At 35.2% G+C, this 116,426-nt stretch overlaps 1 protein-coding gene across 2 annotated transcripts; it reads left to right on the forward strand.

The window, feature by feature from the left end:
- Positions 1-30,176: 30,176 nt before the first annotated feature.
- TRAPPC8 (trafficking protein particle complex subunit 8) lies at positions 30,177-115,721 on the forward strand. Of its 2 annotated transcripts, XM_045781884.2 has the most exons (29): positions 30,177-30,676; positions 37,790-37,984; positions 46,858-46,947; positions 47,755-47,929; positions 50,383-50,536; positions 52,633-52,726; positions 53,365-53,624; positions 54,195-54,310; positions 55,237-55,387; positions 59,571-59,671; positions 63,936-64,041; positions 73,022-73,153; positions 76,819-77,043; positions 77,996-78,104; positions 79,888-80,082; positions 80,691-80,821; positions 83,009-83,083; positions 83,571-83,697; positions 84,107-84,261; positions 90,175-90,617; positions 93,934-94,081; positions 95,971-96,067; positions 97,504-97,572; positions 97,663-97,721; positions 100,013-100,186; positions 103,480-103,581; positions 107,107-107,252; positions 113,828-113,917; positions 114,884-115,721. In XM_045781884.2, the coding sequence occupies exons 1-29, from the start codon at positions 30,520-30,522 to the stop codon at positions 115,116-115,118; spliced, it is 4,311 nt and encodes a 1,436-aa protein (XP_045637840.1). In that variant the 5' UTR covers positions 30,177-30,519; the 3' UTR covers positions 115,119-115,721. The 2 variants fall into 2 exon arrangements, with proteins under 2 accessions (XP_045637840.1, XP_087726021.1); XM_087869895.1 differs by lacking the exons at positions 30,177-30,676; positions 37,790-37,984; positions 46,858-46,947 and having other exon boundaries at positions 47,790-47,929; positions 50,383-50,501.
- The last annotated feature ends 705 nt before the right edge of the window (positions 115,722-116,426 follow it).

Consider the following 116,426-nt stretch of genomic DNA (forward strand, 5'->3'; position numbering starts at 1 on the left):
AAGACATCTTTGCCTCTCATTATAATTGCTCCTTGAGTTAAAAGCACTCTCCCTAGAAGGCCATATTAAAATCGCACATTGACTTGAAGGGGAAGACTGTCAACTAGGCCACAGAGGATGACGCCATTGCTTTTGGGTGATCGGAATACTGATACTTCAAAAGGCAGTGTTTTTAAGGTGGGGGGGTGGTCCCTAGACATGTTTGCCAAAGGGCTTATCAGTATAGTTTCATCTCCTTGAAGGTATTTCTGGTAAATAGGAGGATAAGATCAAAAGAGTCCAGTTAAAAGATATTCCTTGAAGTAAGTTCAGTCCCCTTTTCCTGGTCTGTATCGCTCTTTGGTGATCTCTCCGCTTCTGGAAATTCAGATAAACTCAATTCAATAAGCATTTATTGATGCCAACTTTGTGCATGGTATTATAATAGGCACTGGTGATACCAAGAAGAATGAGACATAGTCCTGGCCTTAAAAAAACTCAAAACCTGGTGGACCATTTGAGAGAACTATGTAGCCCATAAAAATTATTATCTGCCCTCATTCAGTCAAAACTTCAGCCCCCACTTTTTTAAAAAAGACTTATTTGAGAGAGAGAGAGAGCACAAGAGTGAGGGGCAAAGAAAACCTCAAGCAGAATCCACACTGAGCACAGAGCCTGACATGGGGCTCAATCTTACGACCATGATATCAGACCTGAGCAGAAACCAAGAGCCGAACGCTTAACCAACTGCACCATCCAGGTGCCACACCATGTTTTTATTTCCTTTCCACTAAAAATGATCCACCACCCAAGGGTACCTGCTGAAAAAGAACAGATTATGCATGTCTGTTTTAAGAAAAAATTCCCATTAGGTTGCAAACGCATTCTAATTTTCTATGTCTTTCAGAGATTTTTTTTGGTTGTTGAGTCTCTGTATAAAGTAGATTAAGTACAACTAGATTCACATTTATAGTAAATCCTAATGCGTAATTCCTTCTTACCTGAAGGAGCCAGAGAAAAGACAACGACAGAGGAAAGGAATATCACAGCTATCTCCATAAAGCTGAAAAGCTGCAACCTGCATGGGTCATGTGCTCATGGTTTTCTTCAAAAGACATGTGGGTCTGGGTAAGCACCTATGGGCACATTTAGAAGGAACGTTAGCAAAAGTCTTCTAATTACGAAGTTTCCTAAAAATAGGAAGAGGTTCCATGAAGTAATGAGTTCCTTTTCACTGGCTTTAAACAAAGTTGAAGCTAGACACCCTGTTGAGAGGGGTGCTATAAAGATGAAGATGCCTGTATATTTTTAATGAGGCATCTGTGGGCTGCACTCAAAGGAGGGAGAAACCCCCAGAGGATGCTGGGCCAGTTTGAACCATACTGAACATTTTGAAAGCCAACTTTTTTGCTGTCCTCTAAAATATGAGGATGGCATATTTACTGAAAGAACCTCTTCTCCTGGGAGTGGAGGGAACTTGATAAAACATAATATTATCTACAGGATTACGCAGGTTTGGAAACTCTCAAGGAAACTAGCATCACTGATTGGGTCCCCAGGTTTTGTCAACTTAGAAACTCACATCTGTTGGAATGACTCACTTTAGGCTGAAAAGCTGTTGCTTTAAAAAAAGAGACAGAATCTGGGACATTACTCAAGCACTTAGAACAAAGTTTAAACCCAAACTGGGATCAGTGCCTGGGTATTCATCAACTTTGCAAATGAAAACAAAATAAGGGGTGTCTGGGTGGCTCAGTCGGTTAAGCGTCTGCGTTTGGCTCAGGTTGTGCTCCCGGAGTCTCATGTCTGGCTCCCTGCTCAGCGGGGAGTCTGCTTCTCCCTCAGCCCCTCACCCCACTCACCCCACTCGTGCTCTCTCTCAAATAAATAAATGAGATCTTAAAAAAACAAGAAAACAAAATAAAATTGAAAACAATAACAGGTACATTTGCCTATTTGTGAAGATGTACTTTTAATAATGGTGCTTGTAATGTGTCATTGATGACAATTTAGATACAAGTTTTAAACCAATTGCACATTTTCTTCACAACTGTTTTAAACAGGACTGTATCATTAATTTTAAAAAACTGGCCACTGTGATATTGTGAATTATAACAAGAAATATTTATTTGTTCTTTATCCCCCTTTCTTGCACAGAGTTCCTAAAATGCTTGGGATTTTCTAAGTGATGAGAGCAATTAAAGTGTCTTTTGTTATGTTAATAAAGTGACTTTGAAAAGCACCTAAGGAAGCTAGCTGGTTGCCACTCCCAACCTTGGGGAAGCGGAGAGAAGCTGGAAGTTGAATCCATCACCCCTGGCCATTGAGTTCAACAGTAATGTCTATGTAGGACTAAACCTTTGACCTGTGGGATCTGATGCTTTCTCCTTGCAGATACGTCAGAATTGAGTTGACATCCAGTTGGTGTCCCAGGAAATGCTTGTTGGTGTGGGGAACCACCCCCTCCACCAACACTGGAATTAGTATCAGAAGCTATTTAGATACTGTATAGCCTCTCAAGTATTTGCTTGATTCATTGTCTGGAAAACTAGCATTCTTAGATTCAGAACTCTAAGTTATAAAAATATGAGATCTTGCAGTCCATCCCTGCATCATTTATAGAGTTGATTCATCTACATAACAACTGTTCTTTTATGTTTCCTAAAAAAAATTCATAATAATAGCTTATACTTATCCATATTCTACGCCAGGCATTGTTCTTTACATGTATTAACTCACTTATGAAAATCTACTTTCCAGGTTAACAATCTTAAGGAGAAAAATAGACCTTTTTCTTTTATAAGCAGTCCATATGTCAGTGATATTTATAGCAGAAACGATCTTTGGTTTTTTGTTTTTGTTTTGTCTTGGTTTTGCGTGTGTGTTTGTTTCTCAAGGGGATTGTCATGCTTCCCTTTTCTTGAGCCTTACTTCAGAAGCTTCAGAAAAGGGAATTGATTCCAAGACTCCTAAAACTCACTGTATCAGAAATTCTGCCCGAAGGGTTTTTTGGCAATTTAAACATTTTAAAGAGTGCCCCTGATGATGCTCATGTATATAAAAGTTTGAAAACCCTCTGCTGCTATTCTTCTTGAATTTTCCCAAACACCGGTAGCCCCCTCTCCTCTTGGGGCCCCTCCCTCTCAGAGTAGTCCTCCTCTTCAGTTTCTCGGTTTTTCTCTGTCACTGGTGCTTCTACTCTGCTGCAGGCAAAACGGAAAACCTGCATCATCCTGAGAAAATATATTTGGAGCCCTCTTCCTGTATTTTTTTGTTATGCCATATGTTGGGGGAAGAAGTAGAATAGAGAACACATACTCTAGGCAGAGATAGTTCTTGTTAATAAGGTCCATCACTATAGCACATACATAGGCCTTCAAGATTTGAACCTAGAGCTATCCTTTTATTTCCCATAGATACCATCACTATCGGTGGCTTACAAAAGCAACACTGGACGTTTCTTGGTTTTTCAGATTTTCTCATCTCTCATTATTTATCCAGCTAGTAGCGTATTATTGTTTTAAAAAAGTGATAGCTGTTTATGGTAAAAACAATTAAAACAGTACCAAAGGAGACACGGTGAAAAATAAGGGTCTCCCCACAGTAACACCCACCAATGACATACCACTGTGGCCAGTTTATGGGGTGTTTTCCAAGCATACTCTGTGCACATCAAACATACAGATGTATATATAAACCCCCTTTTTGTATACAAATGGGAGCATGCTATAGACAATATTCTATATCTTCTTTTATTCATTGAATAGATCCTCTTTTTTCACTTCATGGGTCAAAAGATGATACTGAGGTCTCTTTGATCCAATGCTCATTCTGTTTCCAGGCTTTCTGAATTATGCTTCCTTCAAACGATGCTTCAATATAACCATAATGAAATAGCTGAGGATTATCTAACCCCGCTCTATTATTTGGATCCATCCTCAGGAGATCTTTGATTCAGTCAACAATATTGCACAGTTTACAGGAATGAGGAAGCTAAAAAGGATACGGAGGAGGAGAAATGACTAAATCACACACCAGTACTCATTAGGGCAGGAGTCTACAACTGTAGATTGTGACCCACAGGTAGGTTGTGAAATCCATTTACTGGGTTTGGGAATCCAGGATTTACTAGAATGCAAGAAAAGCAGGATAGAAAATAGGCACAGCACCTACAGAGGAGCTAAGTATTGTCTTAGAAAACATTCCCGTCAGTGTTACATTCACAAGGATGTGTGTACTGGTTTCAAAGATGAAATCTATCCCCCTTCCGGAAGTCACAGAAAAAAAAAATTGAAAACCATTGTCCCGAGTATACTCCTTGGGAAAATAAGGGGCCAAATATGTTTGAAAAAGTCTGAGAACCAATTTGCTTTTTGGAGATTCAAAACTCATATTGGTATAGGAAGTCCTGCAGTTAAGCTCGTTTAACCAAACATTTCCCAAAGACTGGCTTCAGAACTTTTCTCTGTGTTCCAGAGATAGCATGAACGTCCTCCGGCACTGGCGCCGGGAGAAGCGCAATTACATCTGTGTTGTCATGGCCTCCAGTTTCTACCGGCAAGTTGTCTTCTTGAGAGTGCGAAGTCCTGTCCCCGATTTTGATCTACTTCTGTTTAGCCCTGAATACTGCAAAGAGGGCTAAGACCTCTTCTCGAGATTCCTCCAATCTGGATACGCTAAGGTAAGCGCCGAGTCCTAACATCGCGGAGTGATGCAGTAACTAACTAGACTAAGATACCGTCTGTCACCTTGGACAAGTTACTTCACTCCTGCATGTCTCCAGTCATGATATCTAAAATAAGGAGGCTGGACACTGATTTCGGAGGTCCCATTTTGCACCAGTATTTGGGTCTTTATCTGTTTGGGTTTTTTAAAAAGATTTTATTTCTTTGTCAGACAGAGAAAGTGCACCCACGCACAAGCAGGGGGAGAGGCAGGCAGAGGGAGAAGCAGGCTCCCCACTGAGCAAGGAGCCCAATGCGGGACTCGATCCCATGACCCTGGGATCATGACCTGAGCTGAAGGCAGACACTTAACCGACTGAGGCAACCAGGTGCCCCTTGGTGTTCTTAATCTTCACAGTAATCCTGAAACTTCTCTCCAGCCTTTCTTCCCTTCCTTCTTTCTTGACTTACTTTCCAAAGTTTTTTTGAGAGTCTGCTCTTTGCCAAGCATTGTATCGACTGCTGGAGATGTGATGGTGAGTAAATAATTTTTACACCTCATTCCCACCAATCACCTGCTTGGACAAAATGGTGTTTCAACTCTGTCCAATCTTGGCCCAAGTGAATTTTGAGAAGGATGTTCTCGCACCTGATTTTTATCATTACTACAGAAAACATTTCTTCATTTTACTGAAACATCTACTCTGCTCAAAAATAAATAAGTAAACCTATGACTCATATTTACATTAGAAAATGGATCATGCCAGTTTTCTATTTGGGATGCTTCCCCAATAATATGCTTCCCCCTGTTCCCTTGGAGGAGGCCCATGCTATCTGTAAGTGCTGCCACCATACAGTAACTGGTCTCAGTTCTTATTCTATGCATGCTCCAAATAAGTCCTATCCAGTGCAATTCTGTGCAGGCAAGAATCACTTCTGAGCAGCTAGCTGATAGACTGACTGAAAATTAAGTGAAAGTGCTTATCAATGCTAATGTAACCATTCCTTAGAAAGGGTGTAAGATCCATGTTAAACCTGAATATCAAATATACTGAGAAGGTGGACACAAAATTAGATATCCCATAAACTTTAACTGTATATTCTACAAGTTTTCTTTAAAACACACACATACACACACACACACACACACACACATACACACACACACACACACACACACACACAAACAAAATAAGCAAAATATGCTGGCTATTCTTTTAACAACATTCAGAAACGCTTTTGGAGTGCCTGCAACCTACGTGACAGTTACTGTAAAACTTTATTTTTAGAAAAATTCCTTACTTGTTAAATGACATTGAAAAGATATACTCTCCAGGGGTGGTGGCTGACTGAGTCAGAGCAGCATGCAACTCTTTTTTTTTTTTTTAAAGATTTTATTTATTTATTTGACAGAGAGAGACAGCCAGTGAGAGAGGGAACGCAGGCAGGGGGAGCAGGAGAGGAAGAAGCAGGCTCCCAGTGGATGAGCCTGATGTGGGGCTCAATCCCAGGACTCTGGGATCACACCCTGAGCCAAAGACAGACGCTTAACGACTGAGCCACCCAGGCGCCCCCAGCATGGGACTCTTGATCTCAGGGTTGTGAGTCTGGGGGTAGAGATTATTAAAAAAAAAAAACAAAAAAAACCCCCAAACCTTAAAAATACAGAAAAAGTAAAGTCTAAAGTAAAGTCTACTCTCCAGATGATGGAGGATAATCATTATGTTGTTCTCTGTACTGATCAGATCACATGTGGAAGGCCGTTCAATTCTAACACTGCATTTGTAGAGCAATACAGACAAATGAAAGTACTCTCAGAGAAGTAAGGAGAAAATGGAAAAGAAACTTAAAACCATGCCTAAATGGAACTGTTAAAGAGGTGTATATTTTTAGTCTAGAGAAGAGCAGATTATAAGGGCACATAGTAGCTAGCTGGCTTTTTTTGCATATGTAAAAGGAGATCGTATTTTTGCTATATATTGCTCTGGAAAGCAAACTCCAGACAAAGGGTAGACATCATGAGGAGGTATGTTTCAGCTCAAGCTAAGACGTGGATTAGACCTTTGCTTTGGTACTCCATCATCAGAGCAAACAAACAGAGGCTCAACTATCACTTGGCTGGAATATTGTAGCTTTTAATCCTATTTTGAAGATTAGATTTTTATGTCCTTTCTTGCCCTTTGATCAGTCAGTGTGAAACCCAGAATCTGATGAAGGAATGAGCCACACGGCACAATTCTACAATACATTTGAAAAGCTTTAGCTGGTACAAGTTGATACAGAACCTTGGGCTTTTTTTGGAACCATGTTACTCACAGCTTTAAACAGACTACAATGTTGTGTGTGATCTCATTCATACTTCTATGTGTATTTCCAAGCATAAGTAGTATAAAATATCTCATCTTATGACCTCAAGGACATAATTTCAAGATATGTATAACTTGCAGAGCCAGAAATGTAGTCTTTTGGCTTTTTAAGAATCGAAACTTTAAAAGAATTTTCTTAAAATAGATGGAGTTCAACTTGCCCTGCAATTTTCTGGAAGAAAACCTGTTATCAATTTTCAGAGAATCATTCTGGAAAGTGCTCTCCGACTTTCAGAAGGAGGATGAAAATCGCATCCTATGTGTATCACATCCTGTGTGTGGGCACAGTGGCTCTATAAAGTGTCACTCATGGATGCGTGCCCTGAGTGAGGGCTGGGGAGTAGGTGACAGGACAAAGCCAGTGAGGGCATATGGCATAAGGAGGGGGAGGCCATGATAGGAGGGTGGAGCTCTGCAGAAGGAGACAGGAAGGACTGGCAGGGCCACTGCAAGCAAGGGTTTCAGCATTCAGCATAGCAGTGAGATTAAGCACAGATCCATGCAAGGAGACTGGAGAGAGTAAGAGTCCTTTCCTTTCCAGAAGGCATTTAGATGCATGAAAGGAGAACTGTATACTCTCAGATTTCAATCCATTGCTATTGAAGAGTAGAGAAGCCTACAGATTTCTGATGGTAAAAATACTACTTTATATTTGAATACTACCTTTGAAATACTATTTTGAATTGTATAGTAATTTGAATAGTATTTGAAACATTATTTTTCAAAGTTCTTTGTCATTTAATGGGACTAGATATAACACTGCAGAAACTTAAATAGTCTTGAAATTTTTGGGATCCTAAACCTGATTCAAAACTGCAAAACTCAGGATATCAAATGTCTTCATAAGGCCAGTGAATTTAGTGGGTATCAGTAACAACCTCTGCATTTTATTTTTGTAGTAACTTGTACAAAGATCATGTCCCCAACTTCACCATTCTGGCCCACTGCATATTTCGGAAGGTTAGAGTTAGTTTTGTGGTGCAAAATACTGTCCAGAGGGAAACTGGGCCAGGACATTGACTCAGTTGCTTAAAAGCATGAACGGCAGGTCCAAGATGTATTTTGTAAGTTTATTCTGGTATATTCTAATAAACCTTTGTTCTTATGGTTTTAAAGCTTGTACCAGTGATTCCTCAAACCAGAGCAGAAATGCTGAGTATTATTTTCAAATCACTATTCTTCATACCTTGTAATCTTACTTAGAAAATGCCAACTTTATTATTTTTCAAACACATTATTAAGAATTCTAGGGGTGCCTGGGTGGCTCAGTCGGTTAAGTGTCTGATTCTTGATTTCAGCTCAGGTCATGATCTCAGGATGGTGAGATCAAGACCTGCGTGGGGCTCCATGCTGAGTGTGGAGACTGCTTAAGATTTTCTCTCTCCCTCTGCCTTCCCCCTCCCCTGCTTGCACTTTCTCAATTTCACTAAAAAAAAAAAAATAATAATAATAATTCTATTCAGATTCATTTATCAAGTGTTTATTGAGGAGAAACTTGAAATACAAGTTATGATATTATAAAGATTCAGGGCCACAGAAGGGGTACAGCACAAAATAGATAAGAGTGTGGAGTCAGAGTCTGTCAGAGTTTAGATTCTAACCCTACCACTTACTACATGGGACTTCTTAGGTGAGTCAGTTTCTCTGTGACTTGGTTTCCTCGGTTGTGAAATGAGGATAATAATAGGACCCACTTCTTAGAACCGTTGCAAATTTTCAATGAACTAATGCATGTAGAACACTCTGAACAGTGTCTAGCCTTTGGTAAATGCTCTATAAGTTGTAGCTATCATTATTTAGAGATTTCTACTTGGAGTTCTAGGAGTTCAAGCAAAATTTCCTTAATCTTACCATATATTTTCTTTTTTTTTTTATTTTAATGATTTTTTTATTATATTATGTTAGTCACCATACAGTACATCCCCGGTTTCCAATGTAAGGCTCGATGATTCATTAGTTGTGCATAACACCCAGTGCACCATGCAATACGTGCCCCCCTTACCACCCATCACCAGCCCATCCCATTCCCCCACCCCCCTCCCCTCTGAAGTCCTCAGTCCGTTTCTCATAGTCCATAGTCTCTCATGTTTCATTCCCCCTTCTGATTTCATTCCCCCTTTCTTCCCCTACTGATCATCCTAGTTCTTATGTTCCATAGATGAGAGAAATCATATGATAGTTGTCTTGACTTATTTCACTTAGCTTGACTTATTTCACTTAGCATTATCTCCTCCAGTGCTGTCCATGTTGTAGCAAATGTTGAGAACTCGTTCTTTCTGATAGCTGAGTAATATTCCATTGTATATATGGACCACAACTTCTTAATCCAGTCATCTGTTGAAGGGCATCTCGGCTCCTTCCACGATTTAGCTATTGTGGACATTGCTGCTATGAACATTGGGGTGCATATGGCCCTTCTCTTCACTACGTCTGTATCTTTGGGGTAAATACCCAGTAGTGCAATGGCTGGATCATAGGGTAGCTCAATTTTTAACTTTTTAAGGGACCTCCACACTGTTTTCCAGAGTGGCTGTACCAACTTGCATTCCCACCAACAATGTAGGAGGGATCCCCTTTCTCCACATCCTCTCCAACAATTGTTGTTTCTTGCCTTGTCTATTTTTGCCATTCTAACTGGCGTAAGGTGGTATCTCAGTGTGGTTTTGATTTGAATTTCCTTGATGGCTAATGATTTTGAACATTTTTTCATGTGTCTGTTAGCCATTTGTATGTCTTCATTGGAAAAGTGTCTGTTCATCTCTTCTGCCCATTTTTTTATTTGTTTATTTGTTTCTCGTGTATTGAGTTTGAGAAGTTCTTTGTAGATCTTGGATACCAGTCCTTTATCTGTAGTGTCATTTGCAAATATATTCTCCCATTTCGTGGGCTGCCTCTTAGTTTTTCGAGCTGTTTCCTTGGCTGTGCAGAAACTTTTAATCTTGATGAAGTCCCATAAATTCATTTTATCTTTTGTTTCTCTTGCCTTTGGGGATGTGTCATGAAAAAGGTTGCTTTGGCCGATGTCGTAGAGGTTGTTGCCTATGTTCTCCTCCAGAATTTTGATGGATTCCTGTCTCACATCGAGGTCTTTCATCCATTTGGAGTTTATTTTTGTGTATGGTGTGAGACAGTGGTCAAGTTTCATTCTCTTGCATGTAGCTGTCCAATTTTCCCAGCACCATTTATTGAAGAGACTGTCTTTTTCCCACCGGATGTTTTTTCCTGCTTTATCAAATATTAGTTGCCCAAAGAGCCGAGGGTCCATTTCTGGGCTCTCTATTCTGTTCCATTGGTCTATGTGTCTGTTTTTGTGCCAGTACCATGCTGTCTTTCTTACCATATATTTTCAAGTATTGGGAAGGGATGTTAGATTTTGGGACCTTTGGGACTGCCCTACTGAAAGACTTTCATTTTAAAAAATGAAAGAATTTAGGTATATTTAGATTAAGGGACTTGCCCAAGATTCGAAAGACAAAGACAATATCAGGGATTCGGTCTTCTTATAATCTTTAGAGCACTGCATAAACATGTAAGCAATAATATGCAAGCTAAAGTAAATAAAGACCCAGAGCCAACTCTGGATCACAGATATATTAACACTTGTACCTTTTGGGGTTTTTATGTACACAACTTTATTTATTATTTTTAAAAATTATTATTATGCTCTTTTGTTGTTGTTTGTTTGTTTGTTTGTTTTGAGAGAGAGACAGCATGAGCGGTGGTGTGGAGGGGCAAAGGGAGAGAGAGAATCTTAAGCAGGCTCCACACTCAGCATGGAGCCTAATGCTGGGGCTCGATCTCAGGACCCTGAGATCATGACCTGAGTCAAAATCAAGAGTTGGATGCTTAACCAACTGAGCCACCCAGGTGCCCCTGTACACAGCTTTAAATGCAAGATGAGTTATTCCAAGGTGAGTTTAAATGAGTGACTTGAGTCATCTTACCTTCTGGAAAATGTACTCATTTGTTTTTCCATGCTAGCAACCTTAAGACAATTATCTATACATAGGCAAGGTAGAAGGATTAATTGGGGAAAGCAAACCATATAATTCAAACCAAATGACCCCTTTGGTCTAAACTGTCCAAATAACTATGACTAACTTGGTTGTGTTTTATTTTGTTTGCTTCATTTTGGAAACTGGGGGATCAGCAAGAAAAGTGGATGAAGAAAAAACTGAATTTTCCAAACAGTTGTCTCAATTTTACAATGTTAGAAACAATCAGTGTTTGACCCTTGAAACAGATAATAGGAAGTGCTATGAAAGTGTTTTACCCCAAAATAAGGACCCTAGATCCTGTCATTTCACTATTATGCAAAATTTCCATTTAAATTTTATATCTAAAAAGTACTGCTATTCTTAAGATATTCACTCTAAACTGCTATCAGCCAAAACTCGATAGTGCAGTGTCACTACTGCCCATCAGCAGAAAGCAAGGCTAGCACATTGATTTCTAAATATTTGTCTCAGGGGAGAAAAGGTTTTACACACGAGGACCCAATTTTCCAATACACATGCCTTGGATTTAGTCCAAAATGTAAACCCTAAAATCACCTAGTGTGAAAATAATTGAGTTATTACACATAGAAATGAAAAAGCTAGAGCAAAATCAATTATTAGTTGCCACTATTTAAAAATAGTAGAAACCCCTTAAAAAGTATTTGTCACCATAGTTGATGTGAACTAAACTATCAACTACCTTAACTGATATTGACAGAACTCTATACCTAACAATGATAGAGTTGTTCTCTTTGATTGCACCTTTCATATTTTCAAATTTCTTTTCAAATTCATGTTTACTTATGAATATCGACCCGGTATTAGATATTAGATTAATATTTTAAATTAGATATTAAAAAATATCTAATGAGTCAAACATAATCCTGTAGAAAATGCTATTTAACCATGGTAGTATTAAATTAGACATCACAAACAGGAGATCGTGGTGTATTAGGTTGCTCGGGCTGCTACAACAAGATACCACAGAGTACGTGGCTTAAAGATTAAGGTGCCAACAAATTTGGTTTCTGGTGAGTCCTCTCTTCTTGGTTTGTACGTAGTCAATTTCTTGCTATGTCCTCACATGGGTGCATGAGAAGAAAGAAGGCTCTCTGATGTCTCTTCTTAGGACACGCTAATCCTATTGGATGAGCACCCCTCCCTTATGACCTTATTTAACTTTATTTTAACCTTATTTAACCTTAATTACTTTCTTCTAGTCCCATCTTCAAATATAGCTACACTGGGGTTTAGGACTTCAATGTACGAATTTCGGGACGACACAAACGTTCAATCCATAATACTTGGAAAACCTCAAATATTTAGAAGTTAAAAAACAAACTTCTAAGTAATCCATAGATCAAATAAGAAATAACAGGGGAAATTGGAAAATATTTCAAAGTGAGTAACAATGAAAATACAGAAGAAATAACAGGGGAAATTGGAAAATATTTCAAAGTGAGTTACAATGAAAATACAGGATATACATTCTAGGGAAGATGCAACCAAGGCAGTGCTCAGAGAAACATTTATAGCTTTAAATTCTTTCTTTCTTCCTTTCTTTCTTTTTCTTTCTTTCTTTCTTTCTTTCTTTCTTTCTTTCTTTCTTTCTTTCTTTCAGTTTTACTTATTTTTTGAGAGAGAGAGAGAGAGAGAGCACAGCAGGGGGAGGGACAGAGGGAGAAGAGAGAAAGAAAGACTCTACAACAGACTCACCATTGAGCAGGGAGCCCCAATGCCAGGCTTGATGTGGGGCTCAATCTCAGAACCCTGAGATCACGACTCCACCCAAAATCAAGAGTTGGACACTCAAACGACTGAGCTACCCAGGCACCCCTATAGCTTTAAATTCTTATATTAAATAGAAGAAAGGTCTGGGGCACCTGGTTGGCTTAGTTGGTAGAGTGTGAGACTCTTGATCTCCAGGTGGTAAGTTCGAGCCCCACGTTGGGCATAGAGTTTACTTAAAAAAATAAATAAATAGGGGCACCTGGGTGGCACAGCAGTTAAGCACCTGCCTTTGGCTCGGGGCGTGATCCCGGCGTTATGGGATCGAGCCCCACATCGGGCTCTTCAGCTGTGAGCCTGCTTCTTCCTCTCCCACTCCCCCTGCTTGTGTTCCCTCTCTCACTGGCTGTCTCTATCTCTGTCAAATAAATAAATAAAATCTTTAATAAATAAATAAATAAATAAATAAATAAATAAATAAAAGAAAGGTCTAAGATCAATGATCTAAGATTCCACCTTAACAAGCTTAAAAACAGAAGAGCAAAGCAAACCCTGAAAGTGTAGAAGGAAGGAAATAAAGCAAAGAGCAGAAATCAATGTAATAGGAAACCTCAAACAACAGAGAAAGTTACTAAAGGTGAGAGCTGATTTTACATTATTCACTAGTAATGCTAAAAAGATTAGCATAATTAGTCAAGCCTTAGAAAAGTAATCAAGGGGAAAAAAAGGAAATAACACATTACCACCAATAATAAGAATGATACAGGGATTATTGCCATAGATCCTATAGATACTAAAGTAACAATAAAAAGATATTATTAAAACATTTTACCACTACATTTGATGCAGTATATAAAATGGAAAAGTTCCTAGAAAAATATAACTCACCAAAATTGAAAAGGATGAAATAATACTTGAATACTGCCATACAGTAGCTCCCCCCGCATCTGCAGGGCATATGTTCCAAAACACACAGGGGATGCCTGAAACTGAGGATAGGATATACCAAACTCTATATATCTTATGTTTTTTCTATACATACACACCTATGATAAAGTTTAATTCATTAGGCATAGTAAGATATTAACTACAAGAGTTAATAAAATAGAACAATTACTAATACTGTAATAAAAGTTATGCGAATGTGGTTTCTCTCTTTCTCAAAATGTCTTACTATATTGTATTCACCCTTCTTATGATGATGTGAGATGATAAAATGCCTATGTGATGAGATGAAGTGAGATGAGTGATGTAAGCATTGTGACATAACATTGGGCGACTACTGACCTTCTGCCCATATGTCAGAATTAGGATCATCTGATTCCAGACTGCAATGGACTGCAGGTAACTGAAACTGTGGAAAGCAAAACCAAAGATAAGGGAGACCTACTGTATCTATTAAAGAAATTGACTTTTTCATCAAAAAACCTTTCCATGAAGAAAGCCCCAGTTTCAATAGTATTTAAGAAAGAAATAACACCAATCTTACATAAACTCTTTTAGAAATAGAGGAGGAAAGAACAGTTACCAATTTGTTTTATGTAGCCAGCATAACCACAAACCAGACAAATATAAAAAATAAATAAAATTAAAGACTAACATCCTTCATGAACACATACTCAAAAATTCTTAATAATTAGTCAATAAAAACCAACGATATATAAAAAGGATAATATATCATGATCAAGTAGAGTTCTACCTTGGAATGCAGAATTGGTGTAACACTTGATAATCACTATAACTCACCATATTAACTGAATAGAGAATAAAAATAACATCATTTCGGTAGACGCAGAAAAAGTGTGAGACCAGTCTCAATACCCATTCATGATTCAGTTAATGAATCATGAACACAATCAATGGTTAAATATTGAATGTTTTCCTTCTAAAAGTTAGGACCAAGTAAAGGACACTCTTCTTCATTACTTCTATTCAACTTTGTGATGGAAGTCTTAGTCCTTGCAATAAGGGGAAGAATATATATAAAGCATGAAAATCAGGGAACGAATAATTCTTTGTTGATGATATGATTATTTACTTCTAAAACGCTAAAGAACACCTGCTAGAAATAAAGGAGTTTATCAAGGTCATAAGGTAAAAGGTCAATGTACAAAAGTCAATTATATTTTTATATGCTAGTAGCAAACAATTGGATATTGAAAAGATTCCATTCACAATATTACTACAAAACATTAAACAACTAGGAATAAATTTAACAAAGATGTGCAAGACTTCCTCACTGGAAAGTGTAGAACATTACTGAGAGAAATTAAAGACCTAAATAAATGGCAAAATACACTATATTCACGGATTAGAACACTCAATATTGTTAAGCTCTTAGTTCTCCCCAGATTGACTGAGAGATGCAACGTGATCCCAATCATCATGCTCGTGGCGTTATTTTTTGCAGAAATTAATGAGCTGATTCTAAAATATGACTTTATAACAGCCAAAGTAAAATTTTTTAAATGTTCATTCAAGGAACATTTATTGATAGGTACTATGGAACAAAGTAATTTTAAAACAAAAAGGACAAAACTGGAGGACTTAAGCAACCTGATTTCAAGACTTACTATAAAGTTAGAGTAATTGAGATGGTAAGGTACTGGTATAAGGATGGACATAGATCAATGCAGCAGAATAAAGAATCCAGAATTAGAATGTCAGATATATGGCAAATTGATTTTCTACATAGTTGCCAAGGCAATTCAGTAGGAAAGGGAAGTACTCTTACAATTGATGCTGTAATAACTTGCTATCCTTATGAAAAAAAATTAATGTTGACTCTGTCTTGAACCATTTACAAAATTAACTTGAAATGGATCATATATGTAAGCAGAAAAGCTAAAAACTATAAAACTTGTAGGGAACACCTTGGAAAAAACTTACGTCACCTTGATGTATGTTTTGGGGGGTAAGTTTAAAAAAATAAAATTATAAAATATCAAGGAAAACATATAAGTTTAAATTTATAGATCACTGAACTCTTATAAATGAATACATCTATGCAACCACTCCCTACATCAAGATCAAGAACATTACCAACATCCAGAAGCCTATCTCATGCTCCTTTCTAGTCAATATCTCTTCACCAAAGTTTACCACTTTTCTGACATCTGTCATTGTAGTTAATTTTGCCTATTTTCTTATTTCATAAACATGGAATCATATAGCATGTCTTTGTACATATAGTATTAGTTCATTCCTTTTGTATAGTATCCTATCATACAGTATTCTATCGTATCATATCATTCTATCAATTTATCCATTCTACTGTCAATAGTCATTTTCAGTCTTTCCAGTCTAGAGCTACTATCAATAAACTCCTATGAACTTTCTTGTACAAATCTTTTGGAGCATATATGCCTATCTGTTAAATATGTATTTGAATGGAATTGCTGGGTCTGTAAGACTGTGTTAGGCTTTATTAGATAAATGAGACATAGTGTTTTTGAGAGGGTTCTGGTCCAGATAAGCAGGCCAGTAGTGGATTTATTTAGTTTGCAGAATTCTAAGTGTAAAAGAGCTACAGCCAATGGGGCTGAATCAACTTAAACTCCCACAGCAGGAAATGAGAGTTCCAGTTACTCCACATTATTGTGAACACCCAAGAATTGGCAATAGCATAATGTTAGCCATCATGTTGTGTGACAAGTGATGTGGAGCACCCTTTCATTTGTTTTATTAGGCATTTGAATGTCCTCTTTTGTGAAGTACCAGTTCAAATCATTTGCCTATTTAAAAATTGCATTGTTGGTCTTTCTTACTGATTTGTAGAAGTTCCAACTACACTCTGGATACAAAGGTTTTTTGGTCATATATCTATATTGTGAATATCATCTCCTATTCTATGATTTGCATTTTCACTCTTTTCATAGTATATTTGTTGAATAGAAATTTTAACTTTAGTCAAGTACAATTTAGCAATCTCTTTCATTATATGTCTTGTGTTATGTTTAGGAAATCTGCATATCCTAAAGTCTTGGGCATATTCTCCCATGCTATATTTAAAAAAGTTTTTTTTTCTCTTAGACATTTAAGTATGACATAGACTTTTGACGTCTGTTTTTCAAATCTGTGCTCTAATCCACTGATCCATTTGTCTACATTTGAATCAATATCATACTTTTTTTATACCTGTATTTATTTATTTATTTATTTTAATAAGCTAGTTTGTTTTTTTTTTTAAAGACTTTATCTATTTATGTGACAGAGAGACAGCCAGCGAGAGAGGGAACACAGCACGCGAGTGAGAGAGGAAGAAGCAGGCTCCCAGCGGAGGAGCCCGATGCGGGACTCGATCCCGGAACGCCGGGACCACGCCCCGAGCCGAAGGCAGACGCTTTAACGACTGCGCCACCCAGGCGCCCCTATACCTGTATTTAAAAATAAGTTCTCTCCTTTGCTATTGTGGTAGATTACAATGATTGGTTTTACAAATGTTAAATGAACTTTATGTTCCTTAGAATAAGCCCACCTTGGTCATTGTGTCAACACCTATAACTATATGAATTTAATCTGTTAATATTTTATTTATAATTTTTGCAGCTATGTTTATGAATAAACCAGAAATTTCCTTGTTTTTGCAATTGACTGTCAGGTTTTGATACCAACGTTATGGTGGTTAGGTAAAATGAGTTGGGAAGTGTTCTCTCTCACTTATCTCGAAGAGTTTAGGATACATTTTTTTCTAACATGTTTGATAGAATTTACTAATAATGCCACTTGGGACTGGAATTTGCTCTGTGAGATTTTTTTTTTAAATTAGAGATACAATTTCTTGAATAGTATAATATTATACACATATTCTGTTTCTTTTGGTTTCCATTTTGTAAGGGATTTGTTAGTTTCATCTAAATATTCGAATGTATTGGGTGCCTGGGTGGCTCAGTCGGTTAAGCGTCTGCCTTCGGCTCAAGTCGTAATCCTGGGGTCCTGAGATGGAGTCCCGCGTCGGGCTCTCTGCTCCAAGGGGAGCCTGCTTCGCCTCTGCCTCTGCCTCTCACTCTTTCTCTCTCATGAATAAATAAATAAAATCTTAAAAAATAAATAAGAAGTATGCATTTGTGGATTCACCAGTTAACTGTTATTTATTTCTAGCTTAATTTCTTTGTAGTCAGAAAACATACTCTCTATGATTGTAATCTTTGATATCTGATTTCTTTTTTTTTAAGATTTTATTTATTTATTTATTTGACAGAGAGAGAGAGAGACAGAGAGGAGGAAGAGGAGAGGAGAAGTAGGTTCCCGCTGAGTAGGGTGCCTGATGCAGGGCTCCATCCCAGTATCCTGGGATCATGACCTGAGCTGAAGGCAGACGCTTAACCAAATGAGCGCCCAGGCACCCAATATTTGATTTCTTGATTTCTGACCTAGCATATGATTTATTTGAATAATTTTTCCATGTGTATTTTAAAAGAATGTGTATCCTACAGTTGTTGGACTATATTTTATGTCATGATTAGGTCAATTTTGTTAATTGCCTTCTTCAAATATTAAATAACCTTATTGACCCTTTTCTACTTGTTTTTATCAATTATTAAAAAGATTTGTCTGTTTTTTCCTAGTCCTTCAAATACTAGCTTTGTATATTTTGAGGTTGTATTATTAGGCAAACAACGTCATTTTTATTTTATTTTTAGATTAAATTAAATTTTATTTAAGAATATTTAACATAAGATCTGTCCTCTTAACAATGTTTAAGTGTGCAATATATTATTGATGACCAGATGTGCAGCAGATCTCTAGGGCATATTCATCTTGCTTGGCTGAAACTTTATGCACATTTATTAGTAACTCCCCATTTTTTCCTCCCTTCAGCCCCTGTCAACCACCACTTCACTCTTTGCTTCCACGAATTTTTAGATACCTCACGTAAGAGAAATCATGCAGTATTTGTCTTTCTGTGGTTGGCTTATTTCATTTAGCAAAATGTCCTCAAGATTCATCCATGTTGCTGCATGTTGCAGAATTTTCTTCTTTTTAAGGCTGAATTATATTCCACGCTATGTATATACCATATTTCCTTTATTCATTCATCAGTCAATGGACATTTAGTTTATTTCCACATCTTGGCTACTGTGAATAGAGCTATGTGGGACATTAGTGTACTAACATTTCTTCAAGATCCTATTTTTAATATTTTTGTATAATTTCCCAGAAGTGGGATTGTTGGATCATATTGTAATTCTGTTTTTAATTTTTTGAGGACCTTCCATACTGTCTTCCATTGTAGCTGCACCATTCTGCATTCCCACCAGCAATGTACACAGAGTTCTAACTTCTTCATATCCTTGCTGACACTTATCTTTTGTTTTTCTGATAACAGCCATCCTGACAGGTATGAGGTGTTATCTCATTTTGGTTTTGATTTGCATTTCCCTGGTGATTTGTAACATTCAGCATTTTTTCATATGACTGTTGATCATTCATATATATTTTCAGAAATGTCTATTCAAGTCCTTAGACCATTTTATTAGTTATGAGTTTCTTTGCTGTTGAGTTGTAGGATATATTAGATATATGGTTTGCAAATATGTTCTCCCATCTCATATGTTGTCTTTTCACTCTATTGGTTCCTTTGCAATGATTCCTTTCGAGTGGAATTTTGCAGCTGAAACTATTTGAAAATAATCTCAAAATAAATCTTTTTCTACCTGAATCTCTAAGTGATTACCCCTTTGTAATAAGCTCTCTTCACCTGTCTTTTACATTTCTTTCTTATTACCTCCTCTTTCCTACTCTGCTTCATATCTCAGGGGAAAGATTACACAGGAGATATTAGTGAGGTAGACTTGTGTCTTGATGGTCAAGTACCATTCAGAACCATGGAGAGCAGCCCATATGGTTCAAACTTTCAGTAATCACGATATGATTATAGAAGGATTGTTGGCCTTATTCTAAACCTATTTGTGCAGAACTATGAACACTTCCATAGCTCTTGATACATGCCACTAAATTACTTTTCAAAAGTGGGACAATAATTTACAGAGCTGCCAAGTAAAACTTCCATGATTTCTCTTTTTATACCTTCTCTCATTTATCTTACGTGGGTGATGAAATGAGTGCCTACTGTGTAAGTGCTCTCAAAAAACTAAAGATTTGAGGGGGAAACAAATAAGAAAACAAATGATTAAATTACAATGAGATAGATTTTATATTAAAGTATGCTATGAGACACGTAGAAGTACATGTTATGGCTAAACTTGAAAGTCAGAATTCTATCTCACTAAAAGGTGAAATTTGAGCAGAATGCATTTGAGGAGGGAGAGACTGGTGGGAGGACAAAGGTGAGGTCCAAATATATCCTAATATGTCATTACAGGGATTTGGGCTATGAGGAGTCACTGAAAATTTTTATGGAAGTGAATAATATGTTTAGATATTCCTTTTAGAAAGTTCACTCTAGAGAATGTAATTGAAGCTGGGCAAGACTGGAGACTGAAAGAGCAATTAATGGGCTATTGAAAAATTGAGGTGAGGTATAATGAACCAGGAAAGTGAGGCAATAACTGAGAATGGAAAGAAGTCAGACTGATTTGAGAGATGCATAAGAACAAAAAGATAGGAGAAAAGATTTGTCGTAAATATAACAGAAAGCAAATATGTTTCTCATAGAAAGACTTTATAGAAATTGTATATGAGAAACATTTGCTTTTTTAAAAAGATTTATTTATTTGTTTGGGGGGGAGGGGCAAAGGGAGAAGGAGAAAGAAACCCAAACAGACTACGCACTCAGAGTGGAGCCTGATGTGGGGCTTGATCCCATGACTCATACAATCATGACCTAAGCCAAATGTGCGACACTCAACTGACTGCACCACCCAGATGTCCCAAAACATATTTGCTTTTTGTTATATTTATGATAAATCTTTCTTCCTGTCATGTTATTTTCTGAATATTACATTTTTTGCTAAATAATAGTTTTAAATTTTGAAGTAGTAAAATTTACTGATTTCTTTTGTGATTCCTCATATTCTTATATTTAGAATTGAGTTTACAGCTTAATTTGGGAAGAACTGTATCTTCACAGTGTTGAGTCCATAAACAAAGTATATCTATTGACTTAAGTATTCTTTTAAATTATTTAGCTTTTCAAAAAAAATTAGTTTTTCAATAAAGTTTTGTAGTTTTCCTCACAAAATACTTCCATGTTTTAAAAATTGTATGTATGTGATACATATAAATATATACATATAAATACATACATATGTATAAATATATATATATTCCAATAGGGTCAAATATTTAATTGCTATTGAAAAATGTATCTTTTTAAATGTCTATTTTCTGTTGCTGATATATAAAAGTGCAATTGATTTTTTGATCTTTTATCTAGCAAACCTGTAGAACTCTTTTCTGTTGTAAATAATTTTTCTATGGTAACAAAATATTCTTTCTAAATAATATCATCTGCCAAATAATGACTTATTTTACTTTTCTTTCTGATCCATAAACCATATATTTCTTTCTTGCCTTACTATGCTAACTAGGAACTTCAGTATTATGTTGAATAGGAGCAATGATAGTGTGCATTCTTAACTAAAAAGCCTATTTATTAATAGGACTTACAATACCAAATGTTAATGCACAAATAAAACAAATAGAGAGCTTCAAATCACATAAAGCAGAAACTGGGAGAACTGAAATGAGGAATAGACTAATCCACAATTATAGTCAGAGATTTCCATATTTCTTTCTCAATAATTAATAGATGTACACGAAAAAATCCACTTTAAGTCTAAAGATACAGAAGGACATATCCTTGGGGTGCCTGGGTGGCTCAGTCGTTAAGCGTCTGCCTTAGGCTCAGGGCGTGATCCCAGAGTCCTGGGATCGAGCCCCACATCAGTCTCCTCCGTTGGAAGCCTGCTTCTTCCTCTCTCACTCCCCCTGCTTGTGTTCCCTCTCTCACTGGCTATCTCTCTCTCTGTCAAATAAATAAATAAAATCTTTAAAAAAAAAAAAAGAAGAAGGAGGACATATCCTTCTATGAGGATAGATGTAAGGATATAAGAGTAGATAGAAGGATAGCATTGTGGGTTCAAATGCATCCATGAAAGAGGTATGTTGAATTCCTAACCTTTATTCTTATAAACGTGACCTTATTTGAAAATGGGATCTTTGCAGATGTAATCAAGTTAGATGAGGTCATACCGGATTACAGTGGGCGCTAAATTCAATGAGTGGTGCCTTTATAAGGAGAAAGAGATTTGAAGACACAGAGACATAGGGAAGCAATCCAAGTGACAATAGAGTCAGAGACTAGAGTTGCCACAAGCCCAGGAATGCCAAGGATCGTCAGTATCCAACGTAAGTTAGAAAAGGGAAGAGGAAGAGTATTCTTCCTTAAGCCTTCCAAGGGACTATGGCCCTGCTGACACCTTGATTTTGGACTTCTAGACTCCAAAGCTGTGAGGAAATAAATTTCTGTTGTTTGAAGTCACTCAGTTTGTGACAATTTTTGTTACAGCAGCCCTTAGAATAAACAGATAATAATAAGGTAACAGATAAATGTAACAGATAGATAAAAGAATACAAGGCAAAGATATAGAAGACTGGAAGAACTAGACCAATCAATGTTACCTAATTAACATTTAGAGAGCATCCTCCCAACAAGAGCAGGACACATAATTTTTTTCAAGTATGCACAGAACATTTACCAAGACAGACCATATTCTGAGCCTTAAACCAACTCTCAATAATTTAAAGTTATTCATTCATACAAAGTATGTTCTGACCACAATGGTATTAAATTATGAATCAAAAATAGAAACAGATCCCAAAAATCCCAAATATTTGAAAAATAACTGAAATTTTCATTGATTGAGATAACCTTCTAATTCAGGAGTATGGATTTGAATGTGATATATTTTTTAAGAAAAACATATTTTCTAATTAGGTTATTCTTGTTCATTGCTATTGATTTTATGAATTTAGGACCCTTTCTTGAATACTTTTATTAATTCTCATAGTTTTTTTCAGTAAATTTGTCTGGGTTTTCTGGGTATATAACAACCTGTTTTTTCTTTCCCAATATTTACACTATTTATTTTTATTTAATTTGCCCAAATTTTCAGAACAATATTAAATATTAATAGTAATTAACAGTGCTTTGTTCCTGATTTACACCAGAATGCCCCTGATGTTTATCAGCTTCTCAAAGAGATTTGTGATCCTAAAAGTTAAGAACCATTGTTTAGAATCATGAGTTACTAGCATTCATACAATCCTTAATCTATAGGAGATGATTCTTGAGATCATAAAGGTTAAGTCACTAGTATTCCAAGATCTTACAACTAGACAGTAGAACCATGACTAGAATTTCTTTCCATTTATGGTTTTTTTTTACCAAACTTTACAACACAAATTGTAATGCTTTTCCTCATCTCTAATCTTTTTTTAATTGCAAATTATTGCAATTGTACTTTTTTAAGTAACAAGTGTATTGAAATATAATTCACATAACATACAATGGCTTTTTAGCACAGAGTTATGCATCATATCACAATTATTTTAGAATATTTTTATCACCCCAAAAGAAGACTGGCAGTCCTTAGCCATAATTTTCCAACTCTTCCACTCCTCCTACCCTCTCTGCCCCCCAGCCCTACCCTATTTTCTATCTTTATAGATGTACCTATTCTGGATATTTCATATAAATGGAATCATATGTGGTCCTTTATGACTGGCTTCTTCCACTTAGCATATTTTCAATGTTCATCCATGTTGTAATATGTATCAGTAATATTAATAAAAATATTCTGTAGCATGGTATATACTTATTCATTCATCAGTTGATGAACATTAGGATTGTTTCCACTTTTTGGCTATTGCAAATAATACCATTATGAATTTGATATACAAGTTTTAATGTGGACATATATTTTCATTTCTCCTAAGAGTAAAAGTGCTGCATCATATGGTAATTCTATGTTTAGTAGCTGAGAAACTATGTTTAAGGAGCTGTTTTCCAGACCACAGCACCGCTTTAACCTTCCCACTAGCAGTACAGGAAGGCTCGAATATCTCCACGTGCTTTTCTCACTTGCTATTCTTTGTTCTTTGATTGTAGCCATCCTAGTGGGTGTGAGGTGGTGTTTTAGTATGGCTTTGATTTTCATTTCCCAGGTGATTAATGATGTTGAACATCTTTTCGTGTGCTTACTGCCTATTTATTATCTTTCTTTGGAGAACCATCTATTTGTATCCTTTGCCCATTTTTTTTTTAACTTCGAGAATATTTAAATGTTTATTGACAGTTCAAGTTTCCTCTTTTGTGAAATGACTGTCACTTGTCTATTTTTCCATTGTATTGTTTCCTTTTTTTCTTATTAATCATAGTTCTTCAGTATAGATATGTATCTTTCATATTTGTAGCTTGTATTTTTGCTATCTTTGTGGTCTTTTGATGAAAAGAAGATCTTAAACTCAATTATCAATATTTCTTTTTAGGATATGCACTTTTGGAATCTTGTTTAAGAAATCTGTCCCTCCTAGGGGCATTTGGATGACTCAGTCAGTTAAGCATTCAACTCTTGATTTCGGCTCAGGTCATGATCTCGGGGTCCTGAGATAAAGCCCCGATGGGGCTCCATGCTTGGTGTGGAGTTTGCTTGAGATTCTCTCTCTCCCTTTCCTTCTGCCCTTCCCCCTGCTCTCTTCTAATTAAACAAATAAAATCTTTAAAAAAAAGATGTGTGAAAGGAAGGCAGTATAGCATATCAGTGTATAGCATATTAAAACAGATTCAAAAGGCAGATTACCTAAGTTCAAATCACAGTTCTTCCACTTAGGGCTCTGAGACAATTTAACTAACCTCTCTTGCTTCAGTTTCCTCATTTATAAAATGAGATGATATTAACTGTACCTATTACATAGAGTTGTTAGGAGGAATAAAAGAGTTGATGTATGTAAAATGCCTAAAACTATAGCAGGCATATAATAAGCATTAAGTGAGCATTTGCTATTATTATTTGCATCTTTACCTGATTGGATTTTTTGAATGAATTGGTTTTTTTTTTTTTAAAGATGTTATTTATTTATTTAACAGAGAGATAGAGACAGCCAGTGAAAGAGGGAACACAAGCAGGGGGAGTGGGAGAGGAAGAAGCAGGCTCCCAGCAGAGGAGCCTGATGTGGGGCTCAACCCAGAACGCCGGGATCACGCCCTGAGCTGAAGGCAGACGCTTAACGACTGAGCCACCCAGATGCCCCATGAATTGGGTTTTTTTCCAAAGAGATAACCAATTATTAAAGCACCATTTATTGAATAATTCAACCTTTCTGCATTGCTTTGCTCATGTTTCAAGTTGGTCTATCCTGAAGCTCTCTATTCTACTACATTGGCCTACTCATCTATGCCTGTCTTTTAATAATTGTGTTATATAACCTTAGTATGTCTGACTTGCTGGTACAATAAATCCCTTGGTATTTGCCTTCAAAATTATCTAACTACTCTTAGACCTTTGCTCTTAAATATGGATTTTAGGATTAGTTTGTCAAATTCCATAAAATCTCTGTGGGTATTTTGATTGAAATTGCACTGAACCTGTAGATTAATTTTGATAGAATTGACATCTTTATGGTGCCTCTGCTACTACCAATAAGAGAACAAATTAAAGTTCTCCAAAAACATGTTTTCTCACACAATACACTTTCAGATAGGATTCTTGCAAGTATATGTCTGGCTGACCAAAACCAAGTAAAATGATGATGCCTTAAGTCTAAGAGCTAAAAATATGAGTTCTGGGGCGCCTGGGTGGCTCAGTCATTAAGCGTCTGCCTTCGGCTCTGGGCGTGATCCCAGAGTCCTGGGATCGAGCCCCACATCAGGCTCCTCCGCTGGGAGCCTGCTTCTTCCTCTCCCACTCCCCCTGCCTGTGTTCCCTCTCTCACTGGCTGTCTCTCTGTCAAATAAATAAATAAAATCTTTAAAAAAAATAATAATAAAACAAAAATAAAAATATGAGTTCTGCCTTCTACTTCTGGGAGAGCAAATGAAGAGACGAATAGCCACATATATGTGATGAAGGTACCTATATATTTAGTTCACTATATCATTCCCAAATGAGTATACTTTTTAAAAAAGATTTTATTTATTTATTTGAGAAGAGGTGGAGCACAAGCAGGGGGAGGGGCAGCAGGAGAGGGAGAAGCAGACTCCCTGCTGAGCAGGGAGCCCAAGATGCAGGGCTTGATCCCAGGACCCTGGGATTACAACCTGAGCCAAACTGAGACGCTTAACCCACTAAGCCACCCAAGCACCCTTAAAATGAGTACAACTTTGTTTCTTCCTTTTTTTGTTTTGTTTTAAGATTTATTTATTTTAAAGAGAGAGAGAGAGAGAGCTAACGCAGGGAAGGGCAGAGAGAGAGGGAGAGAGAAACTTTAGCAGACTCCTCACTGAGCTCAGAGCCCAACATGGGGCTCGACCTCATGACCCTGAGATCATGACCTGAGCCAAAATCAAGAGTCAGAAGCTTAACTGATTGCACCACCCAGGGGGCTCTTGTTTCTTCCTTTTGAAATCCTATAAGTTTTGCTTATTTTTTTCTTCTTTAGCTGCTCTTATAGAAAGCTAGAAAAGTATTGAATAGCAATAGTGATAATGGACATCTTTGTTTTATCCTGATTTTAAAGTAAATGATTCTTATATTTCACCATTGAGTATAATATGGATTTTTGCTACATTTTTATCCAGTTTTTGGAAGCATTAATATATCATTTAAAAGTAAATAGTAAAAAAAAAAAGTCAGGCATTAATATTATCTCTTATTTTAGAAGCATAAAGGAGAAAAATATTTATAAAAGATTTTTACTTGTAGATTTAATTAGAGAAGACTTATATGGAGCTTAAATACCTATAAGTATAAAATAGAATTACGGGCTTTGGAGTACAAATTTGTAGTTACGATTCATCCTTAAATAATCAGGAAATGGATGTCATGTTAATTTTAGAATGTTAGTAAATAATCTTAAAACATCCAGTGCAGTAAATAAGATAAAAAATGTGGGCCAATATATGGATTACATATTTAAGTTGTTTTCTCCCCCTAGGGTTTTAAAGCAACATAATGTAAAATCTTGAGCTTAGAAAACTTTTAATGTATAAATATGCTGGGCATCCCCTGACCTCCAGTGCCCTGATATACAGGTAGGTATCTCCTATGTGATATCTATGCACTCAGTAATTAGAGTGGTTTTTACTGGGTTTTAAAGCCAATACTCAATAGCACCATCTACTGTTGACACAGTGAAATTTAATAATAGTGGAAAGAATAATAGATTCTCAGATCGTCACACTGAAACAAATACAAGAAATCTTCTAGCCCCAACTTTCTAAGCTTACAGATAAAGAATGTGAGGCTCAGAAAAGATAAGGGACTTGTCAAAAGCCACAGATTTCTTGCTAAAACTATGTATACTGTTGCAAACTAAAATTTCTGGAGGTGCTTTTAAAGGAAGAAAACATGGAAAAGCAATTCAACCTAATGATCAAGTCTCTAGGGTTAAACTGTGCTGGTTCTGTTCCTGGCTCCAGTACTGATTATTTCTGGGCAAATTAATTAACTGTTCTGTGCTTTAGTTTCTACATCTGAAAATTGGCGATGCATGGACTTCTCAGGGTTTGCGTGAGAAGCAGACGTAGTAAACATCAAGCATTGTACTTGGTAGCTAGTATCCAGTAATGGTGATACTGTTTCTATTCACATGTGGTAGCACTACTTTCAAATCCAGGCCTCTCTGACTTCAGCGTCTGTGTTCTTTAAACTTGACTTTGCCAGCCATCAGAAGAGACTGGCAATACCATATATACAAAATAAAACAATCAATGAATGTTTGATAACACAGTGTAGATATAAATATAAGCCCATTGGTTTAGCAGAAGTTCTATGGCATTCTTTGATTTTGGGGAGAGAAGGAAGCTAGTTCTCATATTTAATATTGGAAAAGGGTCCTTAGTTGTTTGTATTATTGTTACTATTTTGTCTAACAAGTTGCCTCTCTTTTAGTGATAGACCCTATCCTCTTGACTTTGAGGGTGGGTAAATGGCCAAAGCCTAGACAATCATAGCATCTCATTTTTGCTGGACACAGTGAATAGTCCAGAGGATGTGTGATGATAAAGGGCCAGTGTCCAGGGGAATCAGAGAAATGAGAGATGTGTGGTATCTTGGACCCCATACAAATACAATCTGCAGGATACCTCACTCCTAATAAAGTGTGGCCTGAACTTTTTAAATAATATTCCCTCTCCTCCTCTTTGTTTAAACAAGAGAAGACTATGTTTTGCAGTCTCTGTTAGAGATACGTATGATCATGAGACTCCCTGAGGCCAGTGGGATGTGAGTGAAATTACTGAATGCCATTAATACAATTTGATCCCAAACCATTAATCATGCACTTTTCCATTCTCTTTTCTCCATTCCTGCAGCCTGGAAAGCAGATGTGGCAGTGACTCAGCATTAACCTTTAGATGAGGAAAACACCTTAGAGGATGAACACCTTAGGAAACCAGGAGAGACTAGGAAAGAAATAGATTTTTATAGTGAGTTACTCACTGGAAACACTAGGTGTGAATGTGGTGCTAGACTGTAAAGTCAATGCATAAGACAAGAATCCATTTAGGGTCAGCCATAAGAAGGAATGAAATATTGATACACACTACAACATGGATGAACCTGGAAAACATAATCTGCTAAGTGAAGGAAGCCAGACACAAAATGTCACATATTGTATGATTCCATTTATGTGTAATGTTCAGAATAAGTAAATTTATAGAGACAGAAAATAGATTAGTGATTGCCACGGGCTGGAAGGGGTGAGGGGTAGGGAGTGACTGCTAACGTGTACCAAGTTTCTATTTAGGGTGATGACAATGCCCTGGAATTAGAAGCAATGGTTGTGCCACTTCAAATATACTAGAAGCCACTGAAATGTACATTTAAAGGGTGAATTTTATGGAATGTGACTATCTCAAAAATTCATTTAGGCTAAATTACTCTTGAAAGTCCTTCTCAGAGAGGCTAATATAACTAGTTTTAACTTTAGTGTAAAAAAATGTTACCTTTTTAACTTTTACTTTGAGCTGAGTGCTAAATAAAGTAGTATGCTTGCACTGTGGCGCCCTCTTAACTAAAAAAATACATAACTTGAGTCATACTCATTTGTCCAGGATTCTCACATAAGGGATTGAGATCTGAGGAATTCAAAAGGTAATGTGTACACCTGGGGATACAAGAATTTCCAAGAGGTGCTCAGGCACAAACAGTTTTAAAATGAATTTCCAGATCCCCAACTTGCACGTTATCTTTTCTAAAGTGATTCATGGCTAAGCTGTCAAGTCATTATGTCCTTTTGTCCTTTCCTACCTACCACCTCTCAATTTACAGGAGGAAGGCATACCTCGTGCCTGTCATAAATTCTTACTATGGCAAAAACCTCAAGGCGCTCAACAATCCGACAATTTGAGATACTCGTGTTGGGGAAGCCTCCTTTAAATCAAGGTACCATAAAACCGCGATAGAGGGTTGTATTTTTCCTTGCTTTATATTTTTGGCAAACAATTCAGAAGGGATTCAAGCAATTCCGTGACAGGGTAGTAGAATCCCTTTCATTCACTTCTACTTAGGTAAAGGAACAATCTATAAAAAGGAACGCTAAGAACGAAAGCCAATTTAGGACTCCATTTGGTAAGGAATTACTGGCTTCCCGCACCTCCATGGCTACGAAGAAAACCTCCCAGCATAGTGAAATAAAGGACGCGGCTGCGGACGAAAGACTCAGACGTTTGCAAGCACACTCTCCCTGCGACCAACAAAAACGCAGTAGCTCAAGTTTTCCCTTACACGCGTGTTAACTGCAGCACCCACAAGAGCACACATTTCTGCTCACTGGTTGAGTCCACGTTCGTGTGGTAGTCCGTTTCTAAAAGCATGGCTGTGTTCAAGCGATACCAGGTCTGTTCAGGCCGGCGCCACGGGAACCACTCTTCATGAGCAGGTGCCCCTTGCTGTTCTGGGAGCTCTGGAAGCAGAGGGAACAGTCACATTATTTACCTATTGTTTTTAGGGAGAGCCTTTGGAGAAGGCTCGCGCGTAAGGCGAGCGAGTGCCTTCAACACTGGGACAGCACGGATCTCGAACGCTGACCTCTACGCTCGCCCCTAGCACCTCTCCCGCCTTTGACAAAGGCCCGCCTGAGAACTAGGCCTAAAGTCGCGCGTCTCCGGTTTGGCTCCGCCCACCACGCTGGTAGCCCCGCCCCTCCACTCCCCGTAGGGGTCCGCCCATCGCACCATTTCCGGCGCCAGCTTTCCCACCGGCCTCCGTCGCTCTTCACTTCCCTCTCCTCGGCTCTTTCCTCCCGCCCCCATCGCCTCCTTTAATTCCGTCACGTGAGGGGCGAGCGCGGGGCCTGCCGGGACGGGTACTGCCGGTGGGTCAGGGTTCGGCCTCAATATGGCGGTTCCGGTCGGGCAGTGACCAAGGTTTTGCCGTCCGGAGGATTAACTGGCGATTGTCGGCGTCTCCACCTATCTGGGTGGAATGCGAGAACGCCGAGGCGAGCCTTGAGGAGCGGCGGTGCCGGGGAGGGGTCGGTGCTGTGTGCCCGGGAGCCGAGGCAGCGGCGTCTGTTCCTTCTATTGGTCTCAAGGCTTCAGTGCGGGGCCCCGCCCGGCCGGGCTAGGCCGGCGGGCGGCGGCAGTAGCTGCTGCAGCCGCAGGATCGGCCTCTGAGAGTGGGCCGGAGGGCGGGCGCCGCCGCTGCTTGTGCCGCGGCGATGGCCCAGTGTGTACAATCAGTGCAGGAGCTAATCCCGGACTCCTTCGTCCCCTGTGTCGCCGCTCTGTGCAGCGACGAAGCCGAGCGGCTCACTCGTCTCAATCACCTTAGCTTCGCGGAGTTGCTTAAGCCCTTCTCTCGCCTCACTTCGGAGGGTATGTGGTCTCCTCCCTTTTTCACTGTGCTCCCTCGAAGCCGGGCCGGGAGAAGGAAGTTGGGAGCGGGCAGGGAAGAAAAGGGCGATGTTTACATCTTGGAGCCGGTAGAGTGGCGTCTGGGGCTGGGGCTCCGCGGTGTCTCCGGCCGCGGCTGGGGGAGGGGCCATGAGTGAGGTTGTCAAGACAGCGCGGTCCTGACCTCCAGTTTCTCTGGGCACTTTCCTTCCCGGGACAAGCCGGGCTGCTCGGTAATCCGTGTAAAGAAAAACATGAGCCCCAGAGAAGGGCGTTGAGACGGTTTTCAACCGCCATAGGGAGGGAATTAGGAAGTTGCAAGGTGGGTAAGGGTAGGAAGATGCTGCCTCTTAAACTGCTGAGGTCTTAGTAAAGAAGACGAATCATCTTCCTCTGGGTGTTAAACTGGACTTTCAAAGTTGTCTTGAATATTACATTCTTCGGGTAATGGGGCCTGTCTCTTTCTAAGCTTCTGTTTGGTTATGTTATGTATTTTCTTTGAAAATATAAACAGAAGGTATATAATATTTTATTTAACCTCTTCCGAAAAAAATGTTACGAAAATAATAACTTGTAATAGCCTTTTGCTTGATGGACGCGGAAGTAAGGACACGTTGTAATTAATCTAAATAGTTGGAGTTGAATAGCTTTATAGACATGGAAAAGTCCTAAAATTTAGTTTTTCAGATAAAAGTTTAATTAACAGGAGAAATGTGTCTTTTATTTAAGAGCTACCTGTTTTCTCTACCTTTAGATTTTTTATTAGGGAGAAATAAGCATAATAAAACTCCCGAGTATTTAACCAATAATACATCTGCCTTTGTGAACAGAACATAAAGTATAGGTGAAGTTCTTTGTTAAGGTCTGTATAAAATGAAGGGTTCTTTAACAAGGCTGTGTCAAGCGAACTATGATGTTTATTTGGTTATGATGATTTCTCCACAAATAGTGCTGTGCCATAAATGTATGTATTTACATGCCACAGGTGTGTATTCTTTGGGAGAAAAGCTCCATAAGTTCACTTTATTATTTAAAGGAGAGCAGGAGCTGTCCAAAAAAAGCTTGGGAACTCTTGGATTTCTTGTACCCTAGCTATCAATCTCAGCTCTTCCAGTGTTATAGTAAATCAACAAGAACAACAAAGTGCCCTACATTCTTAAAGTCTTTTAAGAAAATGTGAGAATATGTTTGACTTTGATGTGTATGCCCTTTCCTGCTTTAATAAAGAATAATAATGCTAATACCTGATACCTGCTGTATTTAGCTTTTCTCTTTTAGTTCTCATTGAATCCTATGAGGTAGCTAACTTATCGCCATTTTAAATTTGAGGACATTGAGGCATGGAGATGTTAACTTGTCCCCAGTCTTCCATGTGGGAAAGATTTAAAAACAGGCAGTGTGACTCAAGGTGTTCTTAAATCATCTTATCTCTTGGCAGTCGGATTGTGTATTCACACTAGAGAGCAGTGCTATCCAGTAGAAATATAATGGGAGTCACATACACAATTTTAAATTATTTAGTAGTCACATTATTAAAAAAAGTAAAAAAACAGGTGAAATTAGTTTTAATATTTCCAAATTGTTATAATATTTCCAAAACGTTAACATTTCAACATGTAGTCAGTATAAAACATCTTTGTATTTTACATTCTTTTTCTGTTGCCAAGTCTTTGAACTTTGGTGTGCATTTAGACATTTCTATGATATATAATTTAGTTTGGACTAGACATTTCAATTGCCCAATGGCCACATCTGGCTTCTGCCTTCTGCATTGAATGGTGCAGTCAATAGGGGCTCACTTCAATATTCTGATTTTCTTCTGTAAACTGCAGAAGATATCGGGAAGAAATATAATGAATTGAACTTTCATGGTTAAGTAGAGAGTTGGTGGAAAGGAAAAGTGCCAGCATTCCCTATTGAGCAGGGGGATGAGGTTAGAATTGCATGGGCAAAAGGTATAAAATGATTGAGGAACCTGTCCCTTTCATAGTACAGGATAGTAAGGGAAGATGCCTAGATAAGGGAAGGTCTTGAATTCTAGGAAAGGGATTTTGGGTTTCATATCTAATGGTTAAGTGTGCAGCAGTCATAGATTCTTGAGCAAGGATCAAATTGGAGAGATTAGAATTGTTTGGTTTATAAGGGTAAATAGGAGTTGAAAACCATTTCAAAGTTTAAGGTGATAAGGGTATAGACTGGTGGTGGCATTAGAAATTCAGTGAAAAGAATTTAATTTTTCTGTGGTTTAATTTTTTTGCTGGTAAATAAATTTGGGGGTTCTTTGCCATCCAGAAAAGGCTACTTTTTTTTTTTTTTTCTGGTGTCAAGTGTGGGGATTCCTTGAAGGTAGCTTATCTTTAGGCAGTGAGGCATGAGAATATAACTTCAGGCACATAATTTAAGAATACAACTAACCAAAACAGCTAAAATTTCCTTAGAAGGAGAAAAGAATGTTAAAAAAAATGGTTGGACTCCATTTCTGGCCTGTGGGTATTTGAGGTCAAAACTTGCTTTGACTACTGAGGTATCAATGTACACTGTTGAGTTATTTCCAGGGGACTTTTTTTTTTTTTTTTTAGATGTCAGTAGAGAAAACATGGTTTAAAGCTGTACTGAGGGAGGGTTGAGAAAACAAATTTGAATACCATGCTTGTATAGAGCCTTAAAAATAGAGTTTAGACTTGATGTATTAGGCAGTGGGGAGCCATTCTAGATTCCTTGGATACATTTTTTTAAACCCGACAGGTATTTCTTTATATTAAGTAATGGTGATTATATATATTTTTATGATCATTATGCTAGATATATGTTTGAGACTTAATATATATTCATCATTTCAACACAAAGTTTGTGATCTTAATACTGCTTGAGAAATTTCCACTGGCCATCCATTTCAAAGAGTAGTGGTGGTGGTATTACTTAACCAAACCTCACTGTTCTTGCTGTCATACTGATAGTTCTTCAGTAATTCTAAGCAGTGTTTCAACACATTTAGACATTTATAAGACTTAAGAAAATTTCACTTAAACACCAACTTTTGGAAGAATTTGGTTTTTACTTTGAAAAGGTATATATTATTATTTTTAAATGGATTAAATTTATTTAAGGGTTTAAAAAGAATAGGATGTAATTTTTATGTAAATCTTGAATAATTTCTGAAGGACCTTTGAAGGGTACTTACTGCCTCTAGGTTTCTTTTAAAAGTATTTCATCAAAAAAATATTTAATCAGTCATAACTACGTCAAGTACCAGACTGGATAAATTCAAGTCAAGTTTTCAAAATTTAGATATATATGTTGTTTGTGTCATTTTTGTGCAAGTTATTTTTTTCCAGCAATTGAGATTTGCTTTATACAGTAAAATTTCTTGTTCTAGGTAAAAACATAAAAGATATCATTATTTCATTTTTCAAAGTATATTCCATAGAACACCCAATGTGTTATATGTTCTCAGAAAATGAATTTTGTGATCAAGTAAGTTTCCTTCAGATAGATGTATTTGGAAGAATTACAGTGTCATTTAGCACATTAAAGGCTCTGGGAAGATCTAGTGTAAAGAGACCTTTAAAAACCTTGATCCTATATTTCTCAAATTTATTTGAACCTGGAATTGATTTTTCTAAAACAACTCTTAACTAGCTTGAAGAAAGAGTATTCCATGGAACTGCACATACTGGGAAATGTTACTTCGTAATAACAGTATTCAAGAAATTGTATTTATGTGGTAACCTATAAAAGTAAGACAGTGGTAGAGCTGAATTTCATTTTGAAATTGAGATGTTATGTGATATATAAAGTCTGCTTTGTGATGTTGTACTCTTAATGAAGCCAAGCTTTTGAATTTTTTGTGTGTGATTTTTAAAGACCGTTTCTCTTAATCATTCTTAGTTCTTATCTTCCTCTTTATTAGATTAGTTTTATGATATTCCTGTGTTTTACTTACCTATTGTTGGATAACAGATTACTCCAAAATTTAGCTCCTTGGGAAGAAAAAAAAATAGCATTTATCTCTCAGTTTCTCAGGAATCTGGGAGTGGCTTAGCTGAGTGGTTCTGGCTCAGTGTCTCTCTTACGGTTGCAGTGGAACTGTCGCCAGAGACTATAGTCATCAGGGGCTGGAGGATCAAGCTCACTCATGTGGTTGTTGGCAAGTCTCATTTCCTCACTAGATGTTGTCCTGAGACTTCTCTTCTGTGCCATGTAGGCCTCTCCACAGGCTCCCTGAGTGTCCCCATGGGGAGTCAGTTAGATTCTCTCAAAGGGAGTGATGAAAGAGAGAACCCGAGATAGGAGCTATATTCTTGTAAGGTTATTTCAGAAGTAATATATCCTTGCTTTTGCTGTGTTCTGTTGGTCACATATGCCAACCCTGGGAGGTGGGAAGGGACTACACAAGAGTATATATAACACAAAATATGGCATCACTGGGGACTATTTCAGAAGCTGGCTGCCACATCTGAACTCATTTCTGGATTTATTAGTAGGATTACCTAGTAAATTAGTAGGATTACCTAATAAACTACCTCTGAACGTAGGGCAAAACTAGAATGTGTGTGTGTGTGGTTTTTTTTAAAATAACCTTTACTTTCAGTGTGTGGCTCTAACTCACAACCCCCACTCCCCAGACAAAAGTCAGGTGCTCTACATACTGAGCCAGGCAGGTATCCCTAGAATGTCTTTTTTGTGTGTCAACACTTAGGAATACTAAAAGATAATTAGCAAATTTAAAATTTCGAGAGATGTTTAATACACACATGGCTACTTATATTATTTGACAATTATAGACCAACTTTAGGGAGAATACTTACACAATATGTTCTTAAAATATCAGAAAAACAACACAGTATTTTCATATTTTTCATTTTCTCTATTTCATAGACTAGGTGGGAAGTTTAATTAGGGAGAGAGGCTTGTGTGTGTTTATTTAAATTAGAAAACAAACAATGAAGAATTCAGAGAAGTGAATTTCCTATCACCTACCTTCCCACTACGCAAAACCAACTAATATTAATCTTCTTCTCATATTTACATTATATTTTTTCCTTTCCTTTAACAAGAAATCACACATTATACATTTGAAGTCCCCTTTCCTACCTTTCTTTCTTTTATTGTGGGCAATCATTATAATGGAATTTGCATGTATACTTCCTGTATATGTATTTATTCTTACAATACAAGTGCACATATTTATACCATATATACTATTTCTAAAAGATTGTCTTATGTTTGTTAATTAAAAATTTAGATGTCAACAGAGAAGACACCTAGGATTTAGGAAGACATTTGATGTAACTTTATTTAAAATGTAGGCAGGCCTGAGCTTAAAAGCTTGGTATAAAGATCCTCCCATGAGAAAAAAGTGTTGACTTTTTATGGGTAGGTACCCAGAGCCAGTTTTCCAAGTCTCCTCTTATTTGTGTATGATGATCCATGCCGTACTTGAAATAGCGTATGTGGTACCTGCCACTCTCATCAGTTCTTGAGTGCCTAACTGTGTAGTTATGTATATGGCAGGTATGGTACTTAGTGCTTTACATTTACTATCTCATCTAACAATAGCTCGTCTAAATTCTTAGAAAATAACTCTGTGAAGTAGGCATGAATTTACATGCTCAGATGAGGAAATTGAAGCATAGACAAGTTAAAAAGTTGTTTAGGATAACCCAGTTAACATGTGGTGGGTTAGGATTTAAAGAAAGCCTGACTCTGAAAGTTGAGTTCTTAATCAATATGATGGACTGCTTTTAATATTGTTATGGAAACTAATCATCTTGTCCGATTATATTTATGTGAAAAAATTTGCTCACATTTCCTCCTGTGCACCGTAGATACTCTTCTTGCTACAGCCTCCTACAAATCTATTTTCACCTGAAGTTTTGAACCACTGGTTATAAATCCTATAGGCTGAGGCAAGGCCTATACCAGGGTAGAGGAGTCTGGAGGTATTGCGGTGGAAGAAGGGATCTGGGTGTTGTGGGGGTTTTTTGTATTTTTTTTTTAATAGACTTTATTTTTTAGAGCAGTTTTAGCTTCATAGCGAAATTGAGTGGAGAATACAGAGTTTCCATATACCTCATGTTCTAGCACATGCACAGCCTCCCCACTATCAATATCCTGCACCAGGGTGGCCACTGACTTTTTTTGATGGTGGAATAGGGCTGAGAATGCAGGCAGTACTCTAGGAGAAGAAAAGTAAGCCCAAATGCAGCGCTTGATTTCCCTTTCTTCCCTTTTACTGTTTTCAGCATTGATACCACAGATCTCATAGGTCATACTGCCCTGCACTGGCCTGAGGGTGAGGTGAAAATTAGGGGTTTGGTATGGATGGGGATTGGTCCCTGGCAAGTCCAAACATAGGGGGAAGGAAAGGACCTACAAATAGGAAAGTTGTGAGCAGTAGTAGCACTGTGGGAGGTTCGACTGTCTAGCTAGCCCTTTTGGTATATAAGGAAGGGTTCTAAGTCAGTTGTATTTCTGGAAAACTATTCCAGTTGGAATTTCTGGTCCTTCCTTCCTTCCTTCCTTCCTTCCTTCCTTCCTTCCTTCCTTCCTTCCTTTCTTTCTTTCTTTCTTTCTTTCTTTCTTTCTTTCTTTCTTTCTTTCAGATTTTATTTATTTGACAGAGAGAGCACAAGCAGGGGACGTAGCAGGGAGAGGGACAAGCAGGCTCCCCGCTGAGCAGAGAGCCTGATGTGGGGCTCCATCCCAAGACCCTGGGATCTTGACCTGAGCCAAAGGCAGATGCTCAACCTACTGAGCAACCCAGGCACCCCCTCTCTTTTTAAAATATTTTTATTTTTATTTATTTTTTTATTAGAGAAAGAGCACCAGCAGGGGGGAGGGGCTGAGGGAGAGGGAGCTCCCCACTGAGCAGGGAATTGGATGTGGGACTTGATCCCAGGACCCCAGGATCATGACCTGAGCTGAAGGCAGAGGGCAGATGCTTAACCGACTGAGTCACCCAGGTGCCCCCTCTGGTTTCTAATTTGAGCATTCTTTTTGTGAAGTAATAACGCAATTGTTTTATTGTTGTTATAATTGGGTTGTTATGCATTGTGTAGAATTAATTTCAAGTTTTTTTCCTTTTTTTTAAAGTTCATATGAGAGATCCTAATAATCAGCTTCATGTAATCAAAAATTTGAAGATAGCAGTAAGCAACATTATCACCCAACCACCTCAGCCTGGAGCCATTCGGAAGCTTTTGAATGATGTTGTTTCTGGCAGTCAGCCTGCGGAAGGATTAGTAGCTAATGTGATTACAGCAGGAGATTATGACCTCAACATCAGTGGTATGTAATAAGTTTTATTATTTAAGTGAACTTTTCTTCTGTTAGAAAAAGCAGTTCTGTATCTTGGAAATATCCAACAAACACTTAAATGCCTGCTAGGTTCTAGGGGATGGGAATACAGTTGTGGAAAAAACAGTCCTTTTATGGAGGTTATAGTCAAGTAGGCAGCCAGCTATGAATTACATGATTTCATTTTATTTTTTTATAATGAAAATGTTTTTATAGGTCTCATTGTAAAGTTAATAGAAAGCTACATGAGGTCAGGAACTTTGGCTCTTTATTTTCTTTCCAGGGCTTAACGTAATGTCTAAAAACATATGCATAATAAATATATCTCGAATGGAAGAACTGACAGTAGTCAAAAAACAGCGTGTTCTTTTGTGACATAAGTAATAATAAAGAGCATTAAGTTTATTTTACTTTTTATTAAGCCTAGTGTTAAGTTGAAGACATTTTTATAATATATGAGTAAATATTTAATCTTTTTAAGTGCTTATTAATCTGATTTAAATGATAAATGTCTTCTTAATAAGATTAGTAGGTGAAATATATTAATATGTTAAATGAGTTAGCAGTGTTTGGTGTGACTCTTTTCTAGTATTAAAAAGACTTACTAGAGTCAAGGAATAGACTTTTAGAGGGGAAAAGATTAAAAGTACATCATCAGGATATTTCAGCAACCTAATAAAATAATCTTTTTAGGTGGGTACAATTTATAATTTAATATTTTAACACCTAATTGCATATTTAAAGATTTCCTTAAACATTCAAAGAGAATTTAAGTGATATGCTTTAGGTCATAAAGTCAGTTGGTTGCACCCGTATAGTTAGAAATGTTTGTAGAATTATTTTGTTTAGATGTCTTTCTATGTTATTAGCTTTAATTCCAGCAAAAAGTTAATTTGATTATTTTAAGTTTAGAATATTATGGTTATCTTTTACACATTAAAAGACTCTGAATTTCAGGTTATGTATTCTGAACAGTTCCTGGCATAATATGTTTAACACGAGACAAAATTTGGATATTTCTGGGAGTAGGTGTTGGAATTTAAACTGTTGTTTCCCTGTTGTCATGGGAAATACATGTTGAAACATGAAGGACAATAAATGCCAGAGTGTCCAAGTTTTTATACTACTGTAGTCATTAGTTAATCGTATAATTTGAGTAAGTCACTTATTCGACTTGGTTTCATTTCTTGATAACAAGGGAATTTGTTTCGATTCTTTCTTAAGGCCTTTCCTAGAACTTTAATCCTGTGATTTGATTTCATAGGGTCTTTAACACTTTTGTTATTCATGCAACAAATATTTATTGATTTCCTACTATATGCCTTGCATTGCAATAATAGAGATGAATAAGACATTATATGAGTTCATAATCTGATGGGGAGATAAACATGTAAGTCAGTAATCATAATACATTCTAATTTATAATACTTTATAATCATAATACATTATAACAGGGATGTGGCATATCTGATATGCCACAATGCTAAGGGGGCACAGAGTGGGATTAACTATCATATTTAAAAACAAAAATATCTTTTTTATACTGTAAATACCTTCCTAACCTCCAAAGCCCACAATACCTTTTACTTTTAAAAAATTTATCAGGGGTGCCTGGGTGGCACAGCGGTTAAGCGTCTGCCTTCGGCTCAGGGCGTGATCCTGGCGTTGTGGGATCGAGCCCCACATCAGGCTACTCTGCTATGAGCCTGCTTCTTCCTCTCCCACTCCCCCTGGTTGTGTTTCCTCTCTCGCTGGCTGTCTCTATCTCTGTCAAATAAATAAATAAAATCTTAAAAAAAATTAAAAAAAAATTATCAAAATGATTTGTGCACATAGATAAAATGCTGAAAAGGAGTACAAGGAAAAACCATGATGTGTTCCCTAAGTCTCTGTCCTACCAATTCTTCTTCTTTTTTTTTTTTTTTTTTAAAGATTTTATGTATTTATTTCACAGAGAGAGAGAGAGAGAGAGCACAAGCAGGGGGAGCTGCAGGAAGAGGGAGAGGGAGAAGCAGGCTTCCCGCTGAGCAGAGACCCAGACTCCGGGCTGGATCCCAGGACTCTGGGATCATGACTTGATCTAAAGGCAGACATTTAACCAATTGAGCCACCCAGGTGCCCCGCCCCCCCCCCCCCAATTCTTTTAGTGGTTTCCTCTGGTATTTAGTGAAGTGTTTTTTGTTTTGTTTTTAAGATTTATTTATTTATTTATTTTAGAGAGAAAGAGAGGGCAAGCAAGAGAAGGGGCAGAGGGGGAGGGGGAGAGAGAATCTCAAGCAGGTTCCATACCTAGTGTAGAGCCCAGTGTGGTGCTTGATGCAGGGCTTGATCTCACAACCCTGAGAGCATGACCTGAGCCGAAATCAAGCATTAGATGCTTAACTGACTGAGCCACCCAAGTGTCCCTTTGTTTAGTGTTTTTAGGTAATATCTCTATATGGCTATCTATGACTTAATCAATTTTAAATATTATTTATTGATTTCTATTCTAATTGATGAAGATTTAGCTTAATTATTCCCTCTTCTTCCTTCCCCATCTTCTTAATGTAGTTTTTATAATTTTTGGTTAATATTCACTGTTTATAATATTAAGATTAAATATTATTCACTTCTTCATTTTAGAGCCAAATACTGGGCTCAGTTTGTTCTTATACATCATTTTGTTTTTTTAGAACTTAGTACTTGCCTTTTTTTTTTTTTTTTTTTTTTTTTTAAATATGCTCTAGGCCCAACGTGGGGCTTGGACTTAGACCCTGAGATCAAGAGTCACATGCTCTACAAACTGAGCCAGCCAGGTACCCATAATTATTATTTATGAGAGAGAGAGAGAGAGAGAGAGAGCACAAGCAGGGAGAGCAGCAGAAAGAGGGAGAGGGAGAAACAGGCTTCCTGCTGAGCAGAGAGCCCAGTATGGGGCTGGATCCCAGGACCCTGAGATCATGACTTGAGCTAAAGCAGATGCTTAACTGAGCTATCCAGGCGCCCTTGTTTATTCTTTAATATTTTCTCCTAAGTTTTTACTTAAGAGCAAAAAGCATAAAGAGCACTTTAATATAGTGGCAATTATTTTAAAAATGGCTAGTAGAAGAGAGGAACTTAGTGTTCTAGTTTTTCTAGTATCTTGAACTCTTTTGCTATTTTCCATCATCCTAGGAATTATTTATCAATTACACCCAACTACAAGAAAGTGGAAGAATGGTGAAATTGTATACAAGGATGTTGCAGTAGTGAAATAAGTCACTTTTATTTTATCATCCTTTAGTTTTTAATTTCACATTGCCCAAAATACTGTGTTTTCCTTTAAGAAGGTATAAAAGAAATCTGGAACACATCATATTTGTAATCTGTCTTTGTCTTCATTTTTTTTTCTTTCATTGAGCATAGTTGAGTATTGAGGATTTTTTATTTTTAATCCAAATTGGCAACAGAAAGAAAATAGACTATGGTAAACACATTTTTTTTTGGTTAATAGGCAAATCAGAAGGTGAATACAGTGAAACAGTAATATTCTAGACTAATGCTGCCCAGTAGAAATATATGAGCCACTTACATCATTTTCAATATTTTGTAATACAGTAAAGAATGTAAAATGAGGGGCACCTGGCTGGCTCAGTGGAAGAGCATGGGACTCTTGATCTCGGGGTTGTGGGTTCAAGCTCCGTGTTGGGTATAGAGATTACTAAGAAAATTAAACCAAAAAAAGAATGTAAAAAGAAACAGGTGAAATTAATTTTAATATATTTTATTTAACTCAGCATGTACAAAATACTATCTCAACATGTAATCTGTGTAAAATTCTTTTTTTGGTACTATCTGAAATCTTACATATATTTTATACCTACAGCACATCTCAATTCAGAAAAGCCACATTTCAGTTGTCATATGTGGCTAATGGCTACTGACCTTCATGGACAACCTAGTGTTAAACTCTAATGACAGTGATGGAATTGATCAGGAATTTTAAAATATACAGAAATCCCAGTCAGTGAGTCTTGAGATGACAGTATCCAATACAGATTTTCTCAAGCTCAAGAATAAGTGAGCAATATATGTCTAAGAACAAAAAAGAAATATAGTATTTTCATCTAGCTAGTCAGTAATTTAACAGGAAGGATTTCACACAGTATGTTGAGACAAGAACCTAGACCATTCTCTTTTGTTAAAGGACATGTGACAGTATTCTTTCATCCTATATGATGTTCGTATAACAAAATTACCTGGTATAGTTTGTATGTGGACAAATGCTGAAGGCAGATAGGCAGGTAGGTGCGCGTATGAAGGAGATTGAAAGTGATTAGGTGATGTAGAAATGAAAAAGTCATTGGGTTTATTGATCATTTTGTTTGTTATTTAGAGGTCTAAAAATGAAGATGTTTTGTAGTGGTGGAGCAAATAAAATGACATTTTTCTCTTCACCAAAATTATGAGCCATCAAAGTTTTTGAGAGTGTTGCATCTTGACTATGCAAGTGTAAGAAGGAACAGAAGTAATGATAAACTGGACTTAGAGATGTATTTGACTCTGGAATCAGTGTTTATATGATGGATGTGAATGACCATTGAACAGTTAGTTGTATTTAAGGGACATTGTGTAACTGAGGCATGTGTGTCTTTATTTATTTATTTATTTAAAGATTTTATTTATTTATTTGACAGAGAGAGGCAGCCAGAAAGGGAACACAAGCAGGGGGAGGGGCAGAGGGAGAGGGAGAAGCAGGCTTCCTGCTGAGCAGGGAGCCGGATGTGGGGGGGGGGCGGGAGGGGGGTTAGATCCCAGAACGCTGGGATCATGACCTGAGCCAAAGGCAGATGCCTAACGACTGAGCTGCCCAGGCGCCCCTGCGTGTGTGTCTTTAAATCAGGAAAGCTGGGAATACAAATTTGAGTTTGCTACATTTAAACTCTTACTAAAATTTCTAATAATGTTGTGTTTTGTTTTGTTTACTGTGCCTTTATTCATAATCCTGCAAATAAAAGTAAAATAAAAATACAGTAAAATATCAAGGATCAATTAGGTTTGATGATAAGTGACAATGACTATTTTTTTCTTGATATACTAAGGGTTAAAAGGAGTATAGTTTAAAAGAGGACAATTTACTTAAAAAAATCTCCCACTGTGGTGTCAGAGAAGCTTAAAATTTAAAAATTGGGCATAAATAAACATCTCTTTAGAGTATTTTGATTTTTTGTTGATTTTTTCTGAAAAGACTTGAAATAGTCTCCTCAAAATAGTTCTCAAGGGAGTTGTTGAAATAGAAGAAGTTAATATTTCTTAATTATTCATGTTATTTAAAGTTTTTTAATGATTTGAAAAATGCTAATAAATTTTACATCATAGTTCCAGTTTTAGTTTGTTATAGCTTTCTTGTTCTAAGAGCCTTGAATTAAGCCATGTTTTCTCATAATCTCAGTGACTAGTGTCAAATATTTTTGACCTTGAGGCTATACCTTTATTGAATTAAATAATTATACAACATCTAATTATTTCATTTTTTCCCTTGAATATTTTCATTCTGAAAATATGTTTTAGTGTATTTACAACAGTTTAAAGTTGTATAGTCATAAGTGCCAGTGTTATTTGGAATTTGTTAATATTTATTAGTGCTTTTGTTAATTTTGAATAGTGATTTTGCTGGCAATATCAGCTTTTGTGAATTGTTAGGAAGGGAAAAATGTAATTTACAGATGATGTTTATATGATTTTATTTAGGATATCCAATGTTTTTCTCTTACAGATTTGGGGTTAGTAAGTATTTTTGGTTTTAATACAACAAGGTCCAGAGTTTCTCTAGGTCTGTAGCTCATTGTTGGCAACCTTTGATAGATATGTATTGGGCACACGAATAACTGTGTCCCAAGTTACTAAGAAGGGAAGAAAGAAGAGACAGAGAAAGCTGCATTTTGTGAGTGTGGGTGGAGGATAGAGTATTACGTTTTTCAGCTCTTAGCTTCCTCCTTTACCCTTCCTTGCCAAGACAAAGTACATTCTGCATAGAAAAATTTTAACTGGTAGGATAACATGGTTGCTGTTTCAATTTCATATGAACATGTGGCAATGGAAAAGGGGTATGAGCAAAATGCTGATTTCATTTCAAAATAGTACAAGATAATTTTTAAGGAGAAAGAATTGTCACTAAGTGTTGAAGTCTTTTGTTAACAAAAATCTTTTAACCTATCATTTTTCCCATTTTCTGCAAAAGTATCATTTGAGAAAGCAAAAAAGGGAAGGATGCTGTTGATTTATTGGCATGTAGAAAAACTGAAGGAGGACTTCTTAATTAGCCCCTCAAGAAAACATGTGGCTAAAGGGAAAACTTACCGTATCAGCCTAAATGTGACCTATCTGAAGGATAAAACCCACTTCTATATATATTTTTAAAATTTTCTTTCAATCCTATAACCTTAGCTGAGTACCTGGTATCTTCTTGCACCAGTATTTAGAAAATATTATTTCAGCCATTGTGTATGTATGTGTCCGTCCTCCTTCCCTTCCTTCCTTTCTTTAAATTGACTCCATGACCAGCATGGAACGGAGCTTAAACTCACCACCCCAAGATTAAGACCTTAGCTGAGATCAAGAGTCAGATGTTTAACAGACTGAGGCACCCAGGTGCCCCTGCTTTTTTCTTTCTGATTAGATTAGATTTTTACTTATGTAGACATTTATATAGTTTCAAAGTCAAAACTATAGAACAAAGTACATTCACGGAGGGCTAGCTTTTATCCTGTCCCCTTTCTTCTCTTCTCTCTTCTTCCTTTATACATAATTGAATTCATTAAATTTATCTTTCTGTTGTTTCTCTTTGGCAGTATAAGCAAATATGTGTGTGGCTGTATATTTTCTTCCCTTTCTTAGACAAAAATGCATACTTTTCAGCTGTTGCCTTTTTTCACTTAAAAATATATCCTGGGGGTGCCTGCGTGGCTCTGTCAGTTGAGCTTCCAATTCTTGATTTTGGCTCAGGTCATGACCTCAGGGTCGTGAGGTGGAGCCCCCAGTTGGGGTCCATGCTCAGGGTGTAGTCTGCTTGGGATTCCCTCTCCCTCTTCCCCTCTCTGCTCTGCGCATGCCCCCCCCCAAATAAAAATAAATAAAATCTCCATATATATATATATATGTATTTTTAAGATTTCATTTGTACACACACACACACACACACACACACACACACACGTACCGCATCCTGGAGAACACCTCATAGTAATGTATAAAGATTTCCCCCCTTCTTTTACAGCTGCATGGTGCATCCATTTAATGGATATGCTGTATTTTATTTTACCAGTCCCCTCCTGATGGGCAATATGGGCTTTCTAGTCTTTTATTACAATAGTGTTACAGTGAATAGCCATTTTGGAAGATTTGTTTATCTAGAATTCTTCAACCTCATCATGAAACAAACACCTTTTGATATATCTACAACTTACCTATTGTTTGTTAAATTGAAGCAGCAGTGAAACAGCAAAGTAACTAGAAAAATAATCAAAGTAGATAGAGAACATCATTTCCCCTTATCGGTGAAGATTCCTTCCTATTTGATTAAATTTTCTTGTCCTTGGCTGAGTGAAAATATACATTAATTTTCTAGACAGACTAATTTTCACTGACTTGGGGGGAAGACTGGTTGGTTAGAAAATTGGTTTTGTAACAGAGACTAGTATTGTCATTTATTCTCTAATTTTTGCCACTTTTCATATAGATTATAGTATTTCTGGGAATGCTTTTTCTCTTACAGCAATGAACATGAAATGGTTACAGTGATAGCGCTCCTAAATAATATATGGGTTATTCTCATAAGGTATTTGTTGGAGCAAACATTTTTTATATATATATGACACCAGATTAGATATTACTGTTTGGTTAAGATGAATGGCCTTTTTTCCCCTTTACCTTCCAGTTGGTTAATGTAGTAATATACTGTGAACAAAGTATATTTGCTGTTTTCAGTGATTAAGGTGAAAGGTTTGGTACTCGGCATAAATAGCTAGGAATGGAGTGTCTTTTAGAAAATTGATTCAGATAATCTTTTTAAACCTTGTGAGATGACAGTCTAATGACTTGACTTTAGGTAAGTTAAAAAAAAAAAAGAGTAGTTGTAAAATGCTTATCATGGAGCAAGAGAGGTTTGACATTTTAAGGATTACAATATATACATTTATTACAAAGTGAAAATACACCAATACACCTCTTTATATTTGATTATAAGGTAAGTATACTTTGAAGTTTTGTTATTGTCATACTCAATCAAATTATAAAGTAGAGGTTGTCAACCGTACCCCTGTTGACATTCCGAACCAAATAATTCTTTTTTGTGGGGAGCTGTCTTGGTCTTTTCATTGTAGGATGTTTTGCATCGCTCCTGGTATATTTCCCTAGAAGCCAGTAGCACCCATCCCCATCCCTAGTTGGGACAAGCCAGAGTATCTCCAGACATTGCCAAATATTTCCTGGTGGTCAGAATCACTCTTGGTTGAGAAACCATTGCTTTGAAATGATATTTATGAAGAAGAGCCACTTGTCACAATGTGACTAGTGGCAGAGGCACAAAACTTTAGTTCTGGAATCTTTTTACTCATATAGGTAATATTTAAAGGATTAATAGGTAGGTACATTCTGGGATCTTTTATAGGTTTAGGAATAAGTCAGTTTTATTTTTACAAGTGTATATATATACACACACATACACATGTAAATCTAAAAGAAGAGGTGAAATCTTAAGAGGTGAAAAATGTTTTACAAGTGAAAAATGTTTATTTACTGCTGGGAGTTATCTTTCACACCTTTTAGGAGTATGGAATTGAAATATTGTCTGGTGTAAATTGATACTGCTGAGGAATTTTAACTATTTTATGTATTGTTCATTTTAGCTACTACTCCATGGTTTGAGTCTTATAGAGAGACCTTTCTTCAGTCGATGCCAGCATCAGATCATGAATTTCTGAACCACTATTTAGCATGTATCCTTTGACCTTTGTGTTTTCTTAAAATGAAATGTTTTAGAAGTTATTAATCTCAGAAATAGTTCTATGAGGGCAAAATTGTTGAGAGGACATGGAGAATGGAGAAATTATTTTTTATTGGTGATGCTTCAAGTTTTTGTTACTGTTGTTTTTGTTAAATGGCATCCTAGATACAAGACTGGTTGCAATAAATTAGTTTTGTGCAAAGTAAGAATACTGAGGACTTGCTTATTGTTTTTCTTTTTTCTCCAGCTCAGATATTCCACATTTAAGTTTCTAAGCCATTTTATAAAGAGGAAGGGTAAAATGTCAGTGTTAACTGCTTTTGCTGATTGCCTCAGAATTAATTGCATATGCAAAAGCTCATATTTAAAGATAGTTTTCCATTTTTTTAGTAACCTGTGTTACAGCTATTAAACTCTTCTGACCAGTATGGCTTTTTAGTGTTCTTAATGAAGTTGCAGAGAGAAGTTAAGAGGTAGGATAGTGTATGAAATTGCAGTGAGATGGATTGGAGAGGAACAAGATTCAGCAGATTCTTGAGGATGGTGATGTATAATTTTGATATTGTTTGTTTTTATGTTCATGGATTCCCTTATGTATGTAAATAAAAAACTGTTAACAAAAAAACTAAGATTTAAAACCTTGAATTATTTGGAAATGTTGGAGGAATTATTTTGTGTTTCCAGTGAAAATCTATGAAATCAGATTTTTTTAGCCTGAAAAGTCTCCTTAGAGTTTTATTTTAATAGGATACTATTTATCATTTAGTGATGTGATAATTACCTTAATATGGTTTATAAGGTATGTTGGTAGCATCATCTAGTGAAGCTGAACCTGTGGAACAGTTTTCAAAGTTATCACAAGAACAGCATCGAATTCAGCACAACAGTGACTATTCCTACCCCAAGTGGTTTATACCAAATACACTTAAATATTATGTACTTTTACATGATGTAAGTGCAGGAGATGAACAGAGGTAAGCTTTATTTTTTTAATTCAAAAATTTTCCCTGTTAAATGACTAAATTAGTTTGGACATGCCTTGTTTAAATTTTAGATGTACTTTTTATCTAAGAAAGTAAAAGCTTATTAATAAAAAATGTAACTGTATCTTTCATTCCAGTGTTATATTCGACAACTAAGTCATTTTATGTTAGATATCATATGCTTATCCAAACTTCCCTTTCGATATAGATCTCTGTTACTACAGTCTTTGTACAAAAGTGCCTTTCATTTTATACCTATTGGTCTTAGCTGTTATTTCTTACTTTAAATTATTTCCTATTTTTTTCCTTTTCCCTTTCCCAGTTTTTCTCTTACTTTTCACTTATTGACTGTTTTTTAAAGGCACTTTTTTTTTCACTCTTCACCCTCTTGTCACTTCATATTTTTAGCCTTGATATTTTCACAGTCTCAAAAACATCCAGACATTTCTTTCTTACATGCCCTTTAATAATCTTTATTAGTGAGTTGCCATAGTCCTTTTATCTTTGGAACAAAAGAAAACTTATCTTTAAAAATAAGTCTTGAAAAATAAGATAACATAAAATAAAGTTTTATTTTATGGTTTTGAAGTTTATTTTGACTTTTGATTCAAGATGTGGATCAAATTAATCTTTTGTTTCAAACTGTTATTGTGATGTCTCAAAGCCATTTAGGATATGCAGTCAAATAATTGTTTGTTGCCCTTTTTCTGAGCATATACCATTATCTTTTAGAGAAATATTCCTTAATTTTTATTTTTTTATTTTTATTCATTTTTTAAAAAGATTTTATTTTTAAATAATCTACACCCAATGTGGGGCTTGAACTTACAACCCCAAGATCAAAAGTCCCATGCCCTAGGGCACCTGGGTGGCTCAGTCAGTTAAGTGTCTGCCTTACACTCAAGTCATGATCTCAGGGTCCTGGGATTGAGGTCCACATCAGGCTCCCTGCTCAGTGGGGAGCTGCTTCTCCCTCTCCCTTTGCCAGCTGCTCCCCCTGCTTGTGCTCTCTCTCTCAAATAAATAGATAAAATCTTAAAAAAAAAAAAAAAAAGTTGCATGCTCTGCCGACTGAACCAGCCAGGCACCCCATAAATTTTCCTTTATAGCCAAAAAATTTTTCTGAGGAATAATTATTACTTAGGATTTTTTTGAAATCATAAACAGTCTGTAGCCTGTGGATAAAGTATACTGTATAAATAGAAATAATTTGAACTGGCTGTTAAAATTAATTTCTGTCAGTTGGATATGGTATATGTCTTTCATATTGTATAGTTGTAACTAGGAAATGTAAGTAATTCAGGTGTTAGATCAGTCGTTCGTATGTTTAGCAGTATCATTGGTAAAGTGTGCAATTTATTGTACTTAAGTGTGTGTGTGTGTGTGTGTGTATACACACATATACTTGTATCTGTTTATGCAAGGTTGTAACTTTTATTTATCTAGTCTTAATTTTATAGTATATAAATATGATTTAATAGTTTGTCAGGCCTGCTATTTGTGTAGTACAAATATAGGATATATAGTACAAATATATCCTATATTTGAATAGGATATAAGATTTCTGGATTTGGGGTTTTTTTATTTTTGAACTAAATGGCTAATGAGTAAAAAGATACTGTTTAAATTAGGTTAGCTCTGTGTACTAAAATTTCATTTTTCATCGGAATATGCTGTTTGGTTCTTAGGCTGTCTTATCACTTGAATTATCTTTTCACCTACCAACTAGCATAAAGTATGTAAATAAAAATGCTTTTTGTTGTATTTGAGATGTAACTCATGAATTCGGCTATTATAAATTTTGCAGGAAAAAAGGGTGGATTTTATGGAATAAATACCTTCACTGCTCTTCAATTTTCTCTCTTTTTCTTCCTTTGAACTGTGTCCCTTTGAAGACAAATAAGGGAAGGGCAGACTGTGGCCATGAAAGATGTTTATGGCGTTTTGGGGTGCTATACTTTTCTGTTTAGCACTTACTTTTTTTGATAAATGTTTGTTATCTAAGATGGAATTTCCAAAAGTTTACTTCCCAAATCCTGGTTCTCATAGTTTAAAGAGTTCCTGATCTGTTAAGTTTGAAGCGGTTCTTTGGAAATTCGCAGCGCATATTATTTGCAAATGGAAGGCTTTGACGTGGTCTTCTGGCTTGGTTTACTGTGGTTCTCCAACTAGTTTGACCACCAGAACCCTCTCCTTGAATGATGTAGGAGTATTTTGCAAAATTTTATTCCATTAAGCATGTTTTGATAACTCTGTTTTAAAGTGCTATCCAAGCTAGCTAAATTTCAATTAGGATCATGATCTTTGTTTTAATTTTTTTACTTTTATCTCTGATTTTCTGTTCTGCCTTTTTTGGGGATTATTTTTACATTATTTTACTTTCTGTTATTGCCTAAGATATGCTCTCCATTTACTACAAACTTTTTTTCCATTTTTTATTTTAGAGCTGAATCAATTTATGAAGAAATGAAACAGAAATATGGAACTCAGGGTTGCTATTTACTTAAAATTAATTCTCGAACATCTAATCGGGCATCAGATGAACAGATACCAGATCCTTGGAGTCAGTATCTCCAGAAAAATAGTATTCAAAACCAGGTATATGTAAAAAAAAACCAATGAAGCAAACCACAAAAGCTGTATTTCAGTTTTATGACATAATGGTATCACTGTAGAATTTTTTATGTCTTCATTTAACTGGTAGCATTGTTAATATTTATTTTGCGGAATCTGGCTAGTTCTGATCCATCAGCATGTGAGCTCTTAATTCAGTGGTTTAACACTGTTTTAACTAACACATAATCCCTTATGTGTGTTCCTTTCAGGTTTATAATATCAGTGTTAATTGATCTTTTCTTAAAAGATGAAAAGTGAATTACATCAAAATTGAATTAGATTGGCTAGACATGTAGAGAATAGAATTTTTTACTTGTACATTTAATTCCTTATGAATGCTTACAGTCAATTCTTTATTATCCACATGCTCTGGGGTTGCCTTCCTTCATTTTCAACACGCTGTTCTTATGGCCACCTTTTGGAGCTCATACTTTTTAGGTGGGTGGGCTTTTTTCCCTAACTTTCTTTTGATTTCCTTTCCTTCTGAATTTTCAGGAAGTGTTATTTCTTCCTAACTTGCTCCTTTCTTAATCTAGAATTCTAGACTAATATTAATTGTTGTCTATTGGTTGAAGTGGGTAGGTATAAGGTTTCATGGTCTGTCAAACTTTTTAGATAGAATTGTATGCCACCTGGTAGTAGTCAGATGCCAATTTCCCATGCTTAGTTCAGATAATCAAGAGTTGACTGTTTTCTATGTAGAAGGGGGATTTCGTAAGTAAATGGGAATGTATTTGTATTTTGTACATTTAAACTGCATTGTGTACTCTGTGATATTTTAAAAAACTATATCAGTTATAAAGCTTATGTAATTTTTGATGTCCTATTATAAATATTGTTTAATAATCTGTTTATTTGCCTTATTTTTCTATCGTATATATGGAATTTTTGATCCAGATATAGTGCTATACTGATATTTACTTTAAGATAATGCTGGGGAAAAGTGAAGGAAAAAAGAACCAGTTGAATATGAAGGAGTTTTATTTTTAAAAATGGTCTTTCCGGGCCACACTCAGAATAGATTTCTCAGAATAGGAACAATATTGAAAAAAGGAGTCCAGTCATCGTAAGGAAGGGAAGCATAAGTCAGATTGTCCAGTTTGAGAACTTTTAATAGAAGACAGAGGTATCAGAAATTCTATACCTAGAAGCCCCGTATTGGAGGATAGTTTTAAAGCTTATCAAATCTAACCCCCTAATCTAATGCTTTCATTTCCTTTACCTATGAATAACCTCATCTAGTACTCACTCTCTTCTCAAGTGACGTATTCCATGTCTGAACAGCTGGAGGATCAACCAAAAATCATCTCCCTTTGCTTATACTCATTGGTCCTTTGGGACCGGTTTTTCATTTAGTCAACTTTCAAAATATAGGATAGCTCTCATGTCCCCTTTTATATTTTTTCCAGGCTGACTATACCTGTTTTTTCAACTCTTTCTTGAGTGGTGCTTTCAGACTGTTTCTTGTCCTTATCACTTTTATCTTGTTAAGTTCCAGCTTATATATTTCCCTGAAAACAAGACACTCAGAACAGTACCTCAAATTTACTACTCTCATAGAGTAGTTTGGGTTTTTTGGTTGACTGAGAAACCAGCGCCTTTGTATAAATAAATGTCGCATTGGATATTTTTCTAACACACAATGATGTATTCAGAATTTACTCCAACCTATTAACACTATATATATGACCCAGAAGATTCCATACCATCCCTCTTATTTTCCCCTTCCTGACAGTAGTCCATCTCTCTTGGCATTTCTTACTTCAGACACTTCTACAGGTATTCATTTGGGCATGTACTTACCACATGTGAACAGGAAAACTGAGATAGAGATCATTTGAATTCAGAAGAATTAGGGTAGTAGATTGAATATGAAAGGGAAGTTAGGAATATAGGAGGTGTGGATTGGAATGGTAAGGTAATATGAAAGAAGTTAAGAATTTGGAGGACTCGAAAGTAAGTGTCTTGCTAAAACAAACGAGGCTTACAGTTAGCAGAAGTTGTTGATGGATTTGGTGGTATTTTAAACATGATTAATTAACTATAACCACTAATGCTTTTTTATTTTATTTTGATAGGAATCATATGAAGATGGCTCTTGTACTATAACTTCAAATAAGAATTCTGATAGTAACTTGCTTTCATTGGATGGATTAGATAACGAAGTCAAAGGTCTTGATATACTTTCTCTAAGTTTCTCTTTTGATTGAAAATATCCACTGTTCTCAAAGCATGCTAATCCTTACAGATAAAAGATGGGGGAAATTTTCATAATAAAAAAGAAAATGGGCGGATTAGCTTTTTCTTTGAAGAATTTTTTGAATCATTTGAGTTTGACTTTTTTTTGACATTTAAACATTTATTTTATAAGAGTAATATATTTCTTTTTAAACAATTTGTAGAAAACAAGGGGTAAGATACTGTGTGCAGCATTAATTATTCCCAAAGTTGATGTGATTTTGAGAACTTTAGTTCTATATTTTAAATTACAGTTTTGATAGTGATAGCTCTAAAATTTATTTTGTTAAAAATTTTTCTTCTTAGCTGTTATTTAAAATGATTATATTATTTTTACACTGTATTTTTCTTTTATTTACAAGAATCTTTTAATTTCTATTATGTATAACAAGTATTAACCCAGGTCCTGTAATTTTAGGAGGGAAAATGTTAATGGTATAGTATGTTAGACTTAACAAGATAAACAGAAGGATAAAGTGTTCCAACATTGTTCTTTTTTTCTTTAGCAGTATGGTAGTAATATCACAATTTTCTGTTGCATTCTGAGAGTAAAAGAAAGATCTGTTTTTCAGTTGATGGTTTACCAAATAACTTTAGAGCTCACCCACTTCAGTTGGACTCATCCAGTGACCCTTCTAACAGCGTCGATGGCCCAGATCATGTAAAATCTGCTTCATCATTACACGAAACAAAGAAAGCAAATACTGGAATTATTCATGGTGCATGTTTAACTCTTACTGATCATGATAGAATTCGACAGTTTATACAAGAGTTCACATTTCGGGGCCTTTTGCCGCATATAGAGAAAACAATTCGGCAATTAAATGATCAGGTAAGCTTTAATTGTTCGGATTAGTATTTTTAAAATTTCAATGAAGAGTAAACTTGGGAATATAGTAGTATAAGTTATTTAAAGTATTTGAATTTTTTTTTTTTTAAAGATAGACTACTATTAGGTTTTATTGGTGTCACTTAGTAATGAAGTTCTGTTAAATCCTGCAAGATATTTATTCATTTACACTAGGGATTTTGCTAGCATACTGAACAATTTTCTTTTCTTTTTTTTTTTTTTTAAAGATTTTATTTATTTATTCGACAGAGATAGAGACAGCCAGTGAGACAGGGAACACAAGCAGGGGGAGTGGGAGAGGAAGAAGCAGGCTCATAGCGGAAGAGCCTGATGTGGGGCTCGATCCCATAACGCCGGGATCACGCCCTGAGCCAAAGGCAGACGCTTAACCGCTGTGCCACCCAGGCGCCCCTGAACAATTTTCTTTAAATCAATGTTGTTAAAATGAATATTTGCTCACTTTTAAAGCTTTTTAGTTATTTAGAATTTTTTCTTTTATATGTAAAAGTAAAACATTAAATTCTCATATTTGTAACAATCTTTTTTTGGTAGCTAATATCAAGAAAAGGTTTAAGTCGATCTCTATTTTCTGCAACTAAAAAATGGTTTAGTGGCAGTAAAGTTCCAGAAAAAAGCATTAACGAGCTGAAAAGTACATCTGGATTGCTGTGAGTAAAATATTATTGTTTTTGTTTTTTCTGTGTTTAACTCTGACTTGTGTTTGACTCTGTGATGTCTGGCAAAAAATGATTATCTTTTTAGTTTTTTAGTTTCACATTGGTTAAAACTTAGGTAGATAGGAACAGTGACTTTAATTATATTAAAAATTTTTTTTAAACCATTAGGTAATTAGATATCTAAAAATAAATAAGAACTAACTGGGGGCCTCAGAGGGGAGGGGGGTGGGGGAATGGGATACACTGGTGATGGGTAGTAAGGAGGGCACGTATTGCATGGTGCAGTGGGTATTATACGCAACTAATGAATCATTGAACTTTACATCGGAAACCGGGGATGTATTGTATGGTGACTAACATAATATAATAAAAAAAACATTTAAATAAATAAATAAATAAATAAAAATAAAGAAGAACTGGGAAAGTCCCTTACTTTTGGTCTCTTTCCCTATTTGTAAAAGATGGAGTTATATTAAGTATTCATTAATAATTCATCTAAATTAAAATATTGTCGTCTAGCAATTCTGAGTCATGGCATACATTTAGACAATTTTCTTTAATATAAAATCTTGTTTTAAGGGAAAATAAAATTCATTTTGGGTTTTTATGTTTTTCGCGGTTAAATAATAAAGTGAGTCACCTAGAATTAACCATTCGCTTCATAATTTGACCCTGGAGAAAATGCTTGCCTGCTGTTGAGAAGTTCTCAGTATAGGGCTATAAATTATATAAATAAAATTGTTTCCAAATACCTCTGGGAAATGACAGTCTCTCTTTGGAGATAGAATCCTTGTAAGACCAGATTAGTTTTCCTAATGTTTTAGACAGTTGAACAGCTTGTTAGACATTTTATAATGTTTAATGATTTAAGGATCATAAATTATAAATTACTTTTTTAACTTATTTTATATTTACAGATATCCACCAGAAGCACCAGAGCTTCAAATACGAAAAATGGCTGACTTATGTTTTTTGGTGCAGCATTATGATTTGGCTTATAGTTGCTATCATACTGCAAAGAAAGATTTTCTTAATGATCAAGCAATGCTTTATGCAGCTGGTGCCTTGGTTGGTATTCTATAATATAATTTCTTACTTCTGTTATCATAAATGATTTAGAAATTTCTGTTTATGAAATGGAAAGCAAAGTACGTAGGGTTGAAGTTGTACTCAAAGAGGATATAATGCTTTATAGGTTTTGAATTAGTTTATGCTGAATTGATGGATTTTCCTCAAACTAATATATTTAAGCATAGTCATATATGAGGGTTGATGTCTGAGCTTTGGCTAGTACCATCTAATTTTTGTGTATGCAAAATTTAATTTGAATTTCAGTTGTTATACTGAGTGTAACTTTTTTTTTAGCAGATGCTTCTAGATATATTGAAAAATCTTTTAAAATTGCTTAAATGTTTTGTTTCTTTGATGTACGACTATATATCAGTGAAGAACTTGTACTTTGGTTTGAGATAGACTGTCATCTGGGGCAAGTATTCAGCATCTCTAAGCCTCAGCTTTTTGCCTGTTAAATGTGAATCCTAATGGTGTAGTGTTAGATAAGGTATAAGGCATGTGATGTGTCTAGCACACTGCCTTGTATGTAAGGAGCTTTAAGCATCAACTGTGTTAGTTTTTATAATTGATAGGTAAACCTTGGTGTGTCAGAAAGAATTTTCTTTTTTTTTTCCCTAGAGAGCACAAAACGAGTTGGGGGGGGGGGCAGGAGGATAGAGGAGAAAGAGAATCTTAAGCAGGTTCCATGCCCAGCAGGGAGCCCGATGTTGGGCTCCATCTCATGACCCTGAGATCGTGACCTGAGCAGATATCAAGAGTTGGATACTTAACTGAGCCACCCAGGCGCCCCCCAGAAAGAATTTTCTACACTTGTTTGCCTTGTAACATTTTAAGTTTTTTTGAAAGTTGTTATGCCGTAATCTGCTTTCTGTGTTTAGAAAAGAGTACAATTAACACTGTTTCTTTCTACATAATCACTTTAAAAATATATAAGCTTGTAAACAAAAGTGTGAATAACAAAAATGTGTAAGAATAAATATGTCATTGGAAATTATTACGTAGACACTTGTTTAATAATTGCCATTTATTTTGCATTTGTTTTAATATTATGTATGTATAAAACTAAAATAGATAACTTAATGTAAAGTTAAAATAGCAAATGATATTTTCCTTTTTATTTCTGTAATTTTTTTTAAAGATTTTTTTTATTGTATTATTTGTTTCAGGGGTACAGGTTTGTGATTCATCAGTCTTACACAATACACTGTGCTCACCACAACACATACCCTCCTCAATGTCCATCACCCAGCCACCTTATCCTCCCACCCCCTCCCCTCCAGCAATACTTCTGTAATATTTTTAATGAAAAACATCTGCTAACTTTTGAAAACCTTGTTCAGGAACTGAAATCTTTATGAGTTGAAGTGCTTGAAAACTTAAATGAATTGTCCTTGGCTAGATGTTCTGTAATCTTTTATTATAGTTATCTAAATTAATGACTATATGAATATGAAATCATAAATACTTAATGTATTTCATAAATACAACATAAGTATGAATTTATAAAATGTACATTATGTACCTGCAAATTGAATGTTTGTATATAGGGAGAATCTTATAAAGGTATGGCAAAAGATTTCTGTGGTTTTATGGTATGTAAGCTTTTTCATTTTTATCTACAGTCTGACAAATACCATATTTAAACCATTTAGGTAGCAACTATATGAGAGAAAATAGTTTTACACTGGAAAATAAAGTCATATCTGCTATAACATAATGTATGAATACCTGAAAATCCTTGTAGTCTATAAAAGCTGCCTAAAAATAACAGGCCTTGGAGAAAAATAGGGTTGGGACATTTCTTAAAACCTGTATATGTATCTTTGAAACCAGACTACAAACCAAAACATAAAATGTGTTTGTACCTTGCAAGGTGAACTGTATAATGTAGTGAGGCTACTCCAGCATGGCTAGAAGTTACCTCAAGGAATAAAAACAACAAAACCAACATGTAAATACTGGCTGGGAGTAGAGGTGGAGCAGAGTAGCTCCTAACCAGTGGCCATGCCATGAAGTAGAACATGGAGGGAAGTACAGCGGCCTTGAGCCAAGAACTGTGCAAGTACACTGGGCATGTAATTCTCTGGAAAGAGAGTCCGTGTGCACCAAAGTGTAGGTGGTCGTTTTCTGTTTTCTTAAAATACAGATGGAAAGAGCTCCTGGCTGTGCAACAGCTGAGCTCCGGGCTTGTTCCTTTCCTGCTGAAGGTTATAATTTTATATTTGCTATTTTTGATCTCCTTGCCTAAGAAAAATTGTTTATAAATGAATACAAATTTTATTTGTACTGCTACCACTTTCCTATTTACCATTCACATATTAGCTAATGGATAAGGTCGAAATGTATGGTAGTAGAACAGACCATACTGCCTGCCTTTTTAGCTGAAAATTGAAGATACTTAGTTATGGTAACTTTAAGTTAAAATATATATCATACCAAAACAAGTAATAGGAATTTTTTTTTAAGAGGGAGAACGTGCGTGCATGTGCAAATGGGGGGTGAGGGGAGAGGGAGAGAGAGAATATTAAATAGGCTCCACACTGAGCACAGAGCTTGATTTCACAACCCTGAGATCAGGGCCTGAGCCAAAATCAAGAGTCAGACGCTTAATCTACCGAGCTACCCAGGTGCCCCAGGAATAGGAATTCTTAAAGAAATACTGGGTCTTTTTGTAGTTTAATCTGTCATAACTACCTTAACTAACTGGAGGCTAAGTAGATCACTCCTTCTTGATGAAAATCTTTGTGAAAAGTATTAATCCATATCAAAGACTATATAAGACATGATTTAATGGTTTTAATGGATTATTGACCGTCATATGGTAACTTGGGGTGATCATTTTGAATGTTCTCACCAGATCTGTAGAAATTACGTCAGTTTTGTTTGAATGTATGTTGATTTAATTTTTCTTGAAGAATTAAGTTAGAAAATAACTTAGAATTTGGGGGCATATTTTTTTTGCAGGATTTTTTTAGTACCCTTTTATTAATGTATCGATATGTAATATATATAGTTCGTATATAGTAGATATGTGTTTCTGTACATTATGGTATTCAACCATATATTCAATACATATTTGCTTTTTTGTATAATATAGGAGCATATGTATATTCATTATGCATTAGTTAAAATATAAAGTCGTTAAGAAAACGTGCTTCAGAGCTGTAGTATATTTTGTCACATGGATATAATATATTTCATTCAGCTTATTCATTAAATTTTGGAGCAAATACTGCCGGACACCGAGAATAGAAATGCATCCTGAAACAGATGTAGTTTATATTGTCATGGAACCTATAGTCTGTCAGGTTAAAGGTTAATCATTCCCCTGAATTTTTAGATAATTACTTGATTTTTTTCTATTTTAAAAAATGTTCCAGAGAAATACATTTATTCATCCTAAAATTGGATTGGTATTAACAGTTTTTCCCCCAATTTATGAAAGTTTCATTTATTTTTAGTTAAATTTTATTGAAACTTGGTCTGTAAGAGGACATAGTAGTGTATTTTACTAAGAAGGCCAAAACCCAGTATTTTGAGTCTTCATTTCTAAATTCGCTAGCACCATTGTATATTATTTGCATCATTAACTAAAAGCATAGACATTGACAATAGAATGGCTTTTTAAAGTGAAATAAAAAGAACTAGAAAATTGATAGTAATATAGATCTAAGAAATGGCCTTTTGTGCCTTTGGTGGTATAGGATATGAACTGGAGTTTGTAAGTAGCTAAAATATATATAGTGCGAGTTGTGAGCTCTGTTGTCATGTTCTGATGCTAGTAATTAGAAAGAGATGTACTTTACCTTGTCTCTCTCGATGGTCCTATCATCAGTCTGTAGACTCATTGAGAGAGAGGGAAGAACGGGGAGGAGGTGGAAGCAGAATCTTAAACTAGGGGTACTTGGTAGTTGTATATACCATAACTCAAAGTGTTTATCAGTCTCTTGAAAAATCTTATTTAAATACTGAATGACAGACTTTGGTATTTGACTAGAGAATTTAAAAACTAAAAGCATATAATTAATTTTTCAAGTCTGCATTAATCCATGAAATTTATACATGTGCATACATAAAAAGCTCCAGCAAACTTCAGTCCAATTTGTAGGCTTCCAAATGCTTAACTATAAGACTATTTCTCCTTTTGAAGTAGTATAAATAATGTCTTTTTCTTTAGGAGATGGCAGCAGTATCAGCTTTTCTTCAGCCAGGAGCACCTAGGCCATACCCTGCACATTACATGGATACAGCAATCCAGACATACAGGGATATCTGCAAGTAGGTGACTAGAATATTTATGTTTTATCCATTTGGAGGTAAATTTAACGCTTACATTGTTATTAGGTATAAATGGATCTTTGTTCTTTGTTTTTCATTCTTTAAATTTAAACAAACTCCCGAATCAAGTTAATATACAAGATGGTGATTTTTTAAAACTGGTGTTTTATTATGTCCTTTCTCTTCCTATTTCGTTTGGATTTGTAGTTAGGAATTTGTTATACATAATGTCGAGGTTATATGTTATAGTGAGGGTGATTTTATTGGGCGGACATTTCTGACCTAAACTACTGTTAAGCCAGGGGTTGCCATTTTGAACTTTTCTTATTAAATAGGCAGAACACAAAGAGTTAAATAATAGTCCAGGGAAGAAAATGAGAAGTGTTTTGTACACGTATTGAGTTCTGTCAGAATTCCGTAGGAGTTAGAACTCACCACCTGTGAGGAGACTGAACTGTTCCAGAAAGTGGTCAGAGGAGGTGTCATAGGACTTTTGAGGAATGGATCTGAAGAAAGGTGGTTGGGATTTGACAACTCTGAAGACATTTCAGGAATTGTGACTGGCAGAAATAATGTTTTGGATTCATCATCACTGGTGCAAGGGAATAGAGCCCTGGCTAGTTTAGAGGGTGTATATGAAAAGGTGTTTTGGGAGGTATCAGTGTGGGGAGCCTTCATTCTCATTTATCATTGTTATTGTTAAACTGTAGTTAAGATTTATATAGTAGCAGATGGAAAATTCTTGAATATTCTGTATAGGCTTGACATAATAATATTTTTCAGAAAGATCTGACTTTTTCTATGTAGAATGGGTGGATTGGAAGACAGAGAGGTAATTCTGTCTCATAATACTGTTTAAGGAGTAGTGATAGTAGTAATAGCAGTGTGTTTACAACACAGTACTAATAATCATTAACATTTTTTGTGTGCCTAGCATTTGCCACTATGCCAAAATAATTTACGCACATTGAATCTTCATAACAAATCTATGAAATGGTGGGTACCAGTACTATGTTCATTTATAGATGAGGAGAATGAAACTTGAAGAGTTTAACTGGCCTTAGGAGCCAGTTTTGGATCCCACCTATTAAACTTTGCAATCTATTTGAGAATGTATTTGGAGATTCTGGTGGCAGATACAGCCCTCTGTGAAAGACGACCCATTGAAGGATTCTGAAAAGGAGAGGTTCAGAAGATAGAAGAACTAGGAGAATGCCGTGTTACAGAAACTAGAGTAGTAAATAACTTTCAAGAAGTTTGAATATTCTCTCTTTGAAAAGATTTTCCTTGTCTTCATGAAGCACAGAGCTTTTGGCAAGATGCGCATGTAATGATGTGAAAGAAAAGGAATAATACCTAGTGACCCAGATAGCCAGATAAGTCTGGCAATCCAGTTTTGTCCTCCTGTCTGTAATAGACTACCAGCTTTTTCTAAATCTGCACTTAACTGTCTTGCAAAAAATTTACCTTGGAATCCTTATACTGTTACCATAATTGATAAAATTTGTCATCAATTTAATAGGTATTTTGGGATAAATGAGAAACACTACATTAATTATACATATGCATTTTTTGTTGAAGAGACTATATTTTTCCCATTGTATATTCTTGCTTCCTTTGTTGAAGTTTATTTCTGTGCTTTCTCTCATTGATCCATGTGTCTGTTTTTGTGGCCATACCATACTGTTTTGATTACTACAGCTTTGTAATATAACTTGAACTCTGGAACACTGATACCTCCAATTTTCTTCTTTTTCAAGATTGCTTTGGCTATATTTAGGGTCTTTTGTGGTTCCATATAAATTTTAGGATTATTTGTTCTAGTTCTGTAAAAAATGCTATTGGTATTTTGATAGGGATTGTTAAATTTGTAGATTGTCTTGGGTAGTATAGACATTTTAACAGCATTTGTTCTTTAAATCCATGAGCATGGAATGTCTTTCTGTTTGGTTGTGTCATCTTCAGTTTCTTTCATCAGTATGTTACAGTTTTTAGAATACAGGTCTTTCACCTCTTTGGTTAAGTTTATTCCTAGGTATTTTATTATTTTTAGTGCAGTTGTAAATGGGATCATTTTATTTCTCTTTCTGCTACTTCATTATTATTGTATAGAAATGCAATGAATTTCTAGTCATTGATTTTCTATCCTGCAACTTTACTGAATTCATTTATCAGTTCTAATAGTTTTTTTGTGGAGTCTTACAGGTTATATATATATATATATATATATATATATATATGTGTGTGTGTGTGTATATATATATATGTATATATATGGTATATCATGTCATCTGCAAACATATATATGTGTGTGTGTGTGTGTGTGTGTGTATATATATATATATATAGTATATCATGTCATCTGTAAATAGTGAAAATTTTACTTCTTCCTTGCCCGTTTGGGTGCCTTTTATTTTTTTCTGTTGTCTGCTTGCTGTGGCTAAGACTTCCAGTACTATGTTGAATAAAAGTGGTAAGAGTGGACCTCTTTGTCTTGTTCCTGACCTTAGAGGAAAAACTCTCAGTTTTTGAGTATGATGTTTCCTGTGGGTTTTTCATAAAAAGCCTTTATTATGTTGAGATACGTTCCCTTTAAACCTACTTTGTTGAGGGTTTTTATTATGAATGGATGTCGTCAGATGCTTTTTCTGCATCTGTTTAAATGATTTCATGGTTTTTATCCTTTCTGTTGTCGATATGATGTATCACATAGATTGATATGTGAATATTTTTTTTAAGATTTTATTTATTTGACACAGAGAGAGAGAGTGTGTGTGCACGCACAGGCAGGGGGAGCAGCAGGCAGAGGGAGAGGGAGAAGGAGGCTCTCCACTGAGCAAGGAGCCCGATGTGGGACTTGATCTCAGGATCCTGGGATCATGACCTGAGCCGAAGGCACACACTTAACTGACTGAGCCACTCACTTGCCCTTGATATGCGGATATTGAACCCAAATGAGTTTTTAAAATGTTGCTTAAATAAACAAAAAAATCTTGGACTTGTTAACATTATAACTTAATAACTGACCACATGGATAAATAGGTGAAGAGGAATCAAACATAAATAAGTAAAACAATAGTGTTAAGATTTAAGGCTGTTTATAGGGGTGCCTGGGTGGCTCATTCGTTAAGCATCTGCCTTCGGCTCAGGGCGTGATCCCGGCGTTCTGGGATCGAGCCCCACATCAGGCTCCTCCGCTGGGAGCCTGGTTCTTCCTCTCCCACTCCCCCTGCTTGTGTTCCCTCTCTCGCTGGCTGTCTCGCTCTCTGTCAAATAAATAAATAAAATCTTAAAAAAAAAGATTTCAATGGTGTTTATAAAGTTTACTTAAGAAAACTCTTTAAGAAGTGAGCATATTTGAGCATATTATATATGAGTAGGTGTTATTAATTAGGAGGTAGTCTTTTGTATTCATTAAAAATAATCATAGATATTCATAATACTAACCTAAGAGAGAACATGATTTGTAGAAGTCACTACGGTAATTTTTGAAAGTAGTAAATTGTTTTTTTTTAAAATATCACTGTTCAGAATGACCTTCAAGTTAGTAATCTTTGTAATTTTAAAGCCAAACGGAATTTTGATATAAAGATTAGAAAATAAAAAGAAAAAATCTTGGCTATTTCCCAGCAAAAGGATTCCATCTTATAATTTCATAGTAAGAATATTTTTATTTTTATTATTTTTAATAATGAATAATGCAATTCTAGGTTATTGATGTTAGTAGTCCCTGGGGGGAAATTGGCTGATTGTTTTTATACAAAGATTTTGCTCAGGAATCAATCAGATTCCCATGCTATTGTTTCCAGTTGAAATATCTCAATGGTACTACTAGATGGAATGCACCTAAATATTCCTAGAAGTAGCCAGTAAATTGAAACACACGTGACTACAGTTTGTAGTGAGGAAGGATAAAGAAATATGGGTGAAATATTTATATTCCTTTCTATTCATAGCAAGTTTAATTTGTTAACCAGCAGCTGGTTCAGATATACCAGTTAGGTTCTAGCTTTTTTGTGTATGGAAAATGTGCCTTTGCATTGTATTTTTACCATGAAATTATACGATGATAAAAAGTTTTGAATAGTTATGAGAATTCATTGCAGTTTTCTTTCTAACCTTTTTGGTAAGTGGGAAACAAGAGCATGGATGTCTTTTTACTCAAAAACTAGAATTGGAACTTTTGTTGAACACCTAGTTACTGTGCTGTATTAAGGTATTACTGTAGTGCTAATTATATTTTTCCCGTCTTCTTTTTCTTTAGGAATATGGTATTGGCTGAGAGATGTGTATTGCTTAGTGCTGAAATCTTAAAAAGCCAAAGCAAATACTCAGAAGCTGCAGCTCTCCTAATACGGTTGACTAGTGAGGTACTGAAAATGTGTAGTATTTACTTTAGTAACGTTTCATAAATTTTAAAAAATATTTTTTTCTTGAGAGGGTGTGCAAAACATAGAAGTAGAGGGGAATTTCTTTTTGGGAATTTACAATGTGGCTGCTTATTTGTTGAATTAATTTTAAATGTATTTTAGAAATATTTTATGAATGTATTTCTAGATTTTAAGTACACATTATTGTTAACTACAAACATGTATCGTACATCTTTTATGAATTAGATTTTGACTTATGCATAGCAATATTGATTTATTTAGGTTCTTTTTTGTTTTTTAATTTTTTACTTTGAGTACAGTTGACATACAGGTGTGCAGCATAGTGATTCAATTTCTCTATACATTAGGTTCTGCTCACCACAGGTGTAGTAACCATCTGTCACATACAACACTATTACAGTATCATTGAGTATATTCCTTATGCTGCCTTTTATTCCTGTGACTTAGTCATTCCATAACTGGAAGCCTGTTATCTTCCACTCCCCTTCACTCGTTTTGCTCATTTCCCTATTCCCTTCCCGCCGGCAACCTTCAGTTTGTTCTCTGTATTTATAGTTCTGATTCTGCTTTTTGTTTATTCGTTTTGTTTTTAAGTTTCCGCATATGAGTGAAGCCATATGGTCTTTGTCTTTCTCAGTTTAACTTGTTTCACTTAGCATAATACCCTCTAGGACCATCTGTATGTTGTTGCAAATGGCAAGAGTTCATTCTCTTTTATGGCTGTGTAATGTTCTATTGTATATATGTAAACCACGTCTTCCTTATCCATTTGTCTATCAGCGGACACTTGGGTTGCTTCCATATCTAGGCTATTGTAAAAAATGCTGCAGTAAACATAGGGTCCATATAGTTTTTTTGAATCAGTGATTTCATTTTCTTTGTGTAAATACCCACTAGTGGAGTTATTGGATCATACGATATTTCTATTTTTAGTTTTTTAGAGGAACTCTGTACTATTTTCCACAGTGGCCATAACAGTTTGCATTCCCAGCAGGGTATGGAGGTTCCTTTTTCTCCACATCCTCGCCAATATTTGTTGTTTCTTTTCGTCTTTATTTTAGCCATTTTGGCAGGCGTAAGGTGATATCTCATTGTGGTTTTGGCTTGCATTTCCCTGGTGACGCGTGATATTGAGCATCTTTTCATGAGTTTGTTGGCCATCAGTATGTCTTCTTTGGAAAAATGTCTGGGTCCTCTACCCACTTTTTAATGGGATTATGTTTTGGTGTTGAGTTGTTAAGTTCTTTATATATTTTTGATATTAATCCCTTATTGGGTATATCATTTGCAAATATCTTCTCCCAGTCAGTAGGTTGCCTTTTTGTTTTCATGGTTTCTTTCACCGTGTAAAAGCTTTTTATTTTGATGCAGTCCCAATAGGTTATTTCTGCTTTTGTTTCCCTTGCCTTAGGAGACATATCTAGAAAAATGTTGTTGCGGTCAATGTCAGAGAAATTACTGCATTATCTTCTAGGATTTTTATGATGTCAGGTCTCACAGTTAGGTCTTCAATCTATTTTGAGTTTATTTTTGTATATGGAGTAAGAAAGTGGTCCAGTTTCATTCTTTTGCAGGTACTTGTCCGGTTTTCCCAGCACCATTTATTGAAGAGACTTTTCCCTGTTGTATATTCTTGCCTCCTCTGTCATAGATGGATTGATCATATAAGGATGAATTTATTTTTGGACTGTCTACTCTGTTCCATTGGTCAGACTCTCTCATTTTTGTGCCAGTACCATGCTGTTTTGATTTTTAAAGCTTTGTAGTATGTCTTGTAATATGGAATTGTGATATCTCTAGCTTTGTTCTCTTCTCTCAAGATTGCTTTGCGGTCTTTTTGGTTCCAGACAAATTTTAGTATTATTTGTCCCGTTTCTGTGAAAAATGCAGATGGTATTTTGGTGGGGATTGTATTGAATCTGTAGATTGTTTTGGAAGTATGGTAGTTTTAATAATAGTAATTCTTCCAGTACATGATCATGGAATATCTTTCCATTTATTTGTGTCATCTTCAATTTCTTTCATCAGCGTTTTATAGTTTTCATAGTACAGCTCTGTCACCTCCTTGGTTAACGTTATTCCTAGGTATTTTATTCTTTTTGGTGCAGTTGTAAATGGAATTTTCTTATGCATAGCAATATTTAAAGCAACATGCCTGTGCATCATCCTAATATAAAATTGATACTTAAAATGAGTAATTACTGAGGAATTTTTAATCTTAGTTTCACTAGTATGAACTTGTAAAAACATCTTAAGCATTTAAAATAATCTATATTATGAATATTTCAGAAGAGGAAAAGCAATCCATTTATAGTTGCTATTGAAAGTGTAAAGCCGATTTATTATTATTATTTCACACCACTAATAGGTATGTAATGTATTACTTTTCTACCTCATCTCCAAACTGGCCAACAGTGTTTGCATATTTGCCTTAATCTCAAAGAATAAACATCTAATGTCAGCATGGCAGGCATCTGCTGCAGGTGGCTTAGGGTCAGATGTTTCAGAAACATCTGACCATAAGCTCAAAGATATGTAGTTAAAGGGAGGGATTGTTGGTTAGGGCTCAATTTCAAAGCTACTTTTACAGCATCTAACTTACCCTCTTCCTACTTTGAATCTGATTGGTAATAAAAGCATCTAATAGTTAAAATTTGATAGGTAATACATTAATATTAAACAAGGGTAAAAGAGTGTGTTTTTTAATTTTTTTAAAGATTTATTTATTTGAGAGAGAGAGTGCGGGGGGAGGGGCAGAGAGAGATTCTTAAGCAGACTCCCCACTGAACATGGAGCCTGACATGGGGCCTGATCTCACAACCCTAAGATCATGCCTGAGCTGAAATCAAAAGTCAGACCCTTAACTGACGAAACCACCCACATGCCCCAAAGACTGTGTGTAGATGAAAAGTTCCGGAAAAGCCACCACCTTCTCCTCCTCCTCTTCCTTTTTAAAATTTAAATTCAAGTTATTTAACATATAATGTAGCGTTGGTTTCAGGAGTAGAATTTAGAGATTCATCTCTTACCTGCAATACCTAGTGCTCATCCCAACAAGTGCCCTCTTTAATGCCCATCAGCCATTTAGCCCATCCCGCCACCTATCTCCCCTCCAGCAGCCCTCAATTTGTTCTCTGTAGTTAAGAGTCTCTTATGGTTTGCCTCCCTCCCTGTTGTTATCTTATTTTTCCTTCCCTTCCCTTAAGTTCATATGTTTTGTTTCTTAAGTTCCACATATGAATGAAATCATATGATATTTGTCTTTATCTGACTTACTTCTTTTAGCATAACACACTGTAGTTTCATCCATGTTTTGCAAATGGCAAGATTTCATTCTTTTTGATGGCTGAGTAATACTCCATCATATATATACACCACAGCAGATACCATTAAATTGCATCGACTCCGGGCTTGTAACGAATGGTAGTGATTTTTTTTTTAAGTATGGCTAAAGACAGATTTTTTAGATGGATGCTTGAGAACAAAAGAACAAAATCAAACACTTCCTTCGTTTGCCTTTTAAATGTTAATACACCCTATGGTTTTAATCCTTGGATCACTATACTTTTATTCTACACATTTTTGGGGTGATCAGTTCTTAGTGATTTTCACTGTTAAATCTGTCTCCAACACTGACCTCTCTTTGACCTTTAGATTTGTAATGCCAGCTGCCTTTTAGATTTACCTACTTGGATGTTTCCAAAGCAACATATCAATACTAAAGTCATAAACTTGCTTATCTTGTTGATCATGATTTAAAATTATATTATAACCAGCTAGTTCCTCATCTGCTCCAGGCAGAAATTGAGATGTGCCTGTAGTCTCCTGTCCTACCAGTAATCCATTTTTTTTTTAATTTCTTAAAAATGTTTTCTTTCCATATCTCCAAGTAATTCACTTCCCTTCCCCCATTTAAAGCCCTCCTCCTGCTGACCTGGTTCATGTCCATAATGTCCTTCTGGACTGTGGCCCTTTTCCTCTTTGTTCCCTTGTCTACTAGTCATAATATCAGTCATGTCCTTCAGATAGTCATCTGCAGTACCCCAGGTTATCCTAAGTGTCTCTATCCTCCCCTCTCATATAATGCTATAAGACCTGACTTGTCATATTATATTGGAAATTATATTTAAGTTCTTGAGGGTAGGAAATTGTGTTGTCTTGTACATATTATCCTCAGTGCCTGGTGCTGGCCTTGGCATATGGTATATAATTTACATATGCTTGTTGAACTGAACCATTAATTATTCTAAAAGGGTTTCTGTAAGATATTACTAATTAGGTTAAGCAATGATATTAACAATGTCAAATAATTGATATTGTGTGGATACTGACCAATATGAACAGTTGTTAGATATAAACTATTTGGTAAAGCTGAATATAGATTCTTGAGTGTGTTGATGTTTTGTATTGTTATAAATAATCTTAACTTGGGTTTGACTATGTTGCTGTTTTTCAATCTAGGGATTATCAGTGAATGTAAAGGGAAATTATGGTTTTAGGAGCTTGAATAAAAATTATTTGGAGCAAATTCTTCTGTCTGCATTGCAACCTTGTTATTTTCTACCATTATTCTTTTTTCCTTTCCAAGTTTGTTTTCACCTTTTCAAACCTGGATGATTTGTTTTGTCATGAAATTTAAAGAAACTTGTCATAATCATTGTTTCGGGGTGTGAGATGGGATGAGTGGTGGGACATTTCCCCAGAAACTGTCATTCTCAGTGGTGTTTTTGTGCTATGCTTTTCAGATATTTCTTTGTGATAACTTGAAAGTAAAAACTACTAGGCATAGTATGTATAAAGTTATGTTAAATTTTAACTACTAATTGTGTTTATGTATGCATTCTGTCAATTAAAAAGGCTTATAATATGTGAAAAGTGCACTTGTCTTGAGGATAGGGAACAGAGTTACATACTCTTGACATTAATGATTTAGGTTTCTAAGATTTTTGTTAGCACGGTTTTGGAAAAGACAGCTGTGAGGCCTGGGTGGAAAGAGTTATACTTTGGCTTTATTTTTTGGACTGCAAATTTATGGGCAGGTGGATCTTATTCTTGTTATGTGCTGGGATTCTCAGGATGACAGAGCAAACCCAGCTAATAATAAAACATGGCACAATTACCACCAGATAGGACAGTATGTCTGAATTTGGTGCTTAAGAGGTGATGTTTTTTCTCTACTGTGTTTATGTTTCTGTGTTGAGTATTTATTCTGGTCCCCTTTGTCTGTTACTGCATTTAAACACAGTAAGTCAGTTTTTTCCTATCAGGGATAGTAATAGCAGTTTTTACAAGTTTCTCCACCTTGGCAGGAACTGTTCCTGTGGTAAACTGATCAGCTCATAGCACCTTCCCTACTAACTTCAGTTACAGAAGGAAAAAATCTGAAAGCCATCCTTGTGATTTGGTTTATTGAAGTCTATGCAACAAGTGCCCGCATCAGTTGTGTTTTTATGGAAACGTTTATTGAATCCTCTACTTCAGATGACTCCCCCCCACCAACCCCAATAATTATCCTACTTTAAGTTAATGTTGCAGTTTTTGTTAAAATTATCTCCTGGGTTATAGGCAAAGTTCATAGGCTGGAATTCCTGTTGAAATAGTATCACAGATTTTTTTTTTCTTAGTTCCTTGTAGAGCATATGTAATGGACTTGTCATATCATAGATATGAACTACCACTAAAATAAAACTTTATTCTTCAACTCATTAAAAGCCTCTGCTTTCCAGATAACACTATCACTTTGTGAAATTCTTTCATTTTTTTTCCATCAACGCTGAGAACAGTTGTTTTTTTTCAAGGCTATTTTTTTTATTTAAAGCAATATATTTTCTACTTCAGGTATCATTGTAAGAGACAGGGACTGCAGAAGAACAAAGTTGCAGTGAGTCATGGGGGTAGGGCATTCAGCTCAGCAGATGACTTCTTTCTCAGACAACTGCCATACTGGATACAAGTGTGAAATTTTACTTCAGCTAGACTAATATATGCCATGGACCTCCTGGTTTTTCTCCTAAATTGGTCAGCCCTTGAGTATTAAATTTGACAATGCTGAGGGTTTATTGTGCTGGTCTTAAATGGATTGTACATTAGAATCATTTACACACCATCAAAGGGGTCTAGGGTATGGTCCTTATCTTAATCAGAATGTCCAGGATTGCTGCCCTTCCAAGTTTTCTAGTTTAATGAAGCCTCATAGGCAGTTAAAAAAATATGTATGTATTTATGCTGTATGTCTGTATGTGACCATGTGTTTGTGTGTACATACTAGGAATAAATTTATAGCACTTAAAGAAAAAGACTGTGAAATACTATTGAAAAGGCAAAATAAAATTCTGAAACAGAAGTAATTAGAGGGAATTGAATTACCTGTTCCAGATATTGAAGATGTATTATAAAGCTACAGAAATTGAAACTGTTTACAGTGATAAAAAAGAGTAATGGAGTAGAATGAGAATTTAAATGTGACATATGATTAGGTGTCATTTAAAATTAGTGGGGAATGTTAGGTTAGTCACTAAGTGGTGTTGTGACATCTAGCTGTTTGGGATTAGAATCCTATTTTACTTGCTACATGATAATGTAATTATAGCTTGATAAAGTTATAATATGAAAAAATGAAATAAATATATATAGCAGAATATATGGGAAAGCATTTTTTTTAAAAATCTAGGAATAACATCCTTTCTTAGTTTGACGCAATATCTTGAAGCCATAGAGGCAAAAGTTAGTATGCTTGATACTGAAGAATAAACTCTTTCATGTCAAAACTGGGAAATACTATTTGCAAATGTATGACAAAGGCCTAATATTGATTAAGTGTACAAAGGGCTCTTACAAACCACATAATCACAAAAACCCATTCACAAAAGAGTATACATGAGCAATTCACAGAAAAAATACAAAGACCCTTAAACATATGAAAAGATTGCCAGACTTACTATTAAATATATATTGAAGAGCAAAGTGCCATTTTTTTTTTTTTATAGAAGAGGTAAAAAATTTTTAAAATAATTTTTGGCTGAGTAGAGTGGAAAACATACACTCTCATTCTCTGTTGATGAGATTGTATTTTGGTACTACTTTTTTGTAGCAGTTTGGCTCTATTGATTAGAATTTGAAATATATACATAGCTTTCATTAACTCAGCAGTTTTACTTCCAGAAATATGTCTAGTAAAAATATGTAATCACTCAAAAATGGTTTTATAAAGATGTTAATCAAAGCACATTTTTTGTAGGAACAAAAGTAATAAAAGTATGAAGCAATATTAAATTATCAATTGGAGACTGTATTAATAAATTGTGGTATATTTATATAACAGAATACAATGTAACTTTAAAAGAAATAAGAGCCGTAGATGTCTTAGAAGGATGTCCATGATACTATATTAAGTCCAAAAAATGAGATAAAGAATATTCTGTATAATACCATTTATGTATGAAAAAGTATGTGTATTTTTAGAAAACTATTTATACTTAACATAAAAGCACAAGTATAGAGAGGGAGAAATGACAACACCACCAAGCTGGTAACTATAGTTAACCTCTAGCAAGTCGGATGAAGCATGGAATGGGGAAGAAAGATGTTCGCTTTTTTTCCCCCATTTATTCTTTCAGGAAAAAAAAAAACATTTTTTAAAGAAGAAAATATTTTCCTAAAAATTAAAAATGCACTCCCTAGCTTCCCAAAGTAATTCTGATGTAAACCCTTGGATAAGAACTGCTTGTCAGTTATACATTCCTGATTTTCCCACTTTTACTAGCTTTTGGGTCTTACTTGGACAGAAACATTTGATCATTTAGTTTTTGTCGCAAGGGGGTTGAAATAGGTAGTAATATCTACCATTTACTGAATGCTTTCTAGATTGTTTCCTCAGATCTGTTTCCACTCTAATTTTGTGATTGCTGCAGAGATAGTTATAATAATCAATGATCTGTGAGCACTTTTTTGATGTAACTATAATTTGTTGACATTATTGCATTTAAAGTAAATGTTTTCTGTTTTCAACTCTCCCTGGGGAAAATAATGGCAGCAGAACACATGGAAGGGCATGGTAAGTTCAGCTTGAGAACAGCTGAAAACCTAGAGAAAGTTTTGGTGAAAACGTTGTTGATACTTGATCAGCATCCTTCACTACTTTCTCTGTTACTTGTAAAGTGATGATGCCTCTTTCATTTAAAAGGTTGTCCTTATGGATGAGGATGTAAATGTGGTGTGTGGTTTTTGTAGACACTGCTGTAAGAGTCCATTGAAGTGGAAACTAATTTGAGTTGTAGCATTTAGTAATAATGCTAATAGCCGGTGATAATCTTTGAAGGGGAAACCTTCTAAACTTTTTAATGAGAAGCAGTCATTTTGGTATTCTTGAATTAAGCAAAAATTGAGAATTGCTTTTAGATGCAGTAAACTTTAATAGAGGCTAAAGCAGTAGATTAGATTATTTTATAATCTACACACATTCTCTTTTATCTTTGCTTTTTTTCTTGGATGGATGGAAATATGCTATTGGATATCTCAGATCAATTTCCTGAAGAAATGAGATTAGTGTGAATCTGTTGTTTTCTGTGCTTTCCTTTCTGGTTTATCTTTAATCTGTATGCCTATATTAAATTCTCAGTTTATATACTTTTTTTTTTTTTTTGCCATTTGAAAAGGGATTGCATTTCTTCAGAGATTTATTACATGCTGCATATCATAACCAGATATTTGGCTTTATGAAAAGCAAAAGAAAATATTTCATAGTAGGGAATTTTTTGAAGGATTTTGAGAAAAATTTGTGCTTGATTAGAAGAAAGAATCGTCAAGATTGGATTGCCCCTTGATATCTGCCCTCAGATACTCTTATATTAAACAGTGAATATGTTATATATTATTTTTAGAAAATAAATTTTTTTTACCAGTTATCTTTTTACTTTTAATTTTGTGAAATTAACCTTATTTTCTTTTAAACATTCAATAGGATTCTGATCTTCGAAGTGCACTTCTTTTGGAACAGGCGGCACATTGCTTTATAAACATGAAGAGTCCCATGGTTAGAAAATACGCGTTTCATATGATACTGGCAGGCCATCGGTTTAGTAAAGCCGGGCAGGTGAGTGCATTTTCTTTAAAAAATAAATATTGTAATAGATAATTTAGTTTAATTTTCGTTATAATTTGTTATTTGCATTATAAGTTTTGTCATTCATCAATTTTTTATGATTTAAAATTAATCTTAAAAATGGAAGCAAATTTTGTTCGGAGGTAATGTGTTATATTGGTAAGGGCATGAGATTTGGGTTTAGATAATTGTGGGTTTCATTCTTGATCTTCTGTTCACAACTTGACCTGGCTTTAAGTTACTTCTCTGAGCCTCGGTTTTTGTATTTATTTTGGAATTTTGCCCAAATTTTTCTGAGGTTAAAACAAATCATATATATGAAGGGCTGGATATACTGAATGATTTAAGCAATTTTAATTATCCTTCACAGTGGTTGCACTCTCTCTGCTTCAGCTCTGGTCTTCTGTTATCTCTCAAAGTGCCTTATAATGATATTTACTAAATATTAAATGAGTAGAAATCATCTCTCTCTTGTCCCTAGAAGCAGTTGGATTAGAGAGATCTTTATTATTTTAGAGCGATTTCTCCAACCCCAGTTGCCCCTTTAAGTATCAGTTGGAGGGAGAATTGCTAGAGGCAAAGTGGTAGCAGTAGTAAGTGGTGGTTTACTGTAAATATAGATAAGTGTGGATTGAAGAATCATCTCCGTATTCCTGGGACTATACAAAAAACCATGCTCTTATTCTCTTAAGTAGCTTTTTACTTGGTAGGGGAATATGAGGATTTAAAAAAATTTGGTTAATAATGAATTTTAATGAACATACTTACATTTTTCAGATTCTGTGCTAACCAGGCATGTCAGTGTTTTAAATTGTATGTTTTACAAAGGTGCAAAGAAACAAAAGTGTTCAAAAATTACTCTCAATTTCATGTAAAAATGCCATGATTTTAAAAGACAAGTATTTCAAGATTGGGGTCCTCCGTCTATTTTTGGAAACCGGCAAGTTAGAAAATAGGTGAACTTGCTTTTTATTAGATGCGAAAGTGTAAAAATATTTATAAAATTTAATACCTTTTATAATAAATGATACACTCCATCAACTAGAATCTCTCAGGTTCTAAAGTGGAACAAAATTTTAAACTACCATTTTTCACAGCCCTTCTTCCATAGTAAATGCAAATGCATCTGAAACATGTTATCCCATTGTTTACTGTCATTTAAAAGTGTTTTATTCAAAAATTTACAAAATTTAATAAGCATGTGGTTCCCTTTGCTTGGGAGGAAAATTAAATACCCCATTAGGAATGGTCCATTGTCTCATTAAAAATAAGTCATCCTTTTTCCACATCTTTGTCCACTTTTGTGAATGGTTTCATTTATGAACACAGAGATATCATTGGAACTGGAAACAGCCACTCATATTTCATCTTCTGAAATTATAGGGCATGTTGCTTCTAGGAAATGCATGCAAATTAAAAATGCTACATTTGTATGTAGTAGGTTGACATACATTTACTATTTGGCTTATTAATCTTTTTTTTTTTTTTAAGATTTTATTTATTCATTTGAGAGAGAGAGACAGCACAAGCAGGGGGAGAGGCAGAGGGAGAGGGAGAAGCAGACTCCCCACTGAGCTGGGAGCCCAACATGGGGCTTGATCCCAGGACCTGGAGATCATGACCCAAGCCAAAGGCAGATCCCTGTCCACCTGAGCCACCCAGGTGCCCTCTTATTAATCATCTTTAACTGTAGTTATCTCATGGAGTTAATGATTCCAGGGTACCCAGTTTTGTATTTTGTGACCACTCTGTATATACCCTGCATCCAGAAAATCTCTTTCTCAGACAGTATGTAGAAACTGAAAGTATAACTAGAAATGCTTTTCTATTGAAAAAACAAATATGTGTCCTATTGTAGTTGATCAAGAACAGTATCTTCCTTAGAAGGTGGGACATAGAACACAAATAGTTGTGACTGAGGCCAAGTTGTTTCTGAGAAGCATCAATTTTTCATGACATTTCCATTAAAATGTATGTTGTTGGCAGGGATGAGAAGACACTAGAGAAGATCATATGTATAAAGAAAGGCCATTTCTCAGGCTTCTCTGACTGAGAGCTCCTGCTGAATCACTTATCTTGTCCCCAGCATTTCTTAATAGTTCCTTGTTTTACCATTAGTTTTCCATTAAGAATATGAACAAGTAAAAGGCATTAAAAAAAAAAAAAGAACTGACATTACAAAGATTAAAATTAGTAAAAAAATTTAAGAAGGTGCTAAAGAGGGTATATGTGTTTGTGTCCAGTATATTCCTGGACAGTGTTTCAATTTTTACTTTAAAAGGCAGACTTTAAATCCTTGTTACTTTTTGAATCTCTTTAGATGCTTTTCCAAGAAATCCTAAAAAATGCAATTGAACTCAACACTTTGACATATTAAGTTGTTTCTTTATATCTCTTAGTTTTTAAGACTCAGTGTTTATGTTCCTTTTTACTAAAAGCAGTATGGAGATTGGGGGTGTTTTTTCAAGAAACATCACTAAAAAATTATTTTGAAACAGTATCAAACTTATAAAAAAGTTACAAGTACAATCCAGAAACTTTACCTGAGTGATTCAGTACTTTTCTACGTGGTGCCTCATTAACCCCAAATACTTCAGGACATATTTCCCATTTCCTAGAAGCAAGACTTTTTCTCCTTTATAACCATAATACAACAGTCAAATCAAGAACTTAATACTAATACAGTACCACTAGTTAATCCTCCGACCTTATGTAGATTTTGACATTTGTCCCATAAATGTCCTTTATAGCATAAAGATCCTGTTCAGAAGGATCCTTTGACTTTATGACCTTGATACTTTTGAAGGCTACTGGCCAATTATTTTTATAGAGTGCCCCTCAATTCGGTGTTTCCTCATGATGAGATTCAAATTGGGTATCTTTGTAGGAATACCATAGAAGAGAGACTGAGTTCTTATATTGCGTGCTGTTAAGTGGCAGATGATTTTAATTTGCTTTAATTACTTACCAAGAAAACATTTCTTTTAAAAAACAAGCAATCCTAGATATACATGGTACAAAGTTTGTAATCCACCCTCGAGAGGGGAGTAGGTACAAGAGTATACTCTGAAACAAAAGGTTTAGTGGAGTGAAGCCTCTTCCTTGGTACCAAATCCCAGTTTTAAGATAAAGGTTGTCTGAATTCAGAGGGTGGCAGTGATAGGTAATTAATGTCAAATATCTGCTCACAGGTGTGACAGGCTGCAGGTGGGCAAAAGAAAAGAATATGCCATACTCTTAATACCAAACTAAACAGTAGTTTAGTTAGCAGTCAGCCCAATGCAGTGGTAGAGAGATGACCATAACAAAATTAGTAAGATAGTTCTCAGTTATAAAATAACAACCTAATTCATGACTCTGTATGCTACTGCTCTGAAAACTCCAGATGGGTTTTCATAAAGTCATGATTATTTTTGACTTATTTGACTTCCTGCCCTTGGACAAAACAGTCACTTGCCTGCTTCAGGACCTTTTGTTTTTTTAGTAATAATTGCAAAGGCGTCTTCATGAATGTTAGTTTCATTTTCTCATCATTCCAGTCTGTTAGAAGAAGCACCAGTTAACCAGGATCATTATTATGTGTGTGTGTGTGCTTATTTTTTCTAGTCCAAGAGAAATTTGGATTGTAATACTTTGTTTTGTTTATTTTCTTTCAGAAAAAGCATGCTTTACGCTGTTATTGTCAAGCCATGCAAGTTTACAAGGGAAAAGGCTGGTCTCTTGCAGAGGATCACATTAATTTCACTATTGGACGCCAGTCGTATACCCTTAGGCAACTGGACAATGCTGTGTCTGCTTTTAGGCATATTTTAATCAATGAAAGTAAACAGTCTGCTGCTCAACAAGGGGCCTTCCTCAGAGAGTATCTTTATGTTTACAAGGTGAATACTTATTTTCAGTAGTAGGCATTAAAATTATATGTAAGTCATTATTTTTAGTAAAAAAAAAAACTCCTTTAGTAGTTTAATAAAATGGTTTTCTTAGAATTTATGTAATTATCTGCCATAATAAAGTGTGGCAGTACGCCCTTTGGTCATAGATCTGAGTTGCATTGTCCTTCTACAGATCTTTAAAAAGGAATTTTGATATTCCAGTAAACATTTTATCTGTGCCTATTCTTGGAACTTAAAAAAAAAAAAAGAGATAACACAAGCTTTCTGGACCGCTTCATTATTATTATAATTTTTTGAATCATAACTGATTTTATAATATATTGGGTCCTCATACCATCCTTTGGAAAAAGTACGTTCCTTCCTTTTCCCTATGAACGATGAAAAGGCATGTGTCTATGGGAAGTGGACGTATTATGGTCTAACCCAGAAAAATTAATAGGAAGGAAAAATACTTCACTGAGACAGGAGGTTAGAAAATACAAAACATTGTTTTACAGAAAAATTTACATTTCAAATTTTTTAAGTTTAAAATTTTTTCAAATTTAAAAAATTTTTCCTCGAGACTTGTGAATAATGAATATTTTATCTATCCTGCAGAAAATACCCTTTGATACTTTATTAATTTGAGATCATATGGGTTAGAATTTTGGCAGATTGGATGCTATGAGTCACAGGAAGTAAAGTGCATAGCAGAATAACAGTTGGAAGTTTTCCATCCAAAGAGAGCTAATTAGCTGAGGAACTTTAGGAAGATTCTCTTGGCCAGAATAAATGTTATTTAAAATGTTATGGCTGATATATTAAGTAAAACTAGTAATTCTTTTTCTTAATATTCTTCCTTAACGTATTTTTAATACCTTGCATATTAAAAAATGAGGAGGCAAATATAAAGAAAGTGGAATTTTCTCAAAAAATTCTTTTTCTTTTCTATTTCTCCTAGAATGTAAGTCAGCTATCACCAGATGGCCCTTTACCACAGCTACCTTTACCGTATATTAACAGTTCAGCAACTCGGGTTTTCTTTGGCCACGACAGACGACCAGCAGATGGTTCGTAAAATTTTATTTGGCCTTGTTACCTAGTGACTATTTTTTTTTAAGTGTCTTTTTTTTCTTTATTTAAGAAATGATGTTGTAATTGTTAAAGAATATTTGAGGGGCGCCTGGGTGGCACAGCGGTTAAGCGTCTGCCTTCGGCTCAGGGCGTGATCCCGGCGTTATGGGATCGAGCCCCACATCAGGCTCCTCCGCTAGGAGCCTGCTTCTTCCTCTCCCACTCCCCCTGCTTGTGTTCCCTCTCTCGCTGGCTGTCTCTATCTCTGTCAAATAAATAAATAAAATCTTAAAAAAAAAAAAAAAAAGAATATTTGAAAATAAATAACTGTACCGAATCACTTATCCTGCCACCTAAAGGTAACCACTACTTCAGTGGTTTTCCTTCCAGCTCTAAAAGCTAAAAATAACAATAAAATAGCTATAATTATAACGTGTTTTCTCACATAGTATAAAGAATGCTCGTGTTATTATATAGTCTTACTAAATATTTTTGATGGCTGTAAGATACTCTATTCAGTACATATAACTTTAATATTTGCTTGTTATATAGTTGGACTGTTTCCTTCTTATATAAAATTATGTTGTGATGGACATTTTTGTGGATAAAACTTGTTTTCTTAACTTTTTATTATGGAAATTTCAAATATACATAGAAGCAGAGAACAGTTGCCAGTGTTCTGCTGTTCTTATAAGACCTTTTAAAATACAGGCTTATTTTCTCAGGATTGAGCCTTAAAATAGCAGTACTGGGCCAAAAGTATAAATATGTTAAAGTAAATTTATAATTCTAAGCATTCTTATATTTGAGCTTATTAATATGTTTCTCCTTAAGACTTAATTTAGTATTTTATTTAAAAATATTTATCAGTGGGTGCCTGGGTGGTGCAGTCAGTTAGGTGTCCAACTCTTGGGTTCGGCTTGGATTGTGGTCTTAGCATCCTGGGATCAGGACATTGGGCTCCATGCTCAATGCGGAGTCTGCTTGAGACTCTCTCTGCCCTTCCTTGCTCCTCTCTCTCTCTCTCTCAAATAAATAAATAAATCTTTAATATATATATATTTATCAAAATGTTTATGGCAGCATTGGTTTTAATAGCAAAAAAAAATAACAATAGAGGAGATGAATTGTTAAATTTTGGCATATTTATATGATGGATTCATGCTGTAGGACATGAGTGAAATTGTTCTACATGCTTCAATATGGATAATGCACCATAATGTTGAGTGGAAAAAGTTATAGAACGATCAGTCAAATGTAATTCCATTTATATAAGTTTCAGGCATACAAACCAATTCATACAATGCATACATTGTTTATGTATATGCTAATATGTGGTAAAGTAAAAAGTCGTGGAGATGAAGGAGAGTAATAGGATTTGGGAGGGTTATACAGAGAACAGTAATTATTTGTAACATTTATCTTACAAATATTTGGGATCTTATGACAAATGTTGACATTTGTTAAATTTCAGTATATAAATGTTTGTTATTCTCCATGTGTTTCTGTACGTTTGAAGTATTTCATATAAAATTGTGGAATATTAGGAAAAGTATATTCTTTCAGAGTTCAGAAGAAAAGAACATCAGTATTATAAGTCAAGTTCCAGTTAGGCTAGGGTTAATAAGAGGATATTCTTCTCTCAGGTAATTAAACAGGCAAGAGTGAGTATGTATATATATTTATTTCGCTACCTTGGATTTTTATTTAAAATATGTTTCATTTGAGGGCAGATGTTAATAAATGGGTGCTTAATTGTGATTTTTTTTTTTTTTTTAGGTGAAAAGCAAGCAGCTACTCATGTAAGTCTTGATCAAGAATATGATTCTGAATCCTCTCAGCAGTGGCGAGAACTTGAAGAACAGGTTGTAGCTGTGGTTAACAGAGGAGTAATTCCATCCAATTTCCACCCCACACAATACTGTTTGAACAGTTATTCAGATAACTCAAGATTTCCACTGGCAGTTGTAGAAGGTGATATGCTTGCATTTTTATTCATGGTGTTTTGTTTGTTTTACTTACAGCAGATACAAGATAATTTTCTATGTGCCAAAAATCACTGGAAGCTGGGCATGAAAAAATAAATGAGGAAATATAACTTAGTGAGCTGCATTTATAAAACCAGGCGTTGTGGGCTCTAATACTAGTGTATACAGTGTGCTATTGGAATATAGAAGAGAGAATGACATTCGTTAGTACATAGAAATTGGGAAATCTAGAGGAAGTCATTTTTTTTTTAAGATTTTATTTATTTATTTGAGAGAGAGAGCACAAAGGGAGAGGGAGAAGCAGACTCCCCGCTGAGCAGAGAGCCCGATGTGGGGCTTGATCCCAGGACCCTGAGATCGTAACCCGAGCCTAGGCAACGGTTTAACCGACTGAGCCACCCAGGCGTCCCTAGAGGAAGTCATTTTTAAATTCATTTTAAAACTGAATCTTGAATAAATGGAAATGTACAAGGTGGTTAAGGATAGTTTAGGCAGAAATGCAGAGCTGTGAAAGTAAGGTATGTTTAGAGAATTGAAGCATAGGGTAATAGGTGTGTTTTATTAAAGTTATTAATTTAGGCCTTTCTTTTGTAGAGCCAATAACAGTGGAAGTGGCTTTTAGAAATCCTTTGAAGGTTCCACTTTTGTTGACTGATTTGTCATTGCTATGGAAGTTCCAACCAAAAGATAGTAGTGGAAAGGATAATGAAGAAGTTAAAGAACTAGTAAGTTATTAAAAGGTATTTGTAATAAGCATGTTTCAGTAATAGCCTAACAGATGCATAACATTTCAATTTTTTTCTGTTCAGTGAGCTACACTTATTCTTTTTTGTGCTTTTTTTCCCTAGTTATAAAAAGTATGACAAATGCTTATTGTTGAAAATTGAATATACAAAAAACATAAGGAATAAAAATAAAACTGTTTTCTCAGTATTTGGAAATAAACACTTTAACACTTCTGTATCTTTCCAGTCATTTCCATTTGTATGTTTTCTCTCATGGGATTCTTTCATATTGTGTATGTTGGGTTTTTTTCATTCTGTGTTGATTCATATGCATATTTTGATATTAAATATCTCAATATTCATTTCTGTATAATATTCCATCATGGATGACCTGTAAGCTCTTCTAATATCTTTCCACTCATAGTTGTTTTAGAAGTTTCCATTTGTTTACTATCATCATAATACAGTGCTGAAAATTTGGGCGTATATTATCCTGATAATTTCTGTGGTGAAGATTCCTGGGCATGAAGTTAAAACATTTTAGGGAATAAGCATTTTGGTACTTGGTTAGTTTCCCAAAAGGTCATAACCAACAAGCTTTTCACTAACAGCACATGGGGTTGCATATCTCATCTTTGCAGCATTAAGTATTCTAATTATTTATTTTTAAAAAATCTTACTGATTTGATAGGTAAGAAAAATGCTATTTTATTTTTTATCTCATTCATTAATTTCTGGTGAAATTGAAGTTCTTGTATTTCCTTTTTTGTGTATTGTCTTTATATGTACATATTTATCTTTTTCTTTTCTTATTCTTGTCTGTAATAAGCTCTTTATCTGAGTTGGTAATTTTTGAAGCAGGAATGACTTGAACAAATGATTTTTGTTATCAAACTGATTCTAAGAGAAATAACTGGGACAGTACATTTTTTTACCCATGTATTAGGTTATTCACCAATATCTACTCTATAACTTTTACTTTTTTATACTGCCTTGCTATATGCTTTAGAAGTGTGGTAAATATTATTTTTGAATTAGGAAATACCCCAAGATTTTGGCACTGAGTAATGGAGGGAGAACTTGAAAGAAGATGTATGTCATACTAACGCCAGTAGAAATTATTTCTCTTGAAGTGTTTTGATTTTTAAAGATTGCCTTATTTAAAGTCTTGTTGGTTAAGTCCATTAAAGACATTTTGTGATTATTTACACTCATTATGAATAGTTTGAAAGATTGAGATTTGGGAGGCTCTAGTCTGGGAATTTTAGCAACCTCTTGAGTTTTTCTAATGTTATTTAGATGCCTGGAACACAAATTATAGAAGCTCGGGAAAATTTTTTTTTAAAGATCCATTAGCTTCTTAAGTATATTAGTCTGTTTAATATATTAGATTTTAAAGGAGGTATATTAAAGTTGAGTGAAAATTTTCATTGTGTGTAATTAAGTTACACTTTTTCCTGTAAATTTCAAACTCTTTGGATTTCTTCATAAGCTTTTGCTGATGGGCTAAGATGCTGAATTGGAATTTAGGGAAATGTAATTTTTATTTATTGTGTGAAATAACTAACTTCATGGTAAAAGTGAAACAGTGTTTATGAGGACCAGCTTTACCCCAAGTGTGACTCAGTTAACTCTGCTTTGTTAGATGACCAGAGATGATATAGTCTCCTACAGAAGTCCTTGATTCAGAGGACACAGGCCTTTTTTGCTCTCTCTTACTGCCCTTATTGTCCACCAGTCTTTTATGCATCTTGCTTAGGTGCCATTATTTTGTGTAATTGGCCAATTCGGAAAAAGAGGCTAGTCAGAATAAAAGATGGAGAAATTTGCTCTGATTGCAAGATTAAATGGCCATTTTGGCCATTGTTGACAATTAGTAACTGAACTTTACCTCTTGAGGTTTTATCCTCTTGGTGGCTGCAACTTTGAGTAGGTCACTTACCCTCCTCACTTGAATTGGACTGAATGAAATGAAAAAAATGTATGTATCATGTGTTCTGCTACTGTGTAGCTTTACTCCACTTGTGAAAGTAAAACACTTTGCATATCGCTTAGCACATAGTAAGAACCTAATAAATGCTAACTATAATTATTGTTACTGTTCTTAAGTATTGACATATAGGAATGTTAATATTCTGATACTTTATTCATTAGAATGTATATTTTACAAAATAATTTGTTTTTCAGGTAACAGGTGAACCTGAAATGATTGGAACTGAAGTTATTTCAGAATTTTTAATTAATAGTGAAGAATCTAAAGTGGTAACTATTTTATTATATTTTTGTCTTAAGCCTTTCAAAAAGTAAGATACAAATTTTAAATGATTTATTCAGTGTGTTTTATATTCTAGTTTTCTTAAATGCTAAAATTTAGAAGATTAGGAAGCAAGAATTGCACAAGAGGAAATTGGTGGGAAGAGTAGATTTACAGTGGTCTTTGGTTTGTTAATTTCCAAAGAAGCCTGGTGAAAAATTTTTGCTTTTTTGGGTGCGGTCCATGTGGTAATCTCATATGACATTTGCTTTCCCAGAATATTTTGTTTTTTGTTGACTTCAAAGTGTTAATGAAGATCCATGCTTGTTCACAGATTTTCTTTTGAAGAAAATGCTTTCCAGTATAAGAAATTAATTGCTTATTCAAAAGTTTAGCTCATGAGTTTATATTTTTGCAGTATTACAAAATTTAGGTATTGCACTATTTAAAATATTATGAAAACAGATAATAATAGTGACTTAAATATCTCCACAGGCAAGACTAAAGCTCTTTCCCCATCACATAGGGGAGCTGCATATTCTGGGAGTTGTTTATAATCTTGGCACTATACAGGGCTGCATGACAGTAGATGGCATTGGTGCTCTTCCTGGATGCCACACAGGTAAAGCTATAGCATTGCTAAACAGATACAAAACTAATAATTAAATCTCCATAGAATAAAATGAATGAAAATGAGGTGTTTTTAAAATAGGTTTAATGTACCTTAACAAAGACATTTAGTCAGATTATTTGGGTTATTTTAAACTCTGCCAGTGCTTCAAAGATAATCAACTTTATTCCCTTCTAATGTATTTTGTATCTGCAAAGTAAGTAAATCCTAATGAGAAATTAATCAGCATACAGCAGGTGTGGTTAAACATAAAAATAAAACACGTTTAATTCTTTGATAACCATGCTACTCAGTAATTGTTTATAATTTTTCTGGAAATAATCTGAAAGTTACAGATATCAATTTAGATATCATTTAACATATCAAATTATTTTAGGGCATTGATTGTTTTTTGTTTCAGGAAAACATTCCTTGAGTATGTCAGTCCGAGGGAGACAGGATTTAGAAATTCAAGGTCCTCGACTTAACAATACAAAAGAAGAGAAAACATCTATTAAATATGGTCCTGATCGACGTTTAGATCCCATTATCACGGAGGAAATGCCACTATTGGAGGTATTTCACTTTTTAAAATTTCATGGTTTAATAAATTGTCTATAAGATCAGATAATATTTTCAACAAATTAATTTTAGACTTTGAAGTTATTGATATTACATTGAACCATACTTTTTAATTATTATTAATCTATGTTAAATAGATCTAATTCACAAAGCTAAATCACAGCCAGGTTATAAAATATAAACCTCAAAATATTAATGGAAATTGAGAAAATACATTTAAAGAACTCTTTGTTTATTAAAATCAATGACTAATAAAATCAATGGCTCTTTTTTCATAAGGTACAAAAATAATATGGGAATTAATGCTTATAAAAAGTTTAAGCAAAATAGATAAATATATGAATAAAAACCAATATTCCCTTCATTCTTTCTGTTTCCCACCCCGTCCTACTTTCATGCCATCTAGGTTAAAGCTTTTTTAGTTACAGAAGATAGAAACTGATCGCTAGGTATAGCATTAGCCAAAAAAGAGAAAATGTTTATTATTTAGTTGGATATTGGAGCATCTCTTAGAAACTGAAGTATTGTAGAACAATAAGTCTCAAAGAAGAATAAGGACTTGGCACCTTCAGGAAATTTAGCAGCAAATGTTTGTAAGCTTTAGAAAGCACTGCTTTTAATATGACTTTAGTCTAACAACTTTTCTAGTCTTTGTACCACTTTATTACAAATTTCAAGTTTCTGGGAGAGGAATCTGGCCTACCTTGGATCAGTTGTGTATCTGAGAGGCAAACTAATGACAGAGTCATGCAGTATTACAAACACTGGCAGAAGGTCTTTCCTTCTTCATCAAGTTTTCCTAGTAGGGGAGTTAGAAGCTTAGCCATTTACCTTCTAAAAGTTCTAGTGTTATTAAATTGGTGTTTCTCTTTTCAGGCCTTTCACTGTACATTCGTTTATAGTTTTAGTAATTATAAATGGAATCATACTGCATATTTTACCCTTACTTGCTTGGTCTTTGTTTTCATTCAGTAAAAATTCCTTTTTTTTACAGCTATATATGGTATTCTTTATTTAGACACATCGTAATGTATTTTAACCATTTATCTGTTGATGAGTGTAGTTCTGGTTTTTTGTCATTACTGACAGTTCTTCAGTAAATCACATTATGTATATATGTTGTCCATGTTCTAGTTTAGACTAAAATGGAATATCTGGGTAAATAAAACATTTTGCAACATGCTACAAAATTACCTTCAGTGAGGCTATAGTAATTTGCACTTTGCTTGAGAATGGGAGTATCGGTTACCTGACATCTATGCCACACTGGGTATTATTACTTTTATTTTTTTTTTAACTTTTGTGAATTAGGTTGGTGAAAAATGACATTCTTTTTATTTACATTTTTCTAATGTCTGTTAAGATGATCAGTCTTCATGTTTTTTGTTCATATGATTTTTTTCCTTCTGTGTGTCCATATGATTACCTGTTGATATCCTTTGAATTAGGTATCATTTCCCTTTTCTCATTGGATGATTTTTATGGGCACTAATCCTGTGCCTATAGTGGGGGCAGGGTAGGTATGTTCATGAAAAGGTGGGGTGTGTTTGTTGAGGGGAGCTACATGTATTCTGCCCAGGTTTTACACTTGCTTAATTATGTTTCATTTAAAGAGTTGTGTAGGGCAGATAAAAGACTTATAGACTGACTTCAGTGCTAGTTTCTGGTTGATAAATATTTTACACATACTTTAACTTTGATTTGGTGTCTTTCACCATGTTAATATTTTTAACATACATAGAGTCCTGATTGTCCTTTGTTGCTTCTGAGTTTTACTATTATTTACAGAGACTTCTGTAGTCCAAACTTTCATAGTTTTATTTTTTAATGTCTATGTTCTTTTTTAAATCCAAGGGAATAATACTCTTCTAAATGTCTAGGTGTAGGGAATCAAACTTTATTTGTTCCTGGTCCTAATGACCATTAATTGAATATTGGCAACTCATTATACCATCTTTCAAATACAATAATATCCTGAAAGTATGCACACCTTTTTTTGTTTTGGGGGGATTTTCCTTGGAATACCTGTTCTGTTTGATGATACCTATTCTGTTCCTCATCTTTCTATGTCAATACTACATGCTTGCTTTATCGTTTTTCTTAACCAAATGTTTCCCATAATCTTTAATTTTTTTCTTTTTTCTTAATACTTGTGTGATTTTTACCCAAGTTTGTCAAGTTCCCGTAGTAATGCATTGGATTTTTATTAGGTTTTGCATTGCTATGCCTAGGGGTTCTAAGGCTGAAGATGGATTGAAATGAGTTGGGATCCAAATTTTATTTTAGGTCTAGTCATCATTTTAGGTTAGAAATCACTAATTAATAAACAGTTTGCTTGGAATTTCTATACGTAAGCATTTGCTAGAGCTTACTTTCAAGAGGGAAGATTCTGACTACTCTGGTTAAATTGAGATCAGTTAGTAGAGGACACCAAAATATTCCATTTTTATTGATTGTACTAGCTTCTAATTTTCATTGTACCATATCATTATGATGGTCTTTGTTATTAAGATTGGTAAAAGTACAAATGGTTTTTAAGTGCAGTACTTCTCAGATGACATATTATGTATAGAGGCTTACTTTTAGGCTTCTTTCTAAGCTCTGTCTCTAACTATCTGACCTTGGAAAGTTTCTTCTCTTACGAAATGAGGGAAGTTGAACCAGATGATGTTTGATTCTAAATCTGTTTAACTCAATAGACTTTAAATTTATTTTGGTTTTGATAGTGCTAGTTCTGTACTTAATTTTCTTCTTGTGTACCATAATGGATTTTTAAAAAACTTTATTGTTATAGATGCAGTTCTCCTTGAAGAGGGTATTTTAACACAGGACCTCTTACTCTACATAATAACAACTGGTGTTTTGTTGCTTAAACCAAAAAGCTTGTAAAGTGAATAACAAACCACAATAGGTCCATACCCTAAATGTTTTACCTTAAGAAAACATACAAATGTACACATTTATTCATTATTTTGGGGGAGAGGATGGATTTAGGTCAGAGACTTTTTCTCTGAGTTCTTTGTATTGGTACAGGTTTCCTAGTATGAATATTGTTTATCTTTCATGCGTTCACCCACATTCGTAAGTTGTCATTTTAAGTTTCCAGTTTTGGTTTCATTAGAGTGAGAATCTGAAGATCGTTATTAAGTAGTTTAAGTACAATATATATCTAGATTAGAGTTTAATGAAAGCAATACTTTCAGGCAAAGATAGAAGCAGTTTACATAATAATTTAATTAAACAAGTCTGAGAATAAATAGTAACTCTTGATAAGGAGAAGAAGGAGGACATAGTAGAAAGCCTTAAGTCGCTAATGTTCACTTCCTTAAACATCACTCAGTATTTTCTGCTGAGGTACTAGAGATATTGGTTAATCTAACAAACCACAATATGAAGTCAATTAAAAAGACCTTTTATTAGGATCAACAATGGTAGACATTAATATTGGTAAGGGATTTCATGGCATATTCCTATTTCTAATATCTTATGTCAGAAGTATTTTATATAATTTGAAGTATTTAAGGGAGTAGTGAAAGAAGTGACCAGTCTAGTGTCTGATGAAATAATCTCTTATAATATGTGTTTACCGAGACAAGAGTGAGGATGAAAATTACTGAAGTTCATTGAGAAGAGATAAAAATTAAAGTGTCATGTGTAGACTACCGTGTGTGTAGCATACTGAAAGCAAACCAGAGCTATATCTACTTACTAGAAATTGGGAATTAGAAATATTTTGTTCTTAAGTTGTATTCAGGAAAGTGGTGTCACTCCAGAACTTTCATCATTTATTTTCTTTTTACTTTTTGTTAGGAAAAATTTTAATATAGAAAAGTAAAGGGTGCCTGGGTGGCTCAGTTGGTTAAGTGTCTGCCTTCAGCTTAATCATGATCCTGGGATCCCAGGTTCTAGGATCAAGCCCTGCATCATGCGTGCTTCTCCCTCTCCTGCTCCCCCTGTTGTGTGCGTGCTCTCTCTGTCGAATAAATAAATAAAGTCTTAAAAGAAAAAAAGAAAGAAAAGTAGAGAGAAGAGCAGGCCTCTTGGAGTCCCCACTGTGTAGGCATTACATTGTGTATATGTACCATAGTTTATTCAGTGAGACTTGTGTCATAGACATTTGATTTGTGTCCAGTCATTTGCCCTTACAGACAAAACCACAGTGAATATCCATATGCATATCATGTTCTACTCACACACATATATCTTTAGGATAACTTAGTGGAAGTTAGAGTCTTGGCCATTTAAATTTGAAGCTGTCACAGAAAGGACTTTTAGCATCTATATGTTTAAAGTAAAGGCTAGATATACTAATTATCCTTAAAGAGCCAATGTTTAGTAAAATTTTTATTTTGAAGATACATTCCACAGTATCTACATACGATGCATCACTGCTCTGCTAATTGCAGCACCCTTCCCATTTTACCAACGCCTTAGCCTTCCTGATGGTGTTCAGGTGTCTGTGTATTTTAGTGTGTCTTTGTGGTACTCTTTCAGCTGTTCTTGACATATCTCAAAATTTACATTCCTTCACAAATTTTAACTTACTTTAGTGTTTGACAGTGTCTGATCGGTACATAGTCAGTGTCCTTAATATAATCCTATGCCTGTTTTTTTTTCTTCTTAACCTGTGTTTTGGATTTCTACATTAATTCCTTATTTCCCATACCCATTTTTAAAGCTTCTGATGTCCACCGAATTTATTTGCTTCCTTAAGACTATGGCCCTAGTGAATTCCGTTCAAATTTAGATGAAGAAACAGATATTTCCAGGGTGCCTGGGTGGCTCAGTCTGTCCTCGGCTCAGGTCGTGGTCCTGGGATCCTGGGATTGAGCCCTGCTTGGCAGGGAGTCTGCTTCTCCCTCTCCCTGCCCCCAAATCATGCTCTTTCACTATCTCTCTCTCTCAAATAAATAAATAAAATCTTTAAAAAAAAGAAAGAAAGAAAAATAAGATTTCCACTGGATTTTAATAACTCCTGTGGGACCAGCCATAACTCTATTAGGACATTTTTTTTCATACTTATACCTTTATATACTCCTCCTTTCTTAGATACTGTCAGTGCACTTCTGACATTTACACTTAAGCATCTTTTAAATGCAAATAACTTACTAGATGATTTCGTTAACCCATATTTCTACCTCTCTAGTACAGCTTCACATTCACTTATCTGAATCCTGAGGCCAGGTGTGTGTTGGAAATCATTTTTTATCCTTAATTTTTAGAAATTGTGTGTGTGTATATGTGTGTGTGTGTTTACATCCAGAGCGTTATGTAACCCCTGTTGGGTTTTTGGTAGCATCTGGAAATCAAGCACATTAATATTGCGTGAGTAAACCACATGAATGTCATACTGAATGGGAAAGGGTATAAAAAGCCTCTGTTAGATCAGGTTTCACTCCCATTGAGTTACTCAAAGTTTGAGGTTGTTCAGAGCTTTTTCGGTTTTAAAATTATGGATATGGAATCACGGATCTGTACATTCTTCCCTTTTAAGATCTCTGGTGTATATTTTCATCTTGATGTATAAAAAATAGTTGAATTATTTTTCAAGTTGACATTGATAATGGCTTTTCAACTGGTGATTATTTAATTCAGATAGCCATGTTAAATTACTGGTAACTTGTTCATGGTGTACACAGTTGTCAGAGTTTTGTTGATAGCTCACTTGTCACTGATGTTTTATCTTTAATTCATAACCCTGCAATCTGCTGTTGAATCACATTGGTCTCTGTCTCATCTTTTCTAAAATGGAGTTGTTAATTGCCATATATTTGGAGAGATATCAAAGAAAATTAATAAAATAATTGTAAACCTTTAGTAAAGAAATACAGCATCTTAAGTTGTTATTCTTTAAAGATTCGGAATTTTTAACAGACAATATAATAATATTTTTTCCCTCCAATGCAGGTGTTCTTTATACATTTTCCTACAGGGCTCCTCTGTGGAGAAATCCGAAAAGCATACGTAGAATTTGTGAATGTCAGCAAATGTCCGCTTACTGGATTGAAGGTTGTTTCTAAACGTCCAGAGTTCTTTACTTTTGGTGGTAACACAGCTGTTCTAACACCACTAAGTCCCTCAGCTTCTGAGAACTGTAGTGCTTACAAGACTGTTGTGACAGATTCTACCTCTGTGTGTACAGCACTCGTATCATCAGCTTCCTCTGTAGACTTTGGCATTGGCACAGGGAGTCAGCCAGAGGTGATTCCTGTTCCCCTTCCTGACACCGTTCTTCTACCTGGAGCTTCAGTTCAGCTACCTATGTGGTTACGTGGGCCAGATGAAGAAGGTGTCCATGAAATTAACTTTTTGTTTTACTATGAAAGTGTTAAAAAGCAGCCTAAAATACGGTGAGTTATAAAACTTTCTTGATTTAACTTCTATGTTTAATGTATGTATACAAATTCAAATAAACATTTTGATATTTGTTAACATATGTCATTGTTTCTTAAGAAATTACCCCCTTCCAAATTATGCATGATGTTTATATTTAAGCTTGTCCCTAATATAAGTTCTAAGTAGCCAAAAGTAGAAAAAATGAGGCTACTTTAATCTTTTTAGTGGCTTCTATCTATAAACTTCATGGTTCTTTGATACAACTAAGTACTCTGGCCAAAGTTATCACATAATAATGAAATTCACAAGTACCATTTGTATATGAAGACGACCTGCTTATAGTCATCCTGTTTCAAGAAAATTACTTTGTTTTACCCTTCCTTTTCCCTTGTGCCCTCTCCTGACCCCTGAGAATGTATGGGGGGAAAATATGTATTTGTAGAACAGATGATTAGGGTGGTGTTATAATGACGGTCACTGAAGAAATCAAATCTTGGTGCTCACAAGGGTCGGGGGCCTATATTATTAAACAACAGATTATTTTATTTGTGATAATGCCATTTTCATTTTTATAAAATTAACTAGGAATAACTGTGTTACTCCATTTATTAATGGAATTTTAAAATATCTTGTAAGACTTCCTGTGAGGACAAAATGATACAGTATTTATAAGCATGGGGACATTTTAGATACAATAAATATTAATTCTCCTTCAGAAGACAGTAGAGCATACTCTGGCCAAGGCAGTCAGGGAAGGCTTCATGGAATATAGTAGTGGTGAAATGAGCTTCCAAAGAAAGTAAAGATTTCAGAATTTGGATATCAGGGGGGATAGGCAGGAGAATAGTGGGTATTCCAGGAAGTGACTATATATAAGTGAAGAAAATATTAGGAAATATAAACTGAATATAGCTAGTTTGGTCACAGTGTAAAATATGTGTAAAAGAAGTAAAGGGGTAACCATTAGAACTAATAAAGGAATTCAGTAAACTTGTAGGATACAAAATTAACACATAGAGATCGATTGCACTTCTATATGCTAATAATGAACTATCAGAGAAATTTAAGAAAACAGTCCTATTTACAGTTGCATAAAAAAGAATACCTAGGAATAAAGGAATACCTCACTTAACCAAGGAGGTAAAAGACCTGTACTCTGAAAACTGTAAGACATTGATGAAAGAAATTGAGATGACACAAATAAATGGAAAGATATACTGTGTTCATAAATTGGAAGAATTAATATTGTTAAAATGTTCATACTACCCAAAACAATCTACAGATTCAATGTAATCAGAATACTAATGACATGTTTTACAGAACTAGAACAAAGGATCCTAAAATTTGTATGGAACCACAAAAGACCCCAAATAGTCAAAGTAATCTTGAGGAAGAAGAATAAAGCTGGAGCTGTCATGCTCCCTGATTTCAGACTGTATTACAAAGCTATAGTAATCACTGCAGTATGATACTGGCACAAAAATAGGCACAGATCAACGGAACAGAATAGAGAGCCTAGAAATAAATGTATGTGTATGTGGTCAATTAATTTATGACAAAAGAAGCAAGAATATACAGTGGAGAAGGTAGTTTCTTCAATATGATATTAGGAAAACTGGACAGCTACATGCAAAAGAATGAACCTGGACCATTATCTTATACCATACGTAAAAATAAATTCAAAATGGATTAAAGACTTGAATGTAAGACTTGAAACCATAAAACTTCTAGAAGAAAACATAGGCGGTGAGCTGTTTGACATTCATTAATCTTAGTAATATTTTGGGGGTCTTCTCAGGCAAGGGCAACAAAAGCTAAAACAAATGGGATCACATCAAACTAGAAAGCTTTTTCACAGTGAAGGAGACCATCATCAGCAAAACAAAAAGGCATCCTGCTGAATGGGTTAAGGTATTTGAAATCATGCATTGATTGAATAAGAGGTTAATATTCAAAATATATAGAGAACTTACACAATTCAATATAAAAAATTGAAAAATGGACAGGGGACCTAAGTAGACATTTTTCAAAAGAAGACCTACAGATGGCCAACAGGCACACGAAAGGATGCTCAGCATCAGTAATCAGGGAAATACAAATCAAAACTACAATGAGATATTACCTCATACTTGTCAGATTGGCTGTTATCAAAAGACAAAATAATAAGTGTTGGTGAGGTTGTAGAGAAAAAGGAACCCACATACACTTGGTGGAAATGTGAATTGGTATAGCCACTTATGGAAAACAGTATGGAAGTTCCTCATAAAACTAAAATAGAACTACCATACAAACCAGCAATTCCAGTTCTGGGTATTTATCTGAAGAAAACAAAAACCACCAATCCAAAGAGATCTATACACCCGTATGGTCATTGCAGTATTATTTACAATAGCCAAGATAAGGAGACAACCTAGGTGTCCCATCTATCAGGATAAAGAAGATGTGGCAAATGTTACTCAGCCATAAAAAAGAATGAAATCTTGCCATTTGTGATAACACAGGTGGACCTAGAGGGTATTATGCTAAGTAAAATAAGACAGAGAAAGACCATATTTTTTCACCAATATGTAGAATCCAAAAAACAAAACAAAAACAGAGTCATAGACACAAGGAAGAAGCTGCTGGTTATCAGAGTGGGGAGGGGGTTGGGGGGGTCGGGTGAAACAGGTGAAGGCGATTAAGAAGTGCAAACTTTCTAAAATAACTCGTGGGGATGTAATCTATAGTATAGGGAATATAGTAATACTGTAATAGCTTTGTATGATGACATGGTAACTAGATTTATCAAAGGGATCATTTCATAGTGTATACAAATACTGAATCAATATGATTTATCCCTGAAACTCCTAGGACCTTGTATTTCAGTTGTACTTAAAAAAAAATAGGAGGTAATATTTTAAAAAAGAAGTAGTAAGGGAGAGTTAACATTGGAATGTAAAAAGCTCTATTGTGGAGGGCCTTCAATGCCTGGTGAAAGTTTGGGGTTTACTCGATAGGGGATCAGTTGCTTTGGAACCACTGTCAGAGAAGTGGCATAATCAGGACATTGCTACATGAAAATTATTTTCATGCGCTATACTGATGAGTTTGGTGAGCAGACATGCCGAGAGTCTGGGAGGCTATTAGTTTCCTGCCAAACTGAGAAGAAAGAATTGAAATGAAGTTATGCTAACTAGGTAATTTTACTGTATTATACTCTTTGTTTTGTTTTTGTTTTAGGGTATAAATGATCCTGAGAGCAATTAGGTTTTAAAAGCTTTGTTTGGAATTGGAGAATCCTAACACATGGAGAAGTTCCTCCATTAAATTTGCAATTTTGTATTTCTTCAGTCACAGAATATTAAGACACACTGCAGTTATTTGTACCAGCCGATCTTTGAATGTCCGAGCCACTGTCTGCAGAAGTAATTCTCTTGAAGATGAGGAGGGCCGAGGGGGCAATATGCTCGTCTTTGTGGATGTGGAAAATACCAATACTGTAAGTTGGTTTAAAATTAAATTTTATTTTTAATTAAATTTGATGTGTTTCCTTTGTTTTTAGTAAAGGATTTTTTCCCCCGCAAGATAGCGTAAGCTAAGAATTTAGGAATGTTCATATACAACAGTGTGAAAACATATTAATTTCCCATTAGCTTTGTAATTTTAAGTCTAAAAAGGACCTGGCATTAATATATTCATATGATATATAGCCCTATATGTGAGTAATTCAATACCACAGAGATCTGATAAAGTGCTTTCTAGTCTCACTATTGAGAATCTATTGATATAACTAAATTTACAAAGTTGTGTTAGGATTTCATGTTCCATATTAACTTGATAACCTTCACTTACACATTTCTGAGAGTATCATTTTCTTCCTATAAAGCATTTCAGACATTTTATCATTCCTGTTTAAATACTCTAAATATAAAAAATGAATATTAAAGAAGGGAATGAGATCTCATGATTAAAATAGCATCTTACCTTTAGGTTGATTGAGTTCAGGTACTTATTTGAAGTGTTACTCTGTAATGTCCTTTGCTTTGGCTTCATTAACTTGTAAGGTTGCTTCTTTTTAAGATATTTGGGGTGTATATGCTGATACTTTGGTGATCTTCAAAGTAGCATTTGTAAAAATAAAATTTTACGATTTTATTATTTTTTTTGTAAGTATTTTGTTTATTTGTCAGAGAGAGAGCACAAGCATGGGGAGTGGCAGGCAGAGGGCTGAGCAAGGAGCCCGATGTGGGACTTGATCCCAGGACTCTGGGATCATGACCTGAGCCCAAGGTGGATGTTTAACCAACTGAGCCACCGAGGCATCCCTAAAATTTTAAGATTTTAATAATTTCAAATTCTTATTCAGGAGAATAAAACATTATGTACAGTTTAGCTTTATGTGCATTGGCTGTACTTTGGGATTCTGATTTGTTTTTGTTGTTTGTTTTTGCCTTAATGAGAATGAGAAGATTAGAAGAAATAAAAAGAAAATGCTACAGTTTTGATTCAAAATTGACAACAAGGGGTGCCTGGATGGTGCAGTCGATTAAGCCTCTGACTCTTGGTTTTGGCTCAGGCTCCACAATCAGGGCAGAATCTGCTTAAGTTTCTCTTTCTCTCTCTCTCTCCCACTGCCCTTACTCCCCATGCCCGCACATGCACTCTCTGTTTCTTCTCTCTAAAACGGATAAGTAAATCTTCAAAAAAAAAAGATAACAAATACTGTTTGACCTATTAAATACTACCACTAACTCATGATAGGTTCTTGGGGCGCCTGGGTAGCTCTGCTGTTGGGCGTCTGCCTTTGGCTCGGGTCGTGATCCCGGGGTCCTGGGATCGAGCACCGAGTTGGGCTCCCTGCTCAGCGGGAAGCCTGCTTCTCCCACTCCCCTGCTTGTGTTCCCTGTCTGTCTCTCTCTGTCAAATAAATAAATAAAATCAGCATGATAGGTTCTAGTAACTGACTACCTTTCAATATTTTAAAATTTGCCCCTGACTGAACATTATAGTTAAATACAGTTTTTGGCAAAATGTTGACTTCTCTGTTTTACGAATGTTTAAGGAGTGGGTGCTTGGGTGTGGCTCAGTCAGTTAAATGTCCAACTCTTGATCTCAGCACAGGTCTTGATCTCAGGGTGGTGAGTTCACGCCTGCGTTGGGCTCCATGCTGGGTGTGGAGCCTACTTAAAAGAAAAAAAAAGAATGTTTAAGGAAGTATTTAAATAACTTAAGCTTTCTGAAATGTATGTTGTTTATTTCAAAATAAAAATTTCATCTTAATATTAATCAATACTTACTTTGGTAGCAGTGTCAGAATATTGTTTTCATAAGAATACTCTAAGTTTGTGCTCCTAAATCCTGAATGACTCTTTTATTTCTTTTTGATAGAGCGAAGCAGGTGTTAAGGAATTCCATATAGTACAAGTATCAAGTAGTAGCAAACACTGGAAGTTACAGAAATCTGTAAATCTCTCTGAAAACAAAGGTTTGTTTGTGACTTTTCCCCTCTTCATAGTAAATTCTCACATTTTCATTGCTTGATTTTTTTTTTCAGAGTAGTACTATAAGATTGTTGGTACTTTTTAAATAATCAACTTTTTTAAGCATTCAGTTGTGCTTTCATTAGTTTATTTGTGAATCACATTACCTTTCTTAATCCATTCTTTCCTTTCTTTTTATTTCCTTTCACATCTTTCTGTTTGCATTTTCTCTATTCAATTGGAAAATCAGTGCCTGAGTACATGATCACTTTCAAAATTTCAAGCAATACAGAATCATACAGACAAGAATATGAAAGGTTCTTTTTGTTTCCTTTGCCATTGGTAGGCTGTTTTTCTGCGTATAACGATACTGCTGTAGTGACTGACTTTTACGTTTATTTCCATACCTGTATAACGCTCAAACAGAAGAATATACATACTTGTGATATATATTGACAAATTGTTTTCCAGAATATCTATCCATTTATTATCCTGACAGTAATATGAGAATGCCAAGTGCTTGTAAGAGTAGAGTGAAGCTGACAAACGGTATTTGCTCTTTCTAGAGAATTGTACAGTATGTTTCAAAAAAATATAGGGGCGCCTGGGTGGCACAGCGGTTAATCGTCTGCCTTCGGCTCAGGGCGTGATCCCGGCGTTACGGGATCGAGTCCCACATCAGGCTCTTCCGCTATGAGCCTGCTTCTTCCTCTCCCACTCCCCCTGCTTGTGTTCCCTCTCTCGCTGGCTGTCTCTATCTCTGTCGAATAAATAAATAAAATCTTTAAAAAAAAAAAAAAACAACAAAAAAAAAACAAAAAAATATAAAAATGTTTAAACTCATGTTTAGTCCTTTGGTAGTCCCTGTCTTTGGAATTTATGCAAAGGGATTAGTTCAAAATACATGAAAATCCATACATTGAAAACAGAGCAGTGTATTGTTTAATATGGAAAAATTCAGTGTGGATTTAAGTAAATTAAATTATAATGCAGATTATTTTTTAGTCATTAAAATATATTAACATTTTTAAAGTGTTTGCAATAGTGAGAAAATGCATCATAGCACAGTATGTGCATATAATAATATTGGTATAAATCATACATATGAAAAAACATGAAAGGAAATGAAGAAATGATAGAGTGGTGGGATTATGGGCTCCCTGGTTCCTGGGTTCTGATCTTTAAAACTTTTCTGTTTATCTGTAATGTCACACACACACACACACACGAGAACATGTATTTCAAGAAAACTGAATTTTATCCTTTCTAAGAGCTGAGTGAAATTTGCTTTATAGAGATGAAAAGAAAGATGTTTTTCATTAAACATTATTTTTAATTACAAATTATTTTTCAGTTTGACTGAGGAAGTTTGAATAATGAATTAGGTTTTACTGTGTCATAAGCAGCTGAGAAAGATGTTTGAAATTTTTTTTCTTTCTAGATGCCAAACTTGCCAGTAGGGAGAAGGGAAAATTTTGCTTCAAGGCAATACGATGTAAGGAAAAAGAAGGTAAATTCATTTTATTTTCATACTTTCCTAAGGGTCATTTTATATTTCATGCCAATGATACTGATTAGTTTGTTTTCCCCTGTTTTTCAGTTGCCACACAGTTCTCAGAAAAGTATACCTTTGCAGATATCATCTTTGGAAATGAACAGGTATGCAAATAAGCACAGCAGCATTTGATTTTAAAAGTCACAGTTTTAGAATATCTGACTATTTGGCAAAGCTATTGCTTTAATAATCCCCAGAATCTTTTGTGGATGAACGTGTCAACTTTGTTGGGTTTTGCAACTTACCTTCATGTTCAAAAACAGAGCAGAAATGCTATGTGGATTATACCATTTTAATTAGTTATTTAAAACTAACTTCCTTTTGAGAGTATCACAGGTAAAAAGTATAATCCTTGGGGTTAAAAAATGAAACCGGACTATACAAGGAAACCAGTTTATTAGGGAAAGTGGTCACAATGGAACATAAAGATGATAATTGTCTGGATTTTGGTATATCATATGGTTCTGACATCCAAATAATAAACTTTTTTGTGATTTTAAATACGTTGTCTAGGACAGTGATAGTCCAATTTAATTATTTGTAATAATCACCTGGAGCAGTGGTTTTCAGACTTTTAGAGACTACACATATGAGTCATCTGGTGGGGCTCTTGTTAAAATTAAGATTCTAATCAGTAGGCCTGGGGGTGGGACCTGAGGGTTTAAATTGCTGTAAGCTGGGACACCTGGCTGGCACAGTCAGTAGAGCATGTGATTCTTGATCTTGAGGTCATGAATTTAAGCCCACACTGGGCACAGAGTTTACTTAATTAAAAATATGTATAATAAATTGTTATAAGCTCGTAGGTGATGTTGAGGTTATTAGTCTGCAGACCCTATTTTTTTTTTTTTTTTAAGATTTTTATTTATTTATTTGACAGAGAGAGACAGCCAGCGAGAGAGGGAACACAAGCAGGGGGAGTGGGAGAGGAAGAAGCAGGCTCATAGCGGAGGAGCCTGATGTGGGGCTCGATCCCATAACGCCGGGATCACGCCCTGAGCTGAAGGCAGACGCTTAACCGCTGTGCCACCCAGGCGCCCCGCAGACCCTATTTTTGATCTAGGAAATTTTGTAAAAATGAAGGCTTTGCCTCCCCAACTCTAAAACTGTGGTTCATTATGTCTTGGGTGGAGTTTGGGAATGTGCATTTTCAACCAGCTCTGCAGATAATCTGAAGAGGTGATCTGGTGATCTGCTTTGAGAAATACTGGACCGAGGGTGTAAAATTCCATGTAGTTGTGCCCTGTTACTGTTATTATTGCATCTCTTTCAGTTACTGTTTCTTCTTTGTATTTTTTTCTTTGGTAATCGTAGACATTCTTACACTGTTATATTTCTGTTATCATTTGCCTTCATCTGACACATTCTTTGTGGCTGTCTTTTGACTACTTGAAGAAATAGTTATTTAGAAATATCTCAGAGTACCAAAAGCCCAATAATTCCCAAACAAGTGTGACTTTTGGCAACACTGTGCCTCCTGAATGTTTGAATTTAGGTTTCATGATTAAAGTTGTTTGTTCTGTTCATTTCTTTTTGAAACTTAAAATCCTTAGAGACATAATCAAGACCCTTAAATTATATTAAGATTGTAATTTTTATTGTACTTGTTGCCAAATAATTTTCTATAGGAGTACTGAAGAACAGAAACAAAGACATTTTCCCTTTTGATGAATGTGATTGAGTAAATAGAACTCACCAAGCACTACAGGTTAATGAGAAACCTATAGGGACAATTGTTTCCCAGAAAATAGTTCACTCTTAAAGGGAAAAACTTATATATTTATTAATATTTAATCATTAACTTGAAACTTAGCATCTATATAACATAGCCTATAATGCAGGAAATCGTAAGTATAGAGATCTTACTATGAAACACAATATTCTGTTAAAGGAGATCCTGTAGTTCTGATTCCATTAAAAATTTTTTTTTAAATTCTTTTTTCATGTTCTCTCCCTTCAAGTATAAAAGCCATATTAAGACCAGTAATTCCATTTGCATTCTGTTTCATTGGATGTTGTCTAGTGTTCTAAATATTTGAGAAATATTTGTTATTTTAATAGTACAAAGAATATTACTTTTCAGTAATTTATTTTTTATTCATTTTCCTAGAACTACCCATTATCATCCCTCGATACTTGGAAGATCAAACCTAATGTTGTGGCAGTGTACTTTAATTGCTTTGAGATAATAGCTTTAAGATCCAGGGTAATTTGTACCAAATGTTTTAGGTGTTCAACTGTCTTCATGTGTCTAACAGCCTCCCTGGACTGACAAATTGACAAGAAATTATTGAATAAGCCTTTTGGTTTTATAGAAATATATAGAGAAATATAAATTTTGGCAGGGTATATTTAGTTGAAAACATTTATGTAGTAAGTGATTTTCTTTTAACAGATAATAAGTTCAGCAAGTCCATGTGCAGACTTCTTTTATCGAAGTTTATCTTCTGAATTAAAGAAACCACAAGCCCAGCCATCTGTGCATGCAGAAAAACAGTCAATAGAGGATGCTGTGAGATTAATTCAGAAGTGCAGTGAGGTGGATTTGAATATTGTCGTTTTATGGAAGGTATGTGTTATTAAATTATTTCAGCAAGCCTTGCTTGTAGATACTTGAGCCTTAAGCTGAAGAACAAATGTAAGCTGGCATTTATATTTTTTCTGTGTAAAATGTTCAGTTTCAATATTTAAGTTATTTTATAACTTTTTTAACAGTTCCTATAATGATTTTCTAAATCTTTTTTGAAAAGATTTTATTTATTTATTTGAGAGAGAGACAGTGAGTGCTTATGCACAAGTGGGAGGAGGGGCAGAGGGAGAGAGACAAGCAGAAACACTCCCCCCCAGCAGGGACCCTGATGCAGGGCTGGATCCCAGAACCCTGAGATCATGACCTGAGGTGGAGGCAGGCACTTAACCGACTGTCAGCCAGGCGCCCCTCATAATGACTTTAAGAATTCATTCAAATTAGATAACATTCGTCTTTATTATTGTTACTTTTTAGTGGTACTGAGAACATTGTAGATATGATAAGCTCCATGAAAATAGGTATCATTATTAAACTCTTTATTATGGGCATTTTCAAACACCAAAAAAGAAAAAATAGCACTGTGAACCTTCAGGTACCCATGACTCAGGCTCCGTAGTCCCTAATATGTTGCTCTGCGTTTTCATCTGTTCCAGTAGCCCCTCTCCTTTGTTTTCTTTTTACCTTCCTTTATTTTTTGCTGTAGTATTTTTTTTAATAGCATAGTATTTTATCTGTAAATGCTTCTGTATTTACTTCTAGCAGATGAGGATTCTCTTTTTTAACATAACCCCAGAGTATTTTTATCTCACCCAACCAAATTAACAATAGTTCTGAATTATTATATACTTGTTGGTTTGTTTTCAGTTTTTTCAGATTATTTGAAAATATTTTAAGTTTTAAAAAATCACATCCAGTTAAGATCCACACATGGCAGACCAGAATGAGATGGTTTATACATTAGTCTTCCCTAAAGTCACTGAACTATAATACAGAGGAGGCTTGTTTTTCACAGTGCACCCTTTTGTATTTTATACATATATTAAAAGAATTTGTAATTACATATAAATTATGTTACATATAATATATAATAAAATTATATATTACTTTTTAAAAGACAATTCTACAGTGAAATTAAGGATCTTGCCCAAGGATATTCACCTGAACAGTGTGGAAAGGTTTGATTTTGTGTTGTCTGAAACAAGGACTCACATAGAGATATGCCCATGGGGATGATTAATACACGTATTTCTAAATTGGTTCAGATACTCTATTCTTTTTTACTACATCATACATTTTCTAATAAACTTTTTTAAAACCAAGCTGGTGTGAGTTTTTTTTTCTTTTTTTGCATGAGTTTTAATAAAACTGCTTAAACAAATTGGTACTTTCATTGATTTAGGTGTTTAATATTAAGATCAGTTACACATTTTTAGTTGAAATCAAATGTTCTTGAAGCTTAGAATCAAGAGGCTTCTATTTTCAGGCTCAGTGGTATTGCCTCTTTTTTTTTTTTTTTTTTTTTTAAAGATTTTACTTATTTATTTGACAGAGAGAGAGACAGCCAGCGAGAGAGGGAACACAAGCAGGGGGAGTGGGAGAGGAAGAAGCAGGCTCATAGCAGAGGAGCCTGATGTGGGGCTCGATCCCATAACGCCGGGATCACGCCCTGAGCCGAAGGCAGACGCCCAACCGCTGTGCCACCCAGGCGCCCCAGTGGTATTGCCTCTTAATGTAAACCAACCGCTCATTAAATGTATACTAGACCCTTGGGGTATGTGGCTGCACTCCACAGATTTCTGCCATGTAACAATTTGTAATATTTCTGAGACAAGATTTTGAATAATGTATCTGTACTCTGTATTTATTGTTAAGTCCACAGTTGCTTTGGCCAGGGGAAAAAACGGCCCCGAATAGCAGCCCACTACTACTGGTATTGCTGATTACATGAAGAAGAAGGCTAAGATTATGATGCTTCTTGGCTAGAAAATGGAAGTTTGAATAGAATAAAGAATAGGATATTAAATTGGTAGTGGCTAGTATCTAAGATAAGTTTATCACATACTCATTTGAGAAAGTGGTAGATTTTCTTTATTGAGATCTCTAGATAATGCAAAAATGACACACCGCCTGAAGGGAAACTTGAAAAGTCATTTTAAGTTGTGGAGTAGAAAACAGGAAGCATAGGAGTCTTTCAGTAAAATAGGATGCAGGAGAAAAATGAGAGCTCAGACAACATTTTTATGAAAAATAATTGGAAAAAGGGCACAGAACAGTTCCTAACCAGTCTTAACCAAATATAAAGGTTTGTTTTAAAAAGTGAAGCCTTTGTGCAGAGAGAAGAATGCATTATAAAATTCGACAAGACTTTGGATGATTTTTGTTCAATCCCATGAGACCATTGGAAAAAACATACGACATGTCTCAGAACCTTACCGTGTTAGCATTCATCCTCTCAGCTAAAGGCCTACCCCAGCAGGTGTTTAACTCTGACGTCACTGGGCTGTGTATTAATGTGCACTGAGCAAGTCCCGGGCTGTCCTGTGTCTTCATGCAGCCCTATTCCAGGTGTGGTCTGCGGGTGGCAAACCTAGCCATGATAAAATAAGTACACAGATTGAAAATATGAAATGGAAACATTTAGAAACTTCTATAGCATTTTGACTGAGAAATTTTATGTCTGTTGAATCTAACAGTAAAAAAATCTGGGCTTGTCAAAAAATTTTTAAGCCTTTGTATTTACATAATGTGATGCTAACAGTGTATCAGCCATTTACATATAATATTTTCTCTGGGACAGAAGCGATTCAAGGCAGTGATGCGTTATATGCTGGACAGATGAAGTCAGCCTTTTTTTTTTTTTTTAAGTGTATGTACTTATGTTTAAGATATCCAAAGGTGTGACATTTCCACTTACAAGATTTGTGATTGTACTCACTGATTTTGTTCTACTGGGTGATAAACCCTGAGGTATTTCAGAAGCAAGATTATGAGAAGAAATGTTTTGCCTGTATATTGGCAGTCCAGTAACAAAAAGGCTTGTGTTATAGGACTGTTCTTTTGGACTAGTTTCTTAAGAGTTCTAGAGAGCATTGAAAAAGATTTTAAGATGTGCCCCTTAAATATTCAGGCCAACTGTGTTATAGTGAGGCAAAACAGATTTTGACAGATTCTCTGTTGATCAAATGAATAAATTAAAGTAGAAATCCTGACACATCCATAGTGTTGATAATTGTTAAGTAGCCATAATATTTCTACCTTCCATCAAATATTGCATTCATTACTTTTGAGGTTCCTGCCAAGAAGGGTAACGTTTTTGTGCTTTGTATGTTTAGGCTTATGTAGTGGAAGATAGTAAGCAGCTTATTTTGGAAGGTCAGCATCATGTTATTCTTCACACTATAGGAAAAGAAGCCTTTTCATGTCCTCAGAAACAGGTAATAACAGTTTTCTTTGCGTCTTCTTGTGAACCGTGGAATTTTTTGGTTGGTTGGTTTTTCGGGTTTTTGAAGGGGTCTGGTGTGTGCAGGCTTTTATATTGAGATTTGAGTGGGGGGTTGGTGGCAGAAGACTAATTAAAATGAGAAATGAACATAAATGAAAATTTATTAGCATCTCGTAAGAGTATTAAGATGCACTTGTGATCTTGAGGTTTCTAATAAATGTGCTATACTGAACCTAGAATTCATAGTTATAAAAAGAATTAATTTGCTTGAGAGGAAGGGAAACATGCCTGTACCACTGCAGAACTCCTGGGAGGGCAAAGCATAAAATGTAGAGGATGGCCCGTGGAGTGGTGCAGCAGCTGGTAATAGGGTTTAATGTGTTTTCCGATTTCTCATAAAATACTATTTCATCTAACCAAAAAGTTCTCATAGTGTATATGAACAAAATTTAAGCACATCCAGTAATTCAAACATCAACCTTGTATTGTGTTTATAAATATTGGATCTTAATTTCAAGCTTCCTCATTATTTTTGAAAACTTTTATTTTGAAATAATTTTCAAACTTGCAGAAAAGCTACAAGAATAGAATAAAGGACTCTCACACTTTTCACCAAGGTTCACCAGTGTTTAGCATTTTACCTTCTTTGCTTTATCATTTTTTCTCTATTTATATACACATTGATTTTTTTTTTCTTAAAAAAAATTTTTTTTAAAGATTTTATTTATTTATTCAACAGAGATAGAGACAGCCAGCGAGAGAGGGAACACAAGCAGGGGGAGTGGGAGAGGAAGAAGCAGGCTCACAGCGGAGGAGCCTGATGTGGGGCTCGATCCCATAACGCCGGGATCACGCCCTGAGCCGAAGGCAGACGCTTAACCGCTGTGCCACCCAGGCGCCCCTGATTTTTTTTTCTTAATCATTCCCAAGTAATTACTCCCAAGTAAATTGCAGACATCCTTCTTTACCCCCATTTAGTTCACTGAGTATTCCTAAGAATAAGGACAATCTCTTACATAATCACAGACACCATTATTAAATTCAGGACGTCCAACCCTGATGCAGTACTCAATTAGTCCATATTCAAATGTCATCAGAGGTCTCCATTATATGCTTGACGATTTTTTTTTTCCTACACAGGATCCAGTCCAGGATCATGAGTTGCATTTACTTGTCATGTCTCTTTAGTCTTCTTTAATCTGGGACAGTTTTTGTCATTGACATCTTTGAAGAGCATGGGCCATTTATTTTAATGTAGAATAATGCCTCTTTGGATTTTTTTTGTGTGTGTTTCCTCATGATTAGAGTAAGGTTATACATGTTTGACAGTACTACAGAAGTGATGTTATATCCTTATCAGTTTATTATATCAAAAAACACTTGATATTAATTTGTTTCATTATCAGTGATGGATCATTTGATTAAGGGTGGTATCCACCATATTTCTCTGTAGTACAGTTACTGTTTTTCCTTTCGTTTTCTAATAAGTAGTTTATGGGGAGATAATTTGGACCTATGTAAATGTCTGATTTCTTATCAAATGTAGGTCCACTAGTTTTAGCATCCATTGGCAATTCTACGACTTGGATCAATTTTTATTTTGGTGGTACAAATGGTAATATTCCATTAGTTTTAATGAAGATATCAAATTTAACCCGAAATCTATTTCTTAATTTAAAAAAATTGTTTCTCCACCTTTGATTAATACAGAGGTCCCAAGTTTTAGTTGTATATGTTATAAACTTTTGATAATTTGGAACATCTCAAACCTTGGCAAGATTAGCATTTAGAAAATGAAAAAGTGATTTCTATAAAATTTATTCATGTTATATTTTCATTTTACATACCATGAATGGCATTTCATTTTTATTTCTCTGTATTTCACCTTTGAAATATTTTTTCTCTTTATATGATTAACTGAGCTTGGGAGATAAGGCAGTTTCATAATACTGTGAATAATAGATTTGGAGCCCAAAGACTTTGAGATTGATGACCAAATTACTTGCGTAACTTGATGAACCTTAGCTTAATACTCACTTACAAGACAAAGATAATAGTTCTTTACTCCTTGCCTCTCTTGTGGTGGAACTGTCATAAGGTATGACTCGGATCCTTATTGTCAAATTACTGGACAGATATTTAGCACTGGTTGTGAAAATACTTTTTGCTACTTTTAAGGGGGAAACTCTTTTAAATATTCTCTCAGTACATTAGCTCAGGCCTTTGGTATCCTTTTATGGCCATTGTTCATGTGTTTTCCACCTAATAAGTGGCATATGGAAATTTAGTATAGTTTAGGAGTCTCAAACAATAGCTTGGGTTTTTTTTGATGTTTAGTATATATTAAACAATAAAACATTTTTTGAACTTTCTATTAAAGTGTAAGATAAATACAGAATAGTTGAATAGCTCATTGAATTTCACAAATTGAAGAACAGTCCAGTATAACCAGGACCCAGATCAAGAAACAGAACATAACTAGCACTCCAGAAGTTCTGCTTCTGTTCTCTTCTTTCCTCCAAAGTAAACCTGTAGTCAGTTTTCTCTGACTTCTAAATCAAAAGCAAATTTAGTTCTTGCTTTTTACAGCTGCATACGTTAGGGATCAACAGACTTTTTCTGTCAGTAGCCAGATGATACTATTTTAGGCTGTGCTGGCCAGAAGGCCTTTGTCTTAATTACTCGTCTCTGTTGTTGGAGTCCAAAAGCAACCATAGACAGTGTGTAAACAAATGGATATGGCTATTTCAATAAAACTTTCTTTACAAAAACAGGAAGCAGGCTGGATTTGGCCTGTGGGCTATAGTTTGCCAATCCCGAGTGCAGATCAAAACCCCAACTAGGCTAGCAGGGAATTAAAAATCAAAATTTTCCTGGATGGTAAAGAAAAATGCTTTAAAGATAATAATAGTAGAAGGGGGGTGATATTCTCTGTTTTCATTTAGGTGATAATGTTATTGAAATGTTTACAGTGTGCCTGACACTGGCTATATTAAGACTTCTACATGCATGTTGACCTTTAGTTAATATAGATGAAGTGCTATAATCTATAAAACCCAGCAGTCTATTTTCAAAATGAAATTTTAAGGCAATATTCTTCAATTATTAAAACAGGCGCTATACAATTCAATGTCTGTGGCTTAAGTACTAAGTAATAAAGAATTTTGCCAAATGAGAAGCACAGCATATTTTGAAATTATTGTGAGCCCCTTTTTACAAATAAGGAAGTTCAGTCTTAAAGTATTAAATACCTTATCCAAGATCACAGAGGTAATATGTGAAGTTGCTGGAACTCAAGTCCAACTCCACCACATAATAAATAGGGAATGAATAAATGATTCTGATCCTAGATTCTTTATCCTAAATTGTATCGCAGATGATTCTGTTAAATAATAGCAGAAAAATATTGTTCTTGCTTTCCTTTATCTCAACTGGTTTTAACTTCTTTTGTTTGTATATGCTATATTTTAACAAGACAATGTTTTTATTGTCATATATATTTTTTTTCTTTTCTCAGGAGCCACCAGAAATGGAACTATTAAAATTTTTCAGGCCAGAAAACACTACAGTTCCTTTAAGACCATCAGTAGAGCAGCTTTCTAATCTCATTAAAACGAGTCTTCACTATCCAGAATCATTTAATCATCCATTTCATCAAAAAAGGTCTGAGGTTTATTTTTGTTAAAATTTTTCTACAGTGCACGTGTGCGCACACACAAACACACACACTCTTATTTATTTATTTTAACAATGGCATTAACCCCAATATTGAAGAAGAGATTTAGAATAATATTGAATCTGTGGAAATTGCTCTTAAATAATTTACCCTTCACTATGATTACTGTGCGCTGCAGCTGTGGTTAGAGGTGGATATTGCCTTCGACACCTCAGTTGCCGAAAGTTTCCTTTTGGTGAGCAGGTTTATCATTAAGTCAAAACCAAGAGAAAATATTATATCATTTTGGTTTTGTTTTAGGTACAAATTAAATGTAAGAAATGACTATAGTATAGACTGATCACACAGTTCAAATTTAGACAGCATTATTAAGATTTACTAAGTGCTAATTGCTACACTTCTTGAATGATTTCAGTTGACCCTTGAACAATGCCGTTCAAACTATGTGGGTCTATTTACACATGATAAATACAGTATTGTAAATGTATTTTCTCTAAAGAATTTTCTTAATAACATTTTCTTTTCTCCAGCTTACTTTATTGTAAGAATATAATATATAATTCATATAAGATACCAAATATGTGTTAATCGGCAGTTTATGTTATTGGTAAGGCTTTGAGCCAGCAGTAGGCTATTAGTAGTTAAGTTTCTGGTAGTCAGAAGGTATACACAGACTTTTTGACTGTGTGGGGGGTAGCATCCCTAACCCCTGCGTTGTTCAAGGGGCATCTGTATTTGTAATTTTGTTAAGTAGCTTGATTATATAAACTTTAAGGTTCTAAAAATAAAAAGTCCTAAGTCAGATGACACTTCAAAAAGTTGCTAGTTTGCAGGTATAAGAAAAGATGGAGAGAAGTCTACTAGAACCAGTCTATAAGTGATAACTGAAGGTATGAATTTTAGTGAAAAATTCACTCTGGATAAGGGTGGGGATGGCGTGGGATAGAACAAAAAGAAAATAGTGACCTGCAGAACAATGACATCTGAGAGAAAAGCTAAAGAAAAAGGAATCCACAAAGAAGACTAGTTGAGAGAAATTAGGAAGAAGAGACCAATGAGGAGAAAGTGTTATCTCAAAAGTTGAGTGAGAACAGTTCAAGGAAAGAGAAATGGTTTAACTGTTTAAAATGCTGCAGAACTGTCAAGTAGGAAATGGACCAGAAAATTATTTATTGGATCCGACAATGAAGAGGTCATTAATGGTTTTTTAGAAGAATGTTACTATATAATGGGAGTAGAGTCATGATATAATAGGTTGAGGAAAGATTGGGAGGTAAGTAAGTAAAGTGTAGTCTCCTAGTGTAGACCACCCTTTCAGAAAGCTGGGCTATGAACAGCGGTCCAGGAATATCCATTCAGTATTGTTTTCTTACTAGGTAGGATATCATTATGTTTATGGTCTTGAAGGAAATGATGGGATACAGGGAGAATAACAGAATCCTTAACAGATGGAAAGATACACACACCAAAGAGTGATGGGATTAGCTTTGGACTGCAGAAGAGACCTCCTTACTATTGAAACAGGGAGAGAAGAAAGTAGGGAGAAATTTTAACATGTTCATACATTATGGAGTGCCTCCATTTTAGGGAGTATTTCTGGGAAGAAGGTTAACTACTCAAAGTAATATAGGAGATAAGAGAATAAAGGGTAGAACATTTTTGAGAAGTGAAATTTGAGGGTAACTTGTGAGAGGAATGAGAAGAAGCTGGCTAAGGACACACAGATTGCTGGGCAAAATTAAGACCTTGACAGAGACTTAACATCAGATATATTTAAAAGTAACTTAAATGGTGCTAACCATTTTTAACCCTTTTCTTTGTTAAATACATCACACAGAAAAGTGCTCAAAAAAACATGCATGACCATGGTGATTCTTTTTTTCCTGCAAAGTTAACACCCAAATAACCACTTCTATTCGGGAAATAGAATACTGCTAGCATCACAGAAGCCCCCTGAGTATTCCCTCCCAGTCACTGTCCTGTGTGCCCCCACTATTGGTAGTTACTTCTTTGCTTCTCTTTATAATTTTTCCAACTAAGTATACAACTCTATATTTTGATTTGTGTGGGGCATTCTTTGAACTTCTTATATAAGTGGAATTATAGAGTATATTCTTTTTATGTCCAGCTTCTTTCATTTAATATTGTGTTGGTAATTGTTAACTATTGCATGAAGCAATAGAATTTTCCTAGCCATATGAATGTTTGAACATACCGGAACAATTTATCTATTTATCTACTCTACTATTTTGAATTCTGCTATGAATAATCTTGTATATAATCTCCTGGTATATGTGTGTTTGCCTTTTTTTTTTTTCTTTTTTTTTTGCATACTATCCAGGAATTCTTCCAAAGTAGTTTAACCAACTTGTACATCCCACTAGCAGTATATGGGAATTCCCTTTGCTCCATACCTTTACAAACACTGTTGTCAGATTTTTAAAATTTTTGATCATCTAAGTTATTTATAAAACTTTTTTGTCCAGGTCTTAATGTTGCTCTAAAGTGCAGCCATAGTTGAGGAAAAAAATTTTGTTTTATCCCTATTGAGCCTGTCTTGACTTCATGTACTTTCATGGGCAGTTTTGATTCCCTGATGTTTCATTTTAACCTATTGTTCTACTTTGTATCTGTTTGTTAGACCCATCCTGTTTCATGTACTTCCTGAATATCTTACATTCCACAGTGCTGCTTTTTAACCTTAGTGGTTTAAAACCTTGGCTGTGCTTTAGAAGCTAGGATATTTAGGAGTTTTCCACATGATTCTACTGGGGTTAAAAAGAATCATAGAATCTAGTCAGTGCAGGGAAGTATGTGAAGCAGGACAGGTTTGATCATCGCTTCATCTCCCATTCATCTTAACACGTCTGTGAAGCAGGGGCATATCAGCTAGATGACCAAGCTAAAGTAGAGTAGTGGGTTAAAAATAAAGTATCACAGTTAAATAAAACTGTGCATGGAAGTATGTGAAAACAAGACAGGTTAGATAAGGATAAAATGTGGCAGTTTTTTTCCAACCATGGCTGCACATTAGAATTACCTGGGGAATTTTTGAAAACTCCCAGTGCTCAGTGCCAGTTCAATCAGAGTCTCTGGGACTAGAACTCAGGCATCTGTATTTTTCAGTGTCCTCAGGTGATACCAGCATGCTTCCGTATCAGTCACTGTTGCCACAGTAATGCTTCATAACGGACCACTCCAGAATTCAGCCTGCAAGGCATTCTCACACTCATGGATCTGCAAGTCAGCTACCATTTGGCTTGAAGCTCATCTTCAAGCTGTGGGTTAGTTGGGTTCATGTCTGCACCACATATATTTTGGGCTCAGTCCAAATGGGCAGCACCTACTTGGATATGTTCTTCTCATGGCATATCTCAAGTACAAATGTGAACCATATTTTGAGAGCACATTTAAGGCTTCTGTTTGCATCAAAGACATTAATATTCCCTTGGCCAATTAGCCTCACCTTCACAGTCAACAAGGATGATCCACAGTCCCCCAGTGGGAAGAGTGAGGGGAGTGAATAACTGCTAAACAGTAGTTATAGTTATACCACAGTAACTGAGATTGAGAAACACTGAAATAGAGGGCCAAAGTGATTGGTCATCCCTGTGACACTAAGAATAGAAGTATAATTGAGTGAGAGAGCTGGAGAGATGGGAGATAGTTGTCAGAGAGTGGAGTGACAGAGTATCATTTCAGAGGTAGCTATTTTAGGTGACTTAAAAAAATCACAATATGGTCATGGAAGGTAGATGGTTGAGTTTTGAAGAGTACTGAATTTGAGAAGATGTTGAGTGAGTTGTCTATTTAGACAGTAAAGTTGTCCACATGATGACAAGACTCAGGATTAAAAAGAAGAAAGCAAATTCATGCTGAAGCTTTTAATAATTGAAGCCAATAGATGATACGGAAGAGAAGCCTAGAGCAGTGTTTCTCATCTAGGTGGTATGCCCCTGCTTCACAGACGTGTGAGATGAATGTGAGGTGAAGCGATGTTTCCCTCATCTTTACCTAAGATATTTCAAAATACTCATCCTTTCCCCTTCCCCCAAAGAATCTGATGTACTGAGTTACTGTTGCTGGTTTTAGTACGTCAGTATAAGGACATTAAAAAAAGATGAAAAACTGTGGAGTAGTTTATGACCAAAAAATCGGTGTTTTGATAGAAGAGGTAGGAGGAAGAAATCATCAGGAAGTGGCGTTGGAACCACATTAATGATACATTCTGACCAGAGATATGGAAGATGTTGGAAGAACAGCAGCTGTTGTCAAGAGGGCTATAGAGGAAACTGTGTACCCAGCCAAATTTAAAGACATAAAAACATAAAGAGAAGAGATTGAGGACCTGGAGGAGTGTTCTTCATGTAATACAGAAATGTGGGAGGGAATGGGGCAGTAGGAGGTTTGATTACGGCAGTAGCACACAGACCGTAGAGGAATAAGAATATGAGAAAGAATATGTGACCACAGATAACAAAGATGGGAAACATACTGGGTTTAGCTGCGATAGCTTTCAAAGCAAGAAGTCCTCTCAGACGTTGTTAATGGAGCTTTTGAACACGTGCTAGGCGTTATTCTCAGCGCTTAGCATATTTGATCTCTTACCTAATCACCATAATAAGCCCAAGACATAGGTACAATTATTGTTCCAAGTTTACAGTTGAGAAAACTGAGGTTCAGAATTGTTGAGCTAATAATTAAACTTTAGTCAAACTGTAGAACCCATGCCTTTAATAATGCTGAATTTGGTGGCAGAAGGCGGGGCAGGATAGTTGTCAGCAGTTTGGTCTCTAGGTACTGTGTGTGGCTCATCAGATTAGCATTTTTGAAAGACTGTGGTATAAAGTGGTGTTTAAAATGTGGTCTTGGACCAGCAGCCTTAGCATTATCTGGGAACTTGTTAAAATGCGAATCCTTTGGGCCATACCCCAGACCTGCTGAACCAAAACTGGGATTGGGGCCCAACAGTCTTTTTTTTTTTTTAACACGCCCACCAGGTGATTCTGGTGCATGTTCAAGTGTGGGAAACACAGGTCAGATGTGAGAAACACCCCATGTAAAGAATGGATTGCATCAGGGACTAATCCAGAGGCTGTTGTAGTACACCAAAAGACAAGATGCCTTGAACTTGTAAGGAAAAGAAGATCAAGTGAAGTAACCAGGTTCCAGAGATGTGTGGGATAAAGAATTGACAGGAATTTGTGAAGAATTATAGAAAATTGGGAATGGGGACTAGTGAGGCAGTAGCTCCCGTTCCCAATTAAGAAGCACTTAGTATGGTGCCTAAGGTTTTCTGGGGTAGATAGGGGTGCTATCTGCTGAAACAGTGAGTGGAGGAAGGGAAGGAATGAAGATCATGAGTTTGGTTTGGAGCTAGGAAATATCCAGATGTTCACATTTCTAGAGGCATTTAGATAAGGCATGGAGAATTTGACATTTCAGGATCAAATGGGAACAGAATAGCAAAAGTTCCTGAGGTTTTACTTTGTGTTACAAATTATGCAATTGGATTTAATTTAAGGAGGTGCCTTCAGACTGGAAACCTCTCAGTGGTCTTCACTGCCCTCCTTTCCTTGTGAGAAGTTTGTGGGGGAGGTAAGGGCATAGCACCAGCACAACTGAAGGAGATGTTTTTGAAATTATCTGAGCTTTTTGGTGGAAGGAAATCTGTTATTTGCGGTATTGTTTGGAAAATATTTCTCAGTAAGAGAGTATAATTTCTGAAAGCATTAAATACATTGAGCAGAATTTTTTAAAGTTATTTTGTGTGAACGTATAAAGTTACTATATTTCATTTTTTACTATCTCTTACTTTTTGTGTTTATAGAGTAAAATATTAATAGTATGTAACCAGGCTTCTTTCGTGCCTAGGTTATATTCGTTTATTATGTTCTGGATTTGAAATTTATACCAGTCTGTTCATATGTCCTCTTCTGTCACTGCCTGTCTATTCGATGCTTAATAATGCTTTAGTAATTTATTAATTATAAAGCAATATCAGAAACTGGATTACCGGAGTGAATGTGTCCACTTAAAAAGGCTTTCCTCATAATTTGTTGTATAGAAACAATTTTCATATTCTCTAAAACATGGTGGCTTTTATGCAGATTTGGTAGAAAAGCAAATGTCAGTCAAGGCCAAGTTCTCAAAATAAAGTAATTTTCAAGAAACAGAACAGGATTAGTTGTTGGCATTTTCACGATTTATTTTTTCTTCATTGATCTTTCCTAGTTGAGATTATTTATAAACTTTTGTTTTTCATTTTGAGAAATAACTGCCGAGAAACACTTTGGTTATTTTTTAAGAGTCGCTCTAATAAGTGGAAACAAAATGGTTTTGTGGATGTATATGTTTTGATATTTAGCATTCAGGCATTGTAGGAACATGTTTTCCTTCTTATTTACACAAATAATGTGTCTTGATTGATTTTGGAACCCAATTTTTTTCCTTACTTGAATCTGATTGTTTTTAAGAGCTTGTTAGGTATTCGTGTTACTTTCAAGAAAGTTGATTTAAAAAAGAAAATGCACAGCTTAACCTCTCTATTTTCCTTCCACAGCCTTTGTTTAGTCCCAGTCACCCTTTTACTGTCCAATTGTTCTAAGGCTGATGTTGATGTAATTGTTGATCTTCGGCATAAAACAACAAGGTAAAGATTCATTTAGTGCGAGATTGTTTTGTAGTTTAGGAATGATTTGAGAACAATTTAGTATTTTGAATTACGTACATAATGACCTAACATGGATATAAAAAATTTACTCAGGTGTGCCCTGGCCTTGTGTTTGACATACAGAAGTGTTATAGAGGTGTTACAGAGGATTGTCTCAGCACTACAGTAGTGACAGAATGACAAGCAGTTTCCAAAAGAAGCAAATTGTTTTGATCAGAGACAAAAATGTTTATGAAAGCTTGTTGGCGATAAAGAACTCTAAAATTGAAAATCAGCAAGTTTGCAATAGAAGTTTTTTTTAAAGGTTGTTTTTTTTTTGTAATCATAAAATAATACTTAACAAAAAAAAATGGGTCCACACTCCCATATCTGATATCTCAAGACCTAGATGCTTTTTGGAATTCAGAAATTTTGGATTTTTAGAAAAATAATGTGAGGTGTATACAGATTATTATTGTATAACACCCCAAACAGGATCTGGGGCAGCTCTCTGGAATCCAGACATGTTCTGTATATGATTGATTATATGTGTCGTAAGTTAATTAGTGCCTTATTGGTCGATACCGGGTTGGTTTCCATTTTTCAGCATTATAAACAGTTTCAGTATTATAAGCATTCCTGTATACAAACTATTTTTAGGTATGGATAACCAGTTGGTTAAAAGCTGAGGTTTGAAATCAGGTTCCATCATTTACTCGGTGCTATTGTGAGCATTAATTGAGTTAACACTTGTGTCTAGAACATAGTAACTGTTAACAAATGTTAGCTATTATAGCAATAGTAATACTAGCTATTGCCATTATTGTCATTATTAATAAACAGTTGGCTTCATGAAATAGTTTCTAGAAGTAGAATCTCTCAATGAACGGGATGTGTTACTGGGACTTCAGGAAAAAATTTATAAAGAAAAAACCTCCAGCTTACCATTTTCCTTCTCCCATATAGTCCAGAAGCATTGGAAATCCATGGATCATTTACGTGGCTTGGACAAACACAATACAAACTTCAGCTTAAAAGCCAGGAGATTCACAGTTTGCAGCTGAAAGCATGCTTCGTTCATACAGGTGTTTATAACCTTGGAACGCCTAGGGTATTTGCCAAGTTATCGGACCAAGTTACAGTGTTTGAAACAAGTCAGCAGAACTCCATGCCTGCTCTGATCATCATCAATAATGTGTGACGGCTTGCACATTTGTACTGAAATCCACAAGAATCAGTTTTGTCTTACTGAATGGGTTTTAACAGCAGTATTTGAAATACCTAACTTGTTATGGAGGTTGGTGTCGGATTGCTGCAAATTACTTTCGACTTGTCAATGTGTTGATGATGCAAAGCACGTTGGACTGAGAACACTTACATTCTTTTTTTGTATTTCTTTAAACCCTGGTAATAATTTACATACTCATAATACAGAGTTTCAACATATCCACGCACCTTATTAAGCCCTGTCTTAAAAACCATGTCTAAGTCTGCTGTTACAACTTATTGATGGTATATGAATATTACCAGATGATTCTGAGGAAGGAAAGGCCTTGTTGGCAATACTCCTGTTAAGCCATTAGTCTATAAATTCCAGCTTTACTGTGAAGTTCTATAGAGTGTTAAATACAAGTTTTCCTGTCTTGCTTCACACAATTCTCTAAAATCAGTTTTGAACTTTGGTTACAGAGTCTTCATACTTCAGTATCTGGTGGTTCCTATGGCTTATACATAACTTTGTAAAAAGAAAAAAATTTTTTCTGATGCTTTGAATATAGTTTTGAAAGGAGTTTGACTTTTTTTTCTCATTCATCTCAGCATAGGGTGCACTATTTCACAATACGAAATTTTTTTGTCATTTAAATTATCATATTCTTTATTATGTAACTTTAACAATTGAGTTGATCTGTTTAAAATATAAATCTACTCAAGTTAATTAAAAATAAGCTTTTCAAAAATGTATTATATTTATAACAAATGTAAATAGAATAAAGACATGCTATTCACTGTATAGATTTATTAGGTGCTTTTTTTTTAAATTCAAATATTCTTTATTTAAAATGAATGCCAACCGTATTAATTTTAGCAGGCCAAACCAATTTCCTGAGAAAGCTTTGTTTCTAAACAGGAAGTACAATTTTTGTTCCTACAGCCCTTGGTGGCCATGTTTTACACAAGCAAATGAATTTCATCTTTAAATGTGTCATGTCTGATGCCCTGTTACAAATTTGGATAATAGTTTTATATCCTGGGAAAAAGGAAGATCTTGCTTACTGAACTGTTGAAAATAACCACATTGCAGACTGCGAAGCTGGGTGTGGTAACGAGGTGATTTAGTCTTCCTGCTAAAGAAAAGTAAACAGTCTAAACAAGAGAGAAGAAAACATCTTACTAAAAACAAAGTGTTGACAATATAATCAGTTATTAGTGGACCAAAATCTAGGAGAAGAAAGTCTAGAGAGAAGAGACCACCATTTGGGGCTACTTTGCCTTGGGAGTGTTTATCTAC

Source organism: Ursus americanus, chromosome 19 (genome assembly GCF_024610735.1).
Source record: "Ursus americanus isolate L20-20 chromosome 19, mUrsAme1.1.p, whole genome shotgun sequence".
In the NCBI taxonomy this organism is placed as follows: domain Eukaryota; kingdom Metazoa; phylum Chordata; class Mammalia; order Carnivora; family Ursidae; genus Ursus; species Ursus americanus.

Bases quoted from the DNA above. Each gene is read 5' to 3' on its own strand.
- TRAPPC8 (XM_045781884.2), top strand. From the start codon at position 30,520: ATGGCCCAGTGTGTACAATCAGTGCAGGAGCTAATCCCGGACTCCTTC. The intron at 37,985-46,857 runs GTATGTAATAAG...TGTTCATTTTAG, and splicing joins TTATGACCTCAACATCAGTG to CTACTACTCCATGGTTTGAG. The intron at 77,044-77,995 runs GTGAATACTTAT...TATTTCTCCTAG, and splicing joins AGTATCTTTATGTTTACAAG to AATGTAAGTCAGCTATCACC.